Source organism: Urtica dioica, chromosome 6 (assembly GCF_054948205.1).
Source record: "Urtica dioica subsp. dioica isolate 48M chromosome 6, U.dioica_male_clone48M_v1_H2, whole genome shotgun sequence".
NCBI classification, from domain to species: domain Eukaryota; kingdom Viridiplantae; phylum Streptophyta; class Magnoliopsida; order Rosales; family Urticaceae; genus Urtica; species Urtica dioica.
In genome coordinates, this window is record NC_142761.1 from 11,852,975 (window position 1) to 11,997,153 (window position 144,179).

General features: G+C 40.8%; 5 protein-coding genes across 5 annotated transcripts; 2 read left to right on the forward strand and 3 right to left on the reverse strand.

Moving 5' to 3' along the window:
* Positions 1-23,266: 23,266 nt before the first annotated feature.
* Positions 23,267-23,787, reverse strand: LOC149393367 (L10-interacting MYB domain-containing protein-like). The gene is made up of 2 exons (XM_089618002.1): positions 23,509-23,787; positions 23,267-23,395 (listed from the first exon to the last, which is right to left on the reverse strand). Exons 1-2 carry the CDS (start codon positions 23,785-23,787, stop codon positions 23,267-23,269), a joined length of 408 nt encoding a protein of 135 aa, XP_089474128.1.
* Positions 23,788-35,272: 11,485 nt separating this feature from the next.
* On the reverse strand, positions 35,273-37,309 carry LOC149393368 (plant/protein (DUF668)). Its single transcript, XM_089617777.1, has one exon. It carries the CDS (start codon positions 36,919-36,921, stop codon positions 35,401-35,403), a length of 1,521 nt encoding a protein of 506 aa, XP_089473903.1. The 5' UTR covers positions 36,922-37,309; the 3' UTR covers positions 35,273-35,400.
* Positions 37,310-45,328: 8,019 nt separating this feature from the next.
* On the forward strand, positions 45,329-48,017 carry LOC149393369 (uncharacterized). Its single transcript, XM_089618003.1, has 5 exons — positions 45,329-45,462; positions 45,662-46,017; positions 46,096-47,158; positions 47,235-47,730; positions 47,991-48,017. The coding sequence occupies exons 1-5, from the start codon at positions 45,329-45,331 to the stop codon at positions 48,015-48,017; spliced, it is 2,076 nt and encodes a 691-aa protein (XP_089474129.1).
* A 14,227-nt stretch (positions 48,018-62,244) lies between these two features.
* LOC149393370 (uncharacterized) lies at positions 62,245-62,837 on the reverse strand. Its single transcript, XM_089618004.1, has 2 exons — positions 62,717-62,837; positions 62,245-62,534 (listed from the first exon to the last, which is right to left on the reverse strand). The coding sequence occupies exons 1-2, from the start codon at positions 62,835-62,837 to the stop codon at positions 62,245-62,247; spliced, it is 411 nt and encodes a 136-aa protein (XP_089474130.1).
* Positions 62,838-124,171: 61,334 nt separating this feature from the next.
* LOC149393371 (uncharacterized) lies at positions 124,172-124,573 on the forward strand. Its single transcript, XM_089618005.1, has one exon. It carries the CDS (start codon positions 124,172-124,174, stop codon positions 124,571-124,573), a length of 402 nt encoding a protein of 133 aa, XP_089474131.1.
* The last annotated feature ends 19,606 nt before the right edge of the window (positions 124,574-144,179 follow it).

A 144,179-nucleotide genomic window follows, 5' to 3' on the forward strand; every position in this document is an offset into this window, starting at 1 on the left:
AAAACATTTTGAAAACTTATTTGATTTGGATGACAAAATATTTTCAAGTTTGAAAGTGAAAACGGTTTTTCAAAATTCAAACTAGTTTTGTAAAAAATTCAATTTCAATTAAACTTTCAAAAATCAAAACATTTTAATCTTTCACATTATGTTTATAATCTTATAAAAAAAACAATTTTGCTCAAAATTTATTTCTCATTAGAGTTCTATAACTCATGGTAGTGGGGCTGAAAATCCGGAATTCTAAAAAACTGGACTTTCGGAACAGCCGCACTCCTCAGAGTAAAATCACCATAACTAGCCGCTCTGATGTCCTTTTAACCCCAAACTAAATTCATTGGAAAGAGGACAAACAGACCTTTAATTTGATTTAAGAATCATTGACTTTAAAATTCTGAGCAGAGAGTTATGCCAATTTTACTGCGGGTTTTACTCGAGCTCGAAGAAAACATAAATAATTAAAGTTCGGACTTTGAGTGCGTAAAAGAATCGACTGTAACGGAACGTTTTAGGAAGTTGATAAAGCTTTTATTTATGTTTTATTAACATGGTAATAACATAGTATAAAATAAATAACAACAAGCATAAAACGAATCAACTAAATAAAAGAAACTTGTAAGACAAGAAAACTAGTCACAAAATTTACTCGAAATTTTCTCAAACTTAAAAACACGTTTTTCAATATAAAAAAATTAAAAACTTATAGAACTGATTCTAATGTGTATTAATAACATCCCAAACTCATAGAAAATCAACATGATTTTTAATTTAAAGGCATGAGCAATAAATTTAAAAAAAAAATCTATGAAAACACTTCTAACTTGTCACAAAATTAGTAAACTTTCGAAAACGATTTTCAAGCTCATAATTTTAATTACATGTACATGCATATCTTTGACCATAGCTCTGATACCGTTTGTTGGAATTAATCTAGGGTTAAGAATAATTTTAACGCTTCGAACAAGCGGCGAAATTTAAAAATTTTCTTTTAAACGAGTAAAACGATTTTACTAACCTAGACAAATAGCGAGTACATATAATTTAAAACATCAATGAGCATTATAAATTTACTACCCTTTTAGAAGCTTGAACGTTGAGAAGACTTCGGTAAGGTTGAAATGTTCGTCTCCCCTCGCAGCACGTCTCTCTTCTTTCATCGGCAACTCGAGCAACCACGATAGTTTCTATCACTAAAATCACACGAGAGAAAAGGAATTAGTGAGTGGGCGCTTTTAAACACAACGACTCAAGAACAAGTCTTAAAGTCGTAGAGATAAAACACTAGGTCAAAAGTGGACCTAGATGCCAAAACAAAAACGAAAAGAAAACTGGAGAGAGAGACAGGGAAGGGGCGGCAACCACAAGTTCTAGAGAGAGAAGCTCTCAATCTCTAACTTATGTGAGATGAATGAAATGAGAGGAATAAGGGTCCTATTTATAGGAGAAGGGTTGGCCTTGGAAAGAAGTAGTTTCCTCTTTTTTCCAAGCATTCATGAGCAAATCTTATTTCCTCTTTTCCCCTTGCCTTACACGTCCATAATGCCTTCTAGATGGCCTTGGATTTGTTTCCTCTTTTGTTCCTTCTCTTGGTTGGCCACCCATTTGATTCTCTCCTAGAGGAAATTTGTTTCCTCTTTTTATTTTGGTAAGTATCTTCATACATTAATGCACAAAATTGGCTCTCTTTTTCTTGGGCAGGACGTGCACACCTTCTAGAAGGAGCTTCTAGATTTTTATTCATTTGTTCATGACAACATAAGAAAAGTCCATTTAGAATTTTCAAGTAAAATTCTATGAAATGAAATTAATTCACAAGCCCCAATGAACTTATCATGGCCGAGTATCAATATGTCATCATATGAAATTGTCAAAAAATTTATTGACATTCATTTCATCTTATGTCCAAAAAGACAAATATACCATTTTGACAATTTTCGTAAAACTTGTCTCGTTCTTGTTTTGATTTAGCTTCTAGTTTAACTATTCCTACTCGATATGATTTGTGACAATGACCTCATGGATCCAAATGAACAAAGTTTGAGCTAAATACTTGGACTCAAAAGTTCACAAACCTTTTCCAAGTTTAGCTTAATGTCAACTGACTCTACTAAAGTGTTTACACTGAAAATCTCTCGGTTCAAATGAATTTATTTTCTACTCAAGAATTCAACCTAATTGTAATGAGTGGATCCACTGAATATTATCTATGTTTACCCTTCATGAATATCATCAGCTAGTCGGGATTTACAAAATTACCATTTTACCCTTCTAGCTGTTATTTCCTCAACTCCTGTGTCGCTTGTGAATAAGTTAGAAACAATGTATTGACGGGGAGCTAACAAGTCACATTGTCTCATCCAAAAGAGTCAAGACTCAATTTGGACACTGGCCAGTTCATTTATTCACATTCCAAGGAACAAAGCAAGAGGTTATATATATTACATTTCAGCAATCTTGTACACGAATTCCATATCTATGAGAACTTCACAAAGTTACTCATGACATCTTCACAACTTAGTACTTCACCAATAGGTCCTGTTCAAAATCACATAGTGAGTCAGAATTCTGACTTTCTCAAATGAGAATACGTAAGCTGTGAAATGACATGTCTCATTTCAGGATTAAAGTAAGCATGATGCAATTCATACGTAGTGACTTCGAGACATAAGAGGTTAAATGGTTTGTTCTTATCTTGTCTCTAGAAGTGCACTGGTCAATTCAATACCTTCGGAAGATACCTTGAAGAACTATAGAGTCTCCAACTCTCAATGTCCCATAACCAGACATCATAGATTCTCCTAACAATCGTACTGAGGTCAATAGTCCTTTGACCCTTAGATTGCGAATATATCCTTTTAAGAAAACCATGAAGAGTTTGTTCATGCAAATCTACATTTGTCTCTTCATGTGTTGTTAGATTTGTTTATGGTATAAAGACTAAGGTTTTATCATAAAGCTTCACACAAGGAATAATGAATGAACGTTTCAACTTTTTATTAATGAATAAGCAATTACAAGCAAGAGTCTTCGTGAGACTTTATTACATCAAATGTACAAATGTAAAGACTACAACTCTTCGTGTGGGCACCATTGACAACAGTTGAGTCGTCCATTCTGATTGTGTTGCTGATACTGTGCATTCGGAGCAAAATTCAGTTTCGGACAGTCTTTAATATATTGACCATGCTGATCACACTTGAAGCAGGTCATGTTTCCCCTCCGGCCCTCTCAAGGATGCCTATTTGCACAAGTATTGCATACAGGAAATGTCGATCCCTCTATCTTGACCTTGGTGTTTGCGTTACCACCATTTCCAGGATGGCTTATCTTCTTTTCATTCCCATTCCATTGGGGTCGTGCCGTGGAGCCCTTGACTATTGTAATTAGGCTGGGGATTTCCTGATTGGTTTGGTTTCCTATTGTCGGGTCCTCGGTTCTGCCCTTTCTCCTCTTTTCGAGCCTTATAAAACTAGGCTCGTTCATCCTTTACTTGGATTAAGTGATACTCGGCTCGCATGGCACGTTCGAGCAGTCTGCGACTGTGGTAGGTGGCTGACTTCCACTGTCAACGGCTAAGACTAATTCCAGTCGGAACATTTCCATCATCCGTCTGACTCTTTCTGCCTCTGTCGGAACCAAATGAGGGCACAGTCTAGTCAATTGATTGAACTTATTGACTGCCTCAGTCACTGTCATCATGCCTTGTTTCAGCTCTATAAACTCTTTGTTGGAATCGATCTAGGGTTTAAGAAAATAATTAACGTTTCGGTAAGCGGTGGAATTTTAAAAATTTTCTTTTACAAGTAAAAACAGTTTTTACTAACCTAGACAAAGAGCAAGTACATGTAATTAAAAACTAATATGAGCTAGAGGTTTACTAACCTTTCTTGAAGCTTGAACTTTGAAGAAGCTTTTGGAAAGTTTGTAACGCTCGTCTCCCCTCACAGCACGTCTCTCTTTCTTTCCTCGGAACCTCGAGCAACCACGAAAGTTTCTTTCACTAAATCACTCGAAATAAAGGAATTAGTGAGTGGGCACTTTTAAACACTACGACTTAAGAACGAGTCTTGAAGTCGCAGAGCTAAACACTAGGTCGAGTGAGGACCTAGGTGCCAAAACAAGAAAAATCGAAAATAAACTAGAGAGAGAGAGAAGAGGGGCGGCAACCACAAGTTCTAGAGAGAGAAGCTCTCAATCTCTAACTTATGTGGAATGAGAAAACAATGAGAATGAGGGCCCTATTTATAGGAGAGGGGTTAGCCTTAGAAAATAGGAGTTTCCTCTTTTTCCAAGCATTCATGAGCAATCTCTTATTGCCCATTCTCTCCATATGCGCCCAACACATTCATTCCCTTAAGGGATTTGTTTCCTAATTTGTTTCCTCTTCTTTGCTTGTCCTTGCCGCCCATATCCTTTCCTCTTAGAGGAAATTTGTTTCCTCTTTTTCTTTTGGCAAGTATCATGATACATTTATGCACAAAATATTCTCTCTTCCTATGGGTATAATGGGCGCCTACCTTTCATCTAGAAGGAGCTTCTAGAAGCTTCTTCATTTGTTCATGACAACATGAGAAAGGCCCATTAAGAATTTTCAATAAAATTCTTATGAAATGAAATTAATCGACAAGGCCCAATGATCAAGTCATGGCCGAGTGATGCATGTCATCAAATGACCTTGTCAAAAAATTTATTAACATTCATTTCATCATATGTCACAAAAGACAAAAATACCCTTTTGATAATTTTCGTTCTTGTTTTGACTTAGCTTCAGTTTAACTATTCCTATCGATGTGATTCGTGACAGTGACCTCATGGACCCAAATGAACAAAGCTTGAGCTAAACACTTGGACTCAAAAGTTCACAAACCTTTTCCAAGTTTAGCTTAATGCCAACTGACTCCACTAAAGAGCTGACACTGAAAAACTCTCGGTTCCAATGAATTTATTTTCTACTCAAGAATTCGACCTAATTATGATGAGCGGATCCACTGAATATTATCTATGTTTACCCTTCATGAATGTCATCAGCTAGTCGGGATTTACTAAATTACCATTTTACCCTTCTAGCTGTTATTTCCTCAACTCCTTTGTCGCTTGTGAATAAGTTAGAAACAATGTATTGACGAGGAGCTAACAAGTCACATTGTTTCATCCAAAAGAGTCAGGACTCAATTTGGACACTGGTCAGTTCATTTATTCACACTCCAAGGAACAAAGCATGAGGTGACATACATTGCATTTCAGCAATCTTGTACATGAATTCCATATCTATGAGAACTTCACAAAGTTACACATGACATACTCACAACTTAGTACTTCACCAATAGGCCCTGTTCGGAATCATATAGTGAGTCCGAACTCTGACTTTCTCAAATGAGAATACTAAGGTGTGAAATGGCATGTCTCATTTCAGGATTAAGGTAAGCATGATGCAATTCATACATAGTGACTTCGAGACATAAGAGGTTAAATGGTTTGTTCTTATCTTGTCTCTAGAAGTGCACTGGTCAATTCAGTACCTTCGGAAGATACCTAGAAGAACTATAGAGTCTCCAACTCTCAATGCCTCATAACCAGACATCATAGATTCTTCTAACAATCGTACTGAGGTCAATAGTCCTTTGACCCTAAGATTGCGAATATATCGTTTTAAGCAAACTACGAAGAGTTTGTTCATGCAAATCTACATTTGTCTCTTCGTAAGTTGTTAAGTTTGTTTATGGACTAAAAGACTAAGGTTTTATCATAAAGCTTCAAACAAAGAAAGAATGAATGAACGTTTCAACTTTATTAATGAATGAATAGGCAATTACAAGCAAGAGTCTTCATGAGACTTTATTACATCAAATGTACAAAATAAAGATTACAACTCTTCTTGTGGGCACCATTGACAACAAACTCCCACTTGACTCAAAGAAGATGTGTGTAGGCTTTCATGCCTAATCCCTCACGATGTTGGTCGAAGACCTTGTTCGCTAGGGCCTTGGTGAATGGATCTGCGAGGTTGTCCACCGTTGAGATCTTCTTCACTTCCACGTCTCCGCGCTGCACGATCTCTCGAATCAAATGGTATTTCTTCTCAATATGCTTAGAGCGCTTATGGCTTCTAGGTTCCTTTGAGTTAGCGACAGCCCCACTATTATCACAATAAAGGGTTATGGGCTCGTCGACGTTTGGAACAACTTCCAAATACTTAAGGAATTTTCTAAGCCACACAGCCTCTTTGGATGCTTCACAAGCAGCCACATATTCTGCTTCCACTGTGGAGTCAGCAATGCAAGATTGCTTAATACTTCTCCACACAACAGCTCCACCATTAAGGATTAACACAGATCCCGAAGTGGATTTCCTGGAATCCTTATCCGCTTGAAAATCGGAGTCGGTATATCCCGTCATAGTCAGGTCAGTACCTGAGTATGTAAGCATCAAGTTCCTAGTTCTTTGAAGATACTTAAGAACATGCTTAATAGCAATCCAGTGCTCGGGTCCAGGGTTGGATTGGAAACGGCTAACTACGCCAACGGCGAAACATATATCAGGTCTAGTGCAAAGCATGGCATACATGAGGCTTCCTACGGCAGAGGCGTAAGGAATTTTCCTCATGTCTTCAATCTCTTGTGCAGTCTTGGGAGACTGGTCCTTAGAGAGTGAAACTCCATGCCTAAAGGGTGTTTGGCCCTTCTTGGAGTCTTGCATCGAGAAGCGATCCATTATCTTATCAATATAAGATGCTTGAGAGAGCGACAGGGTCCGGTTTTTCCTATCTCGAAAGATTTGGATCCCCAGAATGTACGCGGCTTCTCATAGATCCTTCATATCGAATTGCTTTGCCAGCCAGACCTTAACCTCAGATAATTTACCCACGTCATTACCAATGAGTAGTATATCATCAACATATAGTACCAGAAACACAACTTTGCCTTCGTGTATTAACTTGTAAACACAAGGCTCATCTATTGACTGTTCAAAGCCGAAGCTCTTCACAGTTTCATCGAATCTAATATTCCATGACCTAGATGCTTGCTTTAGTCCATAAATGGATTTAAGCAACTCACAAACCTTGGTCTCTTGACCTTTATCCACGAAACCGTCTGGTTGAGCCATGTAAATGCGCTCGTCAAGATTGCCATTCAGAAAGGCTGTCTTGACATCCATTTGCCAGATCTCATAATCGAGAGCTGCAGCTATGGATAGGAGTATGCGGATGGATTTAAGCATCGCGACTGGCGAGAAGGTTTCTTCATAGTCAATCCCTTCTTGTTGGGTATAACCCTTTGCCACAAGTCGTGCTTTGAACGTCTCGACGTTCCCATCAGGACCCTTTTTCTTCTTGTATATCCACTTACACCCTACGGGTTTAATCCCTTCAGGAAGGTCTACAAGTTTCCAGACATTGTTGACATACATCGGGTGCATTTCAACTTTCATGGCGTCAAGCCAAAGGTTTGATTAAGAACAAGCCATCGCTTGGCTATAGGAAACAGGATCATCCATGTCAGAGACGGCTACAAGAGAGTCTCCATAAGACATGTACCTGTCAGGCTTTTGAGTAGCCCTCCCACTACGTCTAAGTACTACTTGACGAGATTCTGATGAGTTAGGTTGTGTTTCAGTTGGGGTAAGAACAGTTCTTACAGATGAGGTAGAAGCTTCCTCACCCAACTTTTCTTCAAGCACAATTTTGCTTCTAGGTTTTGCATCCTTCATAAAGTCCTCCTCGAGGAAACGAGCATTCATGCTAACGAAAGTCTTATCGTCCTCGGGACTATAGAAAGTAAAACCTTTGGTTTCCTTTGGATATCCCACAAACAGGCACAATTCTGACCTACTAGCCAACTTGCTAGTCTTTTGCCTCAGCACGTGTGCAGGGCAGCCCCAAATTCGGATGCGGCCAAGATTCACTTTACGGCCAGTCCATCGTTCATAAGGAGTACCAGGAACCGTTTTGGACGGAACTTGGTTCAGAATATAGGCGGCTGTTTCAAGGGCATATCCCCAAAAGGAAAGCGGGAGTGATGAGTAACTCATCATTGATCTAACCATCTCCATAAGAGTTCGGTTTCTTCTCTCTGACACTCCGTTTTGTTGAGGTGTACCAGGTGCGGTAAGCTGAGAAGCGATACCGTCTTCTTTAAGAAAGTCATCGAACTCTCCAGACATATACACCACCTCGATCAGATCGAAGGGTTTTGATCACTTTGCCAGTTTGCTTTTCCACTAAAGCCCTAAAGACCTTAAATACGTTAAAGGTCTCGGATTTGTGTTTGAGCAAATAGACAAACCCATATTGTGAGTAATCATCAGTGAAGGTAACGAAGTATTCGTATCCTCCACGTGCCTGTTGGTTGAGTGGACCACATACATCAGAATGTACTAGTTCCAGCAACTCAGTGGCTCTTCGACCCTTATCAGAGAAAGGTCGCTTAGTCATTTTTCCTTCTATGCAGGATTCAAAAGTAGGTAGTGAACCTATTGCAGAGTCTTGGAGTGGACCGTCCCTCACAAGTCTCTTAATCCTATCTAGACTGATATGACCAAGTCTCATGTGCCAGAGGTATGTTGATTTTGTTAGATCGGAGGATTCAGAAAGTTTGATCCTCTTCGGCTCCCTAATTAGATTGTTATCTATTTCGGTGTCTAAAAGAGAAGGTTGAGTGGGATAGATGTAAAAAAGACCATTCTTCATACATGCATCAGTGACAAAAAAATTAGAAAAAGAAATACGAATTCCATTCTTTATAAACTTTAAACAATAATTTTGCTCGAAAAGTTGAGCAACAGATATTAGGTTTTTCCCAAAGGAAGGAACATAATAAACATTATTCAAATTTAAAGTTCGATCTTCAAAAGATAGCGTCACGGATCCCACAGCCTTCGCAGACACCACGCTCCCATCACCCCATTTGAAGCAGAAGTCGCCATCCTCTAAGCTTTTGCTTTTCCTAAAACCAGTCAAGGAGCAGCAAATATGGTTAGTAGCAGCGGAGTCAATAATCCACGATGATACATTATCAGCTGCTAAACAAGCTTCAGTAACAAGTACAATATCTTTTACTTTGGTTTTGAGGTAGGCAGGACAGTTCCTACGTCAGTGACCAGGCACATTGCAGTGGTGGCACTTGTCTTTAGACTTGTCCACCTTCGGAGCCTTTGGCGCCTTCTTCTTCGTTTGAACCTTAGGTTGGTTCTTCTTCTCGGCGTTGCGAGGTCTCTTCTTAGATCCAGAGGTGGAGGCAGTAGCATGTACTTATCCTTGAGCTCTCTTTTTCTTAGTGAGTGCCTCAGCGGTTTGAAGTTCCTTCATGAGCTCGGTAACAGTGTACTCTAGCTTGTTCATGGAATAATTCAACTTGAAGGTATCAAAGGTTTCGGGGAGAGTTTCCAAGATCATATCTATTTTAGTCTCCCCATCAATCTCAGATCCAAGGATCTCCATCTCGTTGAGATAGCTAATGATCAGCATCATATGATCTCTAACGGGAGTTCCAGCCTTCATACGACAGTTCATGAATTGTCGGACCGCTGGTTGCCTAGCTTGACGTCCTTGCCCTCCAAACATCTCATGGAGATTGTAGAGCATATCGGTGGCAGTTTCGTAATCACGATGTTGTTGTTGCAACACATTGTTCATCGATGCCAAAATATAGCATCTCGCAATCTCATCGGATCGAAGCCAGGCCGCCAGGGCGTCTTTCTCCTCTTGCGTCGAATCATCATTCGTTTGAGGACAGGGGGTGGTGAGAACCCATTTGTGCTTGTCGACAGTAAGGACTATGTCGAGGTTACGTTTCCAGTCGACGTAATTGTCGCCTTCGAGTTTATTCGAGGAAAGAATGGTTGAGAGAGGGTTGAGAGACATATTGCCTATAAAAGTTGAAACAAGTTTATGATTAGTCTTTGGTTTAGGATTTAAGTTTTATTAAGACTTTTATAAAATCCAAAGGTGTTATAAACCAAACGATAATTTACTCCCTCAAGAGAAGGCCGCAAAAAATCTCCTTTTATAAGTAAATGACACATCATTAATGCTAAGCCAAGATGTCAATACATCTATTTTGACTAGCCACCTTTTAAATTGGTTTGATCACTCACATCCTTTCGCAGAGCCTCAAGGGAGGATTACTAGGGATTGAGCCTAAGTGTGCAACCAACCACTTAGTCCAAAAGGTCAACTTTGAAAAACAATCCCCCAAGGGGAGGCCTTGCCATCATCGTCTCACTCTCGGACGTAGCTCATTGAGCAATGATCAGAGCAAAGCGCCCTTGAGTACTCTCATTTAAGAGAGGGCCACGAGGGTGACTCTTAGTCCGGCGACACTTGCACTTTTCATTAGTGTTGGGGATCGTGGGTTACAAACAACAAGTATAACCCTCCCACTTAGTTTTTGGGTTGGTTCATCGACTCTTATAAGTTCGGAAACAAATTTCCTAGTTAGAGAGCGACAGAGCGGACAACTAGAAGAGAATCGTAGATCGACATGTTCAGAGTAGTATTAGTGCATAAAGGCACAAGGTACATACTCGATCTTTTCCTATTTTCTATTTCGGGAAAGTGCGTGAAGGAAGTGTGAACTTCAACTCACTCGAACACTTGAAAGTTTGAGATTACACATCTTTTTATTTTTCGGCTTGTCTACAAGGAGACCTCCCACTCAAATTTTCAAGAGCATATAGATTTTGAACATATGTGATATAGCTATAGTTTTGAAAACATTTTGAAAACTTATTTGATTTGGGTGACAAAATATTTTCAAGTTTGAAGGTGAAAACGGTTTTTCAAAATTCAAACTAGTTTTGTAAAAACTCAATTTCAATTAATCTTTCAAAAATCAAAACTTTTAATCTTACACATCATGTTTATAATCATATGAAAAACATTTTTGCTCAAGAAAATTTTCTCATTAGAGTTCTATAACTCATGGTAGTGGGGTTTGAAAATCCGGATTTCTAAAAAACTGGAGTTTCAGACAGCCGCGCACCTCGGAGTAAAATCGCCATATCTGGCGGCTCCGATGTCCTTTTGAGCCGAAACCGGTGGCATTGGATAGAGGACAGACAGAGCTTTAATGTCATTTAAGAATCATTAAATTTAGATTTCTGAACAGAGAGTTATGCCACTTTTAATGCGGGTTTACTCCAGCTCGAAGAAAAAGAAATAATTAAAGCTTGGTCCTTTTTTAGGTGCGAAAAAGAATCGAGTGTAACGGAACGTTTTTTGAAGGTTGTTAAAGCTTTTATTTGTGTTTTATTAGCAAGGTAATAACAAGGCATAAAAGAAATAACAACAAACATAAAACGATTCAAGTAAAAATAAGAAACTAGCAAGATAACAAAACTAGTCACAAAAAATTACTCGAAATTTCTCAAACCTTTAAAACACGTTTTTCAATATAAAAAATTAAAAACTTTTAGAACTGATTCTAATGTGTTTTAGAAACATCCCAAAAACATAGAAAAACAACATGGTTTTTAATTTAAAGGCAAGAGCAATAAATTAAAAAAAATCTAAGATAACAATTCTAACTTGTCACAAAATTAGTAAACTTTCGAAAACGATTTTCAAACTCATAATTTTAAAAACATGTACATGCATCTCTTTGACCATAGCTCTGATACCATTTGTTGGAATCGATCTAGGGTTTAAGAAAATAATTAACGCTTCGGTAAGCGGCGGAATTATAAAAATTTTCTTTTGCAAGTAAAAACAGTTTTTACTAACCTAGACAAAGAGCAAGTACATGTAATTAAAAACTAATATGAGCTAGAGGTTTACTAACCTTTCTTGAAGCTTGAACTTTGAAGAAGCTTTTGGAAAGTTTGTAACGCTCGTCTCCCCTCGCAGCACGTCTCTCTTTCTTTCCTCGGAACCTCGAGCAACCACGAAAGTTTCTATCACTAAATCACTCGAAATAAAGGAATTAGTGAGTGGGCACTTTTAAACACTACGACTTAAGAACGAGTCTTGAAGTCGCAGAGCTAAACACTAGGTCGAGTGAGGACCTAGGTGCCAAAACAAGAAAAATCGAAAATAAACTAGAGAGAGAGGGAAGAGGGGCGGCAACCACAAGTTCTAGAGAGAGAAGCTCTCAATCTCTAACTTATGTGGAATGAGAAAACAATGAGAATGAGGGCCCTATTTATAGGAGAGGGGTTAGCCTTAGAAAATAGGAGTTTCCTCTTTTTCCAAGCATTCATGAGCAATCTCTTATTGCCCATTCTCTCCATATGCGCCCAACACATTCATTCCCTTAAGGGATTTGTTTCCTAATTTGTTTCCTCTTCTTTGCTTGTCCTTGCCGCCCATATCATTTCCTCTTAGAGGAAATTTGTTTCCTCTTTTTCTTTTGGCAAGTATCATGATACATTTATGCCCAAAATATTCTCTCTTCCTATGGGTATAATGGGCGCCTACTTTTCATCTAGAAGGTGCTTCTAGAAGCTTCTTCATTTGTTCATGACAACATGAGAAAAGCCCATTAAGAATTTTCAATAAAATTCTTATGAAATGAAATTAATCGACAAGGCCCAATGATCAAGTCATGGTCGAGTGATGCATGTCATCAAATGACCTTGTCAAAAAATTTATTGACATTCATTTCATCATATGTCTCAAAAGACAAAAATACCCTTTTGACAATTTTCGTTCTTGTTTTGACTTACCTTCAGTTTAACTATTCCTATCGATGTGATTCGTGACAGTGACCTCATGGACCCAAATGAACAAAGCTTGAGCTAAACACTTGGACTCAAAAGTTCACAAACCTTTTCCAAGTTTAGCTTAATGCCAACTGACTCCACTAAAGAGCTGACACTGAAAAACTCTCGGTTCAAATGAATTTATTTTCTACTCAAGAATTCGACCTAAATATGATGAGCGGATCCACTGAATATTATCTATGTTTACCCTTCATGAATGTCATCAGCTAGTCGGGATTTACTAAATTACCATTTTACCCTTCTAGCTGTTATTTCCTCAACTCCTTTGTCGCTTGTGAATAAGTTAGAAACAATGTATTGACGAGGAGCTAACAAGTCACATTGTTTCATCCAAAAGAGTCAGGACTCAATTTGGACACTGGCCAGTTCATTTATTCACACTCCAAGGAACAAAGCATGAGGTGACATACATTGCATTTCAGCAATCTTGTACATGAATTCCATATCTATGAGAACTTCACAAAGTTACTCATGACATACTCATAACTTAGTACTTCACCAATAGGCCCTATTCGGAATCACATAGTGAGTCCGAACTCTGACTTTCTCAAATGAGAATACTAAGGTGTGAAATGGCATGTCTCATTTCAGGATTAAGATAAGCATGATGCAATTCATACATAGTGACTTCGAGACATAAGAGGTTAAATGGTTTGTTCTTATCTTGTCTCTAGAAGTGCACTGGTCAATTCAGTACCTTCGGAAGATACCTAGAAGAACTATAGAGTCTCCAACTCTCAATGCCTCATAACCAGACATCATAGATTCTTCTAAAAACCGTACTGAGGTCAATAGTCCTTTGACCCTAAGATTGCGAATATATCGTTTTAAGCAAACTACGAAGAGTTTGTTCATGCAAATCTACATTTGTCTCTTCGTAAGTTGTTAAGTTTGTTTATGGACTAAAAGACTAAGGTTTTATCATAAAGCTTCAAACAAAGAAAGAATGAATGAACGTTTCAACTTTATTAATGAATGAATAGGCAATTACAAGAAAGAGTCTTCATGAGACTTTATTACATCAAATGTACAAAATAAAGATTACAACTCTTCTTGTGGGCACCATTGACAACACTCTTTCTGTTGAGCATTCATTGCCTTCATGTTGAAGTACTTCTTGGTGAATTCGTCCAGAAAGTCTTCCCAAGTCATAGCTCGTACGTCTCCCCTCGTTGCCACTGTTTCTCATCAATATCGTGCATCTTTCTTCAAGACAAAGGATTCACATACGACCTTCTCCTCCTCAGTTATGTCCAGGAAATTGAAGATTGTTTTTATCTCCAACATCCACTCGTCATCCACTAAAGGGTCGGTCGATCCTTCAAATTCAGGGGCTCTCATCCTTCTGAACCTCTCGAATAGATCAGCAGCAACATTGACTTGTCCCATTGGGGGTACCATCTGAGGGTCTGCTTGTGGTGACACATGCATTGGCACTTGAGCTAGCGGTGGCTGCTGGTTCCTCAACTCGCGTATACCGGCTTCTTGAGCTTCGATACGATGCATCAATGTGTTAACTAAAGTCGCCAGATCGGGTTGGGCATCTGGCTGAGGAACAGGGGTAGAGCCCTGAGCGTGTTCTACTCCTTGTTGTTCAGGAACAGGAATAGCCTGAAGGGCATCTCGCATTGGATCTTCGGCGGAAACCCTGCCCCTTCCTTTACCCCGACCTCTTATCCTTCCATTACCTCGTCCACGAGCAGCTTAGACGTTTTCCGTATTAGGTCTGAAGAATATACTATTAAATTAGACATGTGGATTCTTGTATTCTCATACATACTTGAAACAATATATATTCACATAATCATACGCCACAAAAGAGGGATGGTGAAAGTCTCTTAATAAAAGTCGAATTTCTCAAAATATTAGAATCATTTGATTTCAAAAGACAACTTAATAAGTAACCTAAAGAATAAAAGGTGAGTCTAGTCTTCCACTTGTTCGTCTTCAGAAGGGTCCTCGTCTAGATCCTCTTCAGAAGGGTCCTCCTCTGGTTCAGACTCGACAGGGTCCATACTAGTATCGTTCCTTAGTGGCAAGTCATCGTCGTCGACCAACTCCATGTAGTGCTTCATGTGCCTCAAGAAATCTTCGTAGGTTAATCCAGGCGCAGGTTCGTATGTGCCTCATCATCATCGAGATGAAAAGGACAGCGATGGAACATGTCGGAGGAACGGTTGTAGTACTCTTTTTCCGTCTCCCCGTCCTTCATTTTCCATGAACTCAAGATTTGCCGGTAACGTCTTCTCTCCAATTTATTCTTCCATCCTTGAGCGGTAAAGTTTCGTATGACCCCATCCTTCATGTATTCCCAAACGATTTGGGGGTGATCCTCAACCTTCCTTTGCCACTATTCCTATACTCTCCCTTGTACTTGTAGTTGCGCAAAAGATAATTGTAGAGGTTCCCGAACTTGCAAAACTTTAAAGCGAATGTCCATGTTGTTACACCATTCCCGCGTGCCAATGATATCTGTCACCTCGCCACTAAGAACTGGAGGTTTCATTTCTAGGAATTTGATAAGGAGGTTGCTATCGTCACTGCGGCCTCGGGTTTCCGCGATCACGTGCTTTGTTACTTCATCATCCATCTAATAAGAGAGGTAAGATATAAAAATAAACTAAAGGTACAATATAAAAAAAAACTAACTTACTTGAGTAAGGGGGTAGTCGTGCAATCTATTAGGAAGGGGGTCGTAGGTTCGTTGCTCTGATACACCCTGTGACGACCCGACTTTTCGGACCGTCATGCTAACTTAACTTTTAAAACTCTTTAGAAAAATTGAGGTAATTTTTTTTTGTTTTCAACATAACTTGAAACATACAATTTGAGGAAAACTCAAGACATAAAATTTAGAACCACTTCATAACTCAATAGTAAAAATCAGCCGAAATAGAATTTGCAATAATGGAGATTAAAACCAAAAATCTTCAGGGTTTAGATTAATTAAAACTGAAAGCAAAAGCGAAAGTCTTTTGTTTTGAAAATGGCAACCATAACTCAACCCTTTCGCCATCGTCGCCGCTGATCCACCCTCCTCACTTGCTCATAGGTTGTTTACCTACAACACAGACGGATATACATAGGTGAGCTAACGCTCAACGAGAAAAACTATACTCACAAAACAAGAGCAATAAATATGCATAACCAGTTATTAGTATTTCACTTGCTAAATGGTGACACATGATATCAAATAGTAAAGTCTCACATATTTTAATTCAGGGTCCCCAAAAGTAGTCGTACCAATTTCAGTATACACTTTGGTAGCAAACTATAAGGCTGCAACCTCCCATAGAACGTCACATCTGTCTGATAAGCTTGTGAGGAAATTCTCTAGGTGAGACCTTGATTCGGCTTGAAAATATCCTCTAGTTACCTCCTTGGATCGAGACGGTACGACCCTCTTATTTACTTGCTAATCTTATTACTTGATTATGTAAAATGCAAGAATAACATAAGTTATTGACATACTTGATAACATGCTTAGAATAAGAACATATTGTAGATAACATGCCTAATTGAATCATAACATATCATAAACACATGAATTATAACATATCATCATATCACACATATCAAAACAATCAAACATATAAAATCACATAACACAAACTAAAACAGATCGCATAGTCGCTAATTTTATTTTCGAACAAATCCGTGTTTTAGTGAGATTATTCTCACCTGGATATCGGTAGTTACGATCGTAGACCGTCGAAGGAATTGGACGATCTAAAAGACTTGACACCTAATCGGGATAAAAGACTACCAGGATTAGCTAAGAAAAGGATTCAAGACATACTTTTGGTTCTGAAAATTTTTAGAAACGACTTTCAAAATGAAATCACCAAAATACCCTTGGCTATTAGGGTTTCGGTGAAAAACTAAAACTCTGAGAAAACTTCTGTAAAAATTCCAGTACGTATACAACATAATTTTTATCACTTTTTATAAAGGCACCATGGCCAAAATCATTCTTTAACTATTTATTAAAAATTAAAGAAGTGCTAAAATCTGACTTTAAAACTCTTGCCAAAAATTGTGTGTGCATCGTTTTTAAAATTATCATAAAATAATATATATTTTATAAAAATATTATTAGATTTCTAATTTAGGAATAAAACATGTAAAATTTGCGTGTTAAAAAAGAATCAACGCAAAATAAAAATTATCGAAGCCATTGTAAGAGTTTTAAGATATGAAAATCTAAATTAGGTCAAACCTTTGAAACTGGTCTGCTCAGCGCTTTGAAAATAATCAGAAAATATTCTGTATTAACTGAAAATATTTTCTGATTTCTTATTTAGATAGAAGACATGTAAAACTAGTTTTTCAAAAAGAATCAACGAAAATAATAAATAATGTAACTGCAGTAAGCGTATAAGAGAAACTGTTTTCATTGAATCCGAACCAGAAACCATGTTGATCAAGAAAAATAAAATAAAGAAACCATACAATTTCATATAATATGAAGAAGGTGCACGATTTTACCTTGATTAGGATGAACAGAAACACTTCTTAAAAGCTTTAAACTCTAAACAAGATGGATCTAATTAGTATTTGGTGGTTAGTGTTTTTAGGAAAAGAAGAAGGGAGGGGGAGGAGTTAGGAAGAAAGAGAGAGCCGTGCAACATGGATTTTATGAGCAAGAGAGGAGAAAGACTTTTGCAGTGCAAAAGATCTATTTATAAGATACTAAGAAACCCTAACATACCGATATTAACAAAAGAAAAGAATCAACATACTCACTAATAAAAAATAATAAATAAATAAAAACCATCCAATACAAAACCTTCTCCTAAAAGAAAACACACATGCGTAGAAATTTTTTCTAGAAGCAATAATGCTCAACCACGTGATTTGCTCAGACAATACAAATATATCACTAATTACGTAATCTAAAATATGCATATATATTCAAATCAAATCATATCTTATATCCCTTTCATTTATTTTATATTGAAAATACACTATTGGTCACGTATTCAAATATATATAAATAAATGTTCATATTTAGTTATATATGTAACAAATCAAACGATATATATATATATATATATATATACTTTATTTATATCATAACAAAACAACTTAGTATATATATATAAGTATATGTACTTCAAGTAAAACGTTCATTTCATTAAATTTCACTCACACATGTATATATAGACTACATAAACACCAAACATCATAAAAAAATAAATAAAAAATAAATAAATTGGATTAAAAAAAAAATTATGACAAGACTATTTTCTAATAGCTTAAAATTTTGGGGTTTCACAAAAAGAGAATATATCCAAGAAATAAATTCCTTCTTGCTGCGTATACTCTTTGGCGACGAGACAAGCTTTGTGCGCACTCAATAGAACCATCCACAAGAAATTTGGTTTTGTACACCCATTTGCAACCGACGATTTCTTTCCGGGAGAAAGAGAAACAATGGGCCAAGTATTATTCTCTTGTAAGGCATGAAATTTGGTGCCCATAGCATCGTGCCAAATACTAGAGGTTGAAGCTTGAGTGAAGGGAGGGGATGAATTTTCGTAGCTAAGAAAATAAAAAATTGAATACGAAGTTGTGGATATTGGAGGTTGGGTATTTGTGGCTAAGTAGCAATGATATTGAGAGAGATAACTTGGATCTTTCGAGAGACGTTGGGGACATGTTGTTGGTTGAGGTGTGGGAAGAACATCATGATTGGATGAGGTATTGGTGGGAATACGAGACAATGCATATGGTTGACTAGTCATTGTTGTTCACTGGCAGTAGCCATTTGTGGATCAGATGTGGGTATCATGATGGATTTTGGTAAAACACGATCGGAGAATAAATCATTGATCTGGTGGTGGTTGTGTATTAGCAAAGGGAAAAATAGTTTCATGGAAAATAACATGTCGGGAGATGAATACTCTGTTGCTTTCAAGATCTAGAAGTGTATACCCTTTAAACATACTAGGACAACCAAGAACAATTGAAGCACGGGCCCTAGGAGAAAATTTGGTGCGATGTCGTGATAACGTGGATGCATAACATAGACAACCAAAGGTGCAAAGATGTGTGTATGATGGAATTTGATGGTTTAGAATTTCAAAAGGGGTGCGATTATTAATAATAGAAGATGGTATTCGATTGATTAAGTACACATCAGTAGCTACACAATCACTCCAATAACCTAAAGCCACACAAGATTGGAAGAAAAGGGCACGAGCTACATTAAAGAGATGTTGTTGTTTACGCTCAACAATAGAGTTTTATTTCAAGAGTTTCGACGCGTGAATGGCATGAATAGGTGCCATTCAAACAAAACTCGTTGGAAAGTAACTCCAGAGCATTGCCTGATCTAACCGACTAGTTGGAAGTGTTATGTTGAGTGGAAATGTACTTAAAAAATTATGGGAATATAGTGAAGACATCAGATTTATCTCGTAAAAATTATACCCAAGTTGCATGAGAACAATCATCAAACATAGTGAGAAAAATAAGATCCCCGTTGTATGTTTCCGTGTAGAGTGGCACCCAAATATTAATGTGAATAAGATCAAAAGGACTCAATGTCATGTTATTATTTGATGAAAAAGAAAGGCGAATATCCTTTGCTAAATGACATATTTTTCTATGTGAAGACAACTGAGACAAGGAACTTGGAATTTTTAATTCATCACGTAAAACTTTAAGTTTGGCAAGGGAAGGATGCCTAAGTCTATAGTGCCACATATCTTGTTTTGGCAAATTACAATTCATGGAAAGCGTTAACTGAATTACGGAGGGAATTACTAAGCTTAAGAAATTAAAGGTTTCCTTGACGTCTACCCCTCTCAATCGTCGAGTCTCGAGCTAGGTCCTGAATTAGACATGAAGTGGAAAGGAAATTAATACAACATCTATGGCTAGAAGTGAGAGCACTAACTCTAATGAGGTTAAAGCTAAAGCTAGAAAAAAAAAGAACATTATCTAAGATAAGGGTTTCAGATATTGTGACAAAACCAACTCGATCTATAGCAATAGAGTTTCCATCGGGAAGAGTAATAGTGATGGGTGAGGTGGGTATGGCAGAAGCAACAAACATGATTAAAATGCAACACACATGGTGAGTAGCTCCAGTATCGATAATCCAAGAATTTCTATGAAGTGACGAACTGGAATACAAAATCGTACCATTGACTTGTGAAGTTGAGGGAGCTTGAGCCTTCATCAGATCTCCATTTTTATTGTTGTCTTGAGCATGGAGTTGGCAGCCTAAATATGCTATCAATTGCTACATTTGACTATGCGATAGGCTTTCAACGCACGGGGCCATGGTGATTTCCGCAGCCGGCAAGGAAGATGGTGTCGATGAAGGGTGTTTGGAGAAGTTTTGATTGAAAGATGGCGCCATGGGTGCCGCACCATAGAATTGAAGAGAATTATGTGCATTAAGGTTTTGGTCGGTGTGTGATGATTGACCCATATGAGAAGGATTCTTTGGCTTGGGCCTGTACCTAGGGGAAGACCAATGAAGCTTGTAACAACGATCGAGTGTATGGCCAACCACGCCATAGTGAGAAAAAATCGACCGCTCAAGTCTTGGCTTGGATGGTGCGTGAGAAAACGCAGCGGCGGACGATGTCGAAAGCAACGGATGAGAGCCAATACATCTTTGGCGTTCCTCTTGAGCAATCAGACTGACTACATCGAAGATGAGTGGGAGAGGGTCAATCTTCAAGATTTGACCACGAGAGTTACCAAATGAATCATTGAGACCCATGAGGAATTTCACTTAAGCTTGTTGTTGATGGTCCATCCTAACTTTCATCCCTCCGCCGCTACAAATCGGCATCGGTGGAAAGTTCTTTAACTCATCCCAGAGAATCTTGAGGCGGGTATAATAGGTGTTCACATCAAGAGGCCCCTGATGTAAACTCATAAGTTGCAACTTTAGTTGAATAATTATGGGAGCGTTGCTTTGATGGAACCGTTCATGGAGGTCGGACCAGATTGTGCTAGCATTGTCAAGGTAGAGGACGCTATCTAATACCTCCTTGGAAATAACATTAAGAAGCTAGGATGTGACCATGCTGTTGTAGCGGGACCAAATTCGCATATTTGGGTCTGAATCTGCTGGTTGAGAATGACTACCATCTGCAAAGATCAACTTATTTTTGGCATTTAAGGCTATCAAGATAGATCTACTCTAAGTGTTTTAATTTGGACCAGTGAGAATATGGGTCACAAGAGTCAGACCTGGGTGGTCTCCACAATGAAAGAAATATGAGCTATTTAGATTTTCGGATGTAGACATGGGTGACCTAGAAAGGGTAAAGGGGACTTTGTGGTCTTGATGGAAGAGGAGGCCAGGCCGCTGATGTCGGTTGTTGAGTCATATGTGATGCAGATCTTTGCCTGCATCAGTTAGTATCAGAGCCGAAGACAATCGTGAATCATGCAACTTTTTGCTGGATTCGTTGAAGACTACCCTATGTCATACGTGTTCAATGACGACGGTGAAGATGAAGAACGTTTTTTTGAGCCGCTGGGTGATGTAATTTACGATGAAAGTGATGGAGAAGATGAAGTGAGGAAGTAATTCCCGAGCCACTGAATAATCCAATATTCTATGGGAGAGACGTAGAACAAGAAAAAAAAGAAGAAGGCGTGAAGATAGCTCTCGCTCCAACGAACAATCCAGCCGATCGAGCTCTTGAAGACTTCATTAATGTGTCATTTTTGTTTGATGTAGAATTTCGATCTCCGGAGTTCGTCAAGAAAATCCTCCTCCTCTCGCATCACCTCAAGATGCATTGAATTCGGGGACGAATTCTATCAAACCTGAGGAGAATGATGCAGATCAAAACTGTCTGGAAAGTTGGGATCACAGAAACGGACAAAAGATGAGTGTTTTCTAAGTGGAAACGTCCTAGTAAACAAGACACACATAGTGGGGTCTCAGCATTTAAGCCTAATTCGAACGTTTAGGCTTTCAAAATGATGTTTTGTGTTTTGTCCGTTTTGTTTCATTATTAGTTTTTTTAATTTCGTTTATTAATGTTTGTTAAGAGTCTTTATCAATGTTTAATTATTCAGTTTTAGGGATGTGAATGGTCACAAGATGCATCTACAAATCTAGGTGACTTGTTTTGTAAAAAAAAATAGATTATGAATGAAAAAAAAATGAAAACCTTTGTGTTTTTATCCCCAAATTCGTGTGTTCTTGTGAGGACCCGATTTGATGCCCGAGACATAGTATTCATGAGCGAATCAATAGGTGGAGGAAGGTTCTTCGATTGGGTATTCGTGCGTCGAATCAACAATCGTAGTCTATTTATCTCATTAACAAAAAAAATCCCGCTGCATCAATATGCTATAAGAAGGAGCAGCTCTGATACCATTTTACAAAACAGAGAAAAAAAGAGGCTGAATAAGAATCGATGTTCTGTTGTTTTATTACATCAGTAAAGCAGCAAATAAAACCAAAATTTTAAACTGCGCAAATAATAAAAATAAAAAATGTAAAATTGTAATCTAACATTTAATCTATTATGTAAAATAATCAAACTTAAAATGATTAATTTTCTTGATCTCCCAAGAATCAACCCATCAGTCGTGCATGTAACATAGCGAACACAATCCTTCACCGCTACATCGGTTTGTTTGGTACGAAAGATAGAAATATGGGTGGATGGATTGTTTAGGATGGAAAAGAAAGGAAATGAAATGAGTGGATTGTAACTTTTTTAAACGTTGATTGGTATGATGAGAGGAAAGATTAATATCAATCCGCCTTGTTGTTTGGTATGAATAGAGAAAAGAATAGAGTGATTAATTTTTAGTATGGTAAAGTACAATAATACCCTTATATATTATCAAATTGATATTTAATTTGCACATATTTTATTTATATTATAAAAGCCATATGCATGCAATTATATAGCTGAATAATTATATTATATATAATGTTATTAAATGCAAAATTACATATATTATAAAGTATTTAAACAAAAGTAATTGTCCTACAAAAATTACAAATATTACAACTTCTTGTACTTTTTTTACGTTCAAAAGATTAATATTTTAACTATTAATATCTCGTCTTAACAAGCAAAATAAATTTATGGACTAGAGCAAAATAGGCAATTACTAATAATTTGTTTACAAAAAAGTGTTATATGATGTTCTAGAATCACATAAGCACAAAGTTTCACTCCTTGTTGCTTGAAGGCATCATCTTTTGAAGAAGTTCAAGACGACGCTCGCTTGGGACGGCCAAGAAAGCTCGGACTTTAGAGGAGTCCTTGATTAACAATAGAAAAGCATCAAGTTGAATATGATCCGGAACATCAATCTTCAATAGTTCGGCATAAACTTCTTTCATTACATCAACAATGCCTCTTATGCTTGATTGCATAGCTTCCATATGTTTATCAAACGAATCCATCATAGTTAATTTTCTTTTTGTACCTCTAGATGAGTTTGGAGTTTGGGAGGGTTGTTGTGAAGTCTTTTGTTGGGCGATGTTAGTTTGGGTAGTCTCGTCAACCTCAAGATCAACAAATTCATTTTCTTCAACTTCATCTCGTCATTTCTTAGCCTTCTCTTTTGCACTTATTGCATGTTCCCCGGTCGCTCTATCTTTGGCAAATAACTCAAATAATTTATCATAATTTTGAGTTGCACTATATCTCCACTTGTTTGGTTTAGGATGTTTCTACACATATTCACAACAACATGACAATAAAATAAATAAAAAAGAAGATAATAACAATAATAATAGTGATAAAAATGCAAGACCATTTGAAAATATTAATAATCTACGATTACCTCTATAAGAGCGTTCCAAACTTCGGGTTCGGCCTCAAATAAATTTGTCGTTAGGTTCCAAGTAAAGCCACTTAATCCTTTGAAAAGATCATGAATTCCATTGAAATTACTTTTCAATGTTTTGATTCTATTTTTGAGGTGGTCTTTATCAAATGGATATTTCAACTCGTCTTGACATATTTTGAGAACATTATTATATGCACTTATTGTAAAAGTTCCATCAACCCTATTTCCATTAACATGTTGCTCCAAGAAAGCATCGATAAGTACAACATCCATTTGTTCTGTCCATTTCACTATCTCTCTCTCTTTGTTTGTTCAACCTCAAGTGCACTCTTTCCTTTTTTCGTCATATTGATTATATATTCGAATAACTGCATGAATATAAATTATAAAGATGATATTATAACAAAAATAATCATAAGTCTCATTATATATCATAAGAGTATCATAGTAGTCACTACCACAAAAGTACAAACATACAAGTAGGAAAATACTTCACATAGCATAAAACAAAATAAAAATTATTCCCTATTCATTAAGTAGTCATGCCACATGACTTGTGCTATAATATCCCTCAAGACGGCTCATTTTCTGCTAGCATCTTCTCCATCATTTGTTATGTTATTAAACTCTTCTACTTCCGGTTCTTGGTCCATAAGTTCTCGATCTACTTGTCTAAGTAATTCATCATTCGGATCCACGCCCATTAGATAGTTATGCAAAATAAAACAAGCTAATACAATTTCTGTGAGTGTCTTGATAGGATATTGAGGCTCGGTACCACTCGATATGATTGTAAACCGTTTTTTTAACACACCAAAGGCTCTCTCTATGACATTGTGTAATGACGCGTGTCGAAGATTAAATAACTCTTCTAGATTTTCCGGACCACGTTGTGAGTACTCTTTCAAATGATAGCGCACTCCTCTATATGGGGTGATAAGCCCGCTTCGTAACAAATAGCCCGCATCAACTAAATAATATTTTCATATACAAAAGAATTTTGTGTTTACTTAGTTATGTTAGCATAAAATTATATTTATATATATGAAAATATTCTACTTGTCTACCTTTAGGAATCATTAGTTTATATTCCCTTACTAAAGCATCTTTGATAATCCTTGAATCCGAAGCCGTTCCTTCCCATCCGGGCAAAACATAAGTAAATTTCATATCAAATCCACATGCGGCCATTATATTTTGTGTATGATATTCTTTTCTTCCTCGATATCGTGAAGCCTCATTTTGAGACACTTTCACTCGGACATGAGTTCCATCAATTGCTCCAACACAATCCTGAAATTAACTTATACTTCAATTTCTAACTAAATATTCCTATCAAGTCAATTATATGAATTATATTAGTGGTAATGAATACCTTAAAATAAGGGTAGAATCTGAAGTTGTTGAGTATCTCATCGGGTATTTTTTCTCCATCGGGTTGCCTCAAAAAAGTGTCTTCTAATGATATTATTGCTCTTAACACTTCGTGAAAATGTCTACTTATTGTCTCACCACTCCGACGAAAGAAAAATGATATAAGACGATTTTTAGCACAATGTGATATTACATAGAGGAACTTAGCCACTTGTTCCTCTATTATTGAGTTTTTGTTATCCTTGAGGCGACCCGATTTCCGAAGTAGATCACACAACTTAACAAATGCAAAGGGACTCATTCGTATGACATCACGACATTTCTCGTCAACACTCATACGGTTTATAAGTTGATTCCTAATTGCTTCACTATCGACACTACTACTACGTAAGCCCGGATCTACGTAATTGGAGCAATAAAACAATTCCATCATGCAAATCATCTCCACTATGTAGCACACGAGTTGGATAGTAGCTATGCGTCTTTGTCTTTCCCATTCATTCTTGAACATTCTAATATTTTCTTGGAATGTTACAATGACATTCTCTCCTAATTCTCATCTCTTGAACTTATCTCCCAATCATTTGTTGAGTTTTCTTGTTCATCCATCTAAGTAGAAAAAATAATTTTTAACCATAACGCAAATAAGTTGTATTACCAAATACAGAAAACTCAAACAAAGAAAAATAAATCGATATGCAAAGTGATAAAAATATTCAAACTTTTGTTCGAGTAAACAATTATTTGATCATGACAAAAGAAAAGCTAGTCATAAATTGGTGATGAAAGAAAATAACCACACAATGAAAATGGAAATAAATGTACTTAATAAGCAACATCAAAAAAAAAAAAAAAGACTAGAATGCACATAAATTTCATATATATAAAAAAGAGGAAATCAAAAGAGATAAAATACATACCAATGAAGCAATATATTATGAAGAGATTTGAAGAAGCTCAAGACCTTGATTCTAGAAACATACAAAAATTTTACTAAGCATTAGATAGTTAAATTATATTAGTGAAAATATTTAAATAAAAAAACTTACTTGTGAACTCAAGTTGTCAATGGTGGAGAAACTTACTAAGCAAATAAGATGTAGAAGATGAAGTTATGGAAGTCAAAGAGTCATTTTTACTCTAATATATTATATAGATATTATAAGTGAAGGTTAATTTTGTAATTTTATAAAAAATTTGTTGTTCTCATTTCTTCAATCCGTGCAAAATGGGAGGGGAGCATTTTTGGTGGGTCCCATGGATATAAATCCATCCCTCCATACCTCACGATATTTCCCACTTTAATACCAAATAACAAATAAATACAATTCATCCTCTCAAATCCATTTATCCTAATCCATCCCTCCAAAATCCTTCATACCAAACAAGGTGTTGTCGCTCGTTTTCGGACAACGATTTAGGAGCCCCGAACGGTTCGACCCAAGGCCAGACCAAGTGGTCGCGTTTGGGCTCGAGCGTGTCGGACCTGGTATCCCAAGTCTTCCCTTAGCTGTCAATGGTGTTTATCTTGTTCGGGCACCTGAAAGGCAAGAAAAGACGTGTGAACTACAAAGGGGAAACAGAGGGGGTGCCTCTGTTTACCTCTCCGACGCTCAACATTAGCGGGATTGAGGTGGAGAATAGAGGGTTTAGGTGTTTAGAGGCCGAGACTTGAGAGAAACGAGCGAGAGGTGAGTTCGGCAGCGTTTCAGTACTCAAGAATCGATTACCTTTTGAAGAGGGTGGGCCTCTTGTATTTATAGGCGACCAAGGGGTCATTGGTGGGCCCCTTGGCCGAGGATAACATAGGCTCGGCCATCGGCCGAGGATAACATAGGTTCGGCCATTGGCCGAGGATAGCATAGGCTCGGCCGAGGATAGCATAGGCTCGGCCGAGGATAGCATAGGATGGCCGAGGATAGCATAGGTTCGGCCATTGGCCGAGGATAGCGTAGGCTCGGCCATTGGCCGAGGATAACATAGGTTCGGCCATTGGCCGAGGATAGCATAGGCTCGGCCGAGGATAGCATAGGATGACCGAGGATAGCATAGGCTCGGCCGAGGATAGCATAGGATGGCTGAGGATAGCATAGGTTCGGCCATTGGCCGTGGATAGCGTAGGCTCGGCCATTGGCCGAGGATAACATAGGTTCGGCCATTGGCCGAGGATAGCATAGGCTCGGCCGAGGATAGCATAGGATTGCCGAGGCCGAGGTTGAGCTCGTGAGGCCGAGGTCGAGTTTATGAGGCCGAGGTCGAGTTTATGAGGCCGAGAAGAGATCGAGCTCACAAGGCCGAGCGGAGGTCGAGCTCATGAGGCCGAGGCCATCGGGCTGATGGCCGTGGATAGCCGAGCTCGGTCTTGGGCCGAGGCTATTGGGCCGGCCCTTGGCCAAGCCGGCCCACGGGCCGATCAATGGCCGGGGCAAGTCTGATCGCTGCTTTGCCTTCGATTGGTCGCGATCGAGGTCGGGCCGATAACATTAGCCCCCCGAGTTTATCGTCGAGTGAAGCTCGTGCGGTAAACTCAAGATTCTCGTCATCGTCGGCCCAACGGAGCGACCCATCGCGAAAAAGTTTGACTCGAGCCTTTTTTACTATATATTTTTTCTTTCTCTGGTCACTTTTCGTCTTGCCTCGCTACACGTGCCAATGGACCCTACCAACCACCTGTCGGGATGTGGGTCCGTCGAAGATGACCTCTTCCCTCTGCTCGGGAATCAAGATGTAAACCTAGACGACTTTTGGGCGCACTTCTCATCCCATGTGGCTACCCAAAACGCAGCGCCCCCATCATCGCCTTTGGGCAACAGGTCGGTTGAGATGGCTGGAGGTGATTTTCGCTCGGTCGAAGCGTGGAGGAGGGTACGCGCACCGGAGACGTCACCAGAGGGGACCCCGACGTTGTCGGGGATGCGCGCGGCCCGGGGGAAGGTGCGCCCGCCGAGGTGAGTCCGTGCGAAGGTGGGCCGACCCCCGTCGCCCTTTTCTGTGCGGGAGGCGTTGCCGGGAGAGGCCCAAGCCGCGCTGGTGGAGCGCCCGCCCTGGAAGGAGTCGCGTCGGCCGAGCCGGGACCAGGGAGAGTCGCGCCGGTCCCGGGTGGCGATGTCGGGACTGCCAGGCAAGCGGGCGGCGGCGAGGGAGGCCCGGGTACTCTGGGCCCGGCCTCCCCCGAGGAGGGATGCGCCGGTGGAGGTCGATCGGAGGCGGGGGGCGCCGATGGAGGGCCGCCAGAGGCGGGCGGCGTCGTTGGCGGTAGCGCCGGCGCCAGAGACGAGGAGCGCCGGCCGGACAGCCCCGGCCAGGGGGCGGCGGCCGAGGCGCTGGTTGCCCTAGCCCTAGGGGTCGGTGGCGTCCCATTTGGCGAGCCGGGCCATGCTGCCGGGCCGGGCGAGAGCCCAAAGAGCCTGGGTGATCTGGGCGCGCGAGGGGACTCTCCGGCCGGGCCGGGCGCCGACGGTGGGCCCCCTGTCGGGCCGGAGAAGGGGAAGACAAGGCCGGCTGGCTCGTGCGGCCGCCGTGAGGGGTCTGCAATCCGTGATGACCTGGACTGCTCGGACGTTGATGTCCCGAGCTCACTCTCGATCGTCAGTTTTATGAGTTTGAGGAAACGTTACTGCATCCCGGATTCGGTGTCGATACTGAGGCCGTTGCCCGACGATCGCCCGACTCGCCCTCCGAAGGGACATGCGGCCATTCACGAGGCGAGTCTTCGCGGAGGGCTACGGTTACCCTTTCAATCGGTGATCCAAGAGCTATTGATTCGGTTGGGGCTGCATGCGTCGCAGATGTCTCCGTCCTTCTACCGAGCAATCGCCGCGTGCCATATGATGCTCTATCAAGCAAAGAAACGGGCAGTCACCGCAGACGATATCCAGGATCTCGTGGTCGTCCGTGGGGTCCCGGGGAAACCGGGCTTCTACTGCGCGTGCCCTCGGAAGCGCATCTCCATCGTTACCAAGGTTACCTCGAAGCATCGGTACCCTTGGGTGTGGGTTTCCGAGTCGACCTTCGGGGCGGCGCCCTTAATGTTTGGGCCCGCGGTTGACTTTCCCTCCGTCGGGGATGCAGAAGATTCCGAACTCGTATCCGCGATCAAAGCGATCCCGGATTCGAGGCGGCAGGGGTCACTGTTTGAGTCCCCGGACCTAATGGCGAGGACCGGGTGGTTCGTGCCTTATGACAACGCTCCTCCGTGTCTTGGTCTTGGCATGGAGGTTACGGAGGATCCTGTATCAGAGGCGGGGGGCTCGTCCGCCCCTCCCCCCGACGCGGGGGTTACTAGCCGTTCACACGCTCTCGCGTTATCGCGCTTTTTGTTGTATTACGCTTGTCGTGTGTGTTCTAACTTATCGTCGTCTCTCTCTCTCTCTCTCTCAGATACCATGCCCAGACGACATCGGCCGCGCACACACGTGCCAAGAGTGGCACCTACCGCTGAAGCTACGACCGCGGCTTGCCCCCGAGCTGAGGTTCGCCACCGAGGGTCGCCACCGCGGGCGGGGAACGAGGCGATCTCTTCTAACAAGCGTTCATCGTCGTCGACTTCCTTCGGACCACCCTCTGGCCACAAGCGCGCCCACACATCGACGGTGCCGGATAGCATGGATTCGATGCTCCCGGCGGAGGTGGCGGAGCTGAGGGATCAGTGCTCCCGAGGAATTCTTGGGACCTCTCTGCGGGACTTCAAAGGTTTGCTGACGACAAGCGATCTGGAACATTTCCAAAACGGGATCGGCGATGCCCGAAAGGTACGTTTCGCCTGCTTGTCTCGTGCGTAACCATTATGCTTATTTCGACTATACGTATATCACTTGTCTCTGCAGATGCTCGCAAGTCAAGAGCGAAGCGGCCGCATTCTCCGGGACCTGCTGCGGCGCATGCAGATCATGGAGAAGGACAAGGAGAGCACGGCGGCCGCCCACGCTGACGCCCTAGCGGGAGCCCGCACCGCTCGAGAATTTCAAGCACTCGAGGAGGAGCTGAAGCGAGCTCGCAAGGAGTCGGCGACCGAGAAATTGCTTCGCACGGCCGGGCAGGCGTCTCGGGAGAAGGCGGAGCAGGCGGCGACACCTTCTTAGGGGAGACGAAGAAGCTTTAGGCGGCGCTCTCGAGCCGGGACGAGGAGCTGAGCATCGTCTCCGCTCGGCTGTCAGTGAGCGAGATTTCTCGGGTCAAGGCCGAGAGGGAGAGGGATACTTTGCGGGCGGAGGTTCAGATCCTTGCCGAGGAGAAAGACGACACCGTGCAATCCAAGACGGACTTGGAGGATGACTGGGACCTTGCGCTGGAGGCGGCCCGTTATGAGGCAGCCAAACGGGTCCGAGATGCGACCGCGAGGAGAACGTGTCTCGCGGGACCACGTTTTCCTTCTTCGACGTCATGTTTCCTCCTCTGGACGACGAGCCGCCTGAGGACGACCTGCGCCCCCTAGCCCCCGTGGAAGCCGCCCAGTCGACGAACCGTCAACTTGACGGAGAAGCCATCGGCGGGTTTGGCGCCCCCTGCCCCGAGGATGACGAAGAGCAGATCGACTTCGGCTCGGAGTAGTCGAGTTTTATTCGGTTTTCCGCGCACTTGTTTAGCGCTTGCGTCATGCTTTCTTCCGAAATTTTGTTATGTCTTTCTTCCGTTAGAAGTTTGCCGTACTCTCATAATTTTCTTGTTGGATTGCTCGTACAACATTGTTTGCTTTAGTTAAAGCTTTTTCGTCTGTTATGCGTCTTATTTTCTCGACTTGCTATGCTTAGCGTAATCGATTCGCGCGATGTGATCGGTGCGTGTCTCACGAGCCCGGCTTGCCTTACCTAGCGCAACCGGTTTGCACGGCTTACTGCCGCACTTGGCGGCGAAGCTTCCCGCGGACGCTGGCTAGACCAGATTCGCCCGGCGGGTGCGACCTTCGGCCATCCATTCGTGACTCGTTGCCTATCGGCGTGTGCGAGCTGGGTGGCCGTCGCGCTCATCTTCCGGCGAGTACGCTACCTAGCGGCGTGCGTATCGGGACGAGCTTGCAGTTCCCAGTGAGCGTGGTACTTGTCGGTACGTGCGTCACATTTTGGGTTTTGACTGCTGAGATCGATGGTCCGGTGCGCGGACGCGATCTACCGACGCCCCGTTGCCTATCGGTGTGCGGGGCGTGGAATTGTGCGAGAGCGTCGCGCGGGGGTCGGAGGTCCGGTGCGCGGATCCGACTCGTTAACCTTTAGCTACTTTTCGGCGCGTAAAACGTGTCATTGTGCGAGCTCGACTAGACGAGGCGACGAGCTCGACTAGACGACGTGACGAGTTCGACTAGACGAAGTGACCAACTCGACTAGACGAAGTGACCAGCTCGAAGTGACGAGCTCGACTAGACGAAGTGATGAGCTCGACAGCCCGAAGTGGCGAGCTCGAAGTGACGGGCTCGACTAGACGAAGTGACGAGCTCGACAGCTCGAAGTGGCGAGCTCGAAGTGACGAGCTCGACTAGACGAGGTCAAAGTCCCAACAATCCGTTAGCCCCCTGAGTTTCTCGGGTACTCGCAGAGAAGACGAGAAATTGTTACAAAATAAGGTAAAGGTTTCGAAGCGAAATGTAATTCGATTACAATGTTGAAATAGAAAATTACATTCCCAGGCCGTTTGGCCATACTTGAAATTCAAAATTGTCATTGCAAAATCGAGAATGAAATGACATAACAAAACATAGAGTAAGCGGGAACGGGCATCTATTGGTAGTATCGCCGAAGGTGCTCCGCGTTCCAAGGGTGCGTGAATACGAGTCCTTCCAGGTTCTCGAGCTCGTACGTGCCGTTGTGGATGGCTCGGCGCACGCGGTACGGACCTTCCCAGGTGGGGCCCAAGACTCCCGCCCCTTGCACTTTGGTGTTTTGGAACGCCCTTCTGAGGATGAGGCTTCCGTCGGCGAACTGTCGCAGTTTGATCTTGGAGTTGTAGTATTTTTCGACCTTCCTCTTTTGTGCAGCAAGGCGGGTGAGCGCGTCCGCCCTCTTCTCATCTATGAGGTCCAGCTCGAGCCTGATTGCGTCGTTGTTGGCGGCTTCTTCGTATTCCTCGATGCGCAGGGTTGTCAACTCGGTCTCGACGGGCACCACGGCCTCGACGCCGAACGTGAGAGCGAAAGGGGTTTCGCCGGTCGCGTTTCGCGCGGTGGTTCGGTATGCCCATAGGACCATGGGAAGCTCGTCGGCCCAAGCCCCCTTTTTCTCCTCCAGCTTCTTCTTCAGATTCTCCTTGATCGTTTTGTTGACCGCCTCTACCTGGCCGTTGGCTTGAGGATGGCGGGGGGAAGAGAAAGTCTTGCTAATGCCCAACTGTTCGCATATTTCTCGGAGGCGCGCGTTGTCAAATTGCTTTCCGTTATCGGTCACAATCGACGCGGGGATCCCGAAGCGGCAGACAATTTTTTTCCAGATGTTGTCGGCCGAAATGTTGTCGCTCGTTTTCGGACAACGATTTAGGAGCCCCGAACGGTTCGACCCAAGGCCAGACCAAGTGGTCGCGTTCGGGCTCGAGCGTGTCGGACCTGGTATCCCAAGTCTTCCCTTAGCTGTCAATGGTGTTTATCTTGTTCGGGCACCTGAAAGGCAAGAAAAGACGTGTGAACTACAAAGGGGAAACAGAGGGGGTGCCTCTGTTTACCTCTCCGACGCTCAACATTAGCGGGATTGAGGTGGAGAATAGAGGGTTTAGGTGTTTAGAGGCCGAGACTTGAGAGAAACGAGCGAGAGGTGAGTTCGGCAGCGTTTCAGTACTCAAGAATCGATTACATTTTGAAGAGGGTGGGCCTCTTGTATTTATAGGCGACCAAGGGGTCATTGGTGGGCCCCTTGGCCGAGGATAACATAGGTTCGGCCATTGGCCGAGGATAGCATAGGCTCGGCCGAGGATAGCATAGGATGGCCGAGGATAGCGTAGGCTCGGCCATTGGCCGAGGATAACATAGGTTTGGCCATTGGCCGAGGATAGCATAGGATGGCCGAGGATAGCATAGGCTCAGCCGAGGATAGCATAGGATGGCCGAGGATAGCATAGGTTTGGCCATTGGCCGAGGATAGCGTAGGCTCGGCCATTGGCCGAGGATAACATAGGTTCGGCCATTGGCCGAGGATAGCATAGGCTCGGCCGAGGATAGCATAGGATTGCCGAGGATAGCCGAGCTCGTGAGGCCGAGGTCGAGCTCGTGAGGCCGAGGTCGAGCTCGTGAGGCCGAGGTCGAGTTTATGAGGCCGAGAAGAGATCGAGCTCACAAGGCCGAGCGAAGGTCGAGCTCATGAGGCCGAGGCCATCGGGCTGATGGTCGTGGATAGCCGAGCTCGGTCTTGGGCCGAGGCTATTGGGCCGGCCCTTGGCCGAGCTGGCCCACGGGCCGATCAATGGCCGGGGCAAGTCTGATCGCTGCTTTGCCTTCGATTGGTCGCGATCGGGGTCGGGCTGATAACACAAGGTGCTAATCTTGAGCGCATCTGTGACTGATTAGATGGACTAACAGTGCGTTCGAGTATTCTTAAACATCGTTACTTGAAAAACAACAATTAACTGGACACATACTATTGTGGACAGAGCTATTGTGTGTCTAGAGGGGCTATAGCCCCCCCTCAAAATATATTTGCTTACGCTTTTGCTAGCTTTTATTTATTTATCTTAAGAATTTTCAAATTAGTACCTCTGAACTTTTTTTTTTTGTATAATAACCCCCTAATTTAGGTTTCTCGTTCAACTCTTGCATATCATTTAAGGCTATCCACTCTTCGCTACACATTTTCCAAATGTGGATTCAGAAAACTACATTATACCAAACTTTATTGAAATGTACAGAACTCGACTATCCTAAGTATCCATGACCATTTATAAGATATTATTTCAAAAAATTAGCTATGTAAGCCACCTAAATTGTAGGAATTGTAAATTAGCCAACATTTTGTAAATTCTTTGTAAATAGCCAAGTTGTATAGGTGGCATCCTATTAACTACTTATTTTTTTTTACATGTTTGCCCTTTATTAATTTCGGTCAAGTGTTTCAAATTAGGCAGTTATTTTTTTAAAATTTGAATCAAATATTGAAACCGATTTAGGAAGTATCAAACGTGAGAATTTGAGAATTTCCAGCAGATTGCAGGTATGGCCGAAAATTTGATTTCCTTTTTAATTAATGAGCTGAAAATAATGGGCGGAAATTGACTGGATTATAAGAGTCTTTTTTTTATCCCGTAAATAAGGTGCTCTGACTATTTACAGGATATTAACAAAACGTGGGTTATATTACAAAACACTATAGCATATATGGCTATATAGCTTAATAAGCCGTATTATTTTTGTGATTTGTTTTGTAGGCTCTAAATCTGCAGAGTGATAGATGTAATTTATGTCCCCCAAAAAACTACTCGCTAATTAACGTCGGTTGTTTGTGCCTCAAGGTGTCTTAATATCTTTCATGGCTTTCATTTACACCAACCAAATCTATAACACATCATTAAAATTTTGGAGATTTTTGAGTTTCCATTCCGACCAACCAATCAAGTGCCTCAGAATATATTGTACGTCTAATACATTAAGCATTAGTTTCTCGGAAGTTTTTTCCATAGAAAATAAAAAATAATAATTGGAATGGTATGTTTGCCTAATCAATAATTTTGATATTTCTTGGTAAAAAGCGTAGTATGATTAAGATTTGGACACACAAACATGTTATGCTCTAGGGCTACAAACAAACAGTTCTCACCTATATTAAGAAAGCTCATTGTAGCCAGGTAAAATGTTGACCCAATATATACATAGTGCTCAATTATTGACTAACTATGCCGTGTTGTGCTGTGCTGCGCTAGTTTTGTTTCTGCTTTTTTTTTTTTTTTTTTTTTTTTTTAATGCTGGGCTGTGTTGTGTTGCAAAATTGATGGCAGTGTCCGAAGGGCATTATGTAAATAAATAAAAGCGTAAATCACGCATCAGACCACGAACTAATAAGTAATAATACAAAGTTCACCATGCGTAATAATTAAAATCCGCATCTGTTTTTTTTAACGTCATTGACTTAATTTTAGAAGTACATGAAAAGGATATCAGACTTTTTAAAGCTCACTACCATTCTCTCTGGAGATTGAAAATATGTTGCTCCTGGACAGGAGCTATATACACTGTCATGCAAACAACATAAAACATTTGACATTTCCAATTTATCAGCTCTGTTCATTCCCTGGAAATTTGGAAATCGAAGTCTCGTACTCCGAGACAGAAATATACCAATCGCTTTTACTCTTACGTTCATCTTGATTTTGCTGCAGATGTCTCTCAAACTCTAGCGATGCACAAAAGTCAATCTCCAATATGACAAGACTAAGAGTTTTTGTGGTGTTGTAAAATTATACATGAAAACACGCTCTGGGCTACAATAATAAACTAGAAGCTATACACGAGAGAACTTGTTGTATACATTGATTTCTAAACTTGAAATCACAGGCTCAAAATATTCACAGATTGTCGTACATAACATCTAAAAATGGACCAATGAATCAATCAACATAAGAAGCAGCTCTGCATTGCAATTGCCACTCGACGCAGTCCTCGAAGTCGAAGCTCGCGGCACAGTCGAGCAGCGCGTTTTGCTGGCGCTCGTAGCGGCAGATGTAATTGAGGCCCAGCAAGAGCTGGCAAATCGAGGCCTCGGTCTTTGCCCGGTCAGCGAAATGAAGCGTCTGAAGCAAGAGCACGTTGCTGCGCTTCTCTCTCCGGCTCTGCTCGTAGTTGCGCTCGCTGTGCCACCTCATCGTGTCGTGCGCCATCGGGCCCAGCCAGCCCAGCAGCGAGCCCAGCCTCTCCCTCCAGTCGTGGGCCACGGGCCCGTCGTAGATCGCGAGGCTCTCCGCGGAGGATCGCAGCCCCGCCCGCACCGCCGCCCTCACGCTCTCCGGAAGCATCCGGTAGAGCTCGTCCCGGGCCTCCTCTCCCACCAAGTGTGGGTACCGAAGAAGCTTCTCGATCACGATGATCACGTTCGCGTAGTGCAAAGCCAAAGCCGACCCGCCAACTGTCGAGGCTTTTAGGGCTTTCTTGTTTCGAGGCCCGCTGATGATGGTGACCTGGCTGCTCCGATCGTCGTCGTGGTCGTCGGCGACGGAGGTGGAGAGGCTCAGGCACTCCATGAAGACTCTCCCCGGGACTGTCCCGCACGGAAAGACGAGATCTTCTGGCCGGAACAGCCTTCTCTTCTCGCTCAGAGACCTCTTCAGAGGTAAAGACTCTTCCTTTGTTGCCGTTGGTCCAGGTGGCGGGTCGGGATTGGCGAAGACAGCGCGGATCCGGGCGTAGACGGTGCAGACGGTTCTAGCCAATAGCTCGACGACCTTGTCGTAGGTCTGGTTCCAGAGAGAGATTTCCCTGAGGTGTCTCACGTCTTGGCTCTGCCATGAGAGCTTCTGCTCGAAAGCTCTCTTGCTCTCCTCGTGCTGGTTGTTCTGGAACTTCTTCGTGGCCTGTTCCAGCTCGTTCAGGACCTCCATTTCTCCGTAGAGATTCGAGGTCGCGTTCACGTACCTCTCGAGCTTTTTAACCATGGCGTCCATGTCCTTGACGAGAAACCCTAGCTCCGTGACCTCGATCACGCCGTTGAGGATGTCGCCGTAGACGTGTTCGAAGCCCTGGAGAGCCGGCTCCGAGCACTTCTTCCCGAGGCGAGCGACCACGGCGGCGACTCTGTTCAGATCGTCGAGCTTCTCCGCCATGACTAGCTCGAGGAGGTAGTCCTGGTCCGTCGAGACTAGGCTTTGGACTCCCTCGGAGGACGAGATCTCGGACCTGAGCTTGGAGATCTCGGAGTCGGTTAGGGATTTGTGGAGGTAGATTGTTTTCGACATCACATTTGCGACCTCGAACGAGAGGATTCCGATTCTCCGGTTCTTTGCTTCAATGTCGTCGGCGTGGGATTTAGGGCTTTTGGTGCCGGGCTTCTTTGAAGGCTGGTGGTGAAGAAGAGCTTGCTTGAGATTGGTGCTGACTTGACTTCCCATCTTCACAATCCAAAGCTCAGCCACCATTATTGAACAGATCTTCAAGCTCTCGGAGACGATTCAAATCCGCCCACAGGCACACATTTGAGAAATCGATAGCTGTAGGGGAATCCACGACACACAAAAGCTCGGAAATGGGTTGAAATGGTGAAGAAATACAGAGAATTTCGGTTGTTGAAGAGAAATGGGAGAGCAAGTGCGTTTGCTTTTTTATTTTTTTTCTTGCGGGTGTGAATCAATCGTGAAACGTTTATGTTGAAGTACAGATTTGAGTTTAGTATTAGTAGTAGAGAATGAAAATATAAATAAAGTATATAAAATGATTCTTTCAAATTGGGATTGGTATTTTGAAAGTGGTCTGACTCTTCTGATTATTTTTGTAATTGGTTCTATTTTTGTTATATATACATATAAGTATGTGTGAGTGAGCTTTTTGAATGGGTATGAGGAGCTGGTACTTCTACAATAATTTTACTAAACTATCCTTTCTTTTAGTTTAAAATTTTAATGTATTTTCATACAAGTCAAACTTGAAAATTCTGAAACCTCGCACGAAATCTCACTTTTCGCGTGGACACGAGATGGTATGAGAATAATTTGTGATTAGTATCATTTTTAGCGAATTTTCGCGTGATTACTTGCACCTAAACGTGGCTTACCGGTAGCGGGACGGGACGGAATCCCCGCTACCGGTAATATAGGTAACGGGACGGGAGGTCCCGTTAAGCCTAACGGACGGGAGTCCCGTCCCGTTACTGTAGCTAACGGGATCCGCGGATCCCGTTAGCGCCGTTGAATATTTTTTATTTTATTTTTTTTAATCTCGGCCGTTGGATCAAAGATCCAACGGCCGAAAAAATAGAGCCGTTTGAATATATCCGTTGATAGAGCTGTTTGAGCGAAATGAGGATTTTTTTTTTATTTTTTATTTTTTTCCCACTTATTTCTAAAATCTATAAATACCCCCCCCATTTCATTCATTTTCTTCACACATTTCCCTCAAACTCTCTCAAACTCTCTCAAATTCTCTCAATCTCTTTCTCTAATTCTCTCAAACTCTCTCAATTTTACTCTCTAAAGCTTTCATTTTCTCATGGCATCATCATCCCACAACCGAGGAGGTCGAAGGGGAAGAGCTTCCCGAGGTGAACGAATGCACCGTTTTGAAGAAAATTGGTTGCATTTGTCTCAAAACGCCCCCGACCCAAACACCGAATACTCTTTCGATCCAAATTATGTTGCTCCTACTTTCCACAATACGGAATTCACCGAAATTCCAAACACACAAATGCCATATTATCCTCAAATGGATCCCGAGCAAGCATATCAAGCACAAATACCGCCATCCGAAGTCGCTTTTCAAGAGTTTCAAGTGTTCGAGCAACATTATCGTCAATCCCAAAATCCAAATGAAGAAGAAGACGACGACGAAACCCAAGATCCAAATGAACAACAAGATGACGAGGAGGAGGAAGATGAAGACGAAGACGTCCCACCACCACCACCTCAGCCTCGAACTCAAGTTCCACGACCTCGACAACGTGAGCAACAAGAGGATACCCGACAAAGACGACAACGACGTGCCCGAGAAGAACAAGAACAACAACAACCACCTCAACAACAACAACAACCACCGCAACAACAACAACAACCTCAACAAGCACAAGCACCACGACGTCGAGCGAAGTCTGTTGTCTGGACGTTCTTTGAAGAGGTGATTGCCAACGGTGAAAAAGCCGGAAAATGTCACGTTTGTGGCAAAATCTTTAGCGCTCATAACACTAGAGTTGGGACGTCGCTATTGTGGAGTCATCACAGACACTGCCAGGGGGGGACACAATCTGGAGCCTCTACAACCCAAGTAAGTAACATCGATCCTTTAAGATTTAGACGTGATTTAGTTGAATATTTTGTATCAACCGATCAATCTTTTAGTCATATCGAATCTCAAGGCTTTGTTAGATTCATTAGTTCTTTTATTCTAAACGTACAAATAATGTCTATGAAAGCCTTGAGATCCGATATCCTAAAATGGTTTTTAGGAGAAAAGGAACAAATGAAAGACTCAATATCCTCTGGTAGATATAGCGTAGCCTTAACATCGGATATATGGACCGGTCAATCTAAGATGGACTTTATGAGCGTTGTAGTCCATAACATAGACGACGATTGGAACCTGAACAAACGTATCATAGCGTTTAGGAGGATAGAAGGTTCTCACACTGGTGAGAACATCTTAGATATCATAGTTAGTGTTTTAGCTGAGTGAGGTTTGAACAATAGGGTTATATCTGTGACCTTAGATAATGCCACTAGCAAAAACGCCATGATTAGGGAGTTGACCCAAAAACTTAACGCAGACGAAACCCTTATACATCAACGTTGTGCTACCCACATCATCAACCTCATAGTTCAAGCCGGAGCCGCTAGTTATGACCCTTCGATAAACAAGATTAGGAATTACATAAGTTGGATAAATAATTCAACCTCTAGAGTAGATGAGCTTAAGAGACGGCTTAGACTAAACGGCCTTCAAGAACGCACCTTTCACCTAGATAACAAAATTAGGTGGAATTCAACCTTTCTTATGCTGACCAACTTCTTATCCGAGCGTTACGTCGATGTTATTGTTTCTTACATTAACAGCGTACATGGCGAAAACGCTATATCTGATTTGGATATTAGGATGGCTGAATCATTTGTTTCTTTTCTCGACATTTTTTATAAAGAAATTTGTTATCTTTCTGCTGTTTACACTCCCACTTCTTTTCTCGGTCTTCATACTATGACCGCAATAGCTGTGCATCTTGATAAAAATAAAAACGAAACTATTTTTCAAGATTCTATTCAAGCAATGACAACAAAGTTTTTAAAATATTGGGGGGCTGGAAAGGTTCAATTACTATACGATTTTGGAGCCATTCTAGACGTCCGATGTAAAATTGGAGGTTTAAATTTTTTTTTGAAATACATAAGAAACCATTTTGTGGACCAAGATTACGTTGCACTTGATCTTCCGAGGATCGTGCAAGCTTTTTTTTATCTTTTCAAGGTTTACGAGGCGAAACTTCTACCGCAATACCGAGCGCAACCTTCTCAATCACAGACGCAATATCCGAGAAGACACCAATACACGAATGTCTTCGTCAACGCGCCCGCGTACAGCCTGTCTCCTCAACAACAAGAAGCTGGGACAAGTCAGACGAGGTCAAGCGCAACCGACGCACGGTCCCATCCGGAGATCCAAGAGTACGATAGGAACGATTGGGTCAGGTCGGACGATGAAGCCATCGACCTCTTGGTTTGGTGGAGGCAAAATGCGAGGAGGTTTCCGATCTTGTCATCTATGGCACAAGACATCCTCACCATCCCAGTTTCAACTGTGTCCTCTGAGGCGGCTTTTAGCAGCGCGGGCCGGATCATCGACGATAGAAGATGCAGCCTGAAACCGGAGATGGTCGAAGCATTGACGTGCGGAAAAGATTGGATTCAACATCGAAATCGAGCACAAGAAACATTCATGTGCTTCGATATTCTAGACGATTTTGAAGTTGATTTTGCAAACGTAAACATAAATGGTTAAAGTATCGTGTATAACAAAGGGATATCCCGGCCCTTGTCCGGGATACATTTTCAAGCATTTAACGAGGAAAGGGGTGCTCTTTTTCCTCGCCGTCGCACCTTTTTAGGGGTTGGTGAGGTTTTTTAGGAGGCCCATTTTTAATTTCACATTCTTCTTTATTGTTTTTTTCTACCCATTTTTAATTATTTAACAACATTCATATTTTTCATTTCTACCCACTTATTCAAAATCTTTTCATTTTAATCCTTTCATTTTATTTCTTAAATTCTTTTTTTCAATTTTTTTTTTAATGCCTAACGGGATCCGCGGATCCCGTTAGACATTAACCGCCTCCGTCCCGTTATATAACGGGACGGGACTCCCGTTCGGCGAATTAACGGGAGTCCGGGCGGGGGCGGGACGGGAGGCGCGGTAACTCCCGGTAAGCCACGTTTACTTGCACCCCATTTCTCTTCTCGATCACGTACAAAAGTAAACATATATTTTCCATTCGTGCCATTTTTTTTTCCAAAATCATACGAGATAGCTTTATGTGAATTTCGTCTTGTCCATCACCAGATTTCCTACGATCTCACTGATTTTCGCGCGAAACCTCCATTTTTCGCCGTCTCGATGTTAAAACTCTCGCCGAATGTCACCGATCTCGTGCAGTAAGTTTTCACATCTAGGTTTTGAATTTCTTTTAGTTGGTTTTTTTAATGGATTTGTTGATTTGGTAATGAAATTGTGAATTTTAATTGTGAAATTATTTGTTCATTTATTTTTTTTTAATTTTTGTTGATTTGAATTGATTTTTTTAATGCGGATTTAAATATTATTTAAGTAATTGCATGTTGTTGTTAATGTTGATCTAGATTTAATTTGTAATTAATTTGATCTCAATTTAATTAATTCCTTGATTATTGATTGCTCGGTTGATGTTATTCCTTATTGTTAAATATGCAACTTTATTTTGAATGATTGTTAATTATGCAATTTGTTTTTTCTGAATTATTGTTAATTTGAACTATGTAACATGAATAATATTAACAACGCTATTCATTATTGTTAATGTTGATATATTTTGTTAATTCAAATTTAATAGCTGGAGAATGAGTTCGGATCCGGCCCGAAAATATTGTACGCCACTTGAAGGGAAAGACGAACGGTTTTGTGTGAATTCTAGCTACGAATAGTAAGTGTGAACTCGTTTTACTATGCTTTGGTTTGTAGTACATACTCTATTTAGCGTGACTTTGTGTGAGAATTCTCTATTATATGTGTCTTTATTTGTATTCTATTTGAGTGTGGCTTGGTTGATGTGATATGAAAATTCTATGTGTAAAATATTGAAAACTCTATTTTTAAATTTATCTTTGAGTATTCTAAATGAGAAGTTGTTTATTTAAATTTATTTGTTGTTCAAATAACCCGCGGAATACTCTTTTTTGCGATATAAGAACTTCTTATAGATAAAAAAAAAGTCAAAGTTCTATATTATTAAGAATTATGATGTACTATTTTTTGTTTATACAAAGAAATTTTATGAAGGAATTATATATATATATATATATATATATATATATATATATATATATATATATTAAAAGTCTCAACTTAATCTTGAGACGGATCGAATATCGTCGAGATCAGATAAAAAAAATTATGAGATTCATACATGTCCTGGATTACAAAACCAATAATGAAAACAAAATATTGAACACAACATCGATTATTAGACAAAAATAAACATTTATAATTAATGAGCGATACTTATCAACCGAGATCAAGAGACTCCAATGAAGACCTCGAACATGCATTAACCTAGATCCATGAAAAACTTGGCAAGGTGGTTATTTCATCACTAGAGATAGAAACAAGCAACACGAAAGAAATATAAAAGTTTAAAACATTACCAAAAAAAAAAGAAAAAAGTTTTGCTTCATGTAAAGAGAAACGGTGCATCGAGAGGGTGGGAACACAGGGGAAAATGACTACTCTGAACCATGCACATCTGCACCATTTGTCGATGGACCCGTCGTGTCAACGCCGATTGTATCTTAAAAGGATCGGTGCCAATAATTTTCAAGACATCCAAGACCTCCAAACACGCCACCATAAGTATTATGATGCCAAGCCCCTTGCATATGAACTTTTAAGAGGAAATATATGTGCATTCCCTAGAATAGAAACCAATCGCCAATTTCGATACTCTCATTGCCCGGACGAGCCAATCTTGAGAGTGGTATTTCAACTCCGCGCAATGTATCACCGACTACTCGCAATGATATTTTTTGGCACCCACCCACAATTGGGGAACACGATCCCCGTCAAAGACTGTAGCAACACACGTTGTTTCGCCGCTAGTGTCTCCAACATCGCCACCAACATAAACCTTGCCGGACCATCAACCATGTCGTTGTCCACCACATCACCAATGGTCGTTGAAGCTCTGGTGAGCCAGTGCATCCTACACATGGTGAAAGTAAATTAAGGCGAGCGGTCCAAGCCATCGCCAAACTTAACCTTAAGGAAGATTAAAAATATCAAATAAGTAAAGAAGGGCGGCTCGCTTTTTCTAAAAAGACCTAATCTTACGAGGAATCGAGAAGAATACATCCACATTATGTGATGTACTAATCTATTGGTGTATTGTCTTATTGAAAGAGGGCATATTGATTTGTTTCTTGCTATTTTAACAAAAATAATTAACCGATTATGACAATTTTACCAAACCTTCCTCTTAATGTATTTTTTTCAAAATAGTTTTACGAATAGAATGTCACGCGTGAATTTTGTTATATTATTAGCTATGATATACTATATCGTTTGTGCTTTCATGTGATTAAAAAAAAATCATATTAACCAGTTAAAGTCTTTTTTTAAGCCTATACTAACAAAAAAAAAATTGATTATAAGAGTTTGAACGGTTAGTACTAATAAAATTTTCAGTTAAATTAACCATTTGGTTAATTTCATCACTAAATTGATTTAAGTATTAAAAATTAAATAACAAATTATCTATTTAATATTTTTCTAGTTAAGTAATTTAAGCAATGATCGTATTGCCCTCTTTAAATAGATTTTGAGACCCTAAAAATCATTTTATCCGTGCATACTTTTATAGATGGCGACCAAACTAGATTTGTTCAATTTTAACTATATTTCACACTAAAGCCATTATTGAAAAAGGAATTATATTAAATTCGAAATGGTTTAGTTCATATGATTTTTATAAATATAAACCCTTGTACCTTAAAAAATGACTACAAACAATACCGAATTAATAATTCCCAAAGGACTTTTGAAATCCCTAGATTGCTTTTTTGGGCGAGATTTTTGTACAATGACATTTATGAGATTTCTGTAACTCAAATGGTAAATAGCTCCGAGTTTTTGACTGATTATTGAAAAATAACACTCGATAAATGTCGTTATAAACTCGATTATTCAAATTTAAAGTATTGAGCTTATCTTCCGATAGCCGTTATCTCCTTATAAAATAACAAAATTGCTGCTAATTCGGAATGTCAAAAAAGGACAATTTTGCAACAAATCATTACGATAATATTAATAGTGGACTTTGTTTTCTTATTCAAGTAGGTTATCCTATGGGTGTGAACGAGAGGTTAGTGGTATAGGCTAACTAAAATAAGAAGAAGACAGTCTTTGTTAATTATTTTTGGGTCTTAGTTGACACCACGAAAAAAAAAAAGAAAAGGAAATAGTAACACTTCATTGAGGGATTTTGTTGTTTTGTTTGACTTGAGACCAAAAATTAAAAAATGACATGATCTGTGTAAGATAGGACATTGTACTCAAATTATGTCCTTAGATAGTGTGGAATTTTCTACATATCTTTCTGAAGAAAAAAAAAGAATAATAATAAAACGTAGTCAAATGGTAGGTAAACTGCAATTTAAGTACGATGCTTTTCAAAAAAACAAAACGAAGTCAAGATTTTGCATATCTTAAAATAAATAAATAAATAAATATTCAAGTCCCAGTATTTAGCATCTTATATCAATTCTTTTGAAATGTATGATAGTAAAAGCCTCTACTCCATTTTAGAAATCTGTGAATTTCATTTATTTTCCTATTCTAGTAATTTAGTGTAGAAATTCTATGATGGAGGAATTTATATATATATGTATATATATATGTGTATATATATATGTATATATATAGAGAAATTTCATTTTCTAGACTCAAAAACTATGAAAATATCACCATTAGACCCGTTACTTAAAAAATATCCAAAATTGGACTTTTGGATACATTTCGGACAAAAATACCCTTACAAGACCATATAAGACTACTAAAAAAAATTCATTCTCTACTTCTCTCATTCTCTATCATTTTTTCATCATTTCGCGTATCCAATTGGTGTAATTCCTTCAAAATGGGTAAGTATGCTTCTCCATTCATCTTTTATTGCTTTAGTCATATAGCTTGTATAGAAAAAATAAAGTTGGTAGATGTAGGTAAAAGTTTCCGGAATTTAACGTTATTTCCGATGAATTCCGACCTTTTCGGATGAAAATCATGTAAAAATTCCGATGAAATTTAAGCCAATATTCTGACAAATTCCGACAATTTCCGACACTTTCCGACAAATTCCGACAAGACCAAATTTCCGATGGTTTCTGACCGTTTTCGACCGTTTCCGACCGATTCCGACCGGTTCCGACCAATTCCGAACGGTTCCGACCAATTCCGATGAGTTTGGAAAAAATCAAAGTTTAATGCATTTTTTTTATATTTCTTGCAGTTTTATTGATGGTTAACGGCACGTGGGAGAGAAATGGACACTTATACGTGTTCAAAAACGCGAGAACATTTCCGCTTGAAGTTTCGAAAGAGACAACCTACATGGAGTTAGTCGACAAGGTGTACAAGAGAGTCGATATAGACATATCAAAGTATGACTTAAAGTTTGAAGTTCCATATGAGGCTGGTAATATGCCAATTGAGCCTGCTTTGTTGAAGGACGATATGGACGTTAAGTATTATACGAAGAATAAAAGTCGTAGAAGTTATGCACTTTGTGTAACTTTGGTATCGAAAGAAGTCAATGCGTTAACTCCAAAAAAAAAAAGATAAAGGGAAAAATGTCATGAACGAAGAATTGTCTCGTGTTGAACTCAACAAGAGACAACATAATCTTATTACAAATGATCGAGATGATAATCATGTGTGCAACAGTCGAATAGATGACCGAGACGATGAAGTATACAAGCGTGATAGATATGACTACCACAACAACGATCTGGATGATGACGACAAGTTTGACGTAGATGATGGAAACAACTGTGACAAAGGAACAGAATTTGAAGAGTTCGTGAACACTGAAGAATATGAATATTTTGTAAAACATTTTACAGTACCATCGGGACAGGGTGAACCATCGAGACACGGTGAACAATCACGTAACCCTCATAAATTTGTACCACCAACAGATTGCGTGCCTTACTCATGGAAAGCCCCTGAGTTCACAACCGATGATTTTGTCAAGGAAGAACATAATGACGATCCAAGTCGGTTGCCAAATTCTTCGACAGGTATTAAGAATGAGATGTACTTATATTCTTAAATGAAAAATGTAATTTTATTTGTATTATAACCATTGAATGCAATAGGTAGCACAGAAGAAATATACATTGGGAAGGAGTTTGAGTCCAAGAAGCAGATGAAGCAAGAGATTCATGTTTTTGCTCTAAAAAATAATTTCGAGTTTAGAGTGAAATCCTCTTCGAGAAGTAGATGGTATGTCATATGCAAAAATGAGATGTGCACTTGGAAGCTGAGGGGTGTTGTGCAGTGGTCTGAAATGTGGCAGATTACGTCGTACGAGAGTAGACATTCTTGTGCGCGTGTGGTTCGAACAGAAGGACATAGAGGAGCTGCACCATGGGTTATTGGTCACGTCTTTAAAGATAAGTACAATATTAGCTCTATGGCTGAGTATTCGGCACATAACGTAAGAGAGGAAGTCAAGACAAGATGGGGTGTTGACATATCGTACTTGAAAGCTTGGAGAACCAGGGAGAAAGAAATTTCATACGTAAGGGGTACGCCAAAAGAATCTTATCAGAAGTTAGCATCTTGGCTATACATGTTGGAGCAGAAGAACCCTGGGACTCTGACTGCGTTTGTGAAAGATGGCGATAGATTCAAGTACGCGTTCTTTTCTATTGGGGCGTGTCGTAGAGGATTCAAGTCTTGTCGACCGGTGATATCACTAGACGGTTCATTTTTTAAGACAAAATACGGTGGACAGTTGTTATGCGCAATTGCGATGGATGCTAATTCACAATTATATCCACTTGCATTCGGGGTAGTAGATAGCGAGTGTCATGCTTCGTGGATTTGGTTTTTGAGAAAGTTGAGAGAAGCTATCGGTGAAGACGTTGAAGAGTTGGTGTTCATATCCGATCGACATGTTAGCATCATACATGGCGTCGAAGTGGTGTTTCCCGGTATCCCTCATGGAGCATGCTTCCATCATCTCAAACTAAATGTCCAACACAAATTCAAGACCGATCATTGTGGAATTGAACTGTATGAAGCCGCTTATGCCTTCAATAAGAAGGCTTTCGAAGCTCATTTTCAGCAATTGAGGAGAAAAGATGTCGAGATGGCTAAGTATCTCGAGGAAGTCGGTTTTGATCGGTGGGCAAGAGCATTTTTTCCTGGAAAACGGTAAAACTAAAACTTTTCCCTTTGTCATTACAAGTGTTTTAACTAGAACGTCGCTAATATGTAACTGTGTATATAGGTACGATATAATGACAAGTAATAATGCAGAAAGCTTCAACAATAAGACGAGGAATGCTAGAACGTTTCCAATTACCACGTTGCTTGAGTTTATTAGATTCACACTTCAAACGTGGTTTTTTGATCGAGAGGAAATGGCTAGAAAATGTGATACAAGACTGTCCCCGAAGTTTCAAGACAATCTCGCCCATCTAAACAGAAAGGCACAATTCGTCAATACCTATGGACTCAGTATGTATGAATGTCATGTAAAAGACGAGAGAGGTGACTTTGATGTTGATTTATTGAGAAAGACATGCACGTGCGGCCTACCACAACTACTTGGAATCCCATGCGAGCATGCCATTGCATCTGCACAACACAGGAGTGTCGACATCTATTCTTTATGCAGTCCTTTCTATTCGAAGGAAACATGGATTGGGATGTACAAGGAATCCATATATCCTGTTGGGAACGAAGACCAATGGAACGTTCCGGATGACATAAAGAACATGAAGGTGTCAGAACCAATTGAAAAGAAACAAGCCGGTCGACCGAAGAAAAGTAAACAAGGAAGGCGCAGGGTCAATCGTTATCCTTCGCAAGGCGAAAAAGTTGTTATTCACCGCAAATGTGGTAAATGTGGTGGTATGGGCCATAACAGGAAGACGTGCACTTGGAGAGAGTGACAACATTTATCTTTTATTTTGTTTGTTTTGAATTAAAGACGCATTTCTATGTTGACAACTTTAGTACGTGTTTTGTTGAATATTTGTAGTTTAAGGTGAACTTCATCTTTGTGTAATTTCATATAATTTATATTTACTATTTATCATATATTTTCATAGCGAACATTAACATAACATTTTAAAATATTTAATGACACAAAAATATCCAAATATTTAATGAATACATATCATCGCGCTTCTAATTGGAAAAATAAATCGGTCGACCATTTCTTCCTGAACGTCCTCATGTTCTCGCTTAGAAGTGTATCGAACCCCACGCCAACAAGGATGTGCTCCACATACTTGATTGCGAACATCCCGCAATCACCACTGAAAGACAAAACCATAAAATTACACAAACAACTAATTAGAAAAAAACAACTATTTATGATGTTCATAATTAAAAAAAACTAATCATTAAAAAAACTAATCATTAATTACACAAACAACTAATTAGATTAATTATGTTGTTCATCATTTAAAAAAAATACAAAAAACTCTTTATTTATCTTAAATTATTTAAAAAAAAAAAAAAAAAACTGTCGGAATAGGTCGGAAGAGGTCGGAAAACGTCGGAATTGGTCGGAAATTTCCGATGAATCCCATCGGAATTCATCGGAAACTGTCGGATCCGACAGTTTCCGATGAATTCCGATGGGATTCATCGGAAATTCCCAGAAATTAAAAAAAAAAATAAAAAAAATTCACCTCCAAATCTCATTCAAATCAACCTAAAATAACTAACAACCACTCAAATCTTATATCCTATCATTCCTACTCTAATCAAACCATGAAAAAACTATAAAAAACTAACCTTTTTTGTCATTTGGTGAAGGTTGGAGCTATGGTGGTTCGGTCGGAGGCGTGACGGAGCTTCGGTCGGAGGCGTGTCGGAACTTGTCGGAATGGGTGTCGTTGGCGTCGGAATGGGTGTGGTTTCGTCGGAATGGGCGTCAGAATGGAGGGGTTGTGGTTGGAGAGAAAGTGAGAGTGAGAGAGTGAGAATGGTGTGGTTGGAGAAGAAGATTATGGTTTATTTTGAAATGAGGGTATTTTTGTCCGAAATGTGTCCAAAAGTCCAATTTTGGATATTTTTTAAGTAACGATGGTGATATTTTCATAGTTTTTGAGTCTAGAAAATGAAATTTCTATATATATGTATATATATATATATATTTATCTTAGGATGATTGCAATCAAAGGAGTTCAAAACGGTAAGAATGAATTTTTGAAAGAAATAAAAAATTGATTTGATTTTAACGCATTTTTCGTGTCCAAATAATGTATTTCTTCAGGCCCATAGCACATAGATTTTGCACGTAAAATTTTGAAAATAAAATAACAATGATTACCACCGTTGTCCACGTTAACTTTCGACTAATATTAACAATATTACCTGTAAACAAGTCATATGTTGCTTGTAAGATATGATAATTATAAAAATCTAAATTAGGTATCACCTACTACATCCTTGTTTTTTTTTTTTTTTTTTTTTTTGGAAACGGTTTGGGTGAGTTGGGAGGTTGAAACTTCGTCATCAATAATCCACTTAAGATGATCAAACACAATTATTATTATTATTACTACTACTATTCACTTCTCTGCTTTTCCAACTTTGACTTATGGTCCCTTAAATCTTTTTAATATCCATGGAAAATATATATATTATTTTTACATAATTTAATTAGTAGCGAATGATATCTACGTGCACTTATTAAGAATAAATAATTAAAAATACATGTCTATAAAATTCTGTCATTCAAATATAATTTCTCCTAAAATACATGTCTGTACACATTCATTATCTATTTTTAAGCTCGAAGTGAATTCTTAAATACTTAATTTTTTATTACTATAATTTGCGTTAGTTATTCATGTTTTTGGTGTTCGGAGTTTAAATGAGAAATTATGGGACATTTGAAGCATTCATCAGGCGCAAGCGTGATGCGCCAAACGAGACAATAACATGCCCATCGCTAGTGTGGGCTTACTATCGTGCAATACGCTCAAAAAAGACTTCATTGAAGTTTGAAAGTTTTTATCCGAGATGTTCATCATCATATTCTAATCAAGGATCGTCTTACCATTACCGTTATTATAGACTTCAATTTTGGGGGAAAATGTTTATCGGAGTGGAAACCATGGGTATTCAGACAAAAAATAGGAAACCGGTACCGGTAAAAAACCGCTTACCGTAGAAGAAATCGGAAAAATGTAAGAAACCAAGGGGTATTCAGACAAATCTTTTGCAAAAATAAACATATTTTTTCAAAATTTTCATATTTCGCAAAACTAAATTACTTTGATTACAACACGTACGACAAAATATAAAACACAAAGTTCAAACTAAGATAAAATTCAGCATAAAGTACCATAAAGTCAAACCTTGATTACAACACGTACGACAAAATATAAAACACACTAATTAATAATTAATTATACGTGGAGTGTCTTGAGTATCTCGTCACTCGTGAATGAAGAATCGGTCGACGGCTTTGGCCAACCTCTTGAGCCCGGAGTCCGATCTTCTTGGCTCAGAGGACCCCGAAGATCCACCGGGACCTTCATCTATTTCTTCGTCAGAGTCCCCTAGACTTTTTCGGAGGTCAGCTCGCATCGACTCACACAAACTCTCACGTTCCTTCTTCTTTCGAGAGCGTACGTAGAGTAATTCTTGCATTTCCTCATGTACTTCATGAGGAACCTTGTCGCACATCTTCACACTTTTTATCTTCTCTATATTCGCCAAGTGATTTTTCACACGAGTGATTCCACCACCGCCAATGATGTACCCACAAAATTTGCATTTGCTTGCATTCGGTCGTCCTTCGACGGGCTCACAATACTTGTATGCCGGGTCGGACGCCATACTTCATAATCATAATCATTTCAATTCCACATATTCACTAATCACCATAACAATCATCAAATTAATTTCAATTAAATATAACCATCACAATAATTATCAAATTCATTTTAATCAACATTTCAAGTAATTCAACTTAATCATGACAATAATCATCAATTCATAATCTAATGAAGATTAATTCAACAATTCAAGACCATCATCATGACAATAATCAAATAATCTCAAAATTAATTAAAATTCTACAATATCATCACAATAATCATCAATTCATATGACAAAAATCAACATAACCATCACAATAATCATCAAATTAATTGTAATCAATATTTTAATTCAACTTCATCATGACAACAATAAAATAATCTCGAAATTAATTAAAATTCAACAATATCATCACAATAATAATAATCAATTCATAAGAAAAAATTGAAAAAAATCCTAAAAAATGAAAAACTCGGATGATACCTCTCGGGTTCCTCGAAATTCTGTCGGGAAGGGATCCGCTGATTTTAGCCTTGAGACAGTAGGGTTTCGGGAAATGAGGAGCAAAGTATTTAAAGGGAAAACGGGACCTAGTCCAGAGGATTCCGGTCCGGTTCGATCGGGATTCGACCGGGTTCAGTTCACGGAAACGGTTTTTGTTTGTCCCGTCTCGGTCCCCTCCGGTTCGCTGGAACCCATCTAGTTCCCGGCCGGAACCCCCGGAAAGCCAGACCTTGATTCTAACATCTTATAAATATATGTTGGCGTGTTTGGCTAATATTGTAAGTTTTGATTCATACCGTATTTCGCGCATAATCTATCAAACTAGGAAAAATTATAGAGTCCTAACTATGTATTTCATTATCAAATATCATGAACTCTCTTTATAATTATGAGTATGATACAATTTTCTATTTAATTAAAAAATTGTGGATAGGTTTCAAACAACATGGTTGGATGCAAAAAATATAAGTTAAATACAAGTATAGTATGATAAATCTAAAGTTTTACAAATTATTAAAATAATATATAAATGATAAATATATTTTTAGCGTGTTATAAATGAAGTATTAAATCAAAGATAATATTAAATATAATTTGACAGAAGCTATAGTTATAGTTTTGGTGTTTGTTGCGCAATTTTAGGAACTGTATTTTTTGGAGTATAATCTAGAGATGCTCTTGCCAAGACAATGTTTGGCTTAATCGAACTTCTTAATCTTTAAGTATTATCCATTTCTCTCTCTTTTTTTCTTTTTCAAACTTTTACTTTTGTCTATTTTATCATAAGGAAAATAAAAAGGTAAGGAGGTATGAAAGAAGACTTTGAATACAAACAACAGTATAAGATGATGTCTCAAATAAAAATAGAAAGTGTAAAGATGATGTGGCCTAGAATTTACACCTAGAACTTACATCTCTTGTTATTTTAGTAGTTAGAAAGAGAAAAATATGTCATCACTACTAAATTATGTATAATATATAAATATTGAGGAAGGTTATGATTTGTCAAAAGTTACACATCTAGTGAGAGTTGGTATTTTGTTTGTATTTGGGACATTCCACTTTATAATTTCTTAACTACTCGACGGCTACGCAATGACCACAGCTCCGCATGATACTCATCTAAACTCGGTTATTGGAAGGAATTACCTATTCTAATTTCGATAAATCACCTTTCAATTGTTTATTATAAATGACACTTCTTTTAGATAAAATGATACCTTTCATTATTTAACGGAAGTGGAATTTCTATTAGGCTTAATGAAAATATGCATTTTTGTTAACTCTATTAGGTAATTAAAAAAAAAAATCAAATTTAAATGACAAATGAAAGGGACTAAACTGTTAAAATTTTAAAAGAAGGTACTAATATGTAAACTGAATATTATCTTTATTAATAACTTTTTTTTTTAAGATGAATGTCGGGGTGGACTCGGCTCGGGACACGCTGGAGCTTGTCGTTGATAAAACCTGAAAAAGGAGTAAAACTCTTCCACGACCCTAGCATGATCATGTGTAACGTAATCTTGTCTTGTATGACGTTTTACATACTGTAAAAATGTCAAATAACCCTCAAATTTCATTCGGGGGTCTAGAATGCATGCAAAACCATATAAGTAAGGAATTTTTGAAGTTCCCCAATATTTTGAAATTTTTTCTCTTATAAATTCTATGCATGGTTGAAACATTTCAAAATGGTTGCAATCGTGAAGATGTTCGACAATTTTCATAACACTATGTATGGCTAAATAAGATGTGGGTGTGTAAACAGCGGACAATGCACATGTTTCATCGTAAAAAACGTGAAGAAAATGAGTAAAGACATTAGCCACTGCGATGTCTGTTTCGGTTAAGTCATGGCTTCCATTTCTATTCACATATTCATGTGTAATCTCTACATGTCTTTCGGACAAGAAAGAATTCAACATTAAAAATGTCGAGTTCCACCTAATTCTGTTATCGGTTTGGAATTGCCTCTCATCAAGACCGTCATTAAAAAATGCCACTTAAGGTCATCTACCCTTTGGTTTGAACTGTTTATCCAAGTTATTGCGTCTCTAATGTTACAGATACACTCGTTGACATGTCTAAACCCGACTTTCACTATGAGGTTTATGATATGGGTAGCACACCTTTGGTGTAAAAGACACTCTTGAGTGGGTATCTTAAGGCATAAAGATCTACCATGGAGTCGTTGTTTGTGGCATTATATAAAGTTATTGAGATTATTCTATCATGAACATTCCACTCTTCTATTACATCTAGAAGGATTCCTAGTATAGCATCAGTTGTATGACTACCCTATATTCTTTTAAAGGCTTTCTATGTTATGAACTACAATAGACATGTAGTCCATTTTGGCATTTCCCGATCAAATATCAGAAGTGAGCGCTACGTTAAACTGAGCAGACATGAAGCAGGCCCTTGGTATACGAGGTAAGGGTCTTCGGGTAGATGTTGGTGAGAGCTAGAAGGTTGGTCGTGAGAGAAGGATGTTGTGTATGATATTGGTCATGAATTGGACGGAGATGATGTGGAAGTTGTTGTGAAAGAAATTGTGGTAGATATTCAGGTTGATAAAGCGAGATCGGGGCGAATCGGGCTAATTCTAGAGGGACATTTGGTGGATGCCATTGTGGTTGAAATTCGATGTAATTGAGATTTTGAGAAAGGCTTAGCCAGTTTTGTGGAAATTGGTTTGGTGGAGAGGGATGTTGAAGTTCTTCGTGTTGCTCATCTTGTTGTTGTGATTGTGACAACGTAAGAGTGCGACTAGAACTTCGACGCGATTCACGTGAACCTCGACGAGAACCTCAGTGAGATGATGACTCTCTAGACATTATAAACTATAATATATATATATATATATATATATATATATATATGTATGACTTTAGTATATAATAAATTTTTTATAAATGTAACTATATAAAATTAAGTACAATATAAACTTAAATATATATTAAAAAATTTATAAATTTAATTATATAAAAAATACAAACTTAAGTATATAAAAATTAAGTAGAATACAAACTTAAGTATATATAAAATATTAGAAACTTAACTGTATAAAAAAATATTAGAGTACAAACATAAATATATAATTACAATGTTATAAACTTAATTATATAAAAAAAATTTAAAATACAAACTAAGTATATAAAATTAAGTAGAATACGAACTTAAGTATATAATTAATTTTTATAAAATTAACTATATAAATAAAATTAGAATACAAACTGAATAATATATTTGTGGAGTATTTGAGAGAATTTGAGAGTTTGAGAGAGATGAATGTTTGATTTGTGATTAAAATGGTTAGAAATGAGATGTATTTATAGGAGAAATAAAAAAGTGGGTTAAAATTTAAGAAATTTTGTGAATTCGGAGTTCCAACGGTCAAATAACGGACAAATTTTGTTAGCCGTCCAGATTCAAATTGTTGTGAATCCGGTGGCTGAGATTTAATAAAAAAACGTTGAATAAATTTTGCCTACTTTTCCTTCGTTAATGTCTCTTTCCTCACTGTAGCCTTTTCTCCGACGACAACAATAGCCTGACACCCATCCAACACCCTTCTGCCGCTTCCGCCATGTGTCGGAAGAAAAATTTCCGTGCCGTCCTCACGCGGTACTCGGCAGTATTGTGAAGCACACGTACCATACAGAAGGCCTTCCTTCCGCGTGTCTTCTGACCATTTGCGCAGGATGAGACTCATCCTGGGTAGAGTGTCTTCCGATAGCTTTCTTCCACTTCCAAAATGTTATTGTAAGAGTTCTTTTGAATATCGTTAGATACGGGAATAATAGATTTCGTGAGACGCGAAAAAACAAATGATACGTTAACTTTCATATCGTTATCCCAATATGACATGAGACACTCCTTCCACAAAAAAAAGGCAAGCAAATAGTAACAAAGTAAAAGATGGCCAACCACTTCCTCTCGAGTTGTGTATAAGTTTTATTGGATTCATGGTGGAATAACACAACTTTTTATTGTGGTTAATTCTTATTTTTAGTGAATAGTTAAGCCTTCTTCAAATATCTATATAATGTCTTGTATATATCGTCCAAATCAGCAGTGCCAGTGATACTGTGGCACTTTCTAATTGGTTTTAAAAAAATTGGGACCAATTGCATGAGTCATAGCATTGACTGATATGCGCTGACGATTATCATTATTGATAAAGATATTCTAATAGATTATTGAACAAATTTGGATATTCACTCTCGTTTGAATAAATTAGTCTTTTGCAAGAATTTTGATTAGGGATAATAGATAGATAATATTATTCATTATTTTGATTTGTATAATAAGATATTATTTTGAAGTCATATATTAGTCTGATAACCCTAAACATCTAAAAATAATTTATTATTCTAGTAGCTTCTCGTATGTATATATACGTATATACCTTTGTAAATCAATTCAATTTAGCACCCATCAATAAAATCATAGTATTATTTCAACTCTCAACGTTTCAAAGCTATCAAAACCCTAAAAAAAATTCTGATCGAACCTCTCGTCCCAAATGGCAAAGTCAGCTATACCGAGACAATCTCAACAATCGACGAAAAACTCGACTACCACCATGATAAGTCCCCTCCATTAAACCTTTTGATGCACGACTCTCCGTTCCTGCAAATAATGAATCTCCATTCCTCCTATCGACTCAATCAGTCTCTCTCTTCCTGCGCAGGGAAGGCCGGCTTCACAACCAGAACCTACAAATCCAGCCTTCACAACCACAGAAAAGCTTAGCAACTACGGCTAAAGGCTGCAATTATTTTATTTAGACTACGGTTACTGACTGACATCTATCGCACTGGAGTCTTATCTTTTTGTCTATGACTCCAGTTTTACGTAGTAGTCTATTAACTTTCTACACATGTAGTTAAACCCTTTAACTACATTTTATAGATGTAGTGTTACTGATTTCATAAATTAATACTACAGTTTTATTCTGTAGTTTTATAGTATATATATATATATATATATATATATATATATATATACTATCTACACTACATATTATTATTGTAGTTGTAAGTTGAGAATTACTGAAGACTACAATTTTAACAAGTAGTTTTAATAAGTTTCAATTAGTTTAATTTGATAGACTACATGTAGGGACTGACATCTAGCGCACTGGAGTCTTATCTTTTTTCCAATGACTTTAGTTTTTTTTTTTCTCTTGAAGACTACATTATTTAGCTATAGTGTAGTTTATATTGACGAAATTATATTTTATCAACATAGACTACAACTTACTTCTGTAGAGCAAAGTGGTGCATAGTGAAGACTACAGTTCTAAATTATAGTCTTATAGTTAAAGCCTTTAAGACTATAGTTTGATTTTCTAGTTTTCTGCTTTGATTTAGCTTAGACTACTTTCTCTATTTTGTAGTCTTAAGTTAAATTTTAACTACATCCCAGTTTTGTAGTAAATAAAAATATGTTTATATATAACCAAATAATATTGATATCCATAACATCAAATAACAAAAAAAAAATATCCAATACGTAATAATATTCATAACAACCAAAATAACACCAAATAATATTCATCAAAACAGAATAGTACATATTTATAACTTCATAACTTCATCCAAACTTCATAACTTCATAACAGTAGTTATGAATATTGTTCAATTGAAGATAATAAACATGAATGATTACTGAATTAGATAAGAAGTTTATTTTATTAGCATCATATGATTAGCGGGTTTAGTTCTGAAAACAAAATCAATAACAACTATCTTCCATAGCCTCCGTATTAAACTGAATCACGTGTTGCGCACCTGAGTTTGAGCGGTGAGCTAAAACATGGTCGATGACGGATACACGCCTGGAAAGCTGTATCTAAAGTCATATATGTGGAACACGCGTGAATGATGACCACTTTGTGGTAGCATTCTGCACTTTTGATAAGTGTATGACCAGAAAAGACTTTGGTTGTAGATGTGTCGTTTAAGTACCGTTACGACGCACTAGCGGGGGTCGCTTATGATGGTCACAATGAGACTTGATCTAAATCCTGAAGTGATCATGTACTTCTAGTTCATATCGCCGGGTTCTTTGACTCAATTCGTTAAAGGCTACTGAGATGCTGATTAAACTTATTGTTGTTGTCGATTTCAACAATCTCAAATTATACTATGATATATATTTGATTTATTTAAATATGGGTTTCGGATGACGTCGTATAAGTAGCAAGAGAAATTCGAAAAGAAATGAACGGAAAATGAATGTAAATATTTGATGATTTTATTAATAATCGGTGGTATTACAATCAGGGGCGAAGTGTCGAACTCAAACGGGCGAACTCAGAGAACAAGAAAATAGAAGAAAGAATATCGAGAATCAATATGTATGCTTGTGTGTGGGAAAATCGAAATATCGGCTTCTAGTTATAGTGGGAGAGAATCCGTTGAAGAGGACACGTATTGATCAGTTCGGCTCTGCCACGTCGCTAGTCGAAGTTATCTCAGATCCGGTCTTCGCGGCGAGGTCTTCTATCTGAACAAGACCGATTCCTCTAGCTGGGTCAACACGGGCGACTCATCCTTCCTGTGGCAAACTGGGCTTCTGAATGAGATTGGGCCGACCTTCAAGAGTCGAGCTGGGCCCAGATATGTCCTTGAGAGCCGGACTGGGTCTGTTGTTGGGCTTTGGTCGAACTAAAGCCCAACTTAAGTGGTTTTATTATTTTTTAGAAAATTGATTTTTGACCCCCACAATTAGCCCCCGAGTATTTTGAAAAACATTTCAAACATTTTTGAAAATACTTGAGCGAAATTTTCAAAATCCCGAAATAAAATGGGGGGAACGATTCGAATTTTCATTTTCGGCGCGTGGCGCGTATTTTCGGAATATTTTTGACACGTGGTGCGATATCAGCCGCGCTTCGTCAGTCAAAATCGAAGAGTCAGATGTCAGTTGAGATTTTATATTATTTTAACCGACTGAATATTTGATTTGATCCGTAATCATTAGATTTTATCGAAATTCGGTTTAATATAAATGGTTATAAATAAGAGTAATTCGAAAAGACTTTTTACTTTATTTATATTTCGAGCGGCTTCGGCGAAAAGGTAATTCCTCACTTCTTTCTCTCTTTCTTCGAACTACTTATTTCTTTTCTCTCTTAGAATTTCGTTTTTTTTTGTGAATTCGGCTTTGAATATCCTTCAGTTTGGCCGGCGTACTCAAACAGATTTATATTTTTAAACACTTCGCATTCAGTTCGGCTGGCGAACTCAAACGAGCTTCAATCCTTCAAACACAAAATTAAATGTCTGGATCCGGGGTTCCTCAGTCGGGACCCAATCCCTTGGGTAATGAGGACATCCTTATGCCTTCGGCTGTTAGAAGCTCGGACCTTCCAGACATTCGACGCAAATGCCAGATAGCCCCCGAGATTGGGATTCTCCTTCCTCCTCCTTTCGCTACTGTAGATACCATAGTCGAGGGGTACTGCTGTATCTATGAGATTTGGTTGGAGTCGTGTGGACTTTGATTCCCAATCCACCCTCTTCTCTTTGACTTCGTCGAAGGTTTGGGGCTAACTCTACCCCAATTGTGCCCCAACTTCGTTCGGATGGTCTTGGGTCTCTTAGTTGTGGCCCACGAACAAAAGGTCGACCTCGCCTTGATGGATTTAGTCCGTCTTTGCGTGATCAAGGCGAACTCGAAACACGACCCCAAGTGTTTCTATCTTTCGAAGGCCGCAGGTCGGGGGCTGATCTCTGGCCTCCCTTCGAAAGATAAGAATTGGGGGCGGCGTTACTTTTTCTTCGTCGTTAACGAGCAATCCCTCGGGAGCCGAGCTCGTAATTTTTCGACGAAGTGGGCGAGCTCTCTGAGTATGCAAACTTTCTAAATATCTTATACTATTTTTTGTTTCCATATTATTACGATTGTTATTATCATAAACGTTTTTCCCTCTTATATATATATATATATATATATATATTTTTTTTTGCAGGAAAAATCAAGGCTCCTACGCCCGCGGAGTTCGCTGCTAAGTTTGACCAACTTCAAGAAGGCCTCGGTGAGTGGTCGAGCTTCACTTTAGAGCATTTTATTTCGGCCGGACTTTGGCCACCTTCTCCAGGCGTTGTTCTCGAATAAGGTTAGTTCGGCCAATAATTTTTTTTTATCCTTTCTTCACAATTTTGACTGAAAATTTTCGCTTTCTCTTATCATTTTTTTTTGTAGTAACTAAGGGCAGCATGAATGTGCCTATCAGCGCTCGTGACACGAGGCGTAGTAAGAAGGCCACCGTGACTTCTTCTTCGGCCACCGCACCCTCGGGTCCTCCTAATGATCCCAAAGTCGAGGTCGTCGGAGAGCGCCCTCGGGCCGACATCCCCATCATGGATGTCGAGAAAGAGGCGGCCCCTACTGGGGCCGATGATGTTCATGGCAATCAAGCCCCTAGTTTGTTCCTATCGCGTCGGCTGGGCAGGCCGGTAATTCGGCCGAGGCCTCGGCGTCTCTTAAAAAGAGGAAAACGTCGGCGGGCCGCGGTGGGCCGGAGTGAAGGTCAAAGTGAAGAGGAGGACGCCCCTCTCGAGGGCGAGCTGATCAAGAAGAAGAAGAAGAAGAAGAAGAAGAAGAAGAAGAAGAAGAAGAAGAAGAAGAAGAAGAAGAAGAAGAAGAAGAAGAAGAAGAAGAAGAAGAATAGAGGCAACGGGGGTAGGGACCCGGAGCCCGTGGTGGCCGCGAGTGGGCCAGGGAGCGGCCCTGAGGCTGGAGTGGCCCAGGGGGTCAAATGGGAGAGCACCCCGGCCAGTGGAAGCGGACCGGTGAGGACCCATGGTGGTCTGGCGAGGACCCGTGGAGGTGACCCAGGTGCCTCTTCTTCGAAACCGAAGAAGGCGCACTATATTAACTTCCACTTCAACCAAGACCACCTATTGTGCGACGATTTCTATTCGTCCGCAGGGTTGCTCAAGCAGCTGATCATAGATGGTCATGAGTTGCCCAAGGTCCCCGAGCTGACAGAGTCGGATTGGTACCGATGCATGGCGTCGACCATTACCGGGGTAAGTCCTATAATTTTTGCTACTATTTTATTACCATGGCGAACTGAGATACTTAGAGACTTTTCTCCTTTTTTTATTTTTTTATTTGCAGCTGTCAACTCAGTTCAACCGGGGAGTATACCGGTACGAGAGGCGCGTCCGGAAGGAAAAAGCTGTTGTTGCCGAATTGGCTTCGGTGAAGAAGGGAACGGAGTCCCTTCACGCCGAACTCCAGGAGGTGAGCGGCAAAGTAGGTTCCCTCGAGGAGGACGTCGCTGCCAAAGACGCACTCTTGGGGAAGTACAAGGCCGCTCAGGCCGACCTAGTGGCGAAGACCAAGGCTTTGGAGGCCGAGGTCGAAAAGAAGGAGGCCACGATCGAGAGGTGGAGCATTCACTCGGCCGAGTTGAAGAAGAAGCCCGATGTGTCCGAGGCAAATGTGAGGAATCGAGATCGGGATCTGGCGGCCGCTCTGAGCGAGGTGGCGAAACTCAAGAGGTTGCCAAGGCTGAGAAAGATAAGGCGGTCTTAGCGGTGAGGAAGGCAACCTCACTACGCTATCGGGAGAAGATACTGAAGTATCACGCTCAAAAGGAGAAGATAGATGAGACCGTCCTCGTCTTAAAAAAGCTCGAGCAGTGCCGGGGCAACAAAGAATTGATATCGGAAGTAATGAAGGGGGATATTTCCGACTGGGCCGACGAACTTAAAGATACTGAGGATGACATTGCTCAGTACGAGGTGGAGTATGCCACCATTTCCGTTCCCGAGGTCGAGGACATCCGGTTCACTCTTTACACCGACCGTTCCCCTCCCGAGTTCCCAGCCGATTTCGTCCCCGAGGCCCCTGTCGAGGTTCCGGAGCCAAAAGTTCCTCCCTTCGACGAGCATGCGTCGATGATGGGCGTGACGGACGAGGCCCTGAACCCGATTCCAGAGGTCGACGAGGGAGCGCATCCATTCATCCCGTCTCCGGAGCGTCCCGAAGCCTGAGTTCGAAGCCTTGCTCTCCTCTACCCCTGCCTCTCTCGTTTTTGTTTTTTTTTTCAGTAATATTTTTTTTGGGGCCTGTTTGTTTTGGGCGCAGTTTTTCCTTATTTTGAAAAATTATAGGGGGCTTCGGTACCCCTATCTATTTTGGATTGCTTGTTTTTATTTATTATTTAATGCAATTTTCATTTCTAAAACATTTGCCAAGTCTTTTAGCTCGCCAAATTCTTTTAAGAATGCATGAATGTTTGTTTAGTCGAAGTCTCTATTAACTCGGATTTTCTAGAATCTGTTATGTCTTTTAGATCGCTGTGATCCAAAACGTTTCCCTTAAGATTTTAGGCTGTATGTCTTTTATATTTGCCAAGTCTTTTAGATCGCCGAGTATCTAAAATGTTTCCCTTGGACCGTGGTCACACGTCGTTTATATTTGCCAAGTCTTTTAGATCGCCGAGTATCTAAAATGTTTCCCTTGGGCCGTGGTCTCATGGGCATGTCCTTTATATTTGCTAAGTCTTTTAGATCGCCGAGTATCTAAAATGTTTCCCTTTGGCTGAAGTAATCAAATGAATTTTACCCAGGCGTTGCCAAGTCTTTTCGATCGTCGAGATCCAAAAGGTCTCACTATGTATTTCCTGGGCGAGGCACACTCTGCAAAGGTGCGTCCTCTGATTCAGATGTTACGTGAGATGACAAAGTGAGACTTTGGATCTCGCCTAGGTCATGAGGTATTCACACCGTGGTCCTAGTACGGGACCTGGACCCCTAGGATGAGGTGTGGGCTTCGGAGCCTTGTTGTCATGCTTTTGCAATTGTCTCGAAATGAGCAATTTAGGTTATTTTATTTTTGGGACTGTACCTTTGCAGAGAAAGGCTGCTTACGTACCCTTATGAAGGGATCAAGTCGCTCGTAGTTTGATTCTTACCGTGTTAGCAGTAGTATTTTTTCATGTTGATCACGTTCCATGATCTCAAAATGGGAACTCCATTGAGTGTCTCGAGCTCATAGACCCCGGGGTGTGCTACTCTGGTGACCCTATATGGGCCTTCCCAGTTCGCACCGAGCTTCCCGGCGTTTGCTTCGGCAGTGTTTTGGAAGACTTTCTGGAGGATCAAGTCTCCTATATCAAATCTTCCCGTGTTAACGCCTTTGTTATAGAATCTGGCACTGGATTGCCTGTAGTGGGATAGCCGTACCAGGGACGAATCCCGATTTTCCTCTACAAGATCCAAGGCGTCACATAGTGATTCATTATTTTTTGACTCATCCTCAGGCGCATGCGTCACCCTAAGGGTTTGCACCTGGTGTTCGATTGGGATGATTGATTCGACTCTATAGACCAGGGAGAATGGGGTTTCCCCTGTCGGCCTTCGTGGACTAATTCGGTATGCCAGAGCACACCGGGTAGCTCTTCTGCCCACCGTCCTTTCTTAGCATCGAGCCTTTCCCTTATGGAGTCTACTATGGTCTTGTTTGTTGCTTCTGCGTGTCCATTCCCTTGAGGATATCGTGGTGTTGACATCCTCACCTCAATGTTATTGCGGAAGAAAAAACTCTTGAATTTTTTTTATATGAACTGTGACCCGTTGTCTGTTACGATTTTGTGGGGGGTTCCGTGCCGACAGATTATATTCTTCCAGATGAAGGCGGTGACGTCCACATCTTTTATCAAGACAAAGGCGCATGCGTTGATCCATTTGGAGAAATAATCTGTTATCATTAATAAAAATCTCAGTCCCCCGGGGGCCGCCGACGTTGGTCCTACGATGTCCATAGACCGTTTCATGAATGGGTATGGAGACGAGATGAAGGACAATTCTTCCGCGGGTCTTTTTATGTTAGGTGCGTGACGTTGGCATTGGTCGCAGCGGCGGGAATGTGCCTCGTAATCTGCTAGCATGGTTGGCCAAAAGTAGCCTTGCCTCTTTATTTTGATGGCGAGTGCCCTTCCTCCTGTGTGGCTTCCACATTCTCCCTCGTGTACATCTTCTAGGATTCATTTTGATTCATCCGTGCCGACGCACTTGAGATATGGTCATGCGAAGCTTCTTTTGAACAGGTTTCCGTTTATCACGCAGAATCTTACACTTCTCGGTACAAGTTAGCGTTTCACCATCTTGTCGGACGGGACCGTACCAGTCGTGATGTAATGTACGATTTCATCCCTCCAATTCCCTCTTTCTATAGCTATCACTGCAGCGACAGTGATGGCTATGGAAGATTGTTTGATTGTCTCTTCTGGTATTATCCTTTTGAGGTCCGGGTCCGAGGTGGATCCTAAGGCGGCCAGTGCGTCTGCCGAGGTGTTTTCACCCCTAGAAGTTCGCGTTAGAGAAAATTGTTTGAAATGCACCGTAAGGTCTTTTACGACCTTCAAATAGGCTTCCATTCGCTCATCTCGCGTCTTGTATTCGCTGGAGTATTGATTTGCTACGAGCTGAGAGTCGTAGAAAGCCTGTACTTGCTTTGCTCCTACGGCTGTAACCAATCTTAGTCCGGCTATCAGTGCTTCGTACTCGGCCTCGTTGTTGGATGCAACAAAGTCGAGTCTGAAAGATTGTTCAATGACCTCACCGTGTGGGGATGTTAGGTGTATTCCTACTCCCGCCCCTTGTTTTGACGATGCGCCATCCACTTTTAGTGTCCAGGTGCTCTCGTCTTCAGTAACGGTGGGGTCTTCTCTTGGGAGTTCGATGAGGAAGTCTGCTAAAACTTGAGATTTAGCGCAAGTCCTGATTCGATACTCGATGTCGTACTCGCTTAGTTCTACGGCCCATTTGGTCAATCTTCCCGACTAGTTACGGCTGTGTAGGAAACTTCTCAGCGGTTGGGACTGGAAGTACGGCGAGAGCTTTCGCGCGGCGGAAACAACGGCTCAGGCCAGTTTTTCCATAATAGGATTTCGAGTTTCTGCATCGACTAACGACTTGCTCACATAGAATATGGGTCGTTGGTCCCCTTGCTCTTCCCTGACGAGCACTCCACTAACGACGACGTATAGGTAGACTGGCTCTCCTGTCAGAGGTTTTGCTAAAAATGGGGGTGTCGATAGATATTCTTTTAGTTCTCTAAACGCTTTTTCGCATTTTTTCGTCTCATTTGAGTTTCTTGTTTCCTTTGAGGAGTCGATAGAATGGGAGACATTTGTCCGTGGATCGAGAGATGAAGCGATTGAGGGCGGTGATATGGCCTGTCAACCTCTGCACTTCTCGCTTGTTACGAGGTGAGGGCATCTCTCGTAAGGCATGTAGCTGGTCCAGGTTTGCTTCAATTCCTCGTTGGGTGACTAAGTACCCGAGGAATTTCCCAGAGGACACTCCGAACGAACACCTAGTAGGGTTCAGTTTCATTTGATACTCATTCTGTACCTCGAAACATTCCTCCAGGTGTCCTACGTGGTCATTTTCTCTTAGAGACTTGACGAGCATATCATCGATGTACACTTCCATTGTTTTTCCTATTTTTTCTTTGAACATTTCGTTGACTAACCTTTGATAGGTGGCGCCAGTGTTCTTTAGTCGAAATGGCATGACCTTATAGCAATAGCTGCCTCGGTCTATTATGAATGCCATTTTTTCTTGATCATCCGGGTGCATTAAGATCTGGTTGTATCATGAGAATGCATCCATGAACGAGAGTATCTTATGTCCCGCGGTTGCCTCGACCAGTTGGTTGATATGCGGCATGGGGAAGCTGTCTTTGGGGCATGCTTTGTTCAGGTCTGTGAAATCGATGCATACCTTCCACTTTCCGTTTTTTTTCTTCACAACGACGGTGTTTGCTAACCAGTCCGGATATTTGACTTCGTGGATTGAGTCAGCTTTGAGGAGTCTTTCGACTTCGTCATTGACTACTTCGTCAATTTTGAGTGGACCGCTTTTAGCCGTCACCGATTTCTTGAACATTTCAAACTCGGTCATGCTAGGCTCGCCCTCCTGGGAGGGGCGAAGTCCCGTGCGCACTGGAGTGACCGTAGTGACTTCGGCCTGATTGTGATGAGTCTGGTTCTGCCCACCAAAATATTGGGGGACGAACATTTGGAAGGTCGTCGCAGGGCGAGGTCCGAAACTTGCTGGAAAAGATCCAGGGGCTCCCCCGCTGACGGGGGCGGGGGCAGTCCGATTGGGTCGATCGTCTCTTTAGTGACGGCCTCTTCTGTAGGCCCCCTAAGCTATGAGCTCGGGCCTGGGGGCTGATCTATCCCCTGGGAGACCTGGATCCTGGCGAAGTCCAGGCAGACTCCGGAGGAAGAACCTGGCTAGTCTGCGTGGCTGATGCCTTGTTGCGAGCGGATTCCGAGGCAGTCATTTCGCCGGATCCTGCCTGCTGATCCAGAGTATTCTGAGGGGTCAAGAAGGAATCCAACCGAGCCTTGAGGCTCCGGTTAATTTCTTCTTGACTTTCTATATTTTTATTCAGCATGTCCAAGATTGCCTTGATCCCCGGAGGGATTTCCTCTCCCGATTTACAGTGAGTTGGGGTGGAAGACATGGTATTACTTTTCTCGTGAACTTGCTTCTTTCGAGATTAGCCTTTCCGACGATTTCCATAGACGGTGCCAAATTGTTGATGTCGATTTCAACAATCTCAAATTATACTATGATATATATTTGATTTATTTAAATAAGGGTTTCAGATGACGTTGTTGGAATCGATCTAGGGTTTAAGAAAATAATTAACGCTTCGGTAAGCGGCAGAATTTTAAAAATTTTCTTTTACAAGTAAAAACGGTTTTTTACTAACCTAGACAAAGAGCAAGTACATGTAATTAAAAACTATTATGAGTATAGAAGTTTACTAACCTTTCTTGAAGCTTGAACTTTGAAGAAGCTTTTGGAAAGTTTGCAACGCTCGTCTCCCCTCGCAGCACGTCTCTCTTTCTTTCCTCGGCACCTCGAGCAACCACGAAAGTTTCTATCACTAAATCACTCGAAATAAAGGAATTAGTGAGTGGACACTTTTAAACACTACGACTTAAGAACGAGTCTTGAAGTCGCAGAGCTAAACACTAGGTCGAATGAGGACCTAGGTGCCAAAACAAAAATCGAAAATAAACTAGAGAGAGAGAGGAAGGGGCGGCCAATGTTCTAGAGAGAGAGTCTCTCAAATCTCTTAAACTTGGATGAATGAAAAGTGTGGAATGAGGCTCCTATTTATAGGAGAGGTCTCACCTTCAATAAGGTAGTTTCCTCTTCTATAGAATATCACATATTCATGAGCCAATATCCATTTTCCTTTAAAGAGTCACACGCCCAAGACTTGCCAAGCAAGTCCTTGGATTTGTTTCCTCTTTTATTTGCTTCTCTCTTGACTCATTTGGGCGCCCACCTTGGTTTCCCCTTAGGGGAAATTTGTTTCCTCTTTTTCTTTTGGCAAGTATCTTCATACATTCATGCACAAAATATTCTCACTTTATTTGGGTATGTTGGGCGCCTATACCATCTAGAAAAAGGCTTCTAGAAGCTTTTCCATTTGTTCATAACAACATGAAAAAGGCCCATTAAGAATTTTCAATAAAATTCTTATGAAATGAAATTAATCCACAAGGCCCAATTAATCTTATTATGGCCGAGTGTTACTTGTCATCAAATGACCATGTCAAAAAATTTATTGACATTCATTTCATCCTATGTCTCAAAAGACAAAAATACCCTTTTGACAATTTTCGTTCTTGTTTTGACTTAGCTTCCAGTTTAACTATTCCTAATCGATGTGATTCGTGACAGTGACCTCATGGACCCAAATGAACAAAGCTTGGGCTAAACACTTGGACTCAAAAGTTCACAAACCTTTTCCAAGTTTAGCTTAATGCCAACTGACTCCACTAAAGAGTTGACACTGAAAATCTCTCGGTTCAAATGAATTTATTTTCTACTCAAGAATTCAACCTAATTATGATGAGCGGATCCACTGAATATTATCTATGTTTACCCTTCATGAATGTCATTAGCTAGTCGGGATTTACTAAATTACCATTTTACCCTTCTAGCTGTTATTTCCTCAGCTCCTTTGTCGCTTGTGAATAAGTTAGAAACAATGTATTGACGAGGAGCTAACAAGTCACATTGTTTCATCCAAAAGAGTCAGGACTCAATTTGGACACTGGCCAGTTCATTTATTCACACTCCAAGGAACAAAGCATGAGGTGACATACATTGCATTTCAGCAATCTTGTACATGAATTCCATATCTATGAGAACTTCACAAAGTTACTCATGACATTCTCACAACTTAGTACTTCACCAATAGGCCCTGTTCGGAATCACATAGTGAGTCCGAACTCTGATTTTCTCAAATGAGAATCCTAAGGTGTGAAATGAAATGTCTCATTTCAGGATTAAGGTAAGCATGATGCAATTCATACGTAGTGACTTCTAGACATAAGAGGTTAAATGGTTTGTTCTTATCTTGTCTCTAGAAGTGCACTGGTCAATTCAGTACCTTCGGAAGATACCTAGAGGAACTATAGAGTCTCCAACTCTCAATGCCTCATAACCAGACATCATAGATTCTTCTAACAATCATACTGAGGTCAATAGTCCTTTGACCCTTAGATTGCGAATATATCGTTTTAAGCAAACTACGAAGAGTTTGTTCATGCAAATCTACATTTGTCTCTTCGTAAGTTGTTTAGTTTGTTTATGGACTAAAGACTAAGGTTTTATCATAAAGCTTCAAACAAGGAAGATTGAATGAACGTTTCAACTTTTTATTAATGAATAAGCAATTACAAGCAAGAGTCTTCATGAGACTTTATTACATCAAATGCATAATATAAAGATTACAACTCTTCTTGTGGGCACCATTGACAACAGACGTCGTATAAGTAGCAAGACAAATTCGAAAATAAATGAACGGAAAATGAATGTAAATATTTGATGCTTTTATTAATAATCGGTGGTATTACAATCAGGGGCGAAGTGCCGAACTCAAACGGGCGAACTCAGAGAACAAGAAAATAGAAGAAAGAATATCGAGAGTCAATATGTATGCTTGTGTGTGCGAAAATCGAAATATCGGTTTCTATTTATAGTGGGAGAGAATCCGTTGAAGAGGACACGTGTTGATCAGTTCGGCTCTGTCACGTTGCTAGTCGAAGTTATCTCAGATCCGGTCTTCGTGGCGAGGTCTTCTATTTGACCAAGACTGATTCCTCTAGCTGGGTCGAAACGGGCGACTCATCATTCTTGTGGCGAACTGGGCTTCTGAATGGGATTGGGCCGACCTTCAAGAGTCGAGCCGGGCCCAGATATGTCCTTGAGAGGCGGACTCGGTCTATTGTTGGGCTTTGATCAAACTAAAGCCCAACTTAAGTGGTTTTATTATTTTTTAGAAAATTGATTTTTGACCCCCACACTTATGTGTTGGGAATTCGGAATATGATCTAAGAAGAAAGTGGTTGACAAATACGGAATCCAACCATCTTGAAAGAAGGTTAATGTTCACTCACCTAAGGGTTGATTCCAGAACAGATACATTGCCAGCACTTTCTAAGTAAGTAGCGTTTGGAAGAATCTTTCGCTGGGGAAGCAACTGTGCTTAGGGTATATATGTATAAAGAAAGTATAACATAATAATTGATATTTTTCGATACGGGTTGAACCTGGAGGATCTTGATCACGAACTGACTAGATCAGTGCACACTCATCTCGATGAGTGAAAATTCTAGTATAAAGGAGAGTTCACTCTTGGCTTACATGGTGGAGTATTCGACCAAGATTAGACGAATCGATGGAAAAAGAGAAAGGATTTTTTCGTCTTTTTCATCGAATTGGTTAAACTTCTATTACTAGGTTCATAGTCCCCGATTCGGCTTCGATAAAGACGAATAAAAACTCTCTAGTTGTTGTCGGTCATTTTCGGAAAACCCAAGACGCCAAGAAGACACGCCGTTCAAAGGGCCGATGGTTAGGCCGGAGGTCCTGAAGAGTGGGAAGCCTTCTGTCACGAGTCGACTGGCAAGTCTTTGTGCCAAACTCTCACGCTCCTCGAGTCGAGCCTCGAGTCATTCTCCTCGAGTCGAGCCTCGAGTCATTTTCCCCGAGCCGAGCTTCGAGTCGTTCTCCTCGAGTCGAGCCTCGAGTCGTTCTCCTCGAGTCGAGCCTCGAGTCGTTCTCCTCGAGTCGAGCCTCGAGTCATCCTCCTCGAGTCGTTCTCGTAGAGTTGAGCCTTGCTCATCGAATCGAGTCACTCTCGTCAAGTAGAGACCTTCATATTTTGCATGACAAGAGTGGTATTCGAAGACCCCTAAGGCCCACAAGAGTCCGACGAGACGGGCCATGCACCGCGCGCGCAGCACGCCGTGCCGGCCAGCCACGCATAGCAAGCCGTGCGCCGCGCCGGGCAGGCCGCGCGCCGCGCCAGAAAAACCGCGCGCCGTGCCAGAACAAGCCCGCGTCGCGCGCCCCATGCGCCGCGCATCCCGCGTCACGCCCAACGACCCGCGCGCCGCACGTTGTGCGCCGCACATTGGGCGCCGTGCGCCTCCACTAGAAGGGAAAACGCCCCCTAGTCCTACATGGACTATAAACACACCTCCTAAGGTCCTCAAACACCTATAAATACCCTCTCTCATAGAGGGGAAATCTGATCCCATTCATTCTCAAGGAACTTGAGACTTCTCTCTGCTTCTCTGGATGCCATCCTTGGCCTGAAGCGGATTCTCCTCGATTTCTCGTTCTCAGAGATTCTGAAGCGCTTTCCGGGGACTCCCGAGTGTCGCCTCTCTTGATCGAATGATTAATCTTGAGCCCACGAGTGCTCTAACGGTTTTCGACTGAAAATCGCCTACGCGTCTAGCACCCTAGACGCGTCCACCATTTCTGATAAGAAATCGCCTACGCATCCGGAATCTCCGCCACAATAAGGAACTCTTGACTTAGAGTCTTCCACGTCTCCAAAAGAGAGAAAACACACATTCTCTCTCACGCTCGCGATCTCCGAAGTTCTGAGACGTCGCCGAGGACTCCTCCGCGCACCGTGTCCTTCGTCGAGTACGCTTCTCCATTAAGGCTCCGCGCCTCACACTGCGTCACATACGCCTTGAACTACGTTATGACCTGATCCCACACACGGGTACGTAGGCAGCCGACACACAAGGCACGATCACTCCTCCTCCTCAGCCCCTACCTCTTCCGAGAGGCGGGTTGATCGGAGAAAACCTAACTTGAGACTTTCGAGTTCACACTCTTGGTCCGGGTGCGATCACTTGGTCCGGCCTTGGATCGAACCGCCTGAGGTTTTCAATAGTTGTTCATTTTCATGCGACAACATTTTGGCGCTAGAAGGAGGGGACTTCCCGACCTGTTCAGCCCGAAAGAACTTCTGTTCATCTTCTTCTTTTCTTCTGCAAACTCGATTTTCTCGAACTTGAGAAAAGATGAGTAGCCAACCACCCGTACGTTCTGAGGGCGTGAACAACCCCGATAACGTCACTGGGACTAAAAAGTACTTCCGACGTTCGGCCCATGACCGACTTGGTCAAAGGGAGAATGTTGCGGAAAGTCAGGGCACGCGAAGAGCGCGCCGTCTTAGACGAAGCATGCACCTCCGTGCAGCAAGCCCGGATCTTAGGGATCATCTTACTGCCAAACGCATCGAGCGTGGCGATGACCTAAGAGAGCGACTAAGCTCTCGGCTAAACATCCCCGTAGCAGCCCCAACTAACGGGAACCGCCGCACGGGACGAGGGTCTAATGAGAGGCGGCAGGTAACTCCTCCCGAACAGGGAGTTACTCCGACTACCGGTCTCGATGTGGTTACAATGATCCACAATCTTCGAAATGAAGTACGAGATCTCCGAGAACATGGAGTAGGCGGAAGTGCCTATGGGGTTGTTGAGGAGAAGTCCTCGCCTTTCACGGCTCAGATATTGGCCGAGGTATGTACGGGAATTTTCAAACTCCCGAACCTCGCTCCCTATGATGGAAAAGCGGATCCCACTTACCATATCTAGCACTATGAAACCTGGATGACGATGCAGGGTGTCTCTCCTGGTGCTATGTGCCAAGCTTTTAGTCTTACCCTCACCGGACCCGGCTTCGAGTGGTTCAAGAACTTAAGGCCAGGAAGCGTCCGCTCGTTCAAAGACCTGAAGGACATGTTCCTAGCACGCTTCGCTACATCTATGGTCCAAAAGAAGACCAAGATGCACCTGTGGTCAATCAGGCAAGAGAATGGCGAGTCTCTTAGAAGATACCTCGCCCGATTCACTGAAGAATCGAGTAAGGTCGACCGCTTTGACGACAAAGACGCAATCACTGCCATCATTGAAGGCTTGCGCACAAGTGACTTCCTTAAGTCCATCGTCGGCCGTGTCCCTTCTAATATGGCTGAGTTAATGACTCGAGCCAAGACCTTTATGGGAGTCGAAGATTACCTCGATGGCCGCAAGGGCAATATTCAAAGCCCTCACCGCCGAGACGAGCCTAGCAACGAGCAAGGCAACTCCCGTAAAAGACGAAACAGAGGGGGTCAGACTTCTAATAGCCGACCTCCGATGCCCCAAAAGCCGCGACTTGCAGAAGACTTTAAGGGCTACTCGTCATTCACACCGTTGAACACAACGCCATATCAAATCCTAGCTTTGGCACGTGACAAATTCATTCCCCCGGCTCCAATGAGCAAAGATCTCGCGACTCGCGATCGATCTAAATATTGCGAGTTCCATCAGGAATATGGTCACTTGACCTCCGAATGCCATAGTCTTAAAAGGCAGATCGAGGCATTGATCCAACGGGGTGAGCTAAAAGAGTTCGTGTTACGCATGATTAGCGCTGCGGGTCCCACCACAAACAGGCCACAGTCTGGTAAAGGAGGAGGAACAGCCGCTTCTGCCGACCGAACCACGGCTACTACCGACGCCAATCCACAACTCCACGTGGTGACCACCATATTGGGAGGTCCACAAGATGGAGATTCAGCCCGACAACGGAAGAAATTCCTTAGGGCCGTGGCTCAAGAAGACGCTGCTATGCACGTCAACCTTACCTATGAAGAACCTCCGTCCGTGCCTCACGAGACGATGTACTTCACCAACGAAGAGGCCAAGCGAGTTTTGCATCCGCACAATGACGCGATAGTGCTCAAAGCCCAAGTGGCCAATAACTTGGTGAAAATGGTTCTCATCGACAACGGCAGTGCTGCCGACATAGTTTTCAAGTCCACCTTAGAGCGCATGAAGCTCGGGGGGCTACGCCCAACTCCGACCCAAACGCCTCTATTCGCGTTCACTGGGGAGAGAGTCATGACCGAAGGCATCATCGATCTGCCGGTAACCTTCGGAACTCCCGGAGGCATTGAAGTCGTTCACATGGTCCCATTCCTAGTGGTTGATCAGGAGTCGCCATATAATCTCATCATTGGGCGACCCACGCTGAACCGACTAAGGGCTATTACTTCCACATAGCACCTACTAGTGAAGTTCCCTACCAAGGATGGAATCGGCATCATGGCTGGAGATCAATCTGAAGCCAGAATATGCTACATCCAAGGAATCGATGGAAAACCCGCTAGAAAGACGGTTAACACGATCTCCCAGCTTAGAGATAACGTCGAGTTGACCGAGGTCCTCTGCGAAATCCACGAAGACATCTGCATGACACCCAAGTGCAAGGTGCTGACGTCCTCATCCCGAATAGGGAGGGACCCCACAAAGTCTTCCAAGTCGTACATGGCGAGACACATTACATCAAATACACGGACGAGACACCGATCCGTCGCCTGTGGAATGCGGAACACTTGAGACAGTACTACCAGTAGCCAGCGCTTCCCCCCATTTTACTTCTTTGCTTTCCAACATTCAATAAGGCCTACGAGCCAATGTTTTAGGATTTCAAATTTCTTCAATATTAATAAAGTTCGAGGTTTTTCTTTCAAAATCCGCTTTATCAAAGTTTTTCGATAACGTTTATAAACCCAAAAGCTCGGGGGGCTAGTGACATAGGCAACGGTAAGTACACTCAAAATCCACCTAAAGAAAGTACGCTCCACCAAAACAAAACACCCGAACATAAACGGGAACGAGTGTTCAACTAAGACGCCTCCGCGGCACGCCATAAGACATCCCAGAGATGCAGGCTAAAGTCGTCCCTCGCGACGCGCTTAAGACGCCTACATGGCGCACCGAAGCCGCCTACATGGCGCACACAAGACGCCTCCGCGGCGCGCCATAAGACATACCAGAGATGCAGGCTCAAGACGCCTCTGCAGCGCGCCATAAGACATCCCAGAAATGCAGGCTGAAGACGCCTCTGCGGCGCGCCATAAGACATCCCAGAGATGCAGGCTCAAGATGCCTCCGTGGCACGCCATAAGACATCCCAGAGATGCAGGCTCAAGACGCCTCCGCGGCGCGCCATAAGACATCCCAGAGATGCAGGCTCAAGACGCCTCCGCGGCGTGCCATAAGACATCCCAGAGATGTAGGCTCAAGACGCCTCCGTGGCGCGCCATATGACATCCCAGAGATGTAGGCTCAAGACGCCTCCGCGGCGCGCCATAAGACATCCCAGAGATGCAGGCTAAAGTCGTCCCTCGTGACGCGCTTAAGACATCTACATGGCGCACCAAAGCCGCCTACATGGCGCACCCAAGACGCCTACATGGCGCATGTAAGACACCTACATGGTGCAACCAAGTCGTCCCTCGCGACGCACCTAAGACGCCTACATAGCACACGTAAGACGCCTACATGGCGCAACCACGACATCTCTCGTGACGCACCTGAGACGTCTACATGGCGCACGTAAGACGCCTACATGGTGCAACCACGACGTCCCTCGTGACGCACCTAAGACGCCTACATGGCGCACGTAAGACGCCTACATGACGCAACCACGACGTCCCTTGTAACGTACCTAAGACGCCTACATGGCGCACATAAGACGCCTACATGGCGTAACCGAGTCGTCCCTCGCGACGTACCTAAGAGGCCTACATGGCGCACATAAGACGCCTACAAGGCGCAACCGAGTCGTCCCTCGCGATGCACCTATGACGTCTACACGGCGTACTTAAGACGCCTATATGGCGCACCTAAGACGCCTACATGGCGCACTTAAGACGCCTATATGGCATACCTAGGAAGCCTACATGGCACATCTAGGCCATCCCTCGCGACGTGCCTAAGACGCCTAAACGATGCACAAGACCGTCTCTCACGACGCGCTCTGAGTCGCCACAAGGCGCTGCATGTGATGACTAATCGCAATACACCTGAAGCCGCCACAAGGCGTACCTAAACCGCCATACAAGGCGTAGGTCCTGCTGTCTTTGCCACTGCCAACTGAGCACGATCACACTCGCCTTGGGAGACTCCCCATTCCACGCGAGCTAATTGAAGCTGCTCGCAAAGACTCGTGAACTCCGCCTCTGAGTAACAACTTTGCTCGGCCTGAGCTAGCTGAGACTTCGCTCGAACAAGCTCATCCTGGAAGAGTCCCAGGCAACGAGTGAGGTCATGTAGAAGCTTCTCGAGTCGAGCCTTGCTCCTCGAGTCAAGTCACTCTCCCCGAGTCGAGTCTTGCCCCTCGAGTCGAGTCATTCTCCTCGAATCGAGCATCGCTCCTCGGGCCAAGTCATTCTCCTCGAGTCAAGCCTTGCTCCTCGAGTCGAGTCATCCTCCTCGAGTCGAGCTTTGCTCCTTGAGTCGAGTCATTCTCCTCGAGTCAAGCCTTGCTCCTCGAGTCGAGTCATTCTCCTCGAGTCGAGCCTTGCTCCTCGAGTCTAATCACCCTCCTCGAGTCGAGTCTTGCTCCTCGAGTCGAGTTATTCTCCTCGAGTCGAGCATCGCTCCTCGAGTCAAGTCACCTTCCTCGAGTCGCGTCTTGCTCCTCGAGTCAAGTCATTCTCCTCGAGTCGAGCCTCGCTCCTCGAGTCGAGTCATTCTCCTCGTATCGAGCCTTGCTCCTCGAGTCAAGTCATTCTCCTCGTGTCGAGCCTCGCTCCTCGAGTCGAGTCACTCTCCTTGAGTCGAGCCTTGCTCCTCGAGTCGAGTCATTCTCCTCGAGTCGAGTCCCGCTCCTCGAGCAAACGCCTGAAACAATTTGAAGAACAGGCTAGCCAAAGCGAGACTAAAACAAAACAAACAAACAAAAAGAGGGAAACTTACCCTCTGGATGTCAAAAATGCCATGACAAAAGAAGTCCACGTCACTACTCGTTACGATGTCCCTCCGCGTCTTTAACAGAGTCCCGCACTCACGCCTGGAGAATAAGGGCCGATCTTCCGAATGGAGACCGAGAAGCGTCACCAAAGATGGAATGGCGGATGCCCCGTGAGACCGACTTATGCTCGATGCGTGATCAAACTTTGAGTACTGATCCCCGAGCAGTCAAAGCCCTCCGGTGCGGCAGAGCCTTCCGCCAGGTGCCACTCCGTCTTCTCGAAGCATCAGCCCACAACATCAACCTCCGTCTCCGAGACCTCGGAATGCGCACGCCATTGCGAAACGCAAAAGTGCAGTCGCCTTCCAAGCTGGCCGAGATGGACACCATGATCTTCCCCTAATAGGTCACGATTACACAATCATCGCCCTGCTAGTCACCGTTGAGTCCCATGGACTTTGGGTCGAAGATATCATCAAACAAAACGCCATCGAAGAAAGACTTGGGCGTGACTTCGCCAAAAGATCAACAAGCCGCGACACGCCGGTCTGCCTTTACATACACGCACGCCCTATTGGTGCGCGTATGTCCCCGTTGCTCCGGTGCTAGAGCGATGGATGCGATCGCGTCCACCTCGCCCACGTTGAGCTATGCCTCGAATCTGCTTGGATCCTCTTCTACGTGTTGATCACACGATCATGTTGAGAGAGACGGAAAAGCGAGAGAGAGCACTTGCAATTGTGAGACGTTCTCTATAATCACAAAGGCTTCGCGACGGCGAAGCCCTGGTAGATAGATTTTCCACAAACACCCGGCGGAAACAACTAAAAGTTCACCGCCTGGGGCCTCCCGAGCGATGAACTTGGGGGGCTAATGTTGTCGGTCGTTTTCGGAAAACCCGAGACGCCAAGAAGACACGCCGTTCAAAAGGCCGATGGTTAGGCCGGAGGTCTTGAAGAGCGGCAAGCCTTCTGTCACGAGTCGACTGGCAAGTCTTTGTGCCAAACTCTCACGCTCCTCGAGTCGTTCTCCTCGAGTCGAGCCTCGAGTCGTTCTCCCCGAGCCGAGCTTCGAGTCGTTCTCCTTGAGTCGAGCCTCGGGTCGTTCTCCTCGAGTCGAGCCTCGAGTCGTTCTCCTCGAGTCGAGCCTCGAGTCATCCTCCTCGAGTCGTTCTCGTAGAGTTTAGCCTTGCTCATCGAATCGAGTCACTCTCGTCAAGTAGAGACCTTCATATTTTGCATGACAAGAGTGGTATTTGAAGAACCCTGAGGCCCACAAGAGTCCGACGAGACGGGCCATGCACCGCGCGCGCAGCACGCCGCGCCGGCCAGCCACGCACAACAAGCCGTGTGCCGCGCCGGGCAGGCCGCGCGCCGTGCCAGACAGACCGCACGCCGCGCCAGAACAAGCCCGCGCCGCGCATCCCGCACCACGCCTGACGACCCGCGCGCCGCGCACCCTGCGCCGCGCGCGCCGTGTGTTGTCAATGGTGCCCACAAGAAGAGTAGTAGTGTCTATTTATGTACATTTGATGTCATATAGCCTTACGAAGACTCTTGCTTGTAATTCCTTATTCATTAATATAAAGTTGAAACGTTCATTCATTATTTCTTTGTTTGAAGCTTTATGATAAAACCTTAGTCTTTTAGTCCATAAACAAACTAAACAACTTACGAAGAGACAAATGTAGATTTGCATGAACAAACTCTTCGTAGTTTGCTTAAAACGATATATTCGCAATCTAAGGGTCAAAGGACTATTGACCTCAGTATGATTGTTAGAAGAATCTATGATGTCTGGTTATGAGGCATTGAGAGTTGGAGACTCTATAGTTCTTCTAGGTATCTTCCGAAGGTACTGAATTGACCAGTGCACTTCTAGAGACAAGATAAGAACAAACCATTTAACCTCTTATGTCTCGAAGTCACTACGTATGAATTGCATCATGCTTACCTTAATCCTGAAATGAGACATGCCATTTCACAGCTTAGTATTCTCATTTGGGAAAGTCAGAGTTCGGACTCACTATGTGATTCCGAACAGGGCCTATTGGTGAAATACTAAGTTGTGAGAATGTCATGAGTAACTTTGTGAAGTTCTCATAGATATGGAATTCATGTACAAGATTGCTGAAATGCAATGTATGTCACCTCATGCTTTGTTCCTTGGAGTGTGAATAAATGAACTGGCCAGTGTCCAAATTGAGTCCTGACTCTTTTGGATGAAACAATGTGACTTGTTAGCTCGTCGTCAATACATTGTTTCTAACTTATTCACAAGCGACAAAGGAGTTGAGGAAATAACAGCTAGAAGGGTAAAATGGTAATTTAGTAAATCCCGACTAGCTGATGACATTCATGAAGGGTAAACATAGATAATATTCAGTGGATCTGCTCATCATAATTAGGACGAATTCTTGAGTAGAAAATAAATTCATTTGAACCGAGAGATTTTCAGTGTCAACTCTTTAGTGGAGTCAGTTGGCATTAAGCTAAACTTGGAAAAGGTTTGTGAACTTTTGAGTACAAGTGTTTAGCTCAAGCTTTGTTCATTTGGGTCCATGAGGTCACTGTCACGAATCACATCGAGTAGGAATAGTTAAATTGGAAGCTAAGTCAAAACAAGAACGAAAATTGTCAAAAGGGAATTTTTGTCTTTTGAGACAAATGATGAAATGGATGTCAATAAATTTTTTGACAAGTTCATTTGATGACTTAATGTCACTCGGCCATGACTTGATCATTGGGCCTTGTGGATTAATTTCATTTCATAAGAATTTTATTGAAAATTCTTAATGGGCCTTTTTCATGTTGTCATGAACAAATGGAAAAGCTTCTAGAAGGCCTTTCTAGAGTGTAATAGGCGCCCACTACCCAAAGAGAAAGGGAGATTATTTTGTGCATAAATGTATCAAGATACTTGCCAAAAGAAAAAGAGGAAACAAATTTCCTCTATGAGGAAAGTAGAATTTCGGCCAAACAAGCCAAGAGAAAGTCAAAGGCAAGGCATGGAATAAAAGAGGAAACTAATCCATTGGGGATGTGTTTGATGTAGGCGCCCATTTAGGAGATTTGGGCAATAAAAGATTGCTCAAAAAGGCTTGGAAAATAAGAGGAAACTACTTCTTTCCAAGGCCAACCCTTCTCCTATAAATAGGACTCTCATTCCTCTCATTCTATTCATTCCACACAAGTTAGAGATTGAGAGACTCTCTCTCTAGACATTGTGGCCGCCCCTCTCCTCTCTCTCTCTAGTCAATTTCGTTTTATTGTTTTGGCACCTAGGTCCTCATTTGACCTAGAGTTTAGCTCTGCGACTTCAAGACTCGTTCTTAAGTCGTAGTGTTTAAAAGTGCCCACTCACTGATTCCTTTATTTCGATTGATTTAGTGATAGAAACTTTCGTGGTTGCTCGAGGTTCCGAGGAAAGAAAGAGAGACGTGCTGTGAGGGGAGACGAGCGTTGTAACTTTCTAAGAGCTTCTCAAAGATCAAGCTTCAAGAAAGGTTAGTAAACTTCTATACTCATAATAGTTTTTAATTACATGTACTTGCTCTTTTTTCTAGGTTAGTAAAAACTGGTTTTACTTGTAAAAGAAAATTTTTAAAATTCCGCCGCTTACCGAAGCGTTAATTATTTTCTTAAACCCTAGATCGATTCCAACACCGTGCGCCTCCACTAGAAGAGAAAACGCCCCCTAGTCCCACATGGACTATAAACACACCTCCTATGGTCCTCAAACACCTATAAATACCCTCTCTCATTGAGGGGAAATCCGATCCCATTCATTCTCAAGGAACTTGAGACTTCTCTCTGCTTCTCTGGATGCCATCCTTGGCCTGAAGCGGATTCTCCTCGATTTCTCGTTCTCAGAGATTCTGAAGCGCTTTCCGGGGACTCCCGAGTGCCGCCTCTCTTGATCGAACGATTAATCTTGAGCCCACGAGTGCTCTAACGGTTTTCGACTGAAAATCGCCTACGCGTCTAGCACCCTAGACGCGTCCACCATTTCTGATAAGAAATCGCCTACGCATCCGGAATCTCCACCACAACAAGGAACTCTTGACTTAGAGTCTTCCACGTCTCCAAAAGAGAGAAAACACACATTCTCTCTCGCGCTCGCGATCTCCGAAGTTCTGAGACGTCGCCTAGGACTCCTCCGCGCACCGTCTCCTTCGTCGAGTACGCTTCTCCATTAAGGCTCCGCGCATCACACTGCGTCACATACGCCTTGAACTACGTTATGACGTGATCCCACACACGGGTACGTAGGCAGCCGACACACAAGGCACGGTCACTCCTCCTCCTCAGCCCCTACCTCTCCCGAGAGGTGGGTTGATCGGAGAAAACCTAACTCGAGACTTTCGAGTTCACACTCTTGGTCCGGGTGCGATCACTTGGTCCGGCCTTGGATCGAACCGCCCGAGGTTTTCAATAGTTGTTCATTTTCGTGAGACAACACTAGTAATAATGAATATTATTATAATCTCAAAGCTATAAATTGTTTAGCAGCATTCATTCGGAAATTTGTCTATTTGCCGAATTAAATCTTTATTGTGGAATTAATTATTTATTGTTGGATTAAGTAAATAATTAATTGACTTTTAAATTAAACCTTATGGACACTGTAAAATTCAAAATTCCTAAGCTCAGTACCAGTCTAAGTGGGCACCATTATGGGTACTAATTACATAATATTATCTCTTTAATTAGTTGCTAGATTTGTGGTAACTAATTAAATAAGAGATAGAATAATAATGGTTGAGATATTCTCTCTCCAATAAATAAGGAAATAAGAAATTGTCATTTATTCTCTCTCATAATTAATTTCCTAACATCTAGGAGAATAATAATGATAGAAATATTCTGTCAATTAAGTAAGAAAATAAGATATTGTCGTCATTATTCTCAAATATCTAAATTCCTTAAATATAAGAGACAAATTAAGGAAATAAATATCGTAGATTATGATCTAATGGATGAGAGAAATAGTAGGATTTGTAGTTAAGATCCAATGGCTCATCCTTAACTACAAAATATGAAAGAATAAAGGAGAATAAAATATATCTAGGAGATTTTTAGAATATCTCATTTTTACCACTATAAATAAGGGTCTAAGAGAAAGAAAAAAAATGACACAAAAGCTAATAGATAAAATTTGACCAACTTTCTTTGTTGGCCGTGTGCTCTCTCTCTCCCTCTCCTTCGGAATTCCGTGATTCCATTCCCATAAAAACGATACGATCTAAAATCATAAATCAGAGTCGTAGTGAGATTCAGAGTGCGGTCCACACCCTATTCTTGTTTGTCTAGAGATTACGTTTCGGAAGACTAAGGTGTAATCGAGGCGTGAAGAAGAGATCCCGAGAGTTTCAGAGACATCCCGAAGGTGGGATCGTAGAAGACGACGCTAAAAGGCTGAGACGAGATGAGAAGAAGACAAGGAACTCGTGGAGATCCCGATTAAAAAAGATTAAGGAGAAACCCCGTAAAATTTCTTTAATTCGTCTATTTAAATTGGTTGCTTGACATATATGCGCTCATGGTTAAATTAATTAAACAAAACTAGATCTTGTTTTAATAACCATTAGTTTGATTAGCTTATGATAGCATAATTAATTATTTTTCCGCACGGTTATTAATTTTGGGTGCATAATCACCAACAAGTGGTATCAGAGCTAGTTGTTTTGTTTAATTAATCGATTCGTTCTCGTAATTAAAATAAATATGGTATGAATGAAATTATATATGGATATGAGTTTGATGCAATTCAATATATGATATGTGAATTGTGATTCGTGGTTTGATCGTAGAATATTTGATTCTTGCTTTTCTAGATTTTATGTTAAACCCGGAATTCAAAGGGTATAGATTTTATGTAATTTATATTATTATTGTTCCGACGAGCGCGACGTTCTTGATCACAACGATCGACAAGAGACGGACTCACAATGAAGGACAATAATGAACCGTAGAGAGCCTCAACGGCTGTATTCAAGAGGCAGTTATAATTGACTGCCCTTTGCCCTTTGATGGACGCACGGCCATGGCCGTGTTCTCGTGCCGAGCCGCGCCGTCGTGGCGGCGGTGGTCCAGCGCTGCCACAAGACTTCCTTGCCCTAGGGCAAGTGAAGTGGATCCTCCCAGGCCTCAACCCGAAAACCCTAGTGGGCCCACAGGCCCACTTAATAATAATAAAAAAAATTAATGAATTTTTTTAATTAAGTTCTAAATGTTTTATATTGTATGGACTGGGCCCTAATGATTTTTATTTAAAACATTAGAAAATAAATGATTATGATATCGATTTATTTTTCAATGGGACATATGAATAGGCCCTTACTTAATTAACTTATTTTTCGATAAAAACTAGAAAATTAAATAATTTGGTGTTAATTATTTTTCTAAGGGACATATAAATGGGCCCAATTGAATCCATGGGACAATATAATTGGGCTCATCTTGTTTTATGTTATGTAGTAAAATAGGAAACGATTAAACCGAATCAAACCATACTTGCTTGCTCTTGCTTGTTTATTTAATTACTTATCCATGTTTATTATGCTATAACTTAGAAAGTGTTTCGTTGGTTTAGCTTATCATGGGCTTTCATTATTTAATGTAAAATTATCTAATTGGATTAGGATAGTTTTTAAGTGAATGAGTTGAACTGATTGGAGAGCTTTGTCACCAAGCCGATAAGAGGCTAAGCGGGGAGGTTATTAAAAGACTTTGTCTTTCCTCCCTACTGGAAGCTTTTCCGTGAAGGAAGACTATTAGGATAATCAAAGACTAGAATGTCACGAAATTCCTAATAACTAAGCTATATCGAAACTTATGTTTTTAAGGGTAGATTAGAAACACTCGAGTTTTTTAATATGATTTAGTTAACCCGAGTGGATCACCTAGATTAAAGTTAATTCTAGGAATATTAAAATATTAAAAGTATATTAAGTCATAGGCCTCCAACATTTACACAACACCTTGAGGATGAAAGATCCCATCGTGTCAGCAACTCTTCTTCGTGAATACTACGTCTGACGTTCTGAACAAAATGACTTTTTTTATTCCAATATCAAGGTTGTGTCTCTGACGATAGGTGGAAGGAGTGGAACTTTGCGTGGCCTAGAATTCTGCTAGGGCGTGGGGCTAAGCTTTCTTTAATCGAAATGGTGGGTCGACTCATGCATGAACCAACCGGTGGTTGGTGATTTGGCTAAAGATTCCTAAAAACTGGTAGTTAGTTAGCATAGTTATGAATGTACATGAACCACGATTGCTCACTAATCTGAGATGGTTCTCATTTACACTATGTGCACTCCGTTATGTAACCATAGTGAGATGGACTGTTGCTATTAGTTGAATTACCATGAAATATAAAAATTGGGTTCTTTTCCTTAGTATTTTATTCCGTGCTTGTTTGCATTATAGTTTTTATTTCCTAAATTATATTGATAGTTGTTTCTTTTCATATTGCTAAGAAATGCGCTTTTATGTTTTAGTAATCATATCAAACCCTATTATGGTCTTGTTGTCGAAAGACGTTTTCACTGGTGAAAACTTCCCTAAGTGGAAGTCGAACCTGAACATTATGCTGGTGAGCAAAAGCATTCTCTTTATCCTCACCGAAGAGAGACCTTTTTATCTCGGTCATGCTGCCTCCAAGAACTTTAGGGAGGACTATATAAGTGGACCATGGCCAATAACAAAGCCATGGCCTATATGCTCGCAAGCATATCTGATGCGTTGCGGACCAAGATGGAAGGAAATGAGACCGTTGTGGAGATCCTTGACTTGGTGCAAGAAATGTTTGGGATGTAGAGCGAGCAAGCCCGCATTGAATTCACCCATAAGTGCGCTAGCACTAGGATGATTGCGGGAACTCCGGTGAGTGATCATGTCATAGAAATGACAAACTACTTCACCGAAGTTGAACTCCATGGGGCACATATGAATGATGTTACTCAGGTGGGAATCATTCAGAATTCCCTTTCGAGTGACTTCATACAGTTTACGTCCAACTATATCATGCATAAGTTGACGTATGGACTGTCACAACTGTAGAATGAGCTACAGACTTTCGAGTATATCACTCGATATGGGAAGAACAAATGGTCGGCTCTCTATGCTGACAAGAGTTCTTCGCCAAAAACCAAGAAGAAGTGGAGTTCTGGTGTTGAGTCTAAGGCACGCCCGTGTATTTCAAAGGGGAATGTTCCCGCTAAGAAGGAAAGGAGGACTTCAAAAGAACTGGAAAAGGAAAAGGAAAGAAGCGTGAAAGCGTTGGTAAATGCTACCACAGCGACACTGATGGCCATTGGAAGATGCATTGTCCTTTGTTGGCTGAGCTTGAGAAAAACAAGAAGAATGCTGGTATGGTACCTTAAAATTCATGATTAAAGATATCCTAAAAATGTTTTGAGGATAATTATTCATGAGCATATTTCTTTTCTTGTTGCAGAGCAGATCTGATGGAGCATGCAAGTGTTGACGGGCTTCACAATGTCGGATTCAAGCCCGAATTGTAGAGAAGTTCATGCTCCATTTGAAGATCTTATTTCCCGCTAGTTTTATTACATTCAATTATCTTATTTATTTTTTAACATGTTGATGTGTCATTTATGATCTGAGGTTTTCTGGATATAGTCTTTCATGGCTATTTCAGATAAGATGAATCTTTTTCTTTCTTTATGGTTTGCTACATTATTTATGAACACACGATGTCATGAAATATTTCCCTCTATATTGAAAGCCTTGATTGCCTTTATGATATTAGATTATTCATGAATGCTTAAGCCATTGAGATAGAAGATATAGAATATGAAGGACACGTTTTCGCTCATATACTATATTGATGCACAAGTATATATTTTCTAAGTTATCAATTCTGTTAGAATTTTAATTAGCTTTCATTGCTTTATTAAATACTTGTATTGAATGTGTTTAAGAACTATTTAGAGTTTTGTTAGCATCTAAATAATTGTTACCTTATTTTGACAATAAATTGTGCAAATAAGAGCTAATAAGGAGACACAACAAAATAGTTAGAGTTGAGGAATTGAATTAGTGGAAGCATCCTTAATTGGAACCTAGCCACTAAAATTCACATTGATTGAGTGGGAGCATCCTTAATTGGAACCTAGCTACTCTAGTTCATTGATTGAGTGAGAGCATCCTTAAATGTAACCTGGCCACTAAATAATCGAAATTATTGAGTGGGAGCAAATTGGATTCTAGTCACTATTGTTCAATAATTAAGTGGGAGCATCTTTTAATGGAATCTAGCCACTTGTTGTTCAATAAATAGCAGCATCCTTCACATGATTGAATCCATCATTAATGATTGCATCCTTAAGTGGAACATATATGCTATTATTTGAATGGAATGATAATTAATGATTACCTTACCACATAAATCAATGAATTGAAAGGAAGGATAATTGAGAATTACCTTGCCATTAAAATCGATAAGCGAGTGGGAGCATCCTTACAAGGATCCTTGTCACTATCATCAACTATATCTTTCCTTTAATGGAAAGACATGATCTTGAAGTATCGGTCAAGATCGAACTAACTTACCTGAAGTCATAAACTCATGATTGGTAGATCTACCTGTTAAGCCATTAGCTTAAAGGAATAGAGAGATCTATAAATAGATTATTGAATGAGTTTGAGCTTTAATGAGCTATTCGGTACCTAAGGGATTGAGCCCTAGAGAAGAGACATTGAGAACAATGGTGCTCATCTTTCTGATACCACGAACCAATTCATTGGGATCTTCTAAATAGAATATGAACTATCCTTTATGGATGAAGTTCTGAAAAACTTATTACATGGACCATAGTAGCTGAACTACTAAAACCTTTTGAAATATGAAAGGATAATCCAAGTAATGAAAAAAACAAACTATGATTGTTCATGAATGTTTGTTACGTTACCGATATTTTGAGAATGATCGATAAGTGTAGCTCCTAAACATCTGTCAATAATAAAGTCATTACCATAAGATTATTGACCCAAATAATGACACAAGTAAATTGACTGAACTAACCGTTTCTGAAATTCGAAGTTTAGAAATGACAAGCTTGTTTCATATTGTTTCAAACATACTTATTGTTATAAGGTATGAGCTGAATGTTGAGGCTAAATATATTTTCATGAAAAGGACTAATAACTAGAACTTAGACAATGTCACATATCCGAGAAAACTGACAAAGTGTTGGAAACACTAAATTTCTGGAAATAGTGAGACACTTAGTTATTTAATATAGTAGATCCTCAAAGTCCTGTGTATATTGAATATGAACACGAGGGGTAAGGATATACTATAAATAACCAAGTAATGGAAATAGGTCAATAGAGTTATTATTGAAACACGTTCAATAAATCACACTATGGTTAGTGGTGATAAGATCAATACATGCAAAAGTGCAACTTGTTTTGGCTCTGAAGGGATGTACACCAAGAATAGGGAGACTTATCATCTTAAAGATATAAAGTCTGGTGTATAATCTAAAAGATGTGCGAAGTGTTAGTATGTTCTAAAATAAATTAATTTACTACAAACAATTTGACTTGACCTTAAATGGCAAGTCAAAGATCACTTGCAAAGAAGCATGGACTGGAAGAATGTTAAATGATAAATATGTTGATCGACATAACTAATAGAGTATGGAAAAAAGTGGGAATCCATATGATGGGAATCTCAAATCCTGGGTCAAACGTCTAATCCGTCTACTAAGGATGGCTAAGAATTAAATGGCTCAAGGAAGCTTATCTTCTCTGGTTAAAGTGGGAGATTGTTAGGAATATTGCTCACTTGAAGATGATAAACATGAATTATTACTGAATTAGATAAAAAGTTTATTTTATTAGCATCATATGATTAGTGGGTTGAGTTCTGAAAACAGAATAAATAACAACTATCGTCCATAGCATCCGCATTAAACTGAGATTAGACGAATCGATGGAAAAAGAGAAATGACTTTTTCGTCGTTTTTATCGAATTTTTTAAACTTCTATTACTAGGTCCATAGTCTCTGATTCGGCTTCAATAAAGATAAATAAGAACTCTCTAGTAATAATGAATTTTATTATAATCTCACAGCTTTAAGTTGTTTAGCAGCATTCATTCAGAAATTTGTCTATTTGCTGAATTAAATATTTATTGTGGAATTAATTCTTTATTATTGGATCAAGTAAATAATTAATTGAATTTTAAGTTGGGCCTTTTGGACATTGTAAAATTCGAAATTCATAGGCCCAGTACCAGTCTAAGTGGGCGCCTACTATGGGTACTAATTACCTAATATTCTCTCTTTAATTAATTGCTAGATTTGTGGTAACTAATTAAATAAGAGAGAGAATAATAATGGTTGTGATATTCTCTCTCCATTAAATAAGGAAATAAAATATTGTCATTTATTCTCTCTCATAATTAATTTCCTAATATCTAGGATAATAACAATGGTAGATATATTCTCTCCATTAAATAAGGAAATAAGATATTGTACTCATTATTCTCAAATATATATATTCCTTAAATATATGAGAAAAATAAGGAAATAAATACCCTAGATTATGATCTGATGAATGAGAGAAAAAGTATGATTTGTAATTAAGATCCAATGGCTCATGCTTAACTACAAAATATGAAAGAATCAAAGAGAAAAAATATATCTACGAGATTCCTTGAATATCCCATTTCTATAAATAGGGGTCTAAGAGAAAGAAAAAATGACACGAAAGCTAATAACAAAAATTCGACCAACTCTCTCTCTCTCTCTCTCTCTCTCTCTCTCTCTCTCTCTCTCTCTCTCTCTCTCCCTCTCCCTCGGAATTCTGTGATTCCATTCTCATAAACACAATACGATCTGAAATCATAAATCAGAGTCGTAGTGAGATTCAAAGTGTGGTCCACACCTTATTCTTGTTCATCCAGAGATTACGTTTCGGAAGACTAAGGTGTCATCGAAGTGCAAAGAAGAGATCCCGAGAGTTTTAGAGACATCCCGAGGTTTGATCGTAGAAGACGATGCTAAGAGGCTGAGACGACATGAGAAGAAGACGAGGAACTCGTGGAGATCCCGATTCAGAAAGCTTAAGGAGAAACTTGTAAGTTTTCTTTAACTCGTCTTTTTAAATTGGTTGCTTGACATATGTGCTCTATGGTTATATTAATTAAACAAAACTAAATCTTGTTTTAATAAGCATTAATTTGATTAGCTTATGTAGCGTAATTAATTATTTTTTCCGCACGGTTATTAATTTTGGGTGCATAATCACCAACAATAACATATTCATAACTTCATCCAAACAAGTACCTTTACATAACCAACACCTAATAATATCCATAACTTCATCAAAACATCACCTAATATAGCTTCATCATAATAGTACCTACTAATACCTAATAGAGTACACCTAATAATACCTAATACAATACATAATAATACCCAAGTGTATCAAAACAGTACCTAATATAAAAGTCTGTAGGTATTCCGCCTATTCTTGGCGCATAACATCGATCTCGTCTTGAGTGTATGTACATTTTCCATCGAACTATATTAACGACGAAAAAAATTACTTAACCACATCAAGTAATGGAAACAAGCATATACATAACAAAAAAAAAATAACGCTAATCACTTACTTTAGCTTTAGTCTCAATTATGTGATTGTTGATGATATTGTCCATGTACTTCATCACATAATAACCGCACTCAGTTCCGAACGGCTATCGAGGAGACTACAATAGCAAAAAAATAGTAAGTTAACAACCCAAGTAGCTTCAAACTACAAAATTTATACATACCTTAACAATTTCCCAAGTAGCTTGTTTCTTCATCGGTCTGTTGGATTTCGAGTCGAGTAATTTCATACCACTACATACAAGAATACACATGTCATGATATATAAGTAACATATAACTATGTAAGAACCATCAATATGAAGAAGTCAATGTTAACTCACGTATTAATAATGGCCTTGATATCATTTCCAGGTTTACGGACAAGAGAATCAAAGTAATAAACTCGGTCATTATGAGGGTCGAGTGCAAGCAACTTCCAATGATTTTTGGCCATGTAAACAATGTATTAACCGTCTGTGCAACGTCCAACGACAAATGAAATCAGTATGATGTGGAATATACTAACCCAGGATTATAAAGAGCTAAGAATAGTTGACCAACACCACAACCTGACATTCTGTTGGCAATTAACTCAGATCTTTTTCCAAGGGTCCCGCTATGCAAAGACACCGGATCTATGAATTTATACATAGCATTCCCAAATTGTTTATGAAACAAGTAACTACTCACATAAAAGAAAAGACTAAGTATGATGTGGCTAAAATACAAATTTAATTGAAATAGATCAATAAGTATGTTGAAAAGATTTTCTCATGTAGGGAATAATGCAGTTTGATGTGATCGACTCCATGCTATAAAATGCAACAAGATCATCACGAAGAATATATAATAGTCGGTCTCCGTAAAAAAATAATCTCGTCCAAGGAAAAAGATAATGTGTTGGTGTCCCCTAAGATAGAAGCAATTTGAGTCTTCACATATTCTAGAGTCCATACGTTTCTGGTCTTTTTCCTGGGCGACTTATGAACAACCTTTCGCACCTGAAAAGAAACATTTAGCCAATATTCAGCCACGATAGAATTCAGAAATGACACAGAATTAGTTAAGAAATTACCTTGGGTTTCTCAATTGTAACCATTTATTTAGGCCATGGAACATCATTGCCAACTACTTCTTTGATCGACAATTCTTCTTTACTCATTGGAATCGGAATGATTGCATTCTCATCAACACAAATATCTACGTAGACACGTAGAACATCATCTCCCAAGTTTATTCCCCAAATAGTTCCTTGGGTCACAGTTTCACAGCAAATCGTACCAAGAGTAATGACATTAGAAATGTACGCCACAACTAGTTTACATGGTTGTCCCTAAGAAAATCATAAATTAGTTTAGTGAATTGTAACAAGTAACTAATTTAAGAATCAAACATGGGTAATTTTTACCTTTCCGACATCTCTACCCCCGAGGACCTCTATATCATTGCATTCTTCAGCGTACATTTTTTGTTCGTCATTGCATTTCTTTTCCTTAGGTTCTTTGTCATCGTCGCAATTCTTTCCATGACCAGCTTTATCAACACCGATTTTCTCTTCGTCACTGTTTTTTTCGTCGGAGAAGTTTACCTTTTATTTTCTTGCTGTGCAACTAGCTTTATCTGATGGAAGATGAAAGCTTTTGAAGTCGTTATTACCAACCTTTAACTTGATGCTTTCTTCTTGAAGTTCCTCGATTTGTAATAATAATCACCTCCTTTCATCAGCATCTCATTGATATGCCTCTGTAAGTTTCATTTGCTCCTCTAAGACTTGTTGCATGACAATGTTTGTTTTTTACTACCGTGGAATGTTAAAGTAGAGTGAAGGAGTAATGCCATGACCAACACACTTGACTAAACCACCATGGTCTTGATTTCCCAATGCTAATGTGAGAGTGTCTTCCTTCGGATTTAAACTAACAGTCCCATCCTTAATCTGATGGGTACACGCATCCTACAAGTATTCAAAAATATAGGTAAGTTAAGCAAATATACTAACACGATATACAAGAATAATAACAAATATACTAACCAGATTGTCTATAAATGATTTAATTTCTTCATACTCTTCAGCTTCACTGCCTTTTGCATAAGCGATCTTCCACAGCTCACTTCGAGATGGCTTAGCAGCGGCGCCCATTTCCTTAGCCTATAATAGAGCCGGAAATCAAACAATCCATAGAATAAATCAACTTCACAGTATCAATAGAAAAAAAAAAGATTGATGCACATATATCAACTTAAATACTCATAATGTCAGCCGATAAGTTTGCGAATCCACGCCTAGAAATACGGTGCCAATATTTGATATTCTTTGACTTCATCGATTGTTCTTTACTCAAAGTTTTAAACTCATCTATGAGACGTTTCGCAACAAAAATGTTCCAAGATTTCAGGGTAATATATGGGTACACCAGTGGTGGTTTTGCAAACATGCGAGCCTTGTCTATATAGTTGTAGGTGTAATTCGCTGCTAGCTTGTACTTGAACTACCTCCATTTTGTACACGCAGAGGATAAGATAGCACTTTCTTTCCCTGCACAAGCACGACATACGATGTCTGCATAAATAAAAAAAACACGGGTATTGCATACAAAATATGAAACCAGAGGTATTAAATGGAATCAAAACATGGCTTTACCTTGATTTGATCCCACACTTTGTCCTTTAGCTCATTTGATACCGAACGCCAATTTTCTAAATCAATGGGTACAGTTGATCACACAACAATACCTAAATAGCTTTGCATTTCCGAGTTCATGTCATCGAAGCTTTGTGCTAACTCATTGTAAGTTATTGGCTTGACCAGTCCATTTGCTTTAGCTATAAAACCTTTAGGGAGAAGAGTAGGTCCCCTTTTCGTCCTTTTTTTGCTGGCGGTGCCATGGATATGGCGTCATTCTTCTGTTGCAGTGGCGGTGCCATATTCTCGGCGTCATTCTTCTGTTTCGATGGCGGTGCCTCATTCGGTGGCGGTGCCACGTTCGTGGTGTCTATCTTCTGTTTTGGTGGCGGTGTCACAGTCTTGGCGTCAGTGTTTTGTTTTGGTGGCGGTGCCACGTTCGTGGCGTCTGTCTTCTGTTTTGGTGGCGGTGCAACGTTCTTGGCGTCATTCTTTTCCTTTACAAGTCCTGAATTTTTCTTCTGATTTGGTGGTGGTGCCTCAGGTGTACCATCATTTTTTTCCTCCGCTACACGTCTCGTTTATCACATTTTCTTTGGTGGCGGTGCCATTGATTTTCAATTTTGTTCCTCTACGATGCCTGATGCTCTTGTCCTTTTTTTGTCGGAGATGTCGCTGATTTGCCTTCACCCTTTCCATCAGCAACATGTACATCACGTTTGTTCATGAAAAACCGAAATCTGTTGATGATATATCCACTGTAGGAAAGAACCTATGCTTTTGGTCCATGTAACATCGACCTTAATGTCTCCGACATTGAAGCTCTAGACTTTTCCAGCTCAATAGCAACGTACATAAATTTTAAAAAAATTAACACTTGTTGATTTGGTGTTACTAGTTCTTGAATAATGAACACATACTTTGTCACGGAGCCAGTTGATAAACGATCGATTGTGCTCATCTTGAAGCCATTTTTGGTTTTTCACTTTACTTGGATTACATTCCATCAAGTACTCCGTATGCTTCCTAAGTAGCAGATCAACAGGTTAACCATTTGTCTTGAATAATATATCATAGGATTAGTAAATTTGTTAAAATTACTTATGTGATGTACATGGTGATTTCAGTACAGTTCTCCACCACAAAAAATGTGCTTGATCCAAATCATGTTGTTTAGATATGTGCGCTATTCCAGAATAGACTGGTTTGCCGACATCTACACCCTCGTTATTTCTCGTGGAAGGAACACCAACAGAATCTACGTCAGTCAAGTACTCCGAGCAATATTTTGTACCTTCTTCAGCTATGTAACACTCTACAATACAGCCTTTTGATCGGCTGCGATTGCACATATAACCTTTCAAAACTTTCATGTTTCATTCATGTGGATACATCCAAGTTAAATGAACAGGTCCACAAAGTCGAACTTCTCGTACTAGATGTATCGTTAGATGAACCGTTGTGTAAAAAAAGACGGTGGGAAATACTTTTCGAAGAGACGCATAGTTGTGAATTCTTCTTGAAGGCTTGAAAGTTTGGAAGCATCCTCAACTTTGCTGCATACGACATTGAAGAACCGAGAGACTCTTGTTATTGTGGTTCTGACCTTCTTATCCAACAATCCTCGTAATGCAATTGGAAGAATCTCTTGCATAAGTGTATGATAATCATGTGATTTCAATCCAAACAACTTTAACTCCTCCATCGACACACAGTTTCTTAGATTCGAATATTAGCCATCGGGAACTTTGAGCTTTTCTTCTCTTCCCTCGTTAATGTGTAGGCTGATGGAGGCAAATATGTTTTTTTTCACCAACCCTTGGATGAAGCGCGGTGTGGATGCCCGTATCTTGAAGATCTAAGCGACTTTTAAGTCCATCCTTTGACTTTTGTGAGATATCAAGCAGTGTTCCTATGATACTTTCACAAACGTTCTTTTCGATATGCATTACGTTCAAAACATGGCGCACAAGAAGAAACTTCCAATACTCAAGATCAAAGAAGATTAACCTCTTTTTCCAAGGGAGTTTTGAATTTTCCTTTTCTTCACCCTTCTTCTTCTTAGATTATTTACCGTATGCATATCCAATTCGAGAAATCTTATTTAAAACTTCTGTTCCGGACAAGCATTCAGGAGCTTCATCGAATTCATGACAACCATTAAATGCCTTCTTTGCTTTTTCTGTATGGATGATGTTGATGCAAAAATCTCGATGACCTTGGTATTCAACCTTCCTGCTATGATCAAGATACACGCCAAGTGTGTCCTTACCGCATACATGACAACCATTGTAGCCTTTTACAACACAATTGCTCAGATTTTCATAGGCCGGGAAATCGTTTATCGTCCATAGAAGAATGTCTCTGAGAGTGAATATTTCTCTTAAATGAGCATAAAAAACTTTGATACCTGTGGCCCATAACAATTTCAGGTTATCCACTAGATGTTCTAAGTAGACGTCAATTTCATTTTCTGGTTGCTTCGGGCCGGATATCAATAACGTTAACATGATATAGTTCATCTTCATACATATCCACGGAGGAAGATTATATGTGATCATTGTAACAGGCCACGTACTTTGCCGACTGCTAAAAGAACGATATGGATTAATCTCATCCGCCGATAGAGCCAACCAAAGATTTCTTGACTCATCGGCAAAACCAGGCGACTTCTGATCTATCGATTTCCATGATTTTGCGTCCGTTGGATGTCTCAAATACCCGTCGACGTCTCTATCGTTGGCATGCCAAGTCAGATATTTTTTCTATTTCGGCGTCCCGTACATTCTTTTAAATCTAGGTATTGGGGGGAAATACCATAAGATTTTTGCTGGAACACCTATTGTAGGAATCTTGGACCCTTTTGGGACTTTCCATCAAGATGTATCACAAACAGGACAAATATCAAGATCAATCTTGTCCTTCATGTACATAATACAATCATTCAGACAAGAATGGATTTTTTCATAATCCATCCCTAAGGAACAAAACATCTTCTTGACCTCGTAGATACACTTCGGCAATTGGTTCCCTTTCGGAAACATGTCATCCAACAATTTCATTAGCTCGTCAAAACTTGCGTCACTCCACCTGTGTTTTACTTTCAGATTGTACAATCTTACTAAACCTGATAACTTAGTAAAGTTTTGACAGCCTTCATAGAATGATTTTTTTCGCATCTTCTACGTATTCTAAAAACTTGGTAGAGTCATTTTCTAAAATATTTTTAGTGGCCTTAACCATCTCTATGGTATTAAAAGCGTCATTGCATTAAACAAAATTATCTACATTTGTTAGGTGGATGACCTTTTCGTCCATACTAATGTTACTATTGATGACAATATCACCATGCCATATCCAAACTTCATAGGTCCATACCATTACAGAAAATATGATCTCTGATGATTTCAAAAGAATGGGATGCCATATTTCCACATCTTTTGCAAGGGCATCGCACGATGCCTGAATTGGGTGAGTTAATGTTACAAAACTTTAAGAAATATTCAACACCATCTTCAAAGTCTTTTAACCGTCATTGGAATATAACCATGACTTTTCTATTCTGTGAAGATGTTTTATTTTAATCAATATAGATGAACTATTAATCTAATACTACCACCAGATCAATGTAAACTAAGTTATAAAGCATAAAAGTACTTACTTTGTACTAGGATCACTAACGCGTTCTTCTCCTATTTGGGAACTATCCAATGGAGCAGAACACCCGGAAGTAGTTGTACCACTTTTAATATCCTTCTTGTAACTCCTGAGATCTTTCTACGAGCATGAGAAACCTCTAAACCATAATAAACAAGTCAAATAGAGTTCCATTAGCAACCACAATCACACACAGCGAAGCAAATAACCTCAAAAATTTACAATATGGTTCAGTTTACTTACTCACGCGAACCATTGTTGACAGAGTTCAATCTCTGCATATAAGAAACACATAAAATTGGAAATCAACACAGGAACCAGAAAATCCTCATCAACGAGAAATTAAGATGCTAGCCCAATCCCTGAATAAGAAAAATCAGCATAAATCAGAGAATTCGCATTCTTAATCTACATATTGGTAAGAAGAGGCGAAACTAGTTGAGTTAAACAATTTGCACTCTTAATCTATACATTTGCATTCTCAAATCCGTCACTTATAACACCATATCGAGATACAAAACAAACCTTAACTGAAAACATTGATACCAAAGTCTTATATTATTCTGATTAAGATGAAGAAGGGTTAAAAATTCTTACAGAAGCAGATGATGTTCATAACAGCTGGTGGAAGAAGTTTTTATGGTTTATGTGACTGGAATAAGGAGAAGAAGGTTTCTAGGGTTGTGATGTGATGTCGAAGAAGGTTTTGAGGTTCTGTTATGATGTCGAAAGAATGACGTCGGCAATATACAGCGGAAATCAACGGCGATTGGTGGTCACAGTGAAGAGGTTCAAAGTCGAGGAGTCGAGGGTTTTTTTTTTCTGATACTTGTAAAATTTTTAGTCTATTTTCATACCGTCAATTGAAATCCCTCTTAGTGGGAAACTTCCCTCCAACAAATTTGGTGAGATTTTGGTAATTTTTAATGTTTTGAGTATTACCACTACTTTTTTATATCAAGGTGAAAAAAGCCCAATAACTATATTTTTATATTTGTCTAGAATCTAATATAGCCCCTAAAAATGGTGACCGTAGTCTATTTTAAATGACTCCTTTTTAAGGCTAAACTGTAGATTTTAAAAAAAATTGTAGTTAACAAGCATTTTTGTGGTAGTGCTTGGGACACTGGGATGTCAAAAATTCTATGATTCTCACATGGTCAATCAACTCCATGGATGTCAAGATTGGTAAGACAAATATGTTCTATTCCTCAGTTGCAACTCTCTGGAAGGCAGTCACCGAAACCTATTCAGATTTGGAGAATACCTTTATAGGTCTTTGAAATAAAGACCCTTCTCCGAGAATAAAAACAAGGAAAGTTTTACATAACTAAGTACTACACTATAATGTGTACTATGTGGCAGGAACTCGACCTCTACAACAATTGCGAATGGAAGTTCCCTTTGCTCATCTAGTCACTAATAGATTGGAGGAAGAACAAGTCTTTAGCTTCCTCTATGGCCTTATTCCACATCTTGATGAGGTACGCGGCTTGGTCATCATCCGAGACCCCTTCCTATCACTTCGAGAAACCTTCACGAAATATAGGGAATAAGAAACCCGACGCCATGTCATGCCCCACAACCTCGACAACAACAACTCTTCTGCATTGACAAGCCAAGAGTCTGTCAAAGGAGGAAATTTTGGAAATAGGAACTCCTCATCTGACAAACGATTCGGCAAATTCCATGAGCGACCTTGGTGTTACCACTACCACAAAGTTGGTCATACCAAGGAAACTTGTTGGAAAATTCAAGGGCGTCCGGGCCAGTCAAAGTACAAGAAGCTATCTGAAGGAAATGGGTACTAAGCACAATCCACATCACCTGCAACACCATTCACGTCCGAGGAGATTGCTCAGCTATAGTAGTTGTTCGAACAAGCTTCCATGACTGGGTCATCATCTTCTCCAACAGAAGCCAATGTCGCAATATCACGAGTCTGAGTCAATTCACGTGCTCTCACCTCTTAGATCACTTGACTAGATTTTTGCAAATTTCCTCAAGCTATACACCTAGGTCGAGGATTCAAAAATTGAGAACAACAGACGACTCCCATCCACCTTTAATATCACCCTTCACTTTGTGCATCATGTTCCTAACTTATCATGTAACTTGCTATTTGTGAGTCAAAATACAAATACACAACTATGTATAGATAAGTTGACACCAATAGTTTGTGAATTTTAGGAACCCTCGATGATGGTGACTGAGAGTGCGACGGAGCATGATGGGATCTACTTTACAGCGGGACCACTCCAACATGATATGCATGCAAGTTTGTTTCTAGTGATTGTAGGGATAATTTGTTAGGGCATATAAGATTAATTCATCATAGCTTTCCTTATTTAAAGAAGTTGTACCCAATATTTTTTATGAATAAAAAGCCAGTTTTCTTCACTGTGATGTCAGTAAACTTGCTAAACATGGTAGAGTTAAAATCTAGTCCATTACACCATGTGCAGCTTTCTCACTAATCCCTCTCGAGTCGGCAACTTAAGCCATAGCCGGTGGTTCATCACATTCATAGATGACCATACTCGTATGATTTGGATTTACCTAAGCAAGGATAAAACCAAAACCAAATAAACCTTCGCAAATTTCCATTTCATGATATAAACACAATTTCAAGCCGTAATTAAGGTTGTTCGAATGGATAGTACCGACTATGGTAACTCGATTTTAGTGTCTCACCTCACCAAACACGAGATAATCCACCCAAGTTTTTGCAATGATTATCCACATCAATACGAGGTGGTAGAATAGAAAAACCGTGACATCCTCAAATTGCCCTTAGCTTGATGGTCACTACAAAAATGTTCCTAAATACTATTGGAAGACTTGGTGTTGACACACGCCTTGGTTCTATCTCATTAAGAGAAACGGCTTGGATGGCTTGGTGTTGATTAATCCCGAAGAAAATGAAGAGCACAAAGATTGTCAACACGCGTAGAAGTCCAAATAGCGGATAATCATGTAAGTTTTCTGATCTCGTTATTCTTATGGTTGTTTTTTATCCGCAACATAATCTAGATTAGTTAGATTCTATATAAGTGCAAAAACAGCTATAAAGAGCTAAAAGTTTTAATTAAAATGGGTTTGAATTCACCATTCACATTAAACACGAAAAACAATTATAATAGTAATTTTTCCTTTACAAGCTTCATGAACTTGTATTAAAAAATTTTAAAGAATTTTTTAATGATAAGTAAAGAAAAAAAACCAACAGATGTGTCACCCTTGAAGCCTAAAAAAATGCGAGGATGGGCTCTCCATGCCCAGGCATCGGTTAAGCGCTAGGCTTAGGCGCACTGTACTTAGTCCGCTGAATTATCCATTACGGGACCTATCAAATCAAGGAGATTGATGGAACTCCGATCGCCCATCCTTGGAATGCACAACACTTGAGGAAATACTTCTAGTGACCAAGTGCCACCAAAAAACCCATCCCACCTGTTCCTGTTTTTTTTTTTTCATGTTTGATCAAATAACGCTCATGAGCCCAAGTCTTTTAACTCTCTCTTTTATTATTAATCGAATCAAGAAATTTGCATTCAAGTGGTATTTACTTTAAGATTTTGCGTTATCAAACACATGATATTTTTAAACTAAAAAACTTGAGGGGTTAGTGATAAGGTATGCGACAAGACTCGCCAAATAATGCCAATAATGCGCCCCGAAAAAAACAAAACGGCAAGTGCATCCACCTAGTCTTGACAAAATGGCATGTTCAACAAAGGTGACACGTTCAGTCAAGCACTAGACAACATCTCCATCCTAACCCGTAAATGTGACACGCTCGTAAACGGCGACTAGATCACTTGAGAAGAAGGATGAGGTCTGTAGGTTGGGTTAGTGCTAAAGTTAATGCCCACAGACTAACAGCTTTGCAAAGTGCACCCGTCTGGTTTAATCCACGAACGCGACACACTCGCCAAGAACGAAATACACATATAAACACAGCCGCCAAGCGCGACATATTTTCCAGACCCTTACGAAGAGATATGCAAACTGAAACGCAATGCCGTCAATCAAAAATAAAAGCACACACATAGTGATGAAGTTCACACTAAGCCTTACCAAGGAAAAAACAGGGCAAACTAGCTCACAACCATTGGAACGAAGCCAAAGAAGCATTCAAATATGAAAGACAAAGTTGAAATAAACAATAAAAGAGCGACCACTTTAAAAGAAACAAAGTATGTACTAAACTATGCGCAAAAGCAATAAAAAGATAATTCATAAAAAAGAAAAGGAAGCGCTAAACATGTGCCTAAAGAGTAGAAAAGACTGTGAACTCGCTGTTGGAGCTGAAGTTAATCTTCTACTCGTCCCTGCCATCAAAAAATTCAACTGGAAAGTCGGCGGCGAATGCGACCTTGTCGATTAGAGGGAAAATGGAATCAAAGATAGAGAACGTGACTCCACATGATAGATTCTTGGTCGCGGTAGTCTCCCGAAACTCGATGGTCGCGTCATGGCTCGCCTCCTCAATGCCCACGTTAAAGTCATCTTGTAGGTTGTCGTAAGCTACTTTGCCTCTGCCTTTTCCCTGGTAACCTGAGTCACCTCCACCGTAAAAGAGTCGCGATCACACTATACCCGAACGAGCAGTGTCTCGCTCGTCGTGAGTTGGACATGCACGATCTCTAGCTCATCCATTTAAGTCATCAACTACCGCTGAATCTTACACTTCACGCCAAAATACCTCTACAGTTTAAGTAACACTATTAGATACTTTGCGCTCTGCAGATAGCTCATCACCCAATCGGGTGACCTCCAATCGAGCGAGATCACGTTGAGATCGGAAAACCCCCAGGTTCCTCCTGAGAGTGGGGACCCCCTCGACCAGGGTGACTTGGGACTTTGTTTTGGAAATTCCTCCTGAGAGTGGGACCCCCTGACACATGAGATGAGACCCATATCTAGGGCTTCTGATTCTTGGACTCAATGTAGCGATGAGCTTGATGTTCCAGCGATCCCAAGCCATGTGAAAGCATGGCTAAACAAGCATCATGAAGATCGTAACAAGGTTCCAAAAATTATTTACTGTCATGGTTCGCTTCTTGATTTCATACAAGGCTATGTGGCACATCGCGACGAGACTGAAGAAGGGCGGAATCATATGCGAGGCATGCACCCCCAAGCGAGGGAGTAGCTCATGAACGATGGTCTTTAAAGGAAGACAAAGTGCGCATTGGAGGCTATCCATGTGCACCACCGCAGATCCTCGTCGAGGGCATGAGTGCCGGTCTTCTGAGAGTGGACAAAGCAGATCCACCGAGGGTGGTACGGTGTAGGTCTCTCGATAGCTTGCAAACAAAGGGTGTGAGACAGATTTCCTCGTGGTGTAGATCCCAAAATAGTCAAAGCCTTTGGAAGCTACAGACTTTCGATATGAGAAGACTTTGTCCTCGCCAAACACCTAGCTATTATGGATAGGTTGTCCATTTTTTCACAAACCTCGCTCCATGCGACCTCAATCTGCGCACTTCCATCCTACTCCCTTCCTGTAGGAGTCAAGTCGGTACTGAGACCTCCATGGCACGATAACACAAACGAGCAATCATCCTTCGATCATACTAGGATAACCACCATGTTCCCAGTGAAACCATCACCATAAATCAACCGCGCAAAGGAAAAGCTCTTAAACTTGTGCCAAAACTCTTGAAACCCAATGGAGGAACTCGTTCAAGAGACACTTCCTCGGGAAAGAACCTGTATGAGACGCCACCTCCAGACCCGCCTCTCACCTGTCCATTTTGCACGCCCCATCCTCACGCTCACTGCTCACATTGGTTCTTCTTGCGCTAGCTGCTAGTGAGTCGCATGCATCGGCGCACAACGCGCTTGTCGTCGTGGCACCTGCCTCCTTTCCACTGTCCATTCACACAGCCGGAGATGGTGCACCGTCTTCGAGTCACTAGTCAACATTGTCGGAGTCGTTCTCCACGTAGAGAGGAATATCGTCCATAGTCAAGAATATCAAATGTTGAAGAGATGAAGGAAGCATGGTACTAAGGATTTTATCCATGAGATGGCATAATCACAAATTTAAATACAAAAAATCCACCTCGGGTTATCTGGGATAAAGAGAAAATTGATTGTGATTCATGGCTTACACATGAAGAGAAAGAAAAAGGAAGGGAAAAAAGACAAAAAAAAATAATGAGTAAAATAAAGAAAAAAAGTAAAAAAAGGAGGCACATGAAGAAAATAGGAAACCAAAAAGGCAAAATCCTAATAGTTTCTCTCTTCTGTGTCCATGCAGGCCCAACACATGTGCATGCACAAGAGGCGCGGCAACGCAGTCCCGACGAACAAAGCGTTTCCGCAAAAGTAATAAATAAAAAGTAAAAAGTGAGACGAAATTATGAAAGCAACATACCTCGAACGATCGAGAAAGACAATATGAAGTTTATCATCCAGAGTCCTCTAATCGATAAATTTGAGGAGCTACAGTTGGCGACTCGTTCTGGAAACTAGAGAATATAAGTCTCTCATTGATCATAAAAGAATAAAACAACCAATCTAAGGCTAGACCACGGTCAAGCCCAACCGAAGCCCACAGAGATGAGCATCACACAAGATGTTGGACACACGCCGCACTCGCACCAGCTCAGACGCCTCACGCGCAGAGCAGACCGAAACTCCGTGAACGCGCTGCTCTAGCTGAGACTCTCCACGTGCATCGGTTGAAGCTCCTCGCGCACATCACGCCAGCCGAGGATCCTTACACGCACCAGCCAAATCCCATGGTGCATGCTGCATTGGTTGTACTCCTCACACCGAGGCTCCTCGTGCGCGCCGGGCTCCATGTGTCCTACACGCCCATGCCCTAGCAAACTCGGACATTTAAGGATCCTTGAGTCCCATACTCTTATAACTATTCTCCTCAGACGAGGGAAACGGGTAACAAATTCTAGAGTTCTGAAACGCTTCTGAGAACTATACGCACACCTGTTTCACTCTAATTCAACCCTAAACACTCACAAATAACCTAGGCTCCCCATCTCAACTTTATTAATTTTGTGCGTCGAAGAGCGCGCCAAAGGCAACGCCTCTGCGCCTTTTTAGTTTTTTTTCTTCTTATTCTTATTCTTAAGTCTTTACGATGCACGGATAATTGTGTAAACGAAAAGAGCAAACTCGAACAACTCACTCAGACTTTAGTGTGATCACTTACTCCGATCTTGAATAGAACCGTCCAAGTTCATAAATTGTTAAAACCATCATATATATTGTCTTTTGTATATCTTCGTATTAATTTCATAACAGTAGTTTTGCATCACAATAGTTATTTTGTATATTATTCTATTTAACATACTCTAACAATACATAAGTGATAGTAAAAATTGTTGTATTCAAGTAATAACTATATATGTATATAGAAGGCATTATTATTTTCTTAATTATGTAATTAATGGAAAGACGATATGATGATATTGATCTCAAATCATTTTGAACAGCCCATACAGACCAAAGAAAATGCGTCTAAAAGAATCATTAAAATTGATTATTTTCTCAGTCGTTCATATGTTAGTTCAAAATCTTGACTCGTGAAAGCATGGGGAAATCATTGAGTTCCCACAAAATCTTACTAAACAATTAAAAAAAAATAATGAAAACGAGACCATGATTGGGTTACACTCGATAAATTTGACCGACATCACTTGTAAATGTGAATGAAAGTCATGATCTCATATTGTGAGAAAATGATATTTTCTCTATGGAAAATGATATTCATACTCGCGCGCTAATACATCAGCGGTGAGCTAATTAAGGGAAAAATGATGGATTAACACGCTTGATAGTTGATACGCACGCATTTCTATCCACTGCCATTATTTTGATTTTGAATCAACTAATTTAAGTTTACAAGAGTTTTACTAGCTAAAATTTTATTAAAAAAAATAAGGAGATTTGTTAACAACTAACCTGTTTATAAGGGGTAATTTAAATTTATAGCCAATCTATTAACTTATTTAAAAGAATAGCCAAAGTAAAATTAGGTTACCAAAAATGCCCTCGTCCCTAACATAACATAACCGTATCCATTTTGCCCAAATCTTCGATGGCCATCTTCGTGAAGGAAAGTTCACAGACACCATCGTTGGAGCTGCAATGACGATTCTCCTCCCATCACAAGCTTTTGTCCTCGTCCGCCTCGTCCATCTTCCTCCGCCACTCCGCCGCCAAAGCCGTCGCCGTTTCCCTCGTCTCTCCGCCGATGCTCGCTCCGACCGCGTCCTGAACTCTGTCGAGCCACGCCTCGACTCGCGGATCGTTTCTTATCTGCCTCTGCTCTGCGTCGTCGAGCACAGTATGGTAAGAGGAATTTCATTTCTTCTTTTATCGAGTTCGAAGGTATCAAGAGGATGTTAGGGCTTTTTATTTTGATGATGAATTGGAGCTTGATTGTAATATACTCTTGATTTTCCCTTGATTTCATTGTCTAGGGATTCGAAGTTGAAATTTGAGATTGAGAAGCTACGGCTTTGAGTTTTGGGGATATTCTGATTTCATGAGTTCAAGTTTTAGAATCTGAAATTTAAACCTTGTTTTTTGGATTCCATGATTTCCTGATTTGTAAGCTCTCTCTCTCTCTCTCTCTCTCTCTCTCTCTCTCTCTCTCTCTCTCTCTCTCTCTCTCTCTCTCTCTCTCTCTGTATGTGTATGTATGTGCTTTCACTGAGTTGATTTCAGCGACCTTCTTTTTCTCCCGATTTCCATTGTCATTGACGATCTTTGATCTGATTTCTTAATTCTGAAATTTTGGATTCTTGAATTTGTGGTACTATATTGTAATGTTGTATCTTATGAAAAAAATCGAAGATTGAAATACATATATATTTTCATTTAGTTCGAAGACTAAGATTGCGATAACATATGTTTGGCTTTGTATATTGCAATTAGACGGCTTTCGATATTAGAGACCTGACCTATGATTCAGTTGGAAGACTGAGATTGTGATAAAGTATGTTTTGATTTTCATTAGACAAACATTTCGAGCTCATAATTTTTTTGTTTGTTTTTGTACAGATGGAAAGACCTTCAAGAAGCCGAGACGCCCGTACGAGAAGAAGCGCTTGGACGCGGAGCTGAAGTTGGTTGGAGAGTACGGACTTTGGTTAATATGATTTACTGTCGGATTTACTGTCCTCAATCGTTCACGTAAAGAATTAGTAAATTGTATTTACTGTTAGATTAACTAGTCATCACATCTGATATTTTTTCAGTTAGATTAACTAGAAAATGTTATGGTTAATCTGTCCTCGATCGTTCACGTAAATAAGATTTACTAGTGTTCTTGTTACGGTAAATAAAATTTACTATTATTCTGTTACGGTAAATAAAATTTACTTTTGTTCTTGTTACGGTAAATAATATTTACTATTGTACTTGTTACGATAAATAAGATTTACTTTTGTTCTTGTTACGGTAAATAATATTTACTATTGTTTTTGTTACGGTAAATAAGATTTACTGTCGGATTTACTGTCATCGATTGTTCACAGATATCATTAATAAATAGTATTTACTGTTAGATTAACTAGTCCTCATCTTTGATATTTTTCTTGTTAGATTAACTAAAAAATGTTATGGTTAATCATATTTACTATTGTTCTTGTTACGGTTAATCGTATTTACTATTGTTCTTGTTACGGTAAATAAGATTTATTATTGTTCTTGTTACGGTAAATAAGATTTACTTTTGTTCTTGTTACGGTAAATAAGATTTACTTTTGTTCTTGTTACGGTATATAAGATTTATTATTTTCTTGTTACGGTAAATAAGATTTACTATTGTTCTTGTTACGGTAAATAAGATTTACTGTTATTCTTGTTACGACAAATAAGATTTACTGTAGTTTTTGTTTTTGTTAATTAGATTTACTAATTTTTTTTTGTTATGGATGTTATTATTTACTACGATAGTTAATAATATTAACCTAAGGGTATTATTGGAATATTAGAATATTGTCATGATAAATTGGCTATTTTCCTAAATATGTTAATAGTTGGGCTATAATTTTAAAGTAGGGGTGTTATTTTGGCTAGTTCTTTAGCCGGCCCAAAAAATAACTCATCAGACTCGTAGTAAATTAATTAATTAAAGAGTAAATTAAATTTACTCTTTAATTAATTAATTTACCACGGGCCTTATAGGTTATTTTTTTAATAAAATTTACTATTTAGTTAATTAATTTATTACGGGTCCTGATAGACTATTTTTTAATAAAATAAAACTTTGAAATACTTGTTAAAAAGATGGTGAACTATTGATCTACTAGTCGAATTGCCCCATAAATTTATGGTGAAACTGTCTAAAATGACATATATCTCGTATGACACATCTTAGTTGATTCGGGACAAATTTCACAAGAGATTTGATTTAGTCCATATGTACTTTGTGTAAATTTTTGTTGAAGATTTAATTCTGATAATTTTTTCAACTAATATCTTTTACCAAATTTTTTTTCTCAGAAACTCTAAAAACACATCCAAATCATCTTTCCTTCAGGGTTTATATACACATTATGAGTTTTAGATCTTGAATGATTGAGTGATCATAACTTGTGCATTCATCTTGCTTTTGTTCCAATTATTTGTGAGTGGTTAAAATCCGAGTTGTGATTTTGATTGTTTTGTTTATGAATTGTTTTGTAAGGGTCAAACATTAGACGTGAATCAATATCATATTCAAAGAGAGTTTGAGTTGAAATTTACGATTAATAATAAGTAAATGTATTTAAAGTACGAACAATCTAATTAAGATTATTGTGATGAATTTTTTTTCCACTTGACTACAACCCTCCAGATGTAAGAGATAATATATGAAACTTGGGCTGATCATTCTTTATGATTTTTTTTACCCATTGTTGAAATTCTTCATTAATTTATTATCTAGAGATACTTGTCACACATTCGAAATATTTACACTGCTTTATTCATTTACTTTATTCTTATATATTCCATAAGATATTCTTAACTAGTGACTTCTTTTAGTTTTAACTCAGTGACAATCATTTTAGATATTTTACATTCTATTATTTAAAAAAAAAAAAAAAAAAAACTCCCATTTTTTATGTTTACGTCTTTCCCTAGAATGTATCACGTTTGGTATTTTTTTACGGTAAGTTTATCTCGACAAGATGTCTTACAACATGCTCCAGGATATGTTGAGACATCTTAGCCGCTTTGCGCATAATTTGTATTTCTGACAAATTTCATGTTTCGCCAGAATGATACGCGGAAGATCTTCCACATATATTTTATTTGCATTGATGCGTAAGGAAACCCTAATTTGTGCTGACCACTATAAAGAAAAGGTTATGCCCTTAGTGGCCTCTTGATGCATTCATTCACACAATTAGAGTTCTTGGATGTGCAAGATCAGTGGACTGAGAAACTATTTATGTGTTGTGACTCTCTAGGCACTACTTATGTTCCATAACGCGTTAGAGTGTTGTTTTTGGATTTTGTGATTTCATGATTGAAGATTCACGGTCTTTGACATCGAAGATCACCGAACACTTGGAGAGTGTTTGAGAGTAGAAGTGAGGGGAGCTCAGATTCAGGTGGAGCCTGAGTTGAAATTCAAGGTAGTGATAGGAAAAGTAACTAGAGGCGAGAATTGTTAATATAAGACCATTATATATTATCGACTACTTTCATATAATGAATTTCCTTTCCACTCGGCAAACTGTCCATAGAGTCGGCGACATTGCACCAAACTAGAATACTATTCTTTGTGTCATTTACTTTTACGCACTACTTTATATTTTTCATCTACTGCGTCGGAACATATTGTCGCATACATTGACACTACATTGTGTGCTAAACATAATTTCCATTGGTATCAGAGCATGCACCCAAAGTTTAGGGTATGTTCCTTGTGTTGTTGACCGTTTCTGTTTGTGATGAATAATACCAGGGAAGGTGGATCTGTTAATCGTTCACCATTGCTTAATGGGATGAATTATGCCTACTGGAAATCTCACATGTGAGCCTTTCTCAAGTATGTTGACATCAAGACTTGGAAATCGAACCTCAATGGGTGGTCTCCTCCCACAATCTCTGATGCTGATGGACTTTTGGTCTCCTTTAAGACTGAGATAGATTGGGATGACACAGAAGATGAGAGTGCTCTATATAACTGCAAAAGTGCCTAAGAGGCCAAAAAGATCCTTGAAGTTCTCACAAGGGTACTTCCAAAGTGTGTAGCTCGAGACTCTAGCTTCTAACCAACAAATTCGAAGCTTTGCGTATGCTTGAAGAGGAGACTTATCTATAAATTCAATGTCCGCCTCCGTGATATTAGAAGATGATTGATCATTTCAAGATTTGAACTTTCCTTGCATATGCAAAATTAAAGATTTCTTACCGCCTGCGTGCATATGCAAAATATGAACTTTCCTTTTAAACCCCAACCTTTCATCTCACGTTCTTTGATTTTTGTGGCCAAATTCTCTCGTGTTGTTTACAAAATTCGTAGTTTCCACTGTTTTTGTGTGTGAATTGAAATATTTCAAGATCGGCTCTCAACAAAGACTCAAACTCCATAATCGGGGCCGGACGCGTCTAGACTAGATAACGGCTACCGGGGGCCTTCACAAGGGCCCCGCCTGCAATAGGCGAAGCCTTAGCCGGTCCAAGCGCGTGCGCGAACCGAGATCTCCCACGGCCGAGCTCAATTAAATACACTAAATTAAAGTTCAACTAAAAATACATTAAATTAAATTTCAACTAAAACACTAAAAATTTAAACATAGATTAAAAAGTGAAAATCAAACACACAAAAAATATATAAATTTAAAACAAGAACATAATTCTAAAAGACATAACAAAAACTTATATTTATTTAGAATTTTATTATTTTTTAATTTAGTAAATTGTATTTTTTTGTAAAATGTTATATGTAAGAAATATTTTTAATTAATTAATTAAAAATATAGGAATTATAGTTATTTATTGAAATTTTTTATAATAAAAATATTATTTAATTTTAATAATATAATAATAAAGAATAGTGTTTTTAGTGTGGAATTTCAACACCAAATTTGGTGAAAGGATTGGAGATGCCGTAAGGAAGTAAGGAAAATAGTATGTCATCAGTTTTGAATTTGTACGCATAGAGAGGCGAGATAAGGGGCGTGGGTTAATTTAAAAGACCTCTAAAAATCAAACACATCTCGGGGTATTATTGATTGTGGCTATAATGTTTTCACGCTGAGTATACTTGGGACTATACGTTAATTTTAAAATTCACGCTGATTTAGCAGCTCTTTTGGTCTGTTTAGAAACAAGTTAACATTTTTAATAAAATTCAACAACTAATTCACATTGACACTTGTTTACAAACTAAATCATATAGTTAATTTTTATAAAATAAGCAGAAATTGTTTTGACCTACAATATTGTCAAATTATTTTTACAAACTAAATCATATTGTCAAATTATTTTTATAGAACTACATTGTGTTTTGACCTCAAAATACTAAATAAAAGTTTTATAAATTTAGAAATTTAGAGCATTATATTTTATCTAAATTATATTTTTTTAAATTGTAAACAAGTAATTTTAGTTTATATATATGCTTTAAATTGTTTCGATATTGAATTTTTATTTTTAAAAAAACGTTCTTGCCAAAAATGACAAAAAGAGCTATAAGTCAATAGATTAGGTACCAAAATACTCCTAAAAAGGTTAAGAATCAAATTAACATAATCATAAATGTTCAAGGGCTATATGTGCTAAAAATTCTGTAGTTTAAATAAGAGCGGAAATGGAAAATATAGAAGTGTCATATACTTGCGTGGTGTGTGCAATTCTGCTTTATTCACGATTAATAATATTTATAATAACAATTTAATTTAGAGTGGTATGTAGTGGGAGTAAACCGGAGTAAATAAAATTTGAACAAATTGAAATTCTTTCCGCTAACAAAACGAATATAAAAGGGGTCATTATGAAAATAGTCAATTTAAACGTTTGATATTGTTAAATAACTAACGTTTGATAAATATTAGGTAAATCGCCAATTTCGTATATTTATAAACATAAATACTAAGTAAATCATCACTGCCATATAATAATCACGTCATCATTTATTGTTATTTATCTAAGATTTACCAAACGTTGATTATTTAACAATATCAAATGTTTAAGTCGACTATTTTCCTAATTTATATATAATTTGTTATAATACTCTTTACGGAACAGTATGTCTCGGTAGTTTTTTTTAATTACTTTTCAAACATTATAATATATTTTGGTTTTAATTTATTTATTTATTATAATTCATTAACAATACTACAAATGCACAAAACAGAGTGCTCCATTTTAATTTCGCCAAAATTCCAATCTGTTCGAAATGGAATACTCTGTTATCAACATTTATTACAAACAAACAAATCTTAACCTGCGTTGTTTTACAAGTATGAAATGGTGCTACATAGTGCTAAATTGTGGAACCCAATACCTATTTACACTCGGCAAGTAAAGCTTGTAAAGAAGTTTCCTAAAAAAAAACATGAATGTGAAGAAGAGGATTTTTGCTTTTGTTCCTTCACTTTCTTTTTCTGAACCTACCAAGCCTTTCCGAATAGAAATGTATTCTTAATTTTGCAGGTATTCAAACTTGGGATATGTAAATTGATTTATTTACTTTGTCCTCATACTGAAAGTGTTTAAAGGGTCCCAAACCACTTTAGGCAGAGAAATTATATTGAGGACCACATTTTCCCAATAAATTTTCCTCATTATTTGTATGACCTATTTTCTTCAACTCCGCCTACATTTTGGACAATTGGAGCATTTTATTTTTCCCTAGACCCAAATCCCATAGTTAGTTTGACCTAAATCACTACGCAATATATGCACTAATTGAAATTTTCTTGAAGTTTGACTTGGGACTTTTCGCTTTGCAAAGGAAAATGAATAATCCAATCTCTATATCCAAAGCAAAAAAACAGAACAACTGAAGAGATATATCTGCACTTTCATATTGCCTAAATTGCCACATCATATACATAAAAGAAGAAAAAATAAAATAGGCGTGGTAGTTAGAAACTTAAAAATACTAGCAACATTGAGTCGATAAAAAAATATATAAAAAATCTCATATTTTCCAAGGGAAAAGCTAATACTTGCGTGGGACTTGGCATCTCATGACAATGACAACATTAACAAAAGAAAAAGAAATATATACCGTTTTCTTTTTCATTGGAGTAATATGTGGAGGAAGAGACGTTCAACTAGAAAACAAGTTTAGAAAATAAGGCACAAAATTTAGGGACTAGTTGATGTTACGCAATTTTCTCCGTTTGCATGTAAGTATATGTTTGGACTCACTTTATTGTGGAGAATAATAGTGACTTTGAACATCCTTTAACCTTAACTTTAAGAGAGGTTTAGTTTGGGTGACAAGATTTCATGTCTATGAAATGACCTCTAGCGAACGATAACTTAATCCCTAAAATATGTAATATTGGTGTTTGAAAATTATATCTTATAATTTGTGCTTAAATGTTCAATGTAATTGATGATATACTGCATGATGTAAAAATTGAATTATAAAAAAAAATTGACTTTCATTTGATACCAACTTCACATATCTTAATTTAGCCTTCTAAGGAAATGTCATCAAATTACAAATCACGTCACTTTCACGAGGGAGGTTGATTGGTTTGAGGTGTTTTTCTACTTGGCATTTTTGAACAGTTTAGCAATAACTTGCTCGGCTTTAGCCAATCTTATCGGATTAGGGTCAACAAATTGTAACACCTCTATGAAATCTTGGCCTTAACCCACACGGAAGCTTCTTTTTTTTTTTTTTTTTTTTTTTTTTTTTTTTTTTCTGTTTCTGTTTCTTTTTGTTTTTGTGTATTTGATGGATTCGATGAAAATGAATCTTAATGAAAATGAATTCGATGGAGAAATTTTCAATTAGGATTTGATATATTGGTTATGGGACACAACAGGCCCATTTGGTGTCAAGTGGGCCCTATTGTTTAGTTTACCTAGTCTTGAGTTTCATTTAGTCCCATTTATAAAGAATGGACTTTACATTTTGACAATATTAGCCCAAATACATACACAGTTTGAGAAAGAGTATTTTGAAGGAAAGAAGACAAAATATACATGACTTTTTTCAGGTTTATTTCTTTCCTAATGGTGTATGAGTATTGTAAAATTCTATGCAGATGTTACTTTATATGCATAAAATTTTACGCAGTGCAAACTCCCAAGAGCTGAAGAAAAAAAATTCTTAACAAGTCTCTTTGAAAAAAATACACATTAGCATTCATGTCAATTTCTTGTTGATAAATTACAGCTCCACTCATTATTCTCGAGAAAAATGAAAATATAATTTTTAAATTATTGAAGGTTGTTCAACTATATATCGGTGGAACTAGTTCTTAAACAACGAATTGATTTTAGCAAGATTAATTAAATCGACAATCAAATAATCAATAAAAAGAAAGCAATAAAGGACCCACGAAATTGGTAACCCTGTTCGGTATAAACAATCTACTCAGGGGGACTGACACGTTCGGTGGTGAAAAGCGATCTACTAACTCAAATAGTCAAAGGTACATAAATATTAAGTTTGACGAACTCCCTTCTGCAAACACTTTCCTATTTGACTCACTTCTGTGGACGGCAATCCGAGCTCCCCTCAAATCAGAGACTCTCTCTCTTTTTCACGCGACTCATCCTCCCGAATATCGCATGATCCTCTCCCTAAGATCTTCCCAGCGTATTAACGTATCAATGCATAATACGCATTCACAACCTCTGTACGAATCGTGGACAACAACAACAAGTTCCTTGATCCAGTTGTTGATGAAGATCTCCTAGCAGATTGGCTGGTTCAAAGTTAAGGTCGGCGTGTATTGGAAAAGTACCAATTGACCTTATGAGACCCTAAGGGGTTTTACAGGGGTCAATAAATGAATCTCCACAAATTAGAACGATCTGAAAACCAAATATGATTATATCTCCATAAAAATATTAGGATGATGTAGCTAAATATCCAATTTAAAGTTATGAATTTGCAAAATAGCCAAGGTTTGTCTTAATTGAGTGAAATAGCCAAAATGTTCAGCAATCTAGTTTCAAAATTTTTTTTGACCCTAAGATTAATGTTTTTGAAAGTGATAAATTGTTTATAATAATCGTCAAAAATTTTAATCCTGGCTGTCATAAAAATTTTGAAAACGTAAATTTGGCTACTTTGCTGAAAAGTTGAAACTTTGGCTATTTTGCTAATCAATAAGTTTCAAACGGCTATTTTATACAATTTTCCCAAAATATTATGTTTTTAGTTCTGTTCGCGCTGGAGAAAACTGACAAAAGTACCCTGGGTCTTGAACTTGGTTGAACAACTTCTTGTACCTTCGACTTGAACAACTGTTACAATTTATTTTGCCAAACTAAAATCTTTGCCAAAGAGGATCCAACAATCTCCCTCTTTGACATTGGCATTTTTTTGGCAAAACAAAACAAAAGACACTGCGCATAGTGCTTGAAGCAAACAGACACTACGCAGAGTGCTTTGAGCAAACAAAGCAGCTATAATAGTTCTAACGAGTTGAAGCATAACTAACAACCCAAAATAATCATCTTTTGCCACAAAAAGGCAAGGCAAGGAAATATAACAACCTAGGTTGGTAGTAAAAGTGCTGAAAATATTGAACATCATACATTTGCTTCTGCGAATGGCTACTCCCAACGACTATATACTCTGCTCCAGCTATGTACAAGAATATAATGATTTGCCTCTTGCTGAACAATGACACTATATTGTTTTCTAAGACAAAACAACATTCAATAATGCTCTTTTGACCTTGAGCACTGTTTGCCCATCTAACATCACAAAACACCACAAGGCTGGGACCAATGTCTCCTATGCACCACATTCGATCTTCAAGTGAACCACTCACACATCTAATGATTTTCCTCACATGAACAGACTTTCTCAGAGATATGAAGACATCATCTACTTTCATCTCATCCACAATGCTCATTATGAACTATCTCTCTGTTGTAATAGATCTAGGATTAAGAAAAGATTTAACGCTTCTAGCAAGCAGCGGAAAATAAAAATTTTCTTTAAACAGGTAAAACGATTTTTACTAACCTAGACAAAGAGCAAGCACATGTTATTTTTAAATTAAAACTATCTAAGAGCGATTACACGTTTACTAACCTTTATGAAGCTTGATCGTTGAGAAGCTTGTGGAGGTTGAATCGCTCGTCTCCCCACGCAGCTCATCTTTCTTTGTTCTTCGGGAATTCGAGTAACGACGAAAGTTTCTATCACATAAATCACTCGAGGTAAGAAGGAAGTGTGGGCACTTTTAAACACAACGACTCAAGAACAAGTCTTAGAGTCGAAGAGCTAAAACAAACGCTAGGTCTAATGTGGACCTAGGTGACAAAACAAAAACGAAAAGGGAAGAGAGAGAGAGATAGAGATAGATAGATAGAGAGAGAGAGAGAGAGAGAGAGAGAGAGAGAGAGAGAGGCAGCTATTCTAGAGAGAGAAGCTCCCAATCTCTAAAATTTTGGAATGAGAAACAATGAGAATGAAGGCTCTATTTATAGGAGAAGAATTACCTTCAAAAGGTAGTTTCCTCTTTTCCATAGAATATTACACATTCATGAGCAAATATTTTCTCTCCTTCCTCATTCCACATGTCCAAGGCAAGCTTCTAGAAGCCCTTGGATTTGTTTCCTCTTTTGCTCTCCCTTGGTTGGCCGTCAATGTTGATACCTTGTAGAGGAAATTTGTTTCCTCTTTTTCTTTTGGCAAGTATCTTCATACATCAATGCACAAAATAATTCCTCTTTCTCTCTATGGTATGGACGAAATGGGTCTTCTAGAATGAGCTTCTAGATGTTTCTTCAACATAAGAAAAGACCATTAAGAATTTTCAAGTAAAATTCTATGAAATGAAATTAATCCTCAAGGCCCAATTTAAGACATTATGACCGAGTGATACAATCTCATTGTCATCATATGACAATGTCAAAAAACTTATTTATTGACATTCTTACCATCCTATGTCCAAAAAGACAAAATTACCATTTAGACAATTTTCGTAAAACGTGTCTAGTTCTTGTTTTGACTTAACTTCTAGTTTAACTAATCCTACTCGAAATGAATTGTGACAGTGACCTCATGGATCCAAATGAACAAAGCTTGAGCTAACATACTTGGACTCAAACATTCACAAACCTTGTCCAAGTTTAGCTTAATGTCAACTGACTCCACTAAAGAGTTGACACTGAGAATCTCTCGGTTCAATTGAATTTATTTTCTACTCAAGAATTCTACTTAATTGTGATGAGTGGATCCATTGAATATTATCTATGTTTACCCTTCATGAATATCATCAGGTAGATGGGATTTACAAAATTACCATTTTACCATTCTACGTGTTATTTCCTCAACTTCTTTGTCGCTTGTGAATAAGTTAGAAATAATGTATTGACAAGGAGCTAAGAAGTCACATTGATTCATCCAAAAGAGACATAACTGAATTTGTACACTGGTAAGTTCATTTATTCGAACAAAGCATGATGTGATATACATTGCATTTCGGAAATCTTGTACATGAAGTCCATATCTATGAGATCTTCACAAAGTTACTCATGAAATCTTCATAACTTAGTACTTCACCAATAGGTCCTGTCTATATCACATAGTGAATCTAGAACTCTGAATTTCTCAAATGAGAATATGTAAGCTATGAAATGATATGTCTCATTTCAGGATTGAGGTAAACACGATGCAATTCATACGTAGTGACTTCGAGACATAAGAGGTTAAATGGTTTGTTCTTATTCTGTCTCTAGAAGTGCACTGGTCAATTCAGTACCTTCAGAAGATGCCTAGAAGAACTATAGAGTATCCAACTCTCAATGTCCCATAACCAGACATCATAGATTCTTCTAACAATCATACTGGGATCAATAGCCCTTTGACCCTTAGATTGCGAATATACTGTTTTAAGCTAACCATGAATAGTTTGTTCATGCAAATCTATATTTGACTCTTCATTTGTTGTTAAGTTTATTTAAGTACTAACGACTATAGTTTATCATAAAGCTTCAAACAGACAAGGAAGAATGAATGAACATATCAACTTTTTATTAATGATTCAGTAGTTACAAGCAAGTGTCTTCATGAGACTTTATTTCATCATATGTACATAAGTAAAGACTACTACTCTTCTTGTGGGCACCATTGACAACAAAGTCCCACTTGACTCAAAGAAGATGTGAGTAGTCCTTCATACTTAATCCCTCTCGATGCTGGTCCCTTGTTCGCTAGGGCCTTGTTGAATGGATCTGCCAGGTTGTCCACCGTTGAGATCTTCTTCACCTCCACGTCTCCGCACTGCACGATCTCTTGAATCAAATGGTATTTCCTCAGGGTGTTTCAACTAGATCACACATCAACAGGAAATAAAAGCTACAATTCAAAACTTATAGACCAAACAGAAAGCTAATAAGAGGGCAGCAGTTTTTGAGGAGTCATCATCACTCTCATCTTCAATGCCGTCTGTGTCACTGTTGCCAGAAGCTCTAATTTCTTCGTCATCTCTCCCTGTTCCTTCAGCATCCTTGTCCTGACCATGCTACGATGTAGAAGCTCCATCTTTTCAAGTCACCATCTCTTTCATAAGTCCCTCACAGATAGACTTCCTGCGAGAGAATATCTCAATGATTTCCTTGAGAGCATTAATCTCATTATGTAATCCCTTCAAGAGATTGCATTGTACAACTTCTGAGAGAGGGCCTATCTTCAGTGTGCTGCCTGTGGCGAAAGATGTCGCGATAAAAGGCCTGACAAGATCACGAGCATGTTTCGCTTCGAAAAGCTTGTGGCTAAAAGAAACAACACTAGGCTTTTTCCATGCAACATCTGTACTTCGCAGAATGTTTTGGTTTTGCTTGAGCAAAATGTCAGTGATGATGGAGGGGAAGCCAATGGGAAGCTTCAGAGCATAAGATTTGGCATGTTTTGCCAAATGATCAGATACAAATTTTCCAAAATCAAAGGAAGAACGAGTACCTATCTAGTAGATTAGGCAAGCCAGCTTTGCCTTGATGCTAGACCCATGTGAAGAGGGAGCCCATTTATCGATGCCGATGCGATAGAGTACAAAGTACTTTGCAGAGAGATCTGAAGACGACAACGTGCCCTTGGACGGCTAGACTTTGGTCTCATCACCAGTGATTTTCTTAGCAATGACGTCCAGGGAAGGAACCCGATCAGTAGCAATGATTTTTCCTCGACCAAGGAAGTCGTTGATAACATCAGGGGAAATCTCAAAATAATGCCCTCTGACATACATTTTTCTGAATTCAGCATCATCATGAACATCAAAGGACGAGGAGCGATTGTCTATGAATTCCCTAACCAAAGTGGGGTAGTAGACCCCTATGTTAGTGACGGTCTTGATCATCTCAGCATCATGCAAGAGTTCCATGAGGAGTCTAATCTTTAGAGCTTCGCTAGACAGCTCTTTCTCGGGAAAGATAGCACGATGATACACAAACCTCCACTTAAGAATACCATCTTCCTTATGAAAAAAACATTGTCCATGGGAGCAGCCGGGACATTCTTGGGGAGCTTTTGTCCTCCCACAGACCTCTTGTTCTCGATGCCGAGAGACAACACATGAACCTCTTCTTCAACATCAATGGGCTCGTCAGCAACTGTTTCCACAATATGCTTTTTACCTTTCTTCTTGTTAAGCCCAACTTTGACTTTCTTCTTCTTCTTGTCCTTAACAAGAACAACTGGCACACTCACCTCAAAACTCTTTCTCTTCCTCTTCCTTTTCTTAGACAGAAGAGTGGCGATACACACATCATCGTCATGCACTACTTTTTCTTTCAAAGAGGCAAGAACCCCCTCTGCAACATCCTGTGTCTTTTCAGTCCTTTTCTCATTAACCGAAATAGAGGATGTCGGAACATCCTTCACAACATCTTGACCTAATCCTAGAATTCCCCCAATCACATCATCATGTGGGGGTTCTTGTTCATCAAGGAGTGACTCCAAAAGATCATTGTCCCTAGGGTTCTCTTCAATATGTTCAGGAAGAGCAGTAGAATCAGGGTTACCTTGAACCATTTTGTGTGGGATTTCGAGGGGAGAGAAGCTGATGTGGGCTTCTTCCATGATTGTGACATTAGCTTAGCCTCTCTCTTCAGAAGAACTACAGGAACTGACCTCCCCTGTGATGTCAGTGATGGAGAGAGCGACTTTCTTCATCATGGCTTCTCTTACGGTGGTGAGAGAAGGGTTTTGAGGGGGGAACAGACGATCCAATAATTGCACCTCCAGACTCACCATCGGCACGCTTACTAGGTTGCATTCCCCTGACCCTAATGCCATGCCTATTACTCTCAGTTTTAGCCCCTTTTCTTCCGAAATTTTTTGCCTTCATCTTCGACTTTCCCTTCTTATCGAACACTGTAGTGCTAATTCCACTTCTTGTTCCCACCATACTGAGTAAAATAGCAAGATGTCTTCGACAGAAATAACCGTCAAGAGAGGTGGTTACACAATTCAAGGAAATTTTGTGAGTGAAGGGTGGAAAATCAAGAGATGTAGCTTCAGTAAAATTTGAAAAAGAGGTAACTTCCCAGTCTTTCTTGAAAAACAAACCATCAGCTGCATTAAAACGACGACGAATAACCAAATAGGCCTTGGTCCAGCTCCAGCCCAAACTCATGTCAAATGACATTTTAGCCCGACAAACAAATTGAATGGGCCAACCAGACAAATGGGCCCATGAACACACACCTATGTAGAAAAAAGTTAGCATAAAACAGAGATGAATTATCAATAAGGAGAGGAAACCCACAAACAAACAGCTCTCCAACTCTCTGTAATTGCTATTGATCGATCACATATAATCTTAGGGAGGATCTGAGATTTTCAAATCTGCTTGCATCCAAAGCATTGGTAAAGATGTCTGCAAGTTGTTTCTTAGTGTGGATATATTCAAGTTTGAACTTTTTATCTTCCACAAGATCCCGAATGAAATGATGCCTGATTTCGTGCTTTGTCTTACTATGTTGGACCGGATGTTTTGAAATATTGATGGCACTGATGTTGTCGCAGAACAATGTCACGACATCTTGTCCGACACATATTCAGCAAGCATCTGTTTCATCCAAAGTTACTGAGTGCAACTACTTCCAGCAGCAATGTATTCAGACTCAGTTGTGGACAAGGAAATGCAATTTTGCTTCTTGCTAAACCAGGAAATATGATTATTTCCCAGATAGAAACATCCGCGGGATGTACTTCTTCTATCAACAGTGCTACCTGCCCAGTCAGCATCACAATATCCCACAAGAGTAGAAGAGGTATCAAAAGTGTATAGAAGACCAAAATCAGTAGTTCTCGAAATGTATCTCACAATACATTTGGCTTGAGACAAATGACTAGCTTTGGGATTAGCGTGGTGGCGAGCTTAAACCCCGACAGAATAGGCTATGTTAGGATGACTGGTAGTGAGGTAGAGAAGACTACCAATGATGCTTCTATAAAGACTTTGATCAACAGATTCACCAAGATCATCCTTGGTGAGTTTAACATGAGTAGCGGCGGGGGTTCGCTTATGAGATGACTTTTCTAAACCAAACTTCTTCACAATGTTTTTAGCATATTTACTTTGAGAGATGAAAATACCATCATCCATTTGTTTGATTTGAAAACCTAAGAAAAAGTTTAGCTCACCAACCATGCTCATTTCGAATTCAGATTACATTTGTCGCACAAAAATCCACCATCTTTTTTGACATTCCTCCAAAGACAATGTCATCAACATAGATTTGAGCGATCATGAGGTTTCCTTCCTCCTTATTTATGAACAAGGTTTTATCAGCTCCTCCTATGGTATAACCATTCTGCCCAAGAAATTGAGTTAGTCTTTCATACCATGCCCGTGGTGCCTGTTTTAGGGCCTTTCGGAGCTTGTAGACATGTTAGGGCGAGCTGGAATCCACAAAACCTATAGGCTGGGAACCATAGACCTCCTCATTCAAGTACCCATTGAGGAAAGCACTTTTAAGATCCATCTGGAAGAGTTTGAAGTGAAGATGACAAGAGATGCCAAGTAAGAGTCTGATGGCTTCAACACGAGCAACAAATACAAAGGTTTCATCAAAATCAACACCTTCCACATATGTATAATCCTGTGCCACAAGTCTAGCTTTGTTTCGAGTTATATTGCCATGCTCATCAGATTTATTTTTAAAAATCCACTTAATTCCAATAACATTAACATTATCTAGTTTAGGAACTAACTCTCACACTTCAGTTCTTTCAAATTGAACAAGTTCCTCTTGCATAGCACTAACCAAGTATTCATCATCAATTGCCTCATTCACATTTTTAGGTTCAATTTTAGAAACAAAGCAGAGATTACCAATCATTTCTCATAGTTTACTTGAGTTTTGGGCGAGTGCGCATACCCTCCAATATCACCAATCACCTCCTCAACATGATGATTTTTCTAAACTCTCATGGAGGAAACTGTTTGTTCTAGTGAAAATTCTGTTTTCTTAAGGGAAAGCTCTTTATCAGGAACAATGTCATCCACCTTGTCACTATTGGAATTGATCTAGGGTTAAGAAAAGATTTAATGCTTCGAGCAAGCGGCGGAATTTAAAAATTTTATTTAAAAAAATTTACTAACCTAGACAAAGAGCAAGTACACATAAACTAAAAATATTAATGAGCATTATATGTTTACTAACCTTTGAGAAGCTTGAACCTTGAGAAGCCGTAGGAAGGTTGAAACGTTCGTCTCCCCTCGCAGCACGTCTCTCTTCTTTCCTCGGGAACTTGAGCAACCACGAAAGTTTCTATCACAATAATCACTCGAGAAAGAAAGGAATTAGTGTGTGGGCACTTTTAAACACGACGACTCAAGAACAAGTCTAAGAGTCGAAGAGCTAAAACACTAGGTCAAATGTGGACCTAGGTGCCAAAACAAAAATGAAAGAAAACTAGAGAGAGGAAGAGAGATGGGCGGCAAAGTCTAGAGAGAGAAGCTCTCAATCTCTAAAACTTTGGAATGAATAAAATGAGGGGAATGAGAGCTCTATTTATAGGAGATGTTTTACCTTCAATAAGGTAGTTTCCTCTTCTATAGAATATCACATATTCATGAGCAAATATTGCTCTCCTTCCCTTATAGTCACACGGCCAAGACTTGCCAAGCAAGTCCTTGGATTTGTTTCCTCTTTTATTTTGCTTCTCCCTTGACCCATGTTGGCCGCCAACTTCACTTTCCTTCTAGAGGAAATTTGTTTCCTCTTTTTCTTTTGGCAAGTATCTTCATACATTAATGCACCAAATTGGTTCTCTTCTCTTGGGTTTGGGCGTGTAAGACCTTTTAGAAGGGCCTTCTAGATTTTTCTTCATTTGTTCATGAAAACATAAGAAACACCCATTAAGAATTTTCAAGCAAAATTCTATGAAATGAAATTAATCCACAAGGCCCAATAAACTTGTTAGGGCCGAGTGATAATATGTCATCATATGACAATGTCAAAAAATTTATTGACATTCATTTCATCCTATGTCCAAAAAGACAAAATTACCCTTTTGACAATTTTCGTAAAACTTGTCTCGTTCTTGTTTTGACTTAGCTTCTAGTTTAACTATTCCTACTCGATATGATTTGTGACAGTGACCTCATTGATCCAAATGAAGAAAGCTTGAGCTAAAATACTTGGACTCAAAAGTTCACAAACCTTTTCCAACTTTTAGCTTAATGTCAACTGACTCCACTAAAGAGTTGACACTGAGTATCGCTCGGTTCAAATGAATTTATTTTCTACTCAAGAATTCAACTAAATTGTGATGAGTGGATCCACAGAATATTATCTACGTTTACCCTTCATGAATATTATCTAAATTGTGACGAGAATAACCACTATCAAAGTACCAATCATTACCAGTGGAGGCACTCAGGGAGGTGTATGCAATGTTGGCGCGATTGAGTTTGTTTGTGGGAGGATAGATGTCAAGGAAGATTCCTCCCATATAGGCGATAGAAAAAAGGCCGAATGTGACCCTTTCGTCCAAAGTGATGGTAAACCAAATGAGGTCTGTTGACGGGAGACCTAGTTGGTCTATGAAAATATTGCTGATGCTGATTTTGGAACTTGTCACAACCAGATGTCTGAGACATATTACGCGGCATCTGGGCAGCAGTCTTTTGAGGGACAAAAGTAGTCTAAGACGTGGAAGCACCGTGAGTATATCCAAGCCCCTTCATGTTCTTCACAGGCTTTCCAACTGCGAGAATTTATCAAGGCTGTCGGTGCTAGAGTTCAACATCCTGACAGATTTTGTCATCTGGTCAAGTTCCCCATTTAAGCGGCTGACTTCGCGCTTTAGATCAATAATGGTTTCCAAGGGCCTCGTCTTGTCTTCAGTAAGAGAAAGGATGAGAGCATTCTGCTTGTCAAGAACCTGAGACTCATCAACCCATTTAGTATGTAAGACATTATATGCATCATTCATAGCATCCTCAGATTGTTCATCATCAGTAACAGTTTTCTTAGATGATTCAGCAATTTCATCAAAAGATTCAAAGTTATGAGTAGGAATAAAAGCCGTGAAAGCAACAAAATTGCTTATATGGTCAGAGTCTCTACCTTCTTCTTCCTCATCAGACAGAGTAGCGTTGTAACCCTTTTTCTGCTTTTTTAGTAAGTTAGGACACTCCTCCTGAATATGCCCAAAACCTTCACACTCATGGCACTGTATACCTTTCCATTTTCCAGTAGTATTGTGAGAGCGTTCACCACCTCTGCCATTTCTGTGAAAATTTCCATTCTTCTGGAACTTTTGCTGAAAGTTGTCTTTGACATCTTGAGGGACATTCTTCCCGGTCGTCTGGCTGAATCTCTTCATAACCTTGCCATAGTTTTTGGCCAACATAGAAATAGTATCATCAATTTCATTATCTCAATCAGAGTATATCTGCTCTTTTTTTTATCATGGATAGAACTTTTGAGAGCCATTGCTTTGTGTTTCTTCTCATTCTTAGGAAGGGATAGCTCGAAGGACATGAGAGATCCCATAAGTTCATCAAACTTCAGCGTTTTAAGGTAATGAACCTCCTCTATGGCAGTGATCTTCATCTTGAATCTTGGGCTTAATGCCCACAAGGGTTCTCTGACCAGATCTTCATCCGTCATAGGTTTTCCGAGAGAGTAGGACTCATTGGCGAGATCTTGAATATGCACGTTGAAGTCGGCAACGGATTCATCTTTAAACATAGTGAGCGCTTCAAAGTCTGTAGTGATGTACTGAAGCTTCTGCTCGTGAACTTTAGTGGTTCCCTCATAGGCGAAATCAAGGATTTCCCAAGCTTCTTTGGCACTCGTGCAGATGTTTATAAGCCTGAAAACATTTTTATCAACCCCGTTAAATATAGCGTTGAGTGCACGAGAATTACCCAATGCAGCTTCATCTTCAGTAGGGCTCCAGTCCTTCTCATGTTTAGGACCGATCACTACCCCTTTGTCATCAACAAAAATAGGAGCTTCCTAGCCATGGATCACCGCCTTCCAAGTCTTGCTGTCGAGGGAGTTCATAAAGGCGCTCATTCGAGTTTTCCAATAACCATAGTTAGTTCCATCAAGAACTGGAGGAGGATTGAAAGACCCTCACTCTCTGGAACTATCCATCTATGGTAAATAGAATAAAATACCCAGGAAACCACCTAAAGATTTAGGCGCCTGTCTGTACCAATTGAAATTCTCATTAGTCACAAAGACAAGATGTCGCACACAATGTATTGATAATGTGTCTGACAACTTTGCTTGAACACAGATAATGGATAATCAACAAACAATGTGATAAAGAAAAGACACACAATATGGTTACCCAATTCAGTCCAACATCACCTATGTCTGGGAGCACTCTACCAGTGGAAAGGATTTCACTATATAGTAGTCAATAGTACAAGCAAGGTCTTGTACGATTGCGACACCAAATCAAAGCCCTAGAAACTATTACCACGAGTGAATACCTAGACCAGGGATTCCCCCTAAATTTGAGACCCCTCTCAATTCCACTCTTCGAGCACACGCCTATGCTCGGTCGACTTCAGTCTTCAATCGCACGTGAGTCTTCAATCACGTAAACACATAACTCAAATCACTCAAACACTAAATCTTCTCAAACAGTATTTGATGAATGACACCACTCTTATCAATACACAAAGTCTCCCAGTCCGCCAGGCGTGCACGTCTAGGAACCCAAAGTATTTTGATAAAGCATAGAAGACTGCTAAGGGGGTAGCGCAAGGCTTTTATAGCAGTAATACAAATCTTGAAGTGAAACTATGGTTTCCTTACCCATACTCACAAGAATATCACGCAATAAAGTCACCAGCGAGGCAATCTGGTAAAACCGAAAATTGCCAGAATAACAGACTACGCACAAGAGGAAGGATGTCTAAACATAAGCTGAAATATGACGATCGACATCTTTTCTTACAACTTGCACTAAAAAATAAAGCCAACTTATTGTAACAACAGATACCATAAAAAGCTTTGCATAACTTGCACACATGTCTGGGCTAGCTGGTGCACGACACCCAGAGAGGGTGTCATGTAGACCTCTTTGTGATAATCACTACACAAGAAAGCATCCTTGAGATTCACCGATGAACAGAAGCCACTTCGATCAGAGTGCAACTGGTCATCATCTTCGCAACTGTGGCAAAAGTCTCTTCATAATCCAAACCATACTCATGTGAGAAGCCTTTTGTAACAAGACGAGTCTTGTACCGCTCTACGGACCCATCAAATTTGGTCTTGATCTTATGGACCCAACGGGAGCCAATGGCTCGCTTCCCCGAAAACAAGGGTACGAAGTCCTAAGTATGAGTCTGATGTAGAGCAGTAAGTTCCTCAGCCATAGCAGTCTGCCAAATGGGGAAACAACAACCGATATGATAAAAGGTCAGACATGGAATGAAGAGACATGAGAGGAGACAAAAGGAGTAAAGTATAAAGAATAAGTAAATTCAGAAAGTTTAGTGGACTTACAAGGACGAGCCGATCTACCAACTATGCACATCAAAACGGCCAATCGGCCACCAGGTTCTCGGCTAATCTGCCAAACGACCGCCAGACACTCGACCGATCAGCCAGACGGCTACCATGAGTTGGGCCAGTCGTCTAGACGGCCACCAGATGCTCGGCCAGTCGGTCACAGGACGTGCCAGGGAGGGTTTTTCAGCCAAGAAGAAGTTCCTCGCTTCTAATCTCACAATTTTGACTTTTTCATTATAGCTTGCTCAAATTTTCGTTGACTATGCTAGAAGCAATTAATCGCTTCTAATTAGAAAATGTCGCTTCTAATTAGAAGTGGCTAGTGACAACATTTGTTACCAATTGCGGGTTGTACTATTACAAGGTCATGCCTTTTGGCCTTAAGAACGCTAGGGCGACGTACGAGTGGTTGGTTAGTTGAATGTTCGCCAATCACATAGGAAAAACTATGGAGGTATATGTGGATGACATGCTTCAAGCGCCCGATCACGTCCAAGACCTTAGGGAGATTTTCAGGCTCATGCGCCGCTACAATATGAAACTTAATCCCAACAAATGCGCGTCCGGGGTTACGTTAGGCAAGTTCCTGGGTTGATGGTTAGTCAGCGCAGGATGGAGGCGAATGCCAAAAAAATAAAGGCAATCTTAGAAATGAGGTCGCCAAGAAGAATGAATGAAGTGTAGAGTTTGACGGGTAGGATTGCCGCCTTGACACGTTTCATGTCTAAATCAACCAACAAGTGCCAACCATTCTTTAAGGTACTGAAGAAAGCAGGTGGGTTCGAATATAGGGAAGAGTACGAAAGGGCGTTCCCTGAGCTGAGGCCCTATTTCAGCTCGCCCCCATTCCTATCCAAGCGAAGGGACGGTGACACCCTATTCATTTACCTTGTGGTGTCTAATAGGGCCGTGAGAGCAGTGCTAATACGCAAAGAAGACAAGGCTCAATGGCCGGTGTACTATGTGAGCAAAGCTCTCTTTGACGCTGATACCTGTTATCCTGAGATCCAGAAGTTATCCTTAGAACTCATGGCGACAACCAAAAAGCTCTGCCCCTACTTTCAAGTGCAAACAGACATCCCATCGAGAAAGCCTTTCAAAAGGGAACATTGTCACAAGTGACAATCTGGTCGCATAAGTTAAGCGAATACAAGATCGAGTTCCAACCAAGGACGACCATCAAGGGCCAAGCCGTGACCTACTTCGTAACATAATTCTCTTACGAGCCTCGACTATAAGGAGTTGAAGAAGAAGATAGAGTAAAGGAAATGAAAGAAGGATATAAGATGAAGGATGACACCAATGAGTTGTCATTCAATAAGAGTAATGGCCCACCATGGCCGATTTGAGAATTGCACGTGGATGGCTCATCGAATGCTCGGGGGGCTGGCACCACGTAGTACTAACGAATCTCACTAGGAAAAAAATTGAGATATAAATTATGCTTTCAGTTCAAAGCCTCCAACAATGAAGCGTTATACAAAACCCTAATTGTTTGTTTGGAATTAACATGTAAGTTAGAAGTGGAGAACTCGTGCATTCACTGTGATTCACAGCTCATGGTAAACCAAGTGAAAGGCGACTATGCTACTAAAGAACCTTACATGATTGCATACTTGGCAAAGGCTCAGAAAAACCTTAAAGCACTCTCATGGTTCAAAATCGTGCAAGTCCCCCGCGAGATCCAAAAATAAAGCGTACGCTAAACAAGTGCGTAGAAACATAAAGTGTAAAAAGGACTACTCGGAGGTGTAGTTGATCTGCTCCTTGTCGCCCTCGGGGAAAGGGTCATCTAACTTATCGACTTCACTACCTCTCTGAGGATGGCCGACCGGCTGAAAAGCCCTATAAAGTAGGGCAACTGGTTGTACAATAGCGGGAGCCACGTCGTTCGGCGAAGGAAACACCCCGTCGAAGAGCACGAAGGTAGTCTTGCGAGGGGCATTCTCGGCCACTGTTGCCTCACGACACCGGACGGTCGCGGCATAGTAAGCCTCCTCCAGGAAAATCTCCCAATCGTCTTCCACCCTCACCTTCTCACTCAAGCCGATGACCTTATCCCAGTTGGTAGCAGCCAGCTCCTCAAGCAAGGCTTCGCTCTCGCGCTCCGGCTGAACGCGCAAGACCTCACTCTTTAAGAGTTGTCACTGAGTGATATTTTGCTCGCCAACACAATTGTCAAGCTAGCCTTTGAGCTTCAGAGCCTCTTTCCGAAAGGTATCGAGGAGCATTCAACGCTTTTTAAGGAATCCTTCTCGGTACCCAACTCCAAGCTCAGCCATTTTGCCTCCTCTCAAGTTTGCTTCAGCTCCATCTCAAGCATCTCAAATGCCTCTGCAGGACCAGTGCCCGCCAGCGCGGCAACATGTTCAGGCTGTGGTCCGCTCTGCAGCGTGCTTCATCCTGGGGATCCGACATAGCAAGTCGTGGAGGAGGCGATTCCCCCGCTCTTGACACGCGAGCACCTGATACAAAAAGAAGACGATAAGAAATGCATGGTGCAATAAACATGTGAAATGTTAGCAAACAAAGTAGCAAAAGAAGCGATCATACCCGACGGGCATCACCAATCCCGTTCTGGAAGTACTCCACGTCCCTGACAGTAAAGAAGTCATTGAAGTCCCTCAGAGGCGTGGCTAGGATACCTTGTGTTCACTGCTTGCGCAACTCACATGCCCCTGCAATGAGTATCAACCAGGAAGGCTCATCAAGATCCGCCGCTTGAGCCCACTTGGAAATTGACGGGACGTCGTGGTTCTTCGAGGAAGAAGCTGCTTCGACGAAGAACAAGCCTCGATCCTCGTGGGCAAGGTGGAGGTGGCCGCCAATACCACGACCGACGCTTTCCCAAGAAGGGCCGTGATTTGTGCACGAACTGCCATTGGATCATCGGGGGTGGGCTAAACTCTCGACAACTTTGCGCGAGAGCAATCACAAGCCAAGTCACCAATAATTAAGATAAAAAGAGAAGGTGGTCAGCATACGGGATACGCAAATCAAAGGTACATCACAACATAACAATGCAAAGTGTGGAAACATTTGTAAACCATCCACAGCCCGATCAGGAGCCAAAGAATCACCCTCATCAGATTACGACTCCGAGGACTCTATGTCTCACAAGGACCCTAGATGAGACGTGGGCACGATCAAGACAAACTACATAGTGATCATCATTAAATCAAGGGACTCGAAGAGCAAAGCCTGACGTCGTGACTCAGAGAGCCCTCAAATCACGACATCCAGCTCGGAGTCCTCTAGGCCTCAATTTGACCAAAAGTGAACAACCGGTCCAAATCGGAGCGGAGCATGTCCAAACGCGACCTTGGACTCCAACACCCATGGCAATTAGTTCTTTTTCGAGAGCTTCATGAAAATCGCTAGTTGCTTGTGATGGCAGACTTTGTAGAAGCCTAATTTAAAGGAAACATCGTTAGCCGTTACGAGATTCCCGAATGCGTCCGCCATCATGTCTCGACCCCTCTTGCGATAAAGTATCATATAGTCCCCTGCGACAATATAGTAGAAGGTCAGCCACATCTATGGGGCATGCACATTAAGGTGGGTCAACAAGTCTTGCATCATGTTCTGGAATGGTAACCGTAACCTGCCGCAAAGACTGTCTTCATGCACTGCCACGAACCCTGTTGGGAAGAACGAGTGGTATCAGACATGAACAATCGCTCTGATACCACTTGTTGGTGAAATAATAGGATATCAGACACAAATAATCGCTCTATTATCACTTATTGTAGAATACAGGGGTGGTATCAGACACGAACAATCGGTCTAATACCACTTATTGTAATTACGGAGGTGGTATCATACACGAACAGTCGCTTCGATACAACTTGTAAGGAAATGAGGGGGGTATAAGACACAAATTATTGCTCCGATACAACTCATTGGAATTATGTGTTCACCTTGATAACCATATATGTTGTGGAATAAATTAATGACACTAACAAGAGCTAATTAAAAGGATGGTTATCTAACAAGATCTAGATTTACTTTAGTAATTAAATAATGAAAGCAATCAAACATGTCAAGCAACCAATAAGATCAAATAACAAGGTTCATAGAAAACTTACGGATTGGGCTCAAGAACAGATACTTCTATCTTACAATCCGTATTCAATCACCTTGATCTCCTTCTTCAAACTTTCAGATCCTCGTAATTGAACGTCTTGATCTCCTTCTTCAAGCTTTCAGATCCTCGTACTTGAACGCCGTGATCTCCTTCTTCAAGTTTTCAGATCCTCGTACTCCTCTTGATGACACCGTAGTTTTCCGAAACGTAATCTTCGGACGAATAAAGAAATACGGCGTGAGACCACACTCTTTTATCTCACACGATCAAGAAACAAATGTTGTTTCAAGATCTCACTCTTATTTTCTAAGAACGGAATTGAGCAATTCCAAGGGGTACAGAGAGAGAGAGAGAGAGAGAGAGAGAGAGAGAGAGAGAATCGGCCAAGAAAGAGAGAGAGGAAGCCTCTTGGTCGATTTTTCTAAATGCATAGAAGTGTCTTGGTCAAATTTTCTCTTCTCATGAACTCCTTATTTATAGTAGCGGAAATTATATATTCTTGGTCGTTTTCAAAATATATTGTTTTCTTTTATTATGTTCATACTAGTGAATCTAAGCTTGGCCATTGGATCTTATCTCATGAATCCTACTTTTCTCTCTTAGCCATCAGATCAATATCTATGAGATTTTATTTCTTGATTAAAAAGAGAATAAAGGAAATATCTTATTTCCTATTAAATATTATTCTCTCGTTAATATTCATGAGAGAGAATAAATGACAATATCTTATTTCCTTTTAAATATTATTCTCTCTTAATATTCATGAGAGTGAATAAAGGACAATATCTTATTTCATTTTAAATATTATTCTCTCCTAATATTCACGAGAGAGGATAAAGGATAATATGTTATTTCCTTTTAAATATTTTTTTCTCTCCTTCATTTAAACAACTAAATAAAAAAATATTGGTAACTACCAATATCGCATGGGCGAAATTAGAGGCACACGACCAAGGTAATTTTGCGCAAATCTTGTGCCCAAATCTTTTTAAAATTCGTCCATCTCTTGTTGTGCAAGGCCCAATTGTTCAAAGCCAAATTAATTATTTATTTACTTGGTCCAACAATAAACAAATAAGTAATTGATTAATTATTTACTTTATCAAACAATAAATAATTAATACTACTATAAATAATTATTTAATTATGCAAAAACCCATATTTCAGAATTGATGCTGTCAATCACAATTACAGCTTGTGAGATTATAATAATGAAACACATTATTATTAGTGGTTCTTTATTCGTCTTATCGAAGCCGAATTGGGGACTATGGACCTAGTAATAGAAGCTTAACAAATCCGATGAAATGACGAAAAAAGTCCTTTCTCTTTTCCACATCGATTTGCCTAATTTTGGTCAAACTCCACCTAGGTAAGCCAAGACTGAACACTCCTTTATACTAGAATTATATTTACTCACCGTGACGAGTGTCCACTGATCTCGTCAGTACGTGATCAAGATCCTCCAGGTTCAACCCGTATCGAGAAAGGTCAATTGATCCGTTATACCTTTCTTGATACATATGTACCCTAAGCACTGTTGCTTCCCCAGCGAAAGATTCTTCCGAACGTATACATACTTTAAAATTGCCGGCAATCTATCGGTTCTGGAATCAACCCTTAGGTGAGTGAACATTGACCTTCTTTTAGAAAGGCTGAATTCCGTACCTGTCAACCAATTCCCACTTGAATCATTCTCCAAAACTCCCAAGACATAAGTTGTGATTAGCATGATAGTAGTGTTTTAACGAATGAGTCAAAGAGTTCGGTAACATGATTCAGTGTCCATGATAACTTCAGGATTTAGATCAAGTCTCACTGTGACCATCATAGTGACCCCAGTTAGTGTATCGTAACGGTACTTAAACGATACATCTGCAACCAAAGTTTGTCCAGGTCGTACACTTACCACAAGTGTAGAGCCCTCCCACGTCGTGATCAACCTTCACTAGTGTTCTGCATATATGACTTTAGATACATCTGTCCAGGCATGTATCAGTCATCGATCATGTTTTAGCAGCACCTCTCGAACTCAGGTGCCCAACACGTGACTCCGTTTAATACGGAGGCTATGGATGATAGTTGCTATTTATTTTGTTGTTCAGACCTCAACCCACTAATCATATGATGCTAATAAAGTAAACCATTATTCTATTTAGTAATTATTTATTTATTATCTCTCGTGGGCAAGAATTCCTAACAATCTCCCACTTTTACTAGAGAGGATAAGGCATTTTCTTTTAGCCTTTTTATTCTTAGCCATGTCATAGAGACAGCTAGAAGTCTGACCAAGATTGAGATTCCCATCATATGGAGTCTCACCTTAATCTATTTGATCTCATCAACGCATTTCTCATTTTAACATTCTTTAGTTCACGTTACTTTGCAAGTGATCCTTGACTTACCTTTATAAGGTCAAGTCAAGTTGTTCATTAGTAAATCGATCTACTATAGAACATATTAACACTTTGCATACAGTTAGATCATGTTGTCGCACGAAAATGAACAACGATTAACTACCTCGGGCGGTTCGATCCAAGGCCAAACCAAGTGATCGCACCCGGGCCAAAAGTGTGAACTTGAAAGTCTCGAGCTAGGTTTTCTCTGATCAACCCACCTCTCAGAGGAGAGAACGGGTGAGGAGGGGGAGTGACCGTGCTTTTTGTGTTGGCTGCCTACGTATCCGTGTGTGGGATCAGGTCAGAACGTAGTTTAAGGCGTGTGTAATGCAGTGTGAGGCGCGGAGCCTGGAGAGTGTGCTCGACAAAGGAGACGGATCGCGGAGGAGTCCTCCGCGACGTCTAAGAACTTTGGGATCGAGTGACCCAAGACAGAATGTGTGTTTTCTCTCTTTTGGAGACGTGGAAAACTCTAAGTCAAGAGTTCCTTGTCGTGGCAAAGATTCCGGACGCGTAGATGATTTCCAGTCGGAAATGCAGGATGCGTTGGTGATTTCTTATCAGAAATGGTGGACGCATCTAGTGTGCTGGACACGTAGGTGATTTTCAGTCGAAAACCGTAGGAGCACTCGTGGGCTCGCGATTAGTCATTCGATCGAGAGGGCGGCGCTCGGGAGTCCCCAGGAGCGCTTCGAAATCTCTGAGAACGAGAAATCGAGGAGAATCCGCTTCAGGCCAAGGATGGCATCCAGAGAAGCAGAGAGAAGAGTGAGTATTCAAGGGAATGAAGGGGATGGCTTCCCCCTCAATGAGAGAGAATATTTATAGTAGTTGGAGGGCCTTAGGAGGCTTATTTTTCGTCCATGTGGGACTGGGGGCACGCTCCCCGCCAAGAGGAGGAGCGCTGCGCAGCACGCGGCGCGCAGCGCGCGGCGTGCGGTCTGCCAGGCGCGGCGCGCATCCAGCGTGGGGCGCACATCCAGCGCGTGCACATTCTTCGTGCGGCACACGGAATTCCAGGCGCGACGCGCACTTGGCAGGCCTTTGGTGGGCCATATTCATTTTATTTGGCCCGTTGGGCTTTCGGTGCTTCGGATATCGTGCAAGTCGTGCGAAACATAAAAAGTCTCTATTCGAGGAGCGAGACTCAACTCGAGGAGAGTGACTTGAGTCGAGGAGAACGACTTGAGTCGAGGAGAACGACTTGACTCGAGGAGAGAGACTCGACTCGAGGAGTGTGACTCGACCTGAGGAACAAGGCTCGACTCGAGGAGCAAGGCTCGACTCGAGGAGAATGAATCGACCCGAGGAGCAAGGTTTGAGTCGAGGAGAATGACTCGACTCGAGGAGCAAGGCTCGACTCGAGGAGAATGACCCGACTCGAGGAGAATGACTCGACTTGAGGAGCGAGGTTCGACTCGAGGAGAATGACTCGAGTCGATGAAGGTGACTCGACTCGAGGAGCGAGGCTCGACTCGAGGAGAATTACTCGACTCGAGGAGCGAGGCTCAACTCGAAGAGAATGATTCGACTCGAGGAGCAACACTCGACTCGACTCGAGAAGCAACACTCGACTCGAGGAGCAAGGCTTTACTCGACTCGAGGAGCTGAAAGTTTCGGCACGAGGACTTGTTAGTGAATCATGATGGAAGGCTTGCCGTTCTTCAGGACCTCCGGCCTGACCATCGACCCTTCGAGCGGTGTGTCTTCTTGGCGTTCTGGGTTTTTCGAAAATGACCGACAATATTAGCCCCCCAAGTTCATTGCTCGGGAGGCTCTGGGTGGTGAACTTTTAGTTGTTTCAGCCGGGTGTTTGAGGAAAATTTATTTTCCAAAGCTTTGCCGTCGTGAAGCCTTTGTGATAATAAAGAATGTTCTCACAATTGCAAGTGCGCTCTCTCTCTTTTCTGTCTCTCTCAAAACGATTGTGTGATCAACACATGGAGGAGGATCCAAGCGGATACGAGGCATAGCTCAACGTGGGCGAGGCGGACGCGATTGCATCCATCGCTCTAGCCCCGGAGCGATGGGGACATGCATGCGCAAGTAGGGCGTTCGCGTGTACAGAGGCGGACCGGCATGTCGCGGCTTGCTGATCTTTTGGCGAAGTCTTGCCCAAGTCTTTCTTCGATGGCATTTTGTTTGATGATATCATCAAGCCGGAATCCATGGGACTCAACAGTGACTAGAAGGGCGACAATTGTGTAATCGTGACCTATTAGCGGAAGATCATGGCTTAAGTCTCAGCCAGCTTGGAAGGCGGCTGCACTTTTGCATTTTGCAAAGGCGTGCTCATTCTGAGGTCTCAGAGACGGAGGTTGATGCCGCGGGCCGATGTTTCGAGAAGACGGAGTGGAATCTGGTAGAAGGCTCTGCCGCTCCGGAGGGCTTCGACTGTTCGGGGATCGACGCTAGAAGTTCGATCACGAATCGGGCATAAGTCGGTCTTACGGGGGCATCTGCCATTCCAACTTTGGTGGCGCTTCTCCATCTGCGTTCGGAAGACTGGGACAAGTCTGTCGCAGCTATGATGACATGGGTGCATCTTGTAAGATGGCCTGAACTGCGCCTAGTATGGCGGTTCAGGTGTGCCTTATGGCGGCTTCGAGTGTGTTGTGATTAGTCATCATACGCAGTGCCTTGTGGCGACTTAGAGTGCGTCATGAGAGACGGGTTCGTGCGTCGTGTAGGCGTCTTAGGCGCATCGCGAGGGATGGCTTAGATGCACCATGTAGGTGGTTTTGATGAGCCATGTAGGCGTCTTTGGTGCATCGCGAGGGACGACTCAGTTGCGCCATGTAAGCATCTTACGTGCGCCATGTAGGCATCTTTAGTGTGCCATGTAGGCGTCTCAAGTGCGCCATGTAGGCGTCTTAGGTGCATCACAAGGGACAACTTGGTTGCGCCATGTAGACGTCTTACGTGCGCCATATAGGCGTCTTAAGCGCGCCATATATGCGTCTTAGGACTGCATCTCTTGGATGTCTTATGGTACACCGCAGATGCGTCTTTAGCCTGCATCTCTTGGATGTCTTATGGCATGCCGCGGAGGCGTCTTAAGCCTGCATCTCATGGATGTCTTACGGCGTGCCACAGAGGCATCTTTAGCTTGCATCTCATGGATGTCTTACGGCGTGCCGCAGATGCGTCTTTAGCCTGCATCTCATGGATGTCTTACGGCACGCCGCAGATGCGTCTTTAGCTTGCATCTCATGGATGTCTTACGGCGCGCCACAGAGGCGTCTTTAGCCTGCATCTCATGGATGTCTTACGGCGCGCCACAGAGGCGTCTTTAGCCTGCATCTCTTGGATGTCTTATGGCGTGCCGCGTAGGCGTCTTTAGCTTGCATCTCTTGGATGTCTTATGGCGTGCCGCGTGGGCGTCTTAAGCCTGCATCTCATGGATATCTTACGGCGCGCCGCGTGGGCGTCTTAAGCCTGCATCTCATGGATGTCTTACGACGCGCCGCAGAGGCGTCTTAAGCCTGCATCTCATGGATGTCTTACGGCGTGCCACAGAGGCATCTTTAGCTTGCATCTCATGGATGTCTTACGGCGTGCCGCAGATGCGTCTTTAGCCTGCATCTCATGGATGTCTTACGGCACGCCGCAGATGCGTCTTTAGCTTGCATCTCATGGATGTCTTACGGCGCGCCACAGAGGCGTCTTTAGCCTGCATCTCATGGATGTCTTACGGCGCGCCACAGAGGCGTCTTTAGCCTGCATCTCTTGGATGTCTTATGGCGTGCCGCGTAGGCGTCTTTAGCTTGCATCTCTTGGATGTCTTATGGCGTGCCGCGTGGGCGTCTTAAGCCTGCATCTCATGGATATCTTACGGCGCGCCGCGTGGGCGTCTTAAGCCTGCATCTCATGGATGTCTTACGACGCGCCGCAGAGGCGTCTTTAGCCTGCATCTCATGGATGTCTTACGGCGCGCCGCAGAGGTGTCTTTAGCCTGCATCTCATGGATGTCTTACGGCGCGCCGCAGACGCGTCTTTAGCCTGCATCTCTTGGATGTCTTATGGCTCGCCGCATAGGCGTCTTTAGCCTACATCTCATTGATGTCTTATGGCGCGCCGCGTGGGCGTCTTAAGCCTGCATCTCATGGATGTCTTACGGCGCGCTGCGTGGGCATCTTAAGGCTGCATCTCATGGATGTCTTATGGCGCGCCGCAGATGCGTCTTTAGCCTACATCTCATGGATGTCTTACGGCGCGCCGCGGAGGCATCTCTAGCCTGCATCTCATGGATGTCTTACGGCGCGCTGCAGAGGCGTCTTTAGTACATGCTTGTTCCCGTTTATGTTCGGGTGGTTTGTTTTGGTGGAGCGTACTTTCTTGAGGATTTCGAGCGTACTTACCGTTGCCTATGTCATTAGCCCCCCAAGTTTTAGGGTTTACAAGCGTTTTCTTGATGCCCGAAAATCTTTGATAAAGTGGATTTTGAAAGAAAAACCTCGAACTTTATTAATATTGCAAAAAATTGCAATCCTAAAACATTGGCTCGTAGGACTTATTGAATGTTGGAAAGCAAAGCAATAAAATGGGGGAAGCGCTGGCTACTGGTAATACTTTCTCAAGTTCTCCACATTCCGAGTGACAGATCGGGGTCTCGTCCGTGTATTCGATGTAGTAGGTCCCCTCATATATGACTTGGCGGACTCTGTAGGGTCCCTCCCTATTTGGGATGAGGACGCCGGAACCTTGCACATGGGTGTCATGCAGATGTCTTCGTGGATTTCGCGGAGGACCTTGGTCGACTCGACGCTGTCTCTAAGTTGGGAGATTGTGTTAACCGTCTTTCTAGCGGGTTTTCTATCGATTCCTTGGACGTAGCATGTTATGGCTTGGGATTGATCTCCAGCCATGATACCGATTCCTTCATCGGTAGGGAACTTCACCAGTAGGTGGTATGTAGAAGTAATAGCCCTTAGTCGGTTCAGCGTGGGTCGCCCAACAATTATATTGTAGGGCGACTCTTGATCAACCACTAGGAATAGGACCATGTGAACGACTTCAATGCCTCCGGGAGTTCTGAAGATGCCTTCGGTCATGACTCTCTCCCCAGTGAACCCAAATAAGGGTGTTTGGGTTGGAGTTGGGCGTAGCCCCCCGAGCTTCATGCGCTCTAGGGTGGTCTTGAAAAATATGTCGGCAGCACTGCCGTTGTCGATGAGAACCCTTTTCACCATGTTATTAGCCACTTGGGCTTTGAGCACTATCGCGTCATTGTGCAGATGCACAACTTGCTTGGCCTCTTCGTTGGTGAAGTACATCGTCTCGTGAGGCACGGACGGAGGTTCTTCATACGTAACGTTGATGTGCATAGCAGCGTCTTCTTGAGCCACGGCCCATAGGAATTTTTTTCCGTTGTAGGGCTGAATCTCCATCTTGTGGACCACCCAGTATGGTGGTTACAACATGAAGCTGTGGATTGGCGACAACAGTTGCTGTGGCTTGGTCGGCAGTAGCAGTTGCTCCTCCTCCTTTGCTGGACTGTGGTCTGCTTGAGGTGGGGCCAGCAACGCTAATCATGCGCAGCACGAACTCTTTTAGCTCACCCCGTGGGATCAGAGCCTCAATTTGCCTTTTGAGATTGTTGCATTCGGAGGTCAAGTGATTGTATTCCCGATGGAACTCGCAATATCTAGATCGGTCGCGAGTCGCGGAGTCTTTTTTTCATTTTAGTCGGGGCGATGAACTTGTCACGCGCCAAAGCTAGGATTTGATCCGGCGTCGTGTTCAATGGCGTGAACGATGAGTAGCCCTTAAAGTCTTCCGCAAGTCACGGCTTTTGGGGCATCGGAGGTTGGCTATTAGAAGTCTGAACCCCTCTGTTTTGCCTTTTACGGGAGTTGCCTTGCTCGTCGCTAGGCTCGTCTCGGCGGTGAGGGCCTTGATTATTGCCCTTGCGGCTATCGAGGTAATCTTCGACTCCCATAAAGGTCTTGGCTCGAGTCATTAACTCGGCCATTGTAGAAGAAACACGGCCGACGACGGACTTGAGGAAGTCACTTGTGCGCAAGCCTTTAATGATGGCAGTGATTGCGTCTTTGTCGTCAAAGCGGTCGACCTTATTCGATTCTTCAGTGAATCAAGCGAGGTATCGTTTAAGAGACTCGCCACTCTCTTGCCTGATTGACCACAGATACATCCTAGTCTTCTTTTAGACCATAGATGTAGCGAAGCGTGCTAGGAACATGTCCTTCAAGTCTTTGAACGATCGGATGCTTCCCGGCCTCTATTTCTTGAACCACTCAAAGCCGGGTCCGGTGAGGGTAAGACTAAAAGCTTGGCACATGGCGCCGGGAGCGACACCCTGCATCGTCATCCAGGTTTCATAGTGCTGGATATGGTAAGCGGGATCCACTTTTCCATCATAGGGAGCGAGGTTTGGGAGCTTGAAATTTCCCGTGCATACCTCGGCCAATATCTGGGCCGTGAAAGGCGAGGAATTCTCCTCAACGATCCTATAGGCACTTCCGCCTATTCTGTATTCTCGGAGATCTCGTACTTCATTTCGAAGATTATGGATCATAGTGATCACATCGAGACCGGTAGTCGGAGTAACTCCTTGTTCGGGATGAGTCACATGTCGCCTCACATTAGACCCTTGACCCGTGCGGCGGTTTTTGGTTGTTGGGGCTGCTACGGGGATGTTCGGCCGAAGCTTAGTCGCTCTCTTAGTCATCACCACGCTTGCTGCGTTGGGCAGTAAGATGATCCCTGAGATCGGGGCTTGCCGCACAAAGGCGCATGCTTCATCTAAGACGGCGCGCTCTTCGCGTGCCCTGACTTTCCGTACATTCTCCCTGTGACCAAGTCAGTCATGGGCCGAATGTCGGGAGCTCCCTTCTTGGGAGGCTGCAGGTGCATTCCCCATCTTGGGTGAAGGATCCAAAGGACCGGCTTCATTCACAACGGGGAGAACGTATGTGTGGTTGACTACTCATCTTTTCTCGAGTCCGAGAAAGTCTAGTCTCCAAGAAAAAGAAGAAGGTGGATAGAAGGGATTTCGGGCTGAACAGGTCGGAGGTTCGACCCCTCCTTCTAGCGCCAAAATGTTGTAGCATGAAAATGAACAACGATTAAGTGCCTCGGGCGGTTCGATCCAAGGCCGAACCAAGTGATCACACCCGGGCCAAAAGTGTGAACTCAAAAGTCTCGAGCTAGGTTTTCTCCGATTTCTTGTCAGAAATGGTGGATGCATCTAGTGTGCCAGACACGTAGGTGATTTTCAGTCGAAAACCGTAGGAGCACTCGTGGGCTTGGGATTAGTCATTCGATCGAGAGAGGTGGCTCTCGGGAGTCCCCGGGAGGGCTTCAGAATCTCTGAGAACGAGAAATCGAGGAGAATTCGCTTCAGGCCAAGGATGGCATCCAGAGAAGCAGAGAGAAGAGTGAGTATTCAAGGGAATAAATGGGATTGCTTCCCCCTCAATGAGAGGGGGTATTTATAGTAGTTCGAGGGCCTTAGGAGGCTTCTTTTTCGTCCATGTGGGACTGGGGGCGCGCACCCCACAAAGAGTAAGAGCGCGGCGCAGCGTGCGTCCAGCGCGCGCACATTCTTCACGCGACGCGCGCTTGGCAGGCGTTTGGTGGGCCTTATTTGTTTTATTTGGCCCGTTGGGACTTCGGAGCTCTGGATATCATGCAAGTCATGCGAAACATAAAAAGTCTCTATTCGAGGAGCGAAACTCGACTCGAGGAGAGTGACTTGACTCGAGGAGAACGATTGACTCGAGGAGAGAGACTCGACTCAACGAGAGTGACTCGACCCGAGGAACAAGGCTCGACTCGAGGAGCAAGGCTCCACTCGAGGAGAATGAATCGACTCGAGGAGCAAGGCTCGAATCGAGGAGAATGACTCGACTCGAGGAGTAAGGCTCGACTCGAGGAGAATGACCCGACTCGAGGATATTGATGTTGTCAATAGTGCCCACAAGAAGAGTAGTAGTGTCTATTTATGTACATTTGATGTAATATAGTCACACGAAGACTCTTGCTTGTAATTGCTTATCTATTAACAAAAGTTGAAACGTTCATTCATTCTACCTTGTCTGTTAAAAGCTTTATGATAAAACCTTAGTCTTTAGTCCATAAACAAACTTAACAACTTAGGAAGAGACAAATGTATATTTGCATGAACAAACTCTTCGTAGTTTGCTTAAAACGATTTATTCGCAATCTAAGGGTCAAAGGACTATTGACCTCAGTACGATTGTTAGGAGAATCTATGATGTCTGGTTATGGGGCATTGAGAGTTGGAGACTCTATTGTTCTTCTAGGTATCTTCCGAAGGTACTGAATTGACTAGTGCACTTCTAGAGACAAGATAAAAACAAACAATTTAACCTTTTATGTCTCGAAGTCACTACGTATGAATTGCATCATGAACAGTCAATAGTTGAACCTTGTGTTTACAAGTTAATACACGAAGGCAAAGTTGTGTTTCTGGTACTATATGTCGATGATATACTACTCATAGGTAATGATGTGGGTAAGTTATCTGATGTTAAGGTCTGGCTGATAAATCAATTCGATATGAAGGATCTAGGAGAATCCGCATACATTCTAGAAGAAGTCTCATGTATGCTATGCTTTGCACTAGACCTGATATCTGCTTTGCAGTTAGCGTAGTTAGCCATTTTCAATCCAACCCTAGACCCGAGCAATGGATTGTTGTTAAGCATGTCCTCAAGTATCTTCGAAGAACTAGGAACTTGATGCTTACATACTCAGGTACTGACCTGACTATGACGGGATATACTGACTCCGATTTTCAAGCGGATAAGGATTCCAGGAAATCCACTTTAGGATCTGTGTTCATCCTCAATGGTGGAGCTGTTGTGTGGAGGAGTATCAAGCAATCTTGCATTGCTGACTCCACAATGGATGCAGAATATGTGGCTGCTTGTGATGCATCCAAAGAGGCAGTATGGCTTAGAAAATTCGTTAAGTATTTGGAAGTTGTTCCAAACGTCGACAAGCCCATGACCCTTTATTGTGATAATAGTGGGGCTGTCGCTAACTCAAAGGAACCTCGAAGCCATAAGCGCTCTAAACATATTGAGAGGAAATACCATTTGATTCGAGAGATCGTGCAGCGCGGAGACATGGAAGTGAAGAAGATCTCAACGGTGGACAACCTGGCAGATCCATTCACGAAGGCCCTAGCGAACAAGGTCTTCGACCAACATCGAGAGGGATTAGGCATGAAAGACTAGACACATCTTCTTTGAGTTAAGTGGGAGTTTGTTGTCAATAGTGCCCACAAGAAGAGTAGTAGTGTGTATTTATGTACATTTGATGTAATATAGTCACACGAAGACTCATTCTTGTAATTGCTTATTTATTAAGAAAAGTTGAAACGTTCATTCATTCTACCTTGTCTGTTTGAAGCTTTATGATAAAATCTTAGTCTTTAGTCCATAAAAAAACTTAACAACTTAGGAAAAGACAAATGTAGATTTGCATGAACAAAGTCTTCGTAGTTTGCTTAAAACGATTTATTCGCAATCTAAGGGTCAAAGGACTATTGACCTCAGTACGATTGTTAGGAGAATCTATGATGTCTGGTTATGGGGCATTGAGAGTTGGAGACTCTATAGTTCTTCTAGGTATCTTCCGAAGGTATTGAATTGACTAGTGCACTTCTAGAGACAAGATAAGAACAAACCATTTAACCTCTTATGTCTTGGTCACTACGTATGAATTGCATCGTGCTTACCTTAATCCTGAAATGAGACATGTCATTTCACACCTTAGTATTCTCATTTGAGAAAGTCAGAGTTCGGACTCACTATGTGATTCCGAACAGGGCCTATTGGTGAAGTACTAAGTTGTGAGAATGTCATGAGTAACTTTGTGAAGTTCTCATAGATATGGAATTCATGTACAAGATTACTGAAATGCAATGTATGTCACCTCATGCTTTGTTCCTTGGAGTGTGAATAAATGAACTGGCTTGTGTCCAAATTGAGTCCTGACTCTTTTGGATGAAACAATGTGACTTGTTAGCTCCTCGTCAATACATTGTTTCTAACTTATTCACAAGCGACAAATGAGTTGAGGAAATAACAGCTAGAAGGGTAAAATGGTAATTTAGTAAATCCCGTCTAGCTGATGACATTCATGAAGGGTAAACATAGATAATATTCAGTGGATCCGCTCATCATAATTAGGTTGAATTCTTGAGTAGAAAATATATTCATTTGAACCGAGAGATTTTCAGTGTCAACTCTTTAGTGGAGTCAGTTGGCATTAAGCTAAACTTCGAAAAGGTTTGTGAACTTTTGAGTCCAAGTGTTTAGCTCAAGCTTTGTTCATTTGGGTCCATGAGGTCACTGTCACGAATCACATCGAGTAGGAATAGTTAAACTGGAAGCTAAGTCAAAACAAGAACGAAAATTGTCAAAAGGGTATTTTTGTCTTTTGAGACATAAGATGAAATGAATGTCAATAAATATTTTGACAAGGTCATTTGATGACAAGTATCACTCGGCCAAAATTAGATTTATTGGGCCTTGTGTATTAATTTCATTTCATAAGAATTTTATTGAAAATTCTTAATGGGCATTTTTCATGTTGTCATGAACAAATAGAAAAGCTTCTAGAAGGCCTTTCTAGACACCATTTGGGCGCCTACCCTATAGAGAAATAGGAGAGATTATTTTGTGTATAAATGTATCAAGATACTTGCCAAAAGAAAAAGAGGAAACAAATTTGCATAATGATGCTTAAGGGAATTCGGCCAAAGAAGAGAAAACAAATTAGGAAACAAATCCCTTAAAGGAATTGAGAGACTTGGGCGCATATAGGAGAAATTGGGCAATAAGGGATTGCTCATGAATGCTTGGAAAAAAGAGGAAACTTCTTTTTCTAAGGCCAACCCTTCTCCTATAAATAGGGCTCTCATTCTCATTGTTTTCTCATTCCACACAAGTTAGAGATTGAGAGACTCTCTCTCTAGACATTGTGGCCGCCCCTCTCCTCTCTCTCTCTAGTCAATTTCGTTTTATTGTTTTGGCACCTAGGTCCTCATTTGACCTAGTGTTTAGCTCTGCGACTTCAAGACTCGTTCTTAAGTCGTAGTGTTTAAAAGTGCCCACTCACTGATTCCTTTATTTCGAGTGATTTAGTGATAGAAACTTTCGTGGTTGCTCGAGGTGCCGAGGAAAGAAAGAGAGACGTGCTGCGAGGGGAGACGAGCGTTGCAACTTTCTAAGAGCTTCTCAAGGATCAAGCTTCAAGAAAGGCTAGTAAACTTCATAGCTCATAATAGTTTTTAATTACGTGTACTTGCTCTTTTGTCTAGGTTAGTAAAAAACCGTTTTTACTTGTAAAAGAAAATTTTTAAATTCCGCCGCTTACCGAAGCGTTAATTTTTTTCTTAAATCTTAGATCGATTCCAACAAGAACATGCTTAACAGTAATCCAGTTCTCGGGTCCAGGGTTGGATTAGAAACGGCTAACTACGCCAACATCGAAGCATATATCAGGTCTAGTGCAAAGCATAGCATACATGAGGCTTCCTACGGCAGAGGCGTAAGGAATTTTCCTCATGTCTTCAATCTCTTGTGCAGTCTTGGGAGACTGGTCCTTAGAGAGTGAAACTCCATGCCTAAAGGGTGTTTGGCCCTTTTTGGAGTCTTGCATCGAGAAGCGATCCATCACCTTATCAATATAAGATGCTTGAGAGAGCGACAGGGACCGGTTTTTCCTATCTCGAAAGATTTGGATCCCCAGAATGTACACGGCTTCTCCTAGATCCTTCATATCGAATTGCTTTGCCAGCCAGACCTTAACCTCAGATAACTTACCCACGTCATTACCAATGAGTAGTATATCATCGACATATAGTACCAGAAATACAACTTTGCCTTCGTGTATTAACTTGTAAACACAAGGCTCATCTATTGACTGTTCAAAGTCGAAGCCTTTTACAGTTTCATCGAATATAATATTCCATGACCTAGATGCTTGCTTTAGTCCATAAATGGATTTAAGCAACTCACAAACCTTGGTCTCTTGACCTTTATCCATGAAACCGTCTGGTTGAGCCATGTAAATGTGCTCGTCAAGATTGCCATTCAGAAAGGTTGTCTTGACATCCATTTGCCAGATCTCATAGTCGAGAGTTGCAGCTATGGATAGGAGTACGCGGATGGATTTAAGCATCGCGACTGGCGAGAAGGTTTCTTCATAGTCAATCCCTTCTTGTTGGGTATAACCGTTTGCCACAAGTCGTGCTTTGAACGTCTCGACGTTCCCATCAGGACCCATTTTCTTCTTGTATATCCACTTACACCCTACGGGTTTAATCCCTTCAGGAAGGTCTACAAGTGTCCAGACTTTGTTGACATACATCGAGTGCATCTCAACTTTCATGGCGTCAAGCCAAAGGTTTGATTCAGAACAAGCCATCGCTTTGCCATAGGAAACAGGATCATCCATGTCGGAGACGGCTACGAGAGAGTCTCCATAAGACATGTACCTGTCAGGCTTTTGAGTAGCCCTCCCACTACGTCGAAGTACTACTTGACGAGATTCTGATGAGTTAGGTTGTGTTTTAGTTGGGGTAAGAACAGTTCTTACAGATGAGGTAGAAGCTTCCTCACCCAACTTTTCTTCAAGCACAATTTTGCTTCTAGGTTTTGCATCCTTCATAAAGTTCTCCTCAAGGAAACGAGCATTCGTGCTAACGAAAGTCAAATCGTCCTCGGGACTATAGAAAGTAAAACCCTTGGTTTCCTTTGGATATCAACCGAACAGACACAATTCTGACCTACTAGCTAACTTGCTAGTCTTTTGCCTTAGCACGTGTGCGGGGCAACCCCAAATTTTGATGCGGCCAAGATTCACTTTACGGCCAGTCCATCGTTCATAAGGAGTACCAGGAACCATCTTGGACGTAACTTGGTTCAGAATATAAGCGGCTGTTTCGAGGGCATATCCCCAAAAGGAAAGAGGGAGTGATGAGTAACTCATCATTGATCTAACCATCTCCATAAGAGTTTGGTTCCTTCTCTCTGACACTCCGTTTTGTTGAGGTGTGCCAGGTGCGGTAAGCTGAGAAGCGATACATTCTTCTTTAAGAAAGTCATCGAACTCTCCAGACATATACTCACCACCTCGATCAGATCGAAGGGTTTTGATCACTTTGCCAGTTTGCTTTTCCACTAAAGCCCTAAAGACCTTAAATACGTTAAAGGTCTCGGATTTGTGTTTGAGCAAATAGAAAAAACCATATCGTGAGTAATCATCGGTGAAGGTAACGAAGTATTCGTATCCTCCACGTGCCTGTTGGCTGAACGGACCACATACATCAGAATGTATTAGTTCCAGCAACTCAGTGGCTCTTCGACCCTTATCGGAGAAAGGTCCCTTAGTCATTTTTCCTTCGATGCAGGATTCACATGTAGGTAGTGAACCTATTGCAGAGGCTTTGAGTGGACCGTCCCTCACAAGTCTCTTAATCCTATCTAGGCTGATATGACCAAGTCTTAAGTGCCATAGGTATGTTGATTTTGTTAGATCGGAGGTTTCAGAAAGTTTGATCCTTTTTGGCTCCTTAATTAGATCATTATCTATTTCGGTGTCTAAGATGGAAGGTAGAGTGGGATAGATGTAGAAAAGAGCATTCTCTATACATGCATCAGTGACCAAAGAATTATCAGGAAACGAAATACGAATTCCATTCTTAATGAACTTTAAACAACAATCTTGCTCAAGAAGACGAGCAACAGATATTAAGTTCTTCCCAAAGGTAGGAACAAAATAAACATTTATTCAAGTTTAAAGTGTGGTCTTCAAAAGACAGCGTCACGGATCCCACAGCCTTCGCAGACACCAGGCTCCCATCACCCCATTTGAAACAGAACTCGTCTTCCTCTAAGCTTTTGGTTTTCTTGAAACCATTCAAGGAACAACAAATATGGTTAGTAGCAGCGGAGTCAAGAATCCACGTTGATACATTATCAGCTACTGAGCATGCTTCGGTAACTAGTACAATACTATGTTCCTTTGCTTTGAGATAGGCAGGACAGTTCTTTTTATCGGCCTTATGAGGTCTCTTCTTAGTTCTAGAGGCGGAGGCTTTTTGCTCAGTAGCATGTGCCTCTCCTTTATTCCTCATTCTCTAATTAGTGAGACCTTCAGCAGTGTGAGGCTCCTTCACAAGCTCGGTAACAATGTACTCTAGCTTATTCATGGAGTAGTTCCCCTTGAAGGTATCAAAAGA

What these genes read in the sequence shown, in the direction of transcription:
- LOC149393367 (XM_089618002.1), bottom strand. Translation starts at nt 23,787, where the DNA reads ATGGATGTTGTACTTATCGATGCTTTCTTGGAGCAACATGTTAATGGA. An exon ending in TTTGGAACGCTCTTATAGAG is followed by an intron (nt 23,396 to 23,508) that starts GTAATCGTAGAT and finishes GAATATGTGTAG; the next exon opens with AAACATCCTAAACCAAACAA.
- LOC149393368 (XM_089617777.1), bottom strand. Translation starts at nt 36,921, where the DNA reads ATGGTGGCTGAGCTTTGGATTGTGAAGATGGGAAGTCAAGTCAGCACC.
- LOC149393369 (XM_089618003.1), top strand. Translation starts at nt 45,329, where the DNA reads ATGGAGTTAGTCGACAAGGTGTACAAGAGAGTCGATATAGACATATCA. An exon ending in AAGGACGATATGGACGTTAA is followed by an intron (nt 45,463 to 45,661) that starts GTATTATACGAA and finishes TGTGTGCAACAG; the next exon opens with TCGAATAGATGACCGAGACG. An exon ending in GTTGCCAAATTCTTCGACAG is followed by an intron (nt 46,018 to 46,095) that starts GTATTAAGAATG and finishes TGAATGCAATAG; the next exon opens with GTAGCACAGAAGAAATATAC.
- LOC149393370 (XM_089618004.1), bottom strand. Translation starts at nt 62,837, where the DNA reads ATGTCAACACCACGATATCCTCAAGGGAATGGACACGCAGAAGCAACA. An exon ending in GTGGGCAGAAGAGCTACCCG is followed by an intron (nt 62,535 to 62,716) that starts GTGTGCTCTGGC and finishes TGGATCTTGTAG; the next exon opens with AGGAAAATCGGGATTCGTCC.
- LOC149393371 (XM_089618005.1), top strand. Translation starts at nt 124,172, where the DNA reads ATGTCTAAATCAACCAACAAGTGCCAACCATTCTTTAAGGTACTGAAG.